This window comes from Trachypithecus francoisi, unplaced genomic scaffold, assembly GCF_009764315.1.
Source record: "Trachypithecus francoisi isolate TF-2019V2 unplaced genomic scaffold, Tfra_2.0 Lachesis_group7, whole genome shotgun sequence".
Taxonomy (NCBI): Eukaryota; Metazoa; Chordata; class Mammalia; order Primates; family Cercopithecidae; genus Trachypithecus; species Trachypithecus francoisi.
This window is the reverse complement of record NW_022681472.1, coordinates 78,544,651-78,666,546: the sequence shown is the minus strand read 5'-3', so window position 1 is coordinate 78,666,546 and position 121,896 is coordinate 78,544,651. Positions and strand designations below refer to the sequence as shown.

The 121,896-nt window shown below is 44.7% G+C and overlaps 2 protein-coding genes across 4 annotated transcripts; both read left to right on the top strand.

The window, feature by feature from the left end:
- Window positions 1–608: 608 nt before the first annotated feature.
- ANXA13 (annexin A13) lies at window positions 609–65,199 on the top strand. 2 transcript variants are annotated; one of them, XM_033202952.1, is made up of 12 exons: window positions 619–712; window positions 2,135–2,257; window positions 32,100–32,175; window positions 42,805–42,899; window positions 47,275–47,445; window positions 50,089–50,122; window positions 50,229–50,308; window positions 52,029–52,097; window positions 52,524–52,625; window positions 56,914–56,989; window positions 61,251–61,363; window positions 64,645–65,199. In XM_033202952.1, the coding sequence occupies exons 1-12, from the start codon at window positions 698–700 to the stop codon at window positions 64,762–64,764; spliced, it is 1,074 nt and encodes a 357-aa protein (XP_033058843.1). In that variant the 5' UTR covers window positions 619–697; the 3' UTR covers window positions 64,765–65,199. The 2 variants fall into 2 exon arrangements, with proteins under 2 accessions (XP_033058844.1, XP_033058843.1); XM_033202953.1 differs by lacking the exon at window positions 2,135–2,257 and having other exon boundaries at window positions 609–712.
- Window positions 65,200–92,761: 27,562 nt separating this feature from the next.
- On the top strand, window positions 92,762–101,016 carry KLHL38 (kelch like family member 38). 2 transcript variants are annotated; one of them, XM_033203012.1, is made up of 4 exons: window positions 92,762–92,985; window positions 93,643–94,993; window positions 99,490–99,595; window positions 100,528–101,016. In XM_033203012.1, the coding sequence occupies exons 1-4, from the start codon at window positions 92,900–92,902 to the stop codon at window positions 100,755–100,757; spliced, it is 1,773 nt and encodes a 590-aa protein (XP_033058903.1). In that variant the 5' UTR covers window positions 92,762–92,899; the 3' UTR covers window positions 100,758–101,016. The 2 variants fall into 2 exon arrangements, with proteins under 2 accessions (XP_033058903.1, XP_033058902.1); XM_033203011.1 differs by having other exon boundaries at window positions 100,468–101,016.
- Window positions 101,017–121,896: the final 20,880 nt, after the last annotated feature.

Sequence of the window (121,896 nt, the reverse complement as noted above, 5' to 3'; positions counted from 1 at the left end):
AGAAAAGACAAGTTGGATAAAGATAAACAGAGAAGTAGGTAACTAGACAGACCGACAGATGGACATAGCTGAATATACATGGACCACTTCTGGAAGGACTCACAGAAAACCTCTGGGGGAAGGAATAAGGTCAGTAGGCTGACTTTTCACGGGATGTTTTTGTACTATTAAAAACAAATTTACCATCTGTACATATTGCTTTTTAAATTCAAAGCTAAGTAAAATTTTAAAAATGATCTAGTGTAATGCAGTATAGCCTTCAAAAAATTCTCTGTAATAATAATAACAATGTTAGTAAAAATAGTAAGATTTTTCTATTTGGTTAATGCCTTCATCATTAAAAGGCATGCTATTTAAAATGAACACCCAGAATATGAAAGAATAACTCAACAATTCAGAAGTGAGGTAGGTTTAGTCTTTTAGGTGGGAAGAAGCTATTCAACTTTAAAAGCCTAAACTTTATTTATTAAGAAGTACATTATTTTAAAAACATGGGTACCAAGGAAACTTGGGCAGTCTAAGTTCATCTGTAGCTAGAGCCACTCCCTGCCCATCCCCAACAATGTATTCAAATTCAGTGCCAAAAGTTACTTATTAAACACAAGAGATATGCCTGGAGGAAACCCGTTGTAAACTTTGTCTGTAGGAGGACTGATCTCTTAATGAAATACAGAAAAACCATCCCGGAAAAAGGAAAATGGGCAATCACCATGTAAGTACTCATTGCCTTTGGGAATTGATTTTAATTTTGGTTAGCATGTGGAAGAATTTAAAGTACAAAATCATGACTGATACTTGTATACTTTATCACTATGATTACCCTTTAATATTAGTGGTTTTAGCAACAGCATACCATGCTTTTAAAATGTATTGAGGCGGTGGCTCACGCCTGTACTCCCAGCACTTTGGGAGGCCAAGGCTGGCGGATCACTTGAGGTCAGGAGTTTGAGACCAGCCTGGCCAACATGATGAAACACTATCTCTACTGAAAAAAATTTTTAAAAATAAAAAAATTAGCTAGGCGTGGTGGCATGTGCCTGTAGTCCCAGTTACTCAGGAGGCTGAAGCAGAAGAATCATTTGAACCTGGGAGGTGGAGGTTGCAATAAGCCGAGATTGTGCGCTGGCACTCCAGCCTGGACTACAAGAGCAAAACTCCGTCTCAAAAAAAAAGCTTTGGGAATATATTTTTCCCTCATTGGCCAAAAATCTCTTAAGAGGATCTAAAGAGAAGGAAGTATGTAAAATAAGGTGGTAAATAGTGCCTTGCAGAGAGCAAATGGTTAATATGTATCTGTAGAATGTATAACTAAAGCTGCTAGTTTGTAGCAAATTTGTATAAAACTTCATAAACTAAGCCCATTCAGAGTTATGTGGGAAACATAGGTTCATGTTGCAAATACTAATAGACCAAGGTAAACACTCCTGTAAGTCCATACAACTTGGATTGAAAGGTGAAAATATTCCAGTATTATTTCTAAACATGCAGATATATGGAAAGGACTTAATACTTTAAATTTCTTTTGAAATGTTTAGGCTCCTGAATAGTGTGTCTATAAATTGTTAATGACTAAAAACTGACTAAAACACTACCTTTTGGAACCAACTACACACAAGACAGATCAGAGTTGAATCTTGAATATTTTTTACACTGAAGTATATCTAAAGCTATTCCGATACAAATCTTATTAAGGTTTTATGTACCTGCTATAACTTCCCACAGCAAGAATGATCTATTTCATGCACACTGCGAGCAGAGAATAAAACTCCAAACCTTTCTGAAACCTGTTACTTTGTCTATAAGGTTTTTCCTTCACTATATATTAAACCTGCACTCAGATGTTTACAAACTTACAAATATATTCTTAGGAAAGGCATTGTTTTTTATATCATCTACAAATAGCATTTTCATACCAGCAGAGATTATGAACCATCCATTCATTCAGTGTATCTTTCAGAGAAACTGAAGCCTACTTTTCAAATACTTCTGATAGATGCAGAGGACCCCAGGAATAATCACTGGACTCTGCATTCACAGCTTAGGAGGAGAATTTTGTCTTTTGAAAGTCAACCCAGGGGGCAGCTGGCCTTTAGGAGTGGACCAGCATTTTTATGTATTTTTTTTAAATCCTCAGAGCCAGTCATACACCCTCTCAGAAGGCAGTCAACAGTTGTCCAAAGGGGACACCCAGCCCTCGATTGTCGTGCAGCCTCTCAGCCACCCATCAGGGAATGGAAAGCCAGAGGTCCCACAGCCTGTAAGCACTTTTATTTTCCCTCCAAATCATAGGCATGACCCCTGCTGTCTCTTGGGGCCAATATGAGCCCCCAGTGACCTGTCATGTTGGACCCTCCACCAGCCACCAGCAATCATCAGGCATGACTTCCAAGCAGGGACATTTTTCCCTGCAAAAAGTTTGTTACTGTATTTACAAGTAATGTAAAAACGAACTTTTGTGGGGGCTTAGTTTCTGTTCCCAACAGTGTCTCATTAACAACCCCTTAAAATCAAGCGCATGAGACTACACCAGGACCACTATGACATTTCAGAAAATAGTAAAGGAACTTAACATGTGCACAAGGAAAGAATATATGTAAAAAGGTAAATACAAAATCCTTTTAAAGAGCAAAACATTATCGCAGTAATGGCTTAACTTATTTGCATTAGAAAGTTACTTGAATATGTACAAACGTAAAACTAGAATGCTGGTGGCTTTGAAACAACTACATAACCAAAACAAATACATAAATTAAATGATAATAAGTCAATGCTGTTTACATGTATGTTATCAACATAGTGTAATAGACAATGTTATTTTGTTGAGATTAAATGGCTATGCTCAACATGAAATGGTCCCAATGGCTATAATGCTGGCATTTTTTGAGTTATACTTGGTTTTTGTTTTGGTTTGGTTTGGTTTCTGAGCATCAGCAAATCTAAAATATGGTGTGGTATGTGACTTCTGAGTTCTTTTATCATATTTCTCTATTGAACCTACTGAGACACTTTCATTTGTAAGGCTCCTTGTAATGCCATGGGACCTTCTCTCAGCTCACATACATGGTGTTTCTATTAAATCTCCCTCTGTTCACTCTTCTTTATTCATTAGCCTGCAATAATTGAAGTATGACTATTTGGCATATAAACAATCATAAATACAAATACAAATGCAGACATTGAAATCATGAGCCAGAACTTGGTCACCTTGATGATCTAGTGTGCTTTATGTTAATTTTTAAGTTATTATCAGCATGAAATATGAAAGACTCCTAGAAAAGTTTTTAGTCCCCCAAGAATATGTCCACAGACCAGGGCCCATAGATAATTGACATCTATTATTGCAGAGCCAGGAAATTGCATTTTTCAAGGTGCTATCATCTGAAATCCTAACCAATCCTGAAATGAAAATTACTTGTGTGCTATCCTCAATTCTTTTGCCACTATTACTGATTTTTTTGAACTGAAGACCTAGTGTTGCTAACTAACCTATTTGGAGCAGCAGCAACCAAGACACCGGGTCATTATCATTCGCCAAATCACACAATGTTCAAAGAATTTCCTTATCCTGGAGGACATGTCCTTGAGTCCAGTGAGCTTTGCAGATAGAGTGTACACAGAGAGAAAGATCAGATCAGTGGGAAAATCTGCTTAGGTTTAGCTAGATGACTTTTATATTGTCTGGGTTGTTTTCACAAGAATCACTATCTAGAGAAAAATACAGAAGTGAGATCGATATTAAGATTACTTTACCATGGGAGTGTGGCTAGAGGATATGGGCAGAACGACAGAGGGAGGGAGACCTAGTAGAGCCATTGATAAATGTGGAAATAATCACAAACTCAAATGGACTCATGATTTCTGGGAAATTACTTGCAAGGCTAATGAACAGGCACTAGAAAGGACTACAGCCCTGCTACTCAAAGTATGGTCCCTGGATTTGTGGCAGCATCCACATTGCCTGGGCACTTGTTAGAAATGCAGACGCTCAGCCCACTCAGATCTACTCATTTTAACAGACTCGTCAAGTGATTTTCAGGCACATTAAAATCTTAGAGGCAATGGACTATGGAACGCGTTCTCAAACTTGCCTGCATTGAGATCACCTGAGGAGTTCTAAATGCCACCGATGCGTGGGTCCCAGCCCTAGAGTCTGAATTAATTGGTCTGGTGGTTGTCCTGGGCATCAGGGTTTGTAAGTGCTTCCCAGGTGGCTCTAATGTGCAGCAGAGTTTGAGAAACACTGAAGTGTAGAATATGACTAATCTTACAAGAAGAGCTCTGCACACTGGGGACAAAGGCAGATGGTCATTGCACATGCTCATAACTGAAAACCGATTTGTAAATGTTAGAACATCTGTTCAGCGGTCTGCCACGTTGTTTGTGAACATGCCAAGTTTATGACTTGCTTGTGCCAATGTTTAGCCAACATAAATATTGTCTCCAGTGGGGAACAGTTTGGGACTTGTGGCAGGTGAACACCAGGCGAGCTCAGATGAAGGTGGACCAAGAACACCCAAAAGCTGCATGACAAGTGGGGAAATAGGTCCAGATTCCCGAGAAAAGAAGAGAGGCTCTGGAGACAGGTAAAATATGGCTGGGAATTTGAAATTAAAATAAGTGTGGTCTTAACCAAGGGTTTGCATGAAACTATGATCCCAAATCCAGAAGACCCATAGTCAAACTCTAGCAGAAAGCAGTCTAAATCATTTCAAAAGATCTTTCTTCAAAATAAATAAAATCCTTATTTATTTATTTAAGATCCTCTTAAATAAATAAGATCAGGAAATATTACTTTTTTTTTTTTAAACAGGGTCTTGCTCTGTTGCCCAGGCTGGAGTGCAGTGGCACAATCATGGCTCACTGCAGCCTCGACCTCCCTGGCTCGAGCAATCCTTTCACCTCAGACCTCCAAGTAGGTGGGACTACAGGTGTGTGCCACCATGCCCAGCTAATTTTTTTGTAAAGATAGGTCATCCTATGTTGCCCAGGCTGGTCCCAAACTCCTGGGCTCAAGTGATCCTCCCACCTCAGCCTCCCAAAGTTCTGGGATTACAGGTGTGAGCCACTGCACCTGACCTCAGGAAATCTTTTATCCCAGAAAGTTAGTCCTTCAGAACATCACTGCAAAAGTGTAGGAGGAAGTGAAAGGGCCTCTGATGTCAAAACATGCCATGCACCAAAGCATACCTTCTTCATTTAAAGGTATGCTACATTTAAAGGTATGTACTCCGAAGGGTAGCTACATTTTAGGTATGATTATGCAATCTTAGCCTTTTGGATATTTTGTCTATGGTAGATTAAAAAAAAAAAAAAAGCAGCCATTGTAAGGAGGTGGTAAGAAGTCGGCAGAGGACAGATACACTGATAGAAGGAAGAACATGCAAAATGAAACCTCAACACAAGAATTCTAGAGCCGCGGGAGTCTGGGGCCACTTGGTGCAGGGGAGAGAATCCTGCAGGTCCCAACAGCGCAAGCCCACCTCCCAGTGCTACAGCCACAGCAACAAGAACCAAAACTAAAACTCTCAGTGGTGATGGTTGTAACTGGAGGTTTAAATGAGACCTTCTGAAATGTTAATGATAATAACTGACATAAGGTGCTTAGTAGACTGTGAGCTATTTTGAGGGTGTGAACAGTGACCCTGGAAGTTGGAGTTCTTCACGCCACCAAGCACTTCACATGTGTTACGTCATTTGGTCTTCCTAACAATCCTATTAGGGAGATACTATCATTAGTCCCCCTTTTAAATATGAGGAAAGTAAGGCAAAGAGAGTTTAGGTAAATTGTCCCTAGTTGGACTACGAGTAAGAAGTCAAGCATGGATTTGGATTTAGGCACAAATTTTTAACACTATGCCTTGGGTTCAATAAAGCTTCTTTTTATGCCAAATAGAAGTTTAACCTACTGGGATTTCTGAAACTGTTGAACTGAATCATCACCTTGTCATCTCTTTACCCCTTTCCCTGAGCTTTCTCCATCCCCTACCCCTCAAGCTGGATTGAATGCTCTTCCTTAAGGCTTTCATGGTTCTCTTTGCATAACTATTACTCCACTCCCATGTGGTTTTTTGTCTTGTTTTGTGTTTTGAGACAAGGTCTCACTCTGTTGCACAGTCTGGAATGCAGTGGCACAATCACTGCTCACTGCAGCCTCAGCCTCTCGGGGTTCTCCTACCTCAGCACCTCCATATCCCCAAGTAGCTGGGACCACAGGCGAGCATGACAACGCCTAGTTACTTTTTAATTTTTTGTAGAGATGTGGGGAGAGTCTTCTTATGTTGCTCAGGCTGGTCTAGAACTCCTAGGCTCAAGCAGTCCTCCAACCTCAACCTCCCAAAGTGCTGGGATTACAGGTGCGAGCCACTGTGCCCAACAGAGCCACCTGTTTTGTATACCTGCCTCACACTGGACTGATGGTTTCCTGAAGGTAGAACTGTATTTTGTTCACTTTTATATCCCCATCACCAACACAATGCCTGCAGCATGGTAGATGTTTAACAAAATTTAGATAAATTCATCGATGCATTCATTACATTTTCTAAATAAATCTTTTTTTTTTTTTTTTTTTTTTTTTGAGACGGAGTCTCGCGCTGTCACCCAGGCTGGAGTGCTGTGGCCGGATCTCAGCTCACTGCAAGCTCCGCCTCCCGGGTTCACGCCATTCTCCTGCCTCAGCCTCCCGAGTAGCTGGGACTACAGGCGCCGCCACCTCGCCCAGCTAGTTTTTTGTAGTTTTTAGTAGAGACGGGGTTTCACCGTGTTAGTCAGGATGGTCTCGATCTCCTGACCTCGTGATCCGCCCGTCTCGGCCTCCCAAAGTGCTAGGATTACAGGCTTGAGCCACCGCGCCCGGTCTTCTAAATAAATCTTAAACAAATGAGTGTTTCACCCAGTTGGAGTTCAAATTCCTATATCTATTTGCATTCCCAGACCAATTCATGTGCAAGGCCCTGGCATCTGTATATTTTTAAACTCCCCAAATGATTCTAATGTATCCGAAGTTGAGAGCCTTGAGTCTAACGTAAGGTATTCTAGTGCAGTAGTTTTCAAATGAGGTCTCCCAGGCCTGCATCATTGGAATAATCTAGGATCTTGTTAGGAATGCAAATTCTGGAGCCTCATCCAAGATCTACAGAATCAGAAACTCTGGAGGTGGGATCCAGCAATCTGCATCTGAACAAGCCTTCCACATGAAACTGATGCATGCTCAAGTTTGAGAATGACAGTTGAAGCATAAGTCTTTCCCATGCCCAGGATGGGGCTATGCCTTGGCATTGACTATGGGGAACTCCCACCATTCAACCTGTAGAGATGCCCAGATGATGGCATTGAAACCCGGGTTAGCACCATGCCTTCTTCCCCAGGCTTCTCACCCTGAATGTAGCCTGGAGAACTCTCCCATTCTGCTCCTTTCCCCACCCCACCCAGGCTTCCCTCTTACCCTGCTGCCATGTAAGATGTGACTTTGCTCCCCCTTCACCTTCTGCCATGACTGTGAAGCCTCCCCAACCATGTGGAACTGTGAGTCCATTAAACCTCTTTCCTTTATAAATTACCCACTCTGGGGTATGTCTTTATTAGCAGCTTGAAAACGAGCTAATACAGCAATCATTGGATTCAGGAAATACTCTACATCCAGGATGATTTCATTTTGAGATCCTTAACTAATTACATCTACAAAGACTCTCTTTCCAAATAAGGTGAATTCTGCAGCTGTGAGTAGACATGAGTTGGGTTGAGGAGGTATAGGCATAGGGAAGCCCAAGTCAGAACCAGGCAAGGGAGTAACAACTTGAGTGCTGCTTTTAGCTAGACCATGCTGGAAGCTAGTGGAGAAGGGCTTGGAGAGAAACATGGCCAGAGGCAAGTCAAGCACTTGGGAAGCAGTGGCCCTGGAGAGAAATGAAGACCCTCTGCCACGCTCCGCCCTCATCAGCTAAAACAGCAACAATGGAATTGAGGAGAAGAAGGCAGATCAGAGTCAAATGAACATAACTTGCTAAGCGGATGCAGGAGGTGAGGGAAAGGAAGATGACAGTGACTCCAGGTGTCTTGTCTAGTTTGTATGTGTGCACAGGTGGATGGTGGCACATCCCAGGGATGTAAGGCAGTGACAGATTGAATTTGGTTTGGGGATCTACAGAGTTTGAGATATCTTTGGGAAATATGAGTTCACAGTTGTTTTTGTTTGTTTGTTGGACAACTAGTATGTGTTTGATCAAAAGTAGCACAGCACAGGACTCACTCTGACTTAAATAACAAAGGCATTTAATTGTCAATTCTAACAGGAGCTCTGAATTAAGCTGATTCCAGTGTTGGTTCAGCAGTTCAGTACATCATTAGGGACCCAAGCTATGTCTGCCTTTCTGTCCTGCCACTCTGGATGTATTAGCAATGTCTCCCCGCCTAGGTGCAAGATAACGGTCATGTGTTCAAGTCAATGATCTCTCAAGATAGTCACAAGCAAGAAGGAAGCAGATAGAGGGAAAAAATACCTTCTTCCTTATGTACCACTCCACTATCAGGGAGGAGAATCTTTCTGCAAAGCTCCAAGCAGCAGACATCCCCTTCTATCTCATGGGCCAGAACTGGTCAAAAGCCCAACCCGAGACTGGCAGAGAAGAGGAGACCCTTGAATCATAATTCATCCCTGAGGCTGAGCAAATCATCTTCTCAGTTCTCTCTCTCTTCTCTCTATGCATTGGCTTCTTTCTCTCCTATTGAAAATAAGCTTTTTCTTTTCCTGGTGTGGGAAGCAAAAGGGGTTGGTAAGAGGGAGGCATGGCCATAGATAGTTCAGGCACCAAGAGAGCTCCATGGCCTCACATAGCTCCAGATTAGCAGCCTCAAGGAAAATCTCTTCTTCCTCGAAGTATCTATAAGATGTCAGGGAAGAATTCTTGTTGACTTGGGTCATGTACCTACCCCATGAATAACCATAGTTAGTAAGGTTGGCTCTATCCTTGGGGATGGGGTATATTGCTTTATCATCACCTCTTTCTTATAACTATTATATTTATTAATATTACTACTGCTATTACTACTACCACTACTAATACTAATACTACTAGATGGACTGAAATAGAAAGAGGATGCAAACTTGAAGATCAGAAAGAAAGGGAGAAAAATAATTCTCTTTCCAAACAATGGGGACTTGGATGGTAGTGGTAGGAATGAAAAGGAAGATAAAAATGTTTAAGAGAATTTTAAAGAAAGAATTAATAGATTAAAAAATTAATTAATTAACTAAAAGAATTAATTTTTTTGGATCCAATGTATGAACTCTTCTACCAGGGGAAAGAATAACACTCATTGTTTTGATACTGACTGAGAGAGAAATTTGCTCAAAGCAAATTTAGCTATTTCCCCTTGTTTCCTTTTCAGCAAATCAGAACTTGTCCACATACTGTTGATTGAATCCTGCCAGACAGCACATTTGATGCCATGAAGGCCCCGCTCAGCCCCCAATATTCTCACTTTTCAATTCCAATCTGCCCACTTATCATTAACTCTTGAGGATTCCAGAGTATACCTGCTACCTTTTTTCCTGCAAGTAATGAATCCCAAGTTCATACTCTTACTGAATTGGCAAAAGACAAACTTTGGCAATATAAGAAGGAAATGGATCATTCTTTTCTAATGAGAAACGTGCTTCATTTTTCATAACTCCTGAAGGCATGGTTCCTTTCACGGTTGAGAAATAGCCATCATCTCCCCACAACCACTTTATCCTCCAAGTTCTCTTTTGTTGATGCAATACAGCAGTAATTGGATATCTGGAAGTTTAGCACTCTTCAGAGGTCTCCAACTCCCCAAACAATCTGTGGACAACCTCAAAGCAGACAGTCATTTTCCCCAGGACATAAAATCTTGTTTCCAGATAATGAATGTTATTCCGCTTCTACTAGAAACTCCAAGTTCTCCAGCCCAACACAGCACTCAAGGGCCCCTAAGAATGAGTCAACAGAGAGATGTCACTTGGCCACATCACCCTGCCAGTGTAGGCTGGGATGTTCACAACAATCTTGATACAGACAAAGAAGCAGGAGGTGACAACAGGTTTCTCACTTTGAACTGATCTCAGCTCACACTCTTCCTCCTAGTTCCCTTATCCCAGCACTCATCTTTCAGATTTGTCACCTGGGTTACTTTGCAAAAAAATTAAAGAAAGTAAGACATCATGGTCCATTTCTATTCTTCCCTTTTAAGTTACCACAGCAATTTGCCCTTGGTGACTGGAGTCCTTGCTTTAGTCAGTACCTGAGTGCCATTTACCACCAGAGGCTTGGCCTTCTCCACACTTTTTAAAGAGATCCGTTGACGGAATTGTTACAACTATTTGGCCAGGATTGTAGACCCTTGGCACATTAGTCCTTGGCACTGCTGACATTTGGGGCCAGGTAATTATTTGTGTGTGTGTGGCGGGGTGGTGGGGGAGATGGTGCTGTCTGTTCTATGCATTATTGTAGGATGTTTAGCAGAATCCTGGCCTCTATCACTAGATATTCCAGTAATACTCCCCTACTCGTGCCAACTGAAAATGTCTCCAGACATTGCCAATTGTCTCCTGGGAGACAAAAATCGCTCCTGAATGATTGAGAACCACCACTTAAATAGGAAAACAAGGCTCCAGGGCAAATGTCCTCAGAGTGTCTTTATGTCTCTGGTTCGCCACCAGAAATCACCATTCCTGCCCTTCTGGCCCAGGCACGTCCCTACACTGATTTCTTCTCTTATAACAGGGAAAAGTCAGCTTCTCTTGAAGACTGACCCTTGTCCTCCTGTTTATGACAGCAGCAGCCAAGAGGCAGCAGTTTTTCTCAAAACTGTTAGCCCATGAGTAACTTCTTCTTCTTTTTTTTTTTAAATTCTTTATTTCCGTGGGTTTTGGGGGAACAGGTGGTATTTGGTTACATGAGTAAGTTTTGGGGGAGCAGGTGGTATTTGGTTACATGAGTAAGTTCTTCAGTGGTCATTTGTGAGATTTCAGTGCACCCATCACCCGAGCAGTATACACTGAACCCTATTTGTAGTTTTTTATTCCTCACCCTCTCCCACCCTTTCCTCCAAGTCTCAAAAATCCACTGTACCATTCTCATGCCTTTGCATCTTCATAGCTTAGCTCCCACTTAAGAGTGAGAACATATGATATTTGGTTTTCCATTCCTGAGTTACTTCACTTAGAATAGTATTCTCCAATCCCATCCAGGTTGCTGCAAATGCCATTAATTCATTCCTTTTTATGGCTAAGTAGTATTCTATTGTGTATATATATACCACAGCTTCTTTATCCACTCATTGATTGATGGGCATTTGGGTTGGTTCTGCATTTTTGCAATTGCAAATTGTGCTGCTATTAATATGCATGTGCAAGTATCTTTTTCGTATAATGACTCCTTTTCCTCTAGGTAGATACCCAGTAGTGAGATTGCTGGATCAAATAGTAGTTCTTATACCAGAGTGAGAAGGGTTTCACTGCAGAAACCGTCAGTAACAAGGCTGCTGGGCTGCCGGATTTCCTGCCTAGATGAGCAGTGCTCCCGTGGAAAGACGTGGGCTGGAACCATCAGGAGCTGATTGGCTCACCTCTCCTCTGGTTGGGTGTAGTACCCCACTTGGACTCCCTATACCAGAGCTCAGTGCATGGCAGGATGACCACATTGTTTACACTCCTGAGTATACCATCAGTACCTTGGGGTACAATGGTGCCTACCACTTTAAGGCACAACATATTGAAGGGCCTTCAAGTCAGGTCTCCTAGCTCCTACCCAGCCCTGCACTCACCTTTGATGGGTAAATAAATATCACATCAACACGTGTAACCCAGATGGCATAGCCTAAGGAAGCTTGTCTTTCTGTAAAATGACCTAACTATACCAATTTTCGTTAAAAGGCATTGAAATGCCAACATGGAAGCAATCCCAAATGTAAGAGAAAGGTCATGTTTTTTTTTTTTTTTTTTTTTTTTTTTTTTTTTTTTTTTTTTTTTTTTTTTTTTACTAAAAGTAATTTTATTATTTAATTTTATTGTTTATGTCACTACTAGAAAATTTAAAGTTACATACTTGGCTCACATACATGGCTTACATTACATTTCTGTTGGATACTGCTTGTCTAGAATGAGACGTTGGCCTGGCACAGAAGAGGTAATAAATACTTGTTGAGTGAATGAAATATTGGTAGTTTTAATAATGGATAATATGTATACAGGGTTACTATGCGTCAGACACTGTTCTAAACACTTTCCATTTATTCATTTAATCCTCATAACAACAACGATAATAACAACTAACATTTATATAGCACTTACCCTGTGCCAGGGAATGTTCTGATGCTTTTCATGTATTCATTCATTTATTTTTTTTTTTTTTTTTTTTTTTTTTTTTTTTTTTTTTTTTTTTTTATTATACTTTAAGTTCTAGGGTACATGTGCATGACGTTTATATCATGTATAACTCCCCAATGCAATCCCTCCCTCCTCCCCCCTCCCCATGATAGGCCCCAGTGTGTGATGTTCCCCTTCCCGAGTCCAAGTGATCTCATTGTTCAGTTCCCACCTATGAGTGAGAACATGCGGTGTTTGGTTTTCTCTTCTTGTGATAGTTTGCTAAGAATGATGGTTTCCAGCTGCATCCATGTCCCTACAAAGGACGCAAACTCATCCTTTTTGATGGCTGCATAGTATTCCATGGTGTATATGTGCCACATTTTCTTAATCCAGTCTGTCACAGATGGACATTTGGGTTGATTCCAAGTCTTTGCTATTGTGAATAGTGCCGCAATAAACAAACGTGTGCATGTGTCTTTGTAGTAGAGTATTTATAATCCTTTGGGTATATACCCAGTAGTGGGATGGCTGGGTCATATGGTACATCTAGTTCTAGATCCTTGAGGAATCGCCATACTGTTTTCCATAATGGTTGAACTAGTTTACAATCCCACCACAGTGTAAAAGTGTTCCTATTTCTCCACATCCTCTCCAACACCTGTTGTTTCCTGACTTCTTAATGATTGCCATTCTAACTGGTGTGAGATGGTATCTCATTGTGGTTTTGATTTGCATTTCTCTGATGGCCAGTGATGATGAGCATTTTTTCATGTGTCTGTTGGCTGTATGGATGTCTTCTTTTGAGAAATGTCTGTTCATATCCTTTCCCCACTTTTTGATGGGGTTGTTTGCTTTTTTCTTGTATATTTGTTTGAGTTCTTGGTAGATTCTGGATATTAGCCCTTTGTCAGATGAGTAGGTTGCAAAAATTTTTTCCCATTCTGTAGGTTGCCTGTTCACTCTGATGGTAGTTTCTTTGGCTGTGCAAAAGCTCTTTAGTTTAATTAGATCCCATGTGTCAATTTTTGCTTTTGCTGCCGTTGCTTTTGGTGTTTTAGACATGAAGTCCTTGCCCATGCCTATGTCCTGAATGGTACTACCTAGATTTTCTTCTAGGGTTTTTATGGTATTAGGTCTAACATTTAAGTCTCTAATCCATCTTGAATTAATTTTCGTATAAGGGGTAAGGAAAGGATCCAGTTTCAGCTTTCTACTTATGGCTAGCCAATTTTCCCAGCACCATTTATTAAATAGGGAATCCTTTCCCCATTTCTTGTTTCTCTCAGGTTTGTCAAAGATCAGATGGCTGTAGATGTGTGGTATTATTTCTGAGGACTCTGTTCTGTTCCATTGGTCTATATCTCTGTTTTGGTACCAGTACCATGCTGTTTTGGTTACTGTAGCCTTGTAGTATAGTTTGAAGTCAGGTAGCGTGACGCCTCCAGCTTTGTCCTTTTGACTTAGGATTGTCTTGGCAATGCGGGCTCTTTTTTGGTTCCATATGAACTTTAAAGCCGTTTTTTCCAATTCTGTGAAGAAAGTCATTGGTAGCTTGATGGGGATGGCATTGAATCTATAAATCACCTTGGGCAGTATGGCCATTTTCACGATATTGATTCTTCCTATCCATGAGCATGGTATGTTCTTCCATTTGTTTGTGTCCTCTTTGATTTCACTGAGCAGTGGTTTGTAGTTCTCCTTGAAGAGGTCCTTTACATCCCTTGTAAGCTGGATTCCTAGGTATTTGATTCTCTTTGAAGCAATTGTGAATGGAAGTTCATTCCTGATTTGGCTCTCTGCTTGTCTGTTACTGGTGTATAAGAATGCTTGTGATTTTTGCACATTAATTTTGTATCCTGAGACTTTGCTGAAGTTGCTTATCAGCTTAAGGAGATTTTGGGCTGAGACAATGGGGTTTTCTAAATATACAATCATGTCATCTGCAAACAGGGACAATTTGACTTCTTCTTTTCCTAACTGGATACCCTTGATTTCTTTCTCTTGCCTGATTGCCCTAGCCAGAACTTCCAACACTATGTTGAATAGGAGTGGTGAGAGAGGGCATCCCTGTCTTGTGCCAGTTTTCAAAGGGAATTTTTCCAGTTTTTGCCCATTCAGTATGATATTAGCTGTGGGTTTGTCATAAATAGCTCTTATTATTTTGAGGTACGTTCCATCAATACCAAATTTATTGAGCGTTTTTAGCATAAAGGGCTGTTGAATTTTGTCAAAAGCCTTTTCTGCATCTATTGAGATAATCATGTGGTTCTTGTCTTTGGTTCTGTTTATATGCTGGATTACGTTTATTGATTTGCGAATGTTGAACCAGCCTTGCATCCCAGGGATGAAGCCCACTTGATCATGGTGGATAAGCTTTTTGATGTGCTGCTGAATCCGGTTTGCCAGTATTTTATTGAGGATTTTTGCATCGATGTTCATCAGGGATATTGGTCTAAAATTCTCTTTTTTGTTGTGTCTCTGCCAGGCTTTGGTATCAGGATGATGTTGGCCTCATAAAAAGAGTTAGGGAGGATTCCCTCTTTTTCTATTGATTGGAATAGTTTCAGAAGGAATGGTACCAGCTCCTCCTTGTACCTCTGGTAGAATTCAGCTGTGAATCCATCTGGTCCTGGACTTTTTTGGTGGGTAGGCTATTAATTGTTGCCTCAATTTCAGAGCCTGCTATTGGTCTATTCAGGGATTCAACTTCTTCCTGGTTTAGTCTTGGGAGAGTGTAAGTGTCCAGGAAATTATCCATTTCTTCTAGATTTTCTAGTTGATTTGCGTAGAGGTGTTTATAGTATTCTCTGATGGTAGTTTGTATTTCTGTGGGGTCGGTGGTGATATCCCCTTTATCATTTTTTATTGCGTCTATTTGATTCCTCTCTCTTTTCTTCTTTATTAGTCTAGCTAGCGGTCTGTCAATTTTGTTGATCTTTTCAAAAAACCAACTCCTGGATTCATTGATTTTTTGGAGGGTTTTTTGTGTCTCTATCTCCTTCAGTTCTGCTCTGATCTTAGTTATTTCTTGCCTTCTGCTAGCTTTTGAATGTGTTTGCTCTTGCCTCTCTAGTTCTTTTAATTGTGATGTTAGAGTGTCAATTTTAGATCTCTCCTGCTTTCTCTTGTGGGCATTTAGTGCTATAAATTTCCCTCTACACACTGCTTTAAATGTGTCCCAGAGATTCTGGTATGTTGTATCTTTGTTCTCATTGGTTTCAAAGAACATCTTTATTTCTGCTTTCATTTCGTTATGTACCCAGTAGTCATTCAGGAGCAGGTTGTTCAGTTTCCATGTAGTTGAGCGGTTTGATTGAGTTTCTTAGTCCTGAGTTCTAGTTTGATTGCACTGTGGTCTGAGAGACAGTTTGTTATAATTTCTGTTCTTGTACATTTGCTGAGGAGTGCTTTACTTCCAATTATGTGGTCAATTTTGGAATAAGTGCGATGTGGTGCTGAGAAGAATGTATATTCTGTTGATTTGGGGTGGAGAGTTCTATAGATGTCTATTAGGTCCGCTTGGTGCAGAGATGAGTTCAATTCCTGGATATCCTTGTTAACTTTCTGTCTCGTTGATCTGTCTAATGTTGACAGTGGAGTGTTGAAGTCTCCCATTATTATTGTATGGGAGTCTAAGTCTCTTTGTAGGTCTCTAAGGACTTGCTTTATGAATCTGGGTGCTCCTGTATTGGGTGCATAGATATTTAGGAGAGTTAGCTCTTCCTGTTGAATTGATCCCTTTACCATGATGTAATGGCCTTCTTTGTCTCTTTTGATCTTTGATGGTTTAAAGTCTGTTTTATCAGAGACTAGGATTGCAACCCCTGCTTTTTTTTGTTCTCCATTTGCTTGGTAGATCTTCCTCCATCCCTTTATTTTGAGCCTATGTATGTCTCTGCATGTGAGATGGGTCTCCTGAATACAGCAGACTGATGGGTCTTGACTCTTGATCCAGTTTGCCAGTCTGTGTCTTTTAATTGGAGCATTTAGTCCATTGACATTTAAGGTTAATATTGTTATGTGTGAACTTGATCCTGTCATTATGATATTAACTGGTTATTTTGCTCGTTAGTTGATGCAGTTTCTTCCTAGCCTCGATGGTCTTTACATTTTGGCATGTTTTTGCAATGGCTGGTACCGCTTGTTCCTTTCCATGTTTAGGGCTTCCTTCAGGGTCTCTTGTAAGGCAGGCCTGGTGGTGACAAAATCTCTAAGCATTTGCTTATCTGTAAAGGATTTTATTTCTCCTTCACTGATGAAGCTTAGTTTGGCTGGATATGAAATTCTGGGTTTAAAATTCTTTTCTTTAAGAACGTTGAATATTGGCCCCCACTCTCTTCTGGCTTGTAGAGTTTCTGCCGAGAGGTCTGCTGTTATTCTGATGGGCTTCCCTTTGTGGGTAACCCGACCTTTCTCTCTGGCTGCCCTTAAGATTTTTTCCTTCATTTCAACTTTGGTGAATCTGGCAATTATGTGTCTTGGAGTTGCTCTTCTGGAGGAGTATCTTTGTGGCGTTCTCTGTATTTCCTGAATTTGAATGTTGGCCTGCCCTACTAGGTTGGGGAAGTTCTCCTGGATGATATCCTGAAGAGTGTTTTCCAACTTGGTTCCATTTTCCCCCTCACTTTCAGGCACCCCAATCAGACGTAGATTTGGTCTTTTTACATAATCCCATACTTCTTGCAGGCTTTGTTCATTTCTTTTTCTTTTTTTCTTTTGGTTTCTCTTCTCGCTTCATTTCATTCATTTGATCCTCAATCGCTGATACTCTTTCTTCCAGTTGATCGAGTCGGTTACTGAAGCTTGTGCATTTGTCACGTATTTCTCGTGTCATGGTTTTCATCTCTGTCATTTCGTTTATGATCTTCTCTGCATTAATTAATCTAGCTGTCAATTCTTCCACTTTTTTTCAAGATTTTTAGTTTCTTTGCGCTGGGTACGTAATTCCTCCTTTAGCTCTGAGAGGTTTGATGGAGTGAAGCCTTCTTCTCTCATCTCGTCAAAGTCATTCTCTGACCAGCTTTGATCCGTTGCTGGCGATGGGCTGCGCTCCTTTGCAGGGGGAGATGCGCTCTTATTTTTTGAATTTCCAGCTTTTCTGCCCTGCTTCTTCCCCATCTTTGTGGTTTTATCTGTCTCTGGACTTTGATGATGGTGACGTACGGATGGGGTTTTGGTATAGGTGTCCTTCCTGTTTGATAGTTTTCCGTCTGACAGTCAGAAGGACTGTCTGTTGGTCTGTTGGAGATTGCTTGAGGTCCACTCCAGACCCTGTTTGCCTGGGTATCAGCAGCAGAGGTTGCCGAAGATAGAATATTGCTGAACAGCGAGTGTACCTGTCTGATTCTTTCTTTGGAAGTTTCCTCTCAGGGGTGACGCCACCCTGTGAGGTGTGGGGTGTCAGACTGCCCCTAGTGGGGGATGTCTCCCAGCTAGGCTACTCAGGGGTCAGGGACCCACCTGAGCAGGCAGTCTGTCCGTTCTCGGATCTCAACCTCCGCGTTAGGAGATCCACGGCTCTCCCCAAAGCTGTCAGACAGAGTCGTTCGCGTCTGCACCGCCCCCGCTCTTTCCCCTAATGGGCTGCAGCTGTGCGCTGTCCGCAGAGGTAGTCTACAGAGACAGGCAGGCTTCCTTGAGCTGCTGTGAGCTCCACCCAGTTCGAGCTTCCCAGCGGCTTTGTTTACCTACTTAAGCCTCAGCAATGGCGGGCGCCCCTCCCCCAGCCTCGCTGCTGCCTTGCGGATAGATCGCCGCAGACGGCTGTGTTAGCAGTGAGGGAGGCTCCGTGGGCGTGGGACCCTCCCGGCCAGGTGTGGGATATATTCTCCTGGTGTGCCTGTTTCCTTAAAGCGCAGTATTGGGGTGGGAGTTACCCGATTTTCCAGGTGTTGTGTGTCTCAGTTCCCCTGGCTAGGAAAACGGATTTCCTTCCCCCTTGCGCTTCCAGGTGAGGCGATGCCTCGCCCTGCTTCAGCTCACGCTGGTCAGGCTGCAGCAGCTGACCAGCACCGATTGTCCGGCACTCCCTAGCGAGATGACCCCAGTACCTCAGTTGAAAACGCAGAAATCACCGGTCTTCTGTGTCGCTCGCGCTGGGAGTTGGAGACTGGAGCTGCTCCTATTCGGCCATCTTGCTCCGCCCCGGTCATGTTTTAATCTAAAGAATTACACTCATTTTTCAGAACATACAGTCAGCATATGTAAGCAAATCATGTTGAGCTATGATCCAAATGGATGTTTTTCTAGTTTGAGTTTTATTTGTCAAATGATACAAATATTTCTGCCCCTTTAGAGTGATAGCCAAACACTTAGTCATCATGCATGTCACTGTAACACTGCATCTTGGAAAGGAGGTATCAACAGCAATGAACAATTCTGTAACATTCTAGCACTCTACTAAGGTGGGCAGAGCTCAAGTTCCCTAACACACTTTCCCAACAGCTCTCTGATCAACCCCCACAGATGAATAAACCTCTAAGGTGGGAAGAGGTTCCAGGCATGAAGGAATTAGCTTGCTTTTAGTTGGTGTGAGATCATGGAGAATCCTAATGAAAACAGCAATAACTACGTGATGAAATACCAAATATTCTTATTCAAACTGTGCTTCAATATACCCAACAGGTTACACTGCCAAATATATATTTTTCTGTTGGGTAGTTTTACTTTTTGCTCTGGCAAGCAACTAAGTGGATTTTAATTAAAAAAAAAAAAAAAAGTAAGGCTTTTTAAAAATCAAATTTATTGTTCCAAGGAAATCATGCCCAAGAAGCCATCACCTTAATGAAACCCATATGTCACTGATCACCCAAGATTCATGCTTCAGATGTGAATGGCCCCTCTATTTTGTTTCAAATTGCCCATCAATCTCTACTTACCATGTCTGTGGAAATGTTACCAGGATATTTTCTGGCTCTGAATTTATGAACGTTAAAAACACAATAATTTGCATTAGTACTAATTGGCTTCAAAGTGCAAATGAATAACCAGTTAGAGGTAAAAGAACATTGTTCTGAGAGAGAGAGGAGATGGGTGTTTCCATAAGGTGACCCTGGGAAGGTGACTTAACAACCAGGCTTCAGTTTCTTTATTTGTAAATGAGGGGATTGGATACATTAAATGTCTCCCAAACTTCAGATTTAAGTACAAACTTCATGATTGTTGCCAAATACGTGGGTCACCTCTTCTACTAATTACTCTGTTAATTATTTTAAATACTCATTTTTTAATATAAATTAATTGATCTTAAAAGGAAATTTTATACTGATACCATAAATGGAAAATTAATATCAATTGACATAAATGTAGATAACTAAATGAAAGCAAAAAGAATGTATTAAATGCTAACTAAATTTGATATTGCCAGTTGAAGGGTAAGGTCCTATTCTCTGACTAAAAAAAGACCTGTCTACATGGTCTACATGGGATACAGTGGGAGTCCACAAAGTAAATAATGAGGCTTTGTGGGCCACAGAACCTCTGGTGCAGGTAGGTAACTCTGCCATTGTAATGCAAAGAAGCCATAGACCAAATGTAAATGAATGGGCTGGTTGTGTTCCAATAAAACTTTATTTACAAAAATAAGTAATGGGCCAGATATGGCCCTCAGTCTGCAGTTTGCCAACCCCTGGATTAGATGAGTGTGAAAGACCCACTATCACCAAGCAAAGACTTAATCAGAAGAGTTGGGAGAGAATTTTAAAAGGAGTTCCTTTCCTAGTTGGAGGTCCAATGGCTTTAACGTTCCATGTCACCCATTTGGAAAAACCTGGGTTGAATTTTCACTTTAAGATTTCATCCTAAACCTCTTCCCTTTATCTTTAGCATCTTGGATAAGGTCAAGGATTTCTTACTTGTGTAAACCCTCAGCACATTTCTAAGTTGTCTTCCTCCTTTACTGGGATGTCAATGGGGAAAGTTTCTAATTTTTCTCAGACTAATAGTTCTCAACCCTGGCTGTTTGTTAGAATTGTCTGGGGAGTTTTAGAAATACTTATACCTGATATACCACTATACCTCAGATTCTGATTTCGTAGGATTAGACTGGGAGCCCAAATGATTTTGAGTGCAACCAGGGTTGAAAGGCTACTAATCCATATCTCGGCCAGGTCACCTTCCTCAGAGTCCATTATTTCCTCCATTTGGTATTAAATTCTAAGAGTCCCAAACTCTATTCAGCTCAAACTGTTTTCACACCCGAAGGTCTTAGGACTTCACTTTCATTTGTGATTCCTGTTATTTCTCCAGCTGAGGTATGATTGAGCCCTCCCAGACACCTTGGTTAAATCTACTATTCCTCTTTTTATTCTCTCTGCTTCATCACCCTAGAAGGCTTGACACTATTCTCAGCTCAAGATTTCCAGCCAAATAAGTTTCCTGTTCCATTCTTCTGTCCCTACTACTGCCACTGACTCTGACATTAATACAAACTGGGTACAAGACCAGGATGCAAAGGGAAAGGCATTCAGTGTATTCTGTAACATACAAAGGAAGAAGATTCCTCCTCCCATGTAAAGGAAGAGACCATTTACCAAGTACAATGTGTCAGGCATTGTGCTAGGTGCTGGGGATATGAGAATGAACATGACATAGACCTAGCCTCCAAAAGGCTTACAGTCTAGGGAAGGAAATAGACTAATAAAAAAGCATGATAATGTACCTGTAAAAGGATCTGATTGAAGACTCTAGAATGGAGTGTAGCACAAAAGAGAAAGTCAGTGGTATGCTAGAAAATGTCTCACCTCCAGCTCTCTAGGAGAAAACAAAAACCTAATTTGTGGTGCTTGCCAATTTCTATGATGTAAATACTTTCACCGTGACTGATTTCAAGTTACTGGCATGATCTCGCTGAGCAGAATTGGGAAGAGATCACACAATTGGCTCTTGCCAGCTTGTAAAGTCAGCTCCAGCTAGCACAGCCAACCATCCTGGTTTACCTGGAACTGTCCCAGTTTTAGCACTTAAAGACCCACATTCCAGGGAACCCCTCTGTCCTGGGCAATCAAACAGTTTAGCTTCAGCACACCACTGGAAGAATTCGATTCTTCCCGAGAGGATCAGGAATAGTTTCAGAAAGGGGAGGCTCCAGCTTATTTGCTTAAGTAGAAACATTCTCCACTGTTGCCAATGGAATCAATGGAAACCAAGTGTTTAAAAAAAAAGGAGGGTCACGAGGCTCTGTGCTGTCAATCTCAAGTTTCTTTGGTCCTCCGAAGACTCAGGAAGTTACAGGGAGGAATCCACTTGCAGCATCCCCCCTTTTTCCTCCCCTGCCTCACACTGATGGACCTGTTGGGAATCAAACAACTCAGCAATCCATTTGCATAGATTCTGTCAAGCAAGGAGAAGTGATATTTTACCTATAAATATATTTGGCAATTTATCCAGCCAGAAAGCAGGCACCCATAAGAAGTAAGCATATTGGAAACCTTGGCTGTCCCACTGGCTTCATGTCTTTTCAGTCTCCAAAATGTGTCTGCTAAAATTCAGCCCCCTGGCACACTATAGTCCTTTAGCTATGATCCCTCCTCTACTTGAAGGGAAAGATACTTTAGGAAAGGGGGAACTGGAAGACTGGGTGTGGAATGAGGGGGAGAGGAGAAGGAAGAAGCTTTCTAAGGGCAGAAGGGCCACTTCCTCCCCTGCAAGTCCTGACTCATCATAATGAAACCTCCCTGTCCAGCACTCTGACATTGTCTTATTTAATCCTCCTGAGATTCTTCAGGGTGGGCAGGTATTAGTCCCAGTTTACAAATGAGAGGCAGAAAACATGATTCCATTAGCATAGGAAGGAATATTGGGAGCAGAATTTGACAATAGTGCCTCTCCTGCATACACACTTTGCTCACTGGGAGATGGCTGTTTTGCCTTGCAAATAGTTGTGACTTCGTTTTCATTTTACTTTCTATTTTCTCATCATCAAGAATATTTATTGATCCGACAGTCATGCAAGAGGTTCTTGGCTTCCCTGGTCTCAGGTCTCAACTAGTGTTTCTGTAAAAGACTATCATTCTAAGAGTTGAACTGAGCTCTTCTTTCTTTCTCTTTCTTCCTTTCTTCCTTCCTTCCTCCCTCCCTTCCTCCCTTCCTCCATTCCCCCTTCCCTTCCCTTCTTCCCTTTCTTTCTTTCTCTCTCTCTTTCTTCCTCTCTCTCTTCCTTCCTTCCCTCCCTCCCTCCCTCCTTCCTTCCCTCCCTCCCTTCCTTCCTTCCTTCCTTCCCTCCCTCCCTCCCTTCCTTCCTTCCTCTCTCTCTCTCTCTCTCTTTCTGAGACAGGGTCTCACTCTGTCACCCAGGCTGGAGTACAGTAGCGCAACCATGGCTCACTGCAACCTCCACTTCCTGGCCTCAATTATTCTCCTGCTTCAGCCTCAGCCTCCCAAGTAGCTGGGACTACAGGCACATACCACCATACCAAGTTAAATTTTTAAAATTTTTGTAGAGACAGGGTCTCATTATGTTGCCCAGGCTGGTCTTAAACTCCTGGTCTTAAGCAATCCTCCTACCTCGGCTTCCCAAAGTGCTGGAATTACGGGCATGAGCCACCCTACCTGGCCGAGCTTTTCTATTATTTAATTTTTTAAAAAATAATTATTTAGACAATAACCCCCAAAATCGATTAATGAGAAGTCAATAGTAGAGTTTCTGAATTCAGACTGCATGGGTTTGAATCCTTATCTCATCATACTTGTGTGCCTTGGTTTTTCTCATCTGCAAAATAGGAGGTAATAATACCTACCCCATAGGGTTGCTGGGAGAATTAAATGCGTTGTTATTCGTAAACTGTCTGGACCCACGCCTGGCACATATTAAGTGCTCTATATTTTGCTGTCATTCTCAATTTGGAGTTTTCCTCCCATACATCTCTCCTCGACCTTTAGCCCCTGCTACTTTTTATCTATGAGTACAAAGTGATTTCTAATTTAGGACAAGCTTATGTAAACAGACATTTTGAGCTTCCTATAGTAAACTTCCAATTTTAAAGGCACTACACAAAGCACCATGCAAAGGACTCACTCAACACTCAACAGGAATCAGGTCAAGATGGAAGAAAGGAATAAAAATAACACTCAGCACTCGCCACGTGTTGAATATCCTGCCAAACGCTCTTGATCCATATTCTCCTAACAACCCATACGAGGTGGGTACTATTATTACCATCTTTCAGATGGGAAAACAGCCTTGGAAAAGATATGGAGGGAAAAATAGCCCCATGCCTGGTTCAAAGGTAGATGTCTGTGAGAAAGGAGGTAGAACTTGTGTGACCTCAAAGAAGACCCTTCCCCAAACTGGACTCAGTTTCCCTAACTCTGTAGTGTTCTTAAGATCTATACAAGGCAAGTTTACAACGAAATATTATTCAGCCTCAAAAAGGAAGGAAATTCTGCCATTTGTGACAACTTGAACAAACCTGGAGAACATTATGCTACGTGAAATAAGCCAGAAAAATAAATACTGCATGATTCTACTTACATGAGGTACCTAAAACAGTCAAACTCATAGAAGTAAAGAATAGAACTGTACTTACTGGGGGCCAGAGGGAGGGGAAATGAATACTCTTCAACTGGTACAAAGTTTTGGTTATGCAAGATGAATTCGCTCTAGAGATCTGGGGTACAGCAAATTGTACCCTATACTTTATTATGCACTTAAAAAATTGTTAAGGTCAAGTGCAGTGGCTCATGCCTGTAATCCTAACACTTACGGAGGCCAAGACTGAAGGATTGCATGAGGCAGGAGGATTGCTTGAGGTCAGGAGTTCAAGACCAGACTGGGCAACATAGTGAGTCCCTCTTGCTACAAAACTTTTTAGATACAAATTATTATTTGTTTAATGGGTTGATGTCAAGTTAAATGTTCTTAACACACACACACACAAGGGGACACAAGGAGATTTTCATAGCTGATGAAATATTTATTACCTTGATGGTGGTGATGGTGTTGTGAGAGTATGCCTATGTCCAAATTCACCAAATTGTATAATTAAATATACAATATATTTTACAGCAATTATACCTCAGTAAAGATGTTTAAAATATTTTTCAGGGATTTTGAAAAACAAAACTATACAAGGCAAGCTTAATCAGAATCACCAATATTGGTGCAAGGTGGCATTAACCAACAGTGGCAATGGTAACAGCTTAAACTGAGGAGTCAGGTGTGCTCTCTCCAGCGCCCCCTTCACTTGCCTCCATTTTGCTCCTGCTTAACAAGCCCAGGCCACTACCTGGTTCTAATCTTGGCCCTGGTATTTAATCTCATTTCATGCCAGCTCAAACAGCAGCTCTCTGTAGATCAGTGTACAGCGAGCCCTCTGCCCTCTGCTCCCTGGCTCTTCCCAGGGGCCCTCCTGGCTCACAGCCCAGATAATCAAGTAACCATTGTCAAATATTTACTGAGCAGAGTGCAGCCAGCCAAAGCTTCTGAGGAACTGCACAGGAAATATTAAACAGTACAAATGCCACTCCCATTGCATTTTGATAGTACTTTCAGAGTTTACAGATGACCCTTACATCCTATGTCACCCAGCATCCCACCTCCTACGTGCCACCACCTGAGTGCTTACTGTAATCCAGTACTGTGCTACTACATCCCAAACACGAATACATCTACACCTCATACCACCCCATGGGCAGGCGCATCTCCACTTTAAAGATGAGACAACTAAGGCTCAGAGATGTGAATCAGCTTACCCAAGGTGGTACAACCAGCAAAGGGCAAAACAGCAATTGAACAGAGTAGGTCTGACTCCCAAGTCCACACTATGTGGACTATTATGTCATGATTAGATGCAATCATGTTAGCACACTGATAGGTCATAGTAAGCACACAAGTACACAGACTCCCAAAGCATCAGGCTGTCGTCTCTCCCTGGCATGTCTTCCTTCCACCTCCACCTCTGTCTTTATTTCATTGCTTGCCTAATTCCTACTGCCCTTTGAGAACCAGCACTAATGTCAACTCCTCCATAAAAACTCCTTTCTCCTCTCAGCTATTTGCACCCGGAAGTGCTTACTGTATCATAATGCAATTGTCATGTGTCATTTACACGTTTATTTCCCTCGAACAGGGACTATGCTTCATAGATCATGGAGTCCACCTCAACTGGGGTAGTGCTTAGCATACAATAGATTTTAATACTTGCTTGTTCAAGGAAGATAAGGGAGGAAAGAAGAGGAGAAGAAAGAAGAAGAAAGAGAGAGAAAAATAATTCAGAGTCTAATTTGCCTGCAACATATTTCTTCTTAATTAATTCACATGCCTTTCATGAGACAATCTATTCTTATTGTCCAGCCTTGAAGCTATTGAAGTAGAAAATCAGGACACAAGGACTGACAAGTATGAATGTACTTAAATGAGTGTATTTCTGGCTGTGTTCTGGAAGTTGCTGGTTACTATATAATACACAGAGCAACCAATTTGCAAATCATATCCCTCAGCAAACTCCTTCACACATTCCATCCCCAGAGTTTGCTGCGACCTGGAAGATGTTCCTAGAGTGTTCCATTTCTATTATAAGAGTTAAGACTTCCTTGAATTGGACTGGGACAGAAGGCATTTGATGAGGCGTCTGTTTTTCCATTCTGGTTCTTCTGGCTGGGGGTATCAGAATCTGGATTCAGAAGAGCTGACCTCCCTCCTGGGCAATCTGGTCTGTTGCAGCAGGAACATCCCTGAGTCATTTCTCAGCGTGGGTGTTTCCTGCATTCTTTCTGCCAAGGTGACACCGCTTCCTAGGATCAGAGCATCTCAGTTTATTTTCTATGCTTCCTCCTTTGAGAAAAATGGATCATTCATGTCCTTGTTTTAGAGGAGGGAACACAGGAACGTAGATACACAGAGAAGGACATGTAGACCTACTAGAAGGAAGAAAAAACCAAAGAGGAAGTCCGCCCAGCACCAGGGCTGCCTTACTCACGCACCAGGCAGTGCCTTTCATAGAGCTGACAGCACTTGCTTCCATTTCGGACCCGAGGTCCAGGCACGATGGCCAGCACCTCACCAGAGTGGTATCCCACGGAGAGTCTCACACCCAATGAGGTGTGAATTATCACACTCGTCAAAGGAGACGGCTAACAAGGTGTGACGCTGGGACATCATGCCAGGCCACCTGGACTCCACAGCGTGACTGCCTGGTGTAAAATATATGTCTGGAGCTTCAGATCCAAGCTGCAGGTGACCAATGAGAAATTGATCTTTAGAGTGCCATTTACAAGGTGAAAACTCCTCAAGCAGGAAAGGGGTTTGAAATATTCTGGAAAGTTTATTGCTGATTTGCCTTCAACAAATATCAGTTGTTTGCATTTACTAAGACCGTGCTGTCAGCTGGGCTTGTTTTAGATGCTTGGCATGAATAACTTGAATTCCTCCAGGAACCTTACATGGCAGGCACTATTATTATCCCCATTTACCATTGTTAGGTTCTAACTGAGATCCGAAAAAAGTCAGTGGGGTGGCAGTTAGCTGGAAAAACACTCGAGGAATCGCAGGGAGTTTCAACACGGTTTCACTCTTTCTCTGGGTGCAAGCGAGCCTGGGTGTGAGCCTGGGCGTGAGCCCCAAGCCATAGGTACAGCGTTAGCAGCGTAATTGTACCTTTTACAGACAGTAATGGCTCCGAGCCAAGCACGAGCGCATGTGAGTGGTTACTTAATGCGCCTCACGTGGCGTGGTTACATAACGTGTGGAGTTGTGCGTCTGCACTCCAAACCCAGGGAGACACGCTGCCTCGGAAAGTCGCCTTGGTCTACTGCCGACTAGAGCGCAGCCATCTCCCTTACAACCATGAAGAAAGTACAGCACAGAGAGGTTCTGTAACTTGCCCAAAGTCACACAGCTAATAAGCAGTTGGGCTGGGACTCAAATTTACTTGACAATAAAGCCACATTCTTCAACTTTACTATTATTATATTTTCAGTGGCCACCTATTATAAATATGATGTTGCTGGGGCATTATAAGATAAATATTTGACAAGTTTGGGAGATAGCTATCCATCTGAGATCAAACATATATGAATTAGAAAACTATATATCTACATATGGTACGTGTGTGTGCATCTATCTTCACATACATACCTTCCAAACCTGTTAAATCTAAATATGTAGAATTCAAATCTGCGTGAATATCACTTTTATGAAATCTTATAAATACCACAAGGGAAAAAGCCAAGAAATGACCCAAAGAGGCAGGAAAAGGGTTAACATTTCTCTAGCTCCCTGTTTTCCGGCATTTCAAAAGTTATTTCACGTAAGCCTCAAGGCTTGCAACGCAGAGACTGCTCCCATTTTACAGATGAGGAGATGGTGGCTTAGAGGTTAATGGCCCAAGTTCACACAGCTGCTAAGAGGCAGATCTGCATTCAAACCAGGCTCCCCGTGGGCTCAAAGCCCAGACCTCTAAAATCATTTTTATTGACGTTTAGTATCTTTTGCTGTTTTTATCTGTCTCCTGAGTGTCACTGCAAGCACTGTCAAAATATGAACATATTGAAAGAAAACAAAATAAGGAATGTTGCCCTGGCTCTACAATGTCTCATAGTTGAAAACAAGTGGAATATCCGTGTGGTCTCCTAAAGCCTCACAAGCATGTCTGACCCCATCCTGGAGTCCCCTGCAGCCCATTGTGGATCTGACTTGCATTCTCACTGTATGCAGAAGTTCTGCTTAGTTGCTTCAGGTTTCAAAAACTAAATCTCCGGATAGGCAAACAGGCCTGAGGCCCCATCATCAGCTGTCTATCCCATTAACAATGAACAATGGACGTGGAATGTCCATTCCATATACATTCCCGAGAAGAAGTTCGGTACCCGGCTCCTGGGAACAAGCCATAGGACACCCGTTCCATCAGCACTGAGCATCACTGATGAATACAGCCATTGTGGAGGCAGCCCCCACCACAATGGGGGGACAACGCCAAACAGACTGTTTGCTTTTTCTCTTTCTTTTAAAACCACATCACATGATTCTTTCACTTTGACATCAAATATCCTGCTGTTACAAGGAACAAGCCTGAATTATCTTCTCAAGCAGATTAGGAAAGATAACCAACACGGCTAACAGTGGTTCCTGCAGGGATTCAGGGCACTGGGACCTCAACCTGCCCTGCTGATGGTAGTGCCTCTGACAGAGAGTCCTACCCCACATTATTTGTTAAGGAAAAAAAAGAAGGCCTGTTGCAGGGGCTCACGCCTGTAATCCTAGCACGTTGGGAGGCCGAGGTGGGTGGATGGCTTGAGCTCAGGAGTTTGAGACCAGCCTGGGCAACATGGTGAAACCCCATCTCTACCAAAAATACAAAAATTAGCCAGGTGTGATGGCACATGCCTGTAATCCCAGCTGCTTGGGTGGCTGAGGCAGGAGAATCGCTTGAACCTGGGAGGCAGAAGCTGCAGGGAACAGAAATTGCGACACTACACTCCAGCTTGGGCAACAGAGTGAGACCCTGTCTCAAAAAATTTTTAAAAAAAGGAAAAATTAAGTCCCAATGTTATCGTCAGTCATAGCACATGACTCAACACTCTCCTGCTGCACCTCCCAGATATCAGAGTTATTTGGGTTTTTTGGTCTTGGGCATATTGAGAACATTCTTTTGTCTTACCCCTCAGCTCCTACAACTCTATGATATTTGTATCATGGAATGGCCTCCCTAAAACAGGAAGGGGATCAGGGGCAGGCACGTCATTTAGATCTGCCAGAATCAGAAAATCTGGTTCTAGCCTTGGCTCCCACTCAACCACTGCCTGGCCAGGTGATCTTAGACAAGTCTCCACACGGTCTCTGCAAGCCCTCACAGCTTCTTTGTGCAAATGAGAAAAAGGTGACCGTTGAGGGGAAGCAGTCCTGCCAGCACCAGGCTTGGCAAGCGTGCCCCCAACTCAGTCCTGCCCCAGCCCCTCAGCCAGGGCCTCAGGCAGGGCATAACACGCATAGCCATTTGCAGAGCCCTGCATCTCTGTTTCAGCGCATTAGTTGTGTAGTGGGACAGATCATGTGTCCCACAAAATTCTCTGCACTGATGAGGCTAACAGGACATAGAGAACAGCTTATGAATTAGCCAAGTGATAAGAGATTTCTGTTGCCCTGATTCAATTCTACCTCACTTCCTGGGCACTCCATAATACTTTGGATGAAAAGCAAAGAAGCCATTACTATATTGAAGTTGCTACTTCCACACTCAGAGGACCAGCTCCTTCAGAACTTGATCAAAAGTAGGGTGGTCCTTATAAGTGTACAGCCTCTGCAACTGCACAGGGCCTCATGCTCAGAAGGGCCCTGTGCTTGGCTTAATACTCTGATGTTACCGTATTGAAATTCTCGGTAATTTTTGAGCAAGGAACCCTGCACGTTCATTTTGTACTAAGCTCAGCAAATTATGGAACTGGTCCTGCCAACAAGCCTTCAAAAGCACCAAATAGCTTTCTTATATCTCACAAAATATTTGAATAAGGAAAACAGGAGGTATCATTCTGCAACTCCAGCGTCATCCGACCCCTCTGTTGGATCATGGAAGCTCTAGTCATAGAATGTGAGGCAGTATTGTGCGCTGCACAGAGCACAGGCTTTAGGAGGCAAATTGAGCTGGGTTCAGTCCTGCATCCTGCCAGACCTCAAACAAATTATCTAACCTGGCTGAACCCAGGTTTCCTTACCTGGAAGGCAGACTAGTAATGCCCACTCTTCCCTATGCATAATAAAGAAAGGTCTATAAACTGCCTGGCACACAGCAGGTATACAACAATATCAGTCCCCTTCCTGGCTTGCTTCAGGAACAGATGCTGCAAGATGGGGCATGCCTTCACGTTCCAAAATGCAGGGAAGTGATAGGTGGCTCCGATGATCCTTTCAGCTCTAGGAGTCTATTATTCTCCATTAACCAAAGCCTCAAGGCAGCTCGCCTTCAGTCCACAGATATTAGCCAGGACGCTTTGGTCACAAGGATGGAAACCCAACTCATATTAACTTAGACCAAGGAAGTTTGCTAGTTAATGAAACTGGGAAACCCAAGGACACAGGCGCTGCTGTGTCTAAGGATTTGTACAATGTGTTTCTTTCTCTCTCTCCCTTTATGTAGTGGACAAAATGGCCACTAACAGCCCTAGACTCACACACTTTCACTCTAGCAGACCCAGTAGGAGGCAGACGTGTATCTCTCTCAGTATCTATGTATCAACCAAGGGAAAGACTCCAATTGACTCTAATCCTGCTTGGATTACATCTTCACTCCTGAACCAATCCTGATTGCCAGAGTCACAGGGCATGTGCCCACATTGGTGACCAAGAGCAGGACAAAGGGGCTCAAGCATCATGACAAACAGCCCCAATGAGGCCACACAATGGGGAAAGGGGAAATAAGGAAAACAAGGATACCATGCAGAGAAAGGCAACATACCCAGTGAGTTGCATGTGGTTTACTGTTCACTTCCACTGGGTGCCAAAGGAAATGAAAGCGGGGAAAACTGAACCATGGTGGTACTGCCAGTAGCACTTAAACCAGCCTTCACTGAAGAATGGAAATTGTATGGACATGCCAGGCGTGGTGGCTCACGCCTGTAATCCCAGCACTTTGGGAGGCCGAGGCAGGCAGATTGCCTGAGCTCAGGAGTTCGAGACCAGCCTAGGAAACATGGCAAAACCCCGTCTCTACTAAAAATACAAAAAAAATTAGCCAGGTGTGGTAGCGTGCACCTATAATCCCAGCTACTGGGGAAGCTAAGGCTTGAGAATCACTTGAACCCAGGAGGTGGAGGTTGCAGTGAGCTGAGATTGCACCACTTCACTCCAGGCTGGGTGACACAGTGAGACTCTGTCTAGAAAAAAAAGAAAGAAAAAAAAGAAAATATATGGACACATATCACTTAGGAGAAGCTCCGTTAGAAAAGGCAAAGACAGGAAACTCAGCGCGTTCCTAGCTACCAGCTGCATAACTACAATGAACCTCACAGGTTAATTGCAGTTTTTAATAGTTATGTGTTTATATTTGTGGTTACCTTCCATTTATGCAAGCAATACTGGGTTTCCATTTTTGTGCTAACAAAGATTTCCTTTTTAAGATAACTTTAAGTAAAAACAAATGTCAATTGAAAGGAAAATAAGCAAATAATAATTATAAGCAAATAGTAATTTGCTTATTATTTAGACATAGGTAACTGTGGACGCAATACTGCATGTATTGTGCCAATGACTGAAGTATGGGAAACAGCTCAGTACAATATATAAATAGGACTTTACCTTTCCAAGGAGCACTACAACCAGAACTGTGCTTTTACTGGTTCCTATAGTATCTCCAACAAACCAAAGACATGTCTCTCATTGTATGGATGGCAAAGATCCAAGTCACCAAATGAACCTGTAATAAGGTCCTAGAACCCTCAGCTTCTGACCTATTCCTTAGACATAACTGTGTCTCATGGCAAAGGGGGAGAACCAGCGCTCCAGTACACTGGCCCAGAGTATTATTCTTTGTTTCAGAGACAGACACACAAAGGTGGGGTTGATATGAAAATCACTCATTGCAGAGCTGGCCAGGATGACTGTCCTTGAGGACAGAGGGGCCCATTCTCCTGGTCATCCAAGGCCAGCTGGCCCCAAGGAGTACCAGCCACCTCTCTGGGGCCAGAGTCTCCCCAGCTGATGTCCGCATGTACCAGTGTGGGAAGTGACAGCTGGTCCCTGGTGAGGATGACTGTTTGGTCCTCCAGTTTGCTACTGATTTTAGCCAGAGATCATTTAGGAATGTCTATATTGTCATCTCACCTTCTCAATTATTTTCTCCAGGCTAAAGCGAGCAGTCCTCAGGGTTTTGATGTGGATCGAGATGCCAAAAAGCTGAACAAAGCCTGCAAAGGAATGGGTATGAGAGACATTTTGTTGCTAATTTACTTCTGAAGTTGATTAAACTTGGTCTCATGTCCAACTTTCCCATGATGTTAGGAAGCTGACATCTCACTATCTTGTGTATTCCAAGCTAAGGCAAGTCAATCACTTCCACTGACCTCTTTATTAAGGTTCGCAAAATTATAGTAGGATCCTATGACTTTTCAGGATTCTATATAACAGCTAGGAGTTGGATATTGTGACATTTAATTTGACCTTGAGGTGAGAGAAACTTCATGAGAAGCGCAGTTCATGCAATCCTGGTGTATTAGTCTGTTCTCATGCTGCTAATAAAGACTTACCTGAGACAGGGTAATTTATAAAGAAAAAGAGTTTAACGGACTCCCAGTTCCACATGGCTGAGAAGGCCTCACAAGCATGGCAGAAAACGAAGGAAGAGCGAGGGACTTCTTCTTTTTTTTTTTTTTTTTTTTTTGAGACGGAGTCTCGCTCTGTCACCCGGGCTGGAGTGCAGTGAACGGACCTCAGCTCACTGCAAGCTCCACCTCCCGGGTTTATGCCATTCTCCTGCCTCAGCCTCCGGAGTAGCTGGGATTACAGGCGCCCGCCACCGGCTAGTTTTTTGTATTTTTAGTAGATACGGGGTTTCACAGTGTTAGCCAGGATGGTCTATGATCTCCTGACCTCGGGATCCGCCCGTCTCGGCCTCCCAAAGTGCTGGGATTACAGGCTTGAGCCACCGCGCCCAGCCGAGCGAGGGACTTCTCACAGGGCAGCAGGAAAGAGCGGATTAGACCCAAGTGAAAGGAGTTTCCCCTTATAAAACCATCTGATCTCGTGAGACTTACTACTGTGAGAACAGCATGAGGGAAACCGCCCCCATGATTCAATTATCTCCCACCAGGTCCCTCTCACAACATGTGGGAATTATAGGAGCTACGATTCAAGATGAGATTTGGGTGAGGACACAGCCAAACCATATCACCTGGTATGATCTAAACCCCTCTGATCCCTTCCCTAGGAGATGGTGGGGAATTGAGTCTGATGAGAGCTGGATTAGGGACCTGGAAGCAACAAGTAAAAGTAGATCAGTCCGGTGCGGTGGCTCACACCTGTAATCCCAGTACTTTGGGAGGCCGAGGCAGGCGGATCATGAGGTGAGGAGATCGAGACTGTCCTGGCCAACATGGTGACACCCCATCTCTACTAAAAATACAAAAATTAGCTGGGGTTGGTGGCAGGTGCCGGTAATCCCCAGCTACTCATGGAGGCTGAGGCAGGAGAATCACTTGAACCAGGGAGTCGGAGGTTGCAGTGAGCCGAGATTGCGCCACTGCACTCCAGCCTGGGAGACAGAGAGCCTCCACCTCAAAAAAAAAGAAAGAAAGAAAAGAAAAAGAAAAAAGAACTAGATCAAGTGAGTAACTGGCCAAGATCAACCATCAAGGGTTGAAAATGGAGAAGCTGTTTACATCCTAAGGGTCAGAGTTGAGGACTCCACAAGAAGTCGAAACTAAGGTAGACCAGGGACCAGGGTGGGATGAGGGAGAGAGCATCTAGGTCTAGGGCCATGAAGAGAGGCCCTGAGATCCAAGAAAGCCACTCACGACACAAGGTCTAGTCCCAGAAGCCTGGAAGAGGGTGAGATCCAAAGCACAGATGGAAGGATTTCCCTTAAACAGGACACGGAGGGAAGGTGCTGAGACTGACAACTGGAGTAGATGCCTTCATAGGTGTTGTCGGGGCAGAAATTGAAGGCACCCATGCCTGGTAACCTGACATTGCTCAGTGAGTGGGAGGTGAGTCTGCTGAAGAGAAGGGTTTGACAATGGAATATGGGGCTTGAGTGGTGGCTTGGAATAGCCCTTGAGTAGTAGAGAAGTGGGAGACAACCAAGAGAAGACTGCTGATACGCACTGAGGGCACTGAGTAGGGAGATCATGGTTTCTCATGGCTCCAGCCCAAATGGTTGTGTGATTTTTCCCTGTATCCTTGAAGGTAGGACTGGAGAAATTGATTGACCCCAGGTTTGCTGATCAGGAGTTCCAGAACAACAAGCAAGTGAAATCATTGAAGGGGACCGAGGGGTCAAGGGGCAAAGTGGATTAATTTTCCAGATTTTCTTTTTTACATTTATTGAGAAACTGTTAAGCTTCCAGGCATTGGGCTAATCACTTTATATACAAAATCTCATCAAATTCTTACAAAAATCCATTCTCCAGCTGAGGAAACTGAAGACCTGACATTTTAAGTAAGACAGACAAAGTCACCAAGCCATTAAATGGGGAACACGGGGATTGAACCTATCCTTGTTACTCACTCCAAATGCCAGCAATTTAGAGACATCCTAGCTAGGGCACCTCAGCTACATGGCTGCAGTCCTGGAGGGGGTGGGGACAGACTGAGAAGACATTGCTCAGTGTCATTAACAACAGGTAGGAACCATCTCAGTCCACAGAATGTTTTATTGAATTAATTTTTTGCTTATTGAGATATAATTTGAATACCATAAAATGCACTCTTTTGCAGCATGCAATTCAGAGTTTTAGTATATTCACAGGATTTTGTGACCATCCCCACTAATTCCAGAACATTTCATCCCTGAGAAAGAAACCTCACACCTATTAGCAGCCCCTCCCTCTCTTCAGCTCCGGGCAATCACTAATCGGTTTCCTGTCTCCACTGATTTGCCTATTCTAGACATTTCACATAAATAGAATCATACACTATGTGGCTTCTTTTACTTGGCATAATGTTTTACAAAAACAAGTGATAGATTTTTTACATAAAAGTAGATTAGTAGAGATTTACTTTCCTAGAATGGGTGTCATGGTAGAATAAATATGGGCACAAATTTGTTGTATGGCTCCAGAGGAATAAAACTTGGATCTATGGTAGAAGTTCCAAGGAGACATATTTTGCTTTAATATAAGAAACTTGGTTGGGCGCAGTGGCTCACACCTGTAATTACACACCTGTAATCTCAGTACTTTGGGAGGCCAAGGCAGGCGGATCACCTGAGATCAGGAGTTTGAGACCAGTCTGGCCAACATGGTGAAACCCTGTCTCTACTAAAAATATAAAAATTGGCCAGGTATGGTGGTGCACACCTGTAGTCCCAGCTACTTGGGAGGCTGAAGCAGGAGACTCGCTTGAACCTGGGAGGCAGAGATTGCAGTGAGCTGAGATGGCACCACTGTACTCTAGCCTGGGTGACAAGGTGAGACACAATCTCAAATATATATATATACACACACACATATATATGTATATACACACACACATACATATATGAAACTTATCTAGCCATAGAATAGTTGCCTTGCCCAAGAAATGTTGAGAAGTCCGCAGGAGTTGGGATTGGGAAGATCTGGTAGGAAAGGAGTACAAGGGATGGCTACATATTAAAACCCTACATATTATGTCTAGTGTTCCATTATTGGAACACTAAGCATATGGGAATTATTTATATCCTACTGCTCAAGGTCATTGCCGAGGTCTGATTGCAAAAATTCAAAAAACTGCAACCTCAGGCATAAATAGGTTAAGAATTCTTGAATAAATCAGAGCTAGAGAATGGGGGGAGGAAGAGAAAGGAGGAGGGAGAAAAAGAAAGAAGATAGGGAGAGAGAAGAGAGAGAGAGAAGACAGAGGGAGGGAGAGAGTGAAGGAGAGAAAGAAGAGAAGGAGGAAGAGAGAGAAAGAAGAAAGAAGAGAGAGGAAGAGAGGGAAGGAGGGAGAGTGAATGTGCAACCTGTGTTCTCATCTACAAAATGAGGCTAACAATGTCTCCTCACATGGAGACGGATAAAAGAGGCATCTCAGAGCCCAGCACCTCATTGGCCCTCGTATGTGGATAGCCTCCTTTGGAACAATATGCTGGGATTCAAAATCTGCACAAAGCCAGCAAGATCAGTATGAGCGTTGAGTAGTCACGTCCTTGTTCTCCATCACCGAGGGTGAACTGGGTTGAATGCAGGCTCCCCAAAAATATATGCCCCCAGAACCTGTAAACATGACTGTTTGGAAAAAGGGTCTTTGCAGATATAATTAAGTTAAGGATCCTGAGATGAGATTATCCTGAATTACCTGGGTGAGCCCTAAATCTAATGACAAGTGTCCTTAGGAGAGACAGAGGAGGAGACACACAGAGAAGGCCATGGGCAGATGGAGACAGAGACTGGAGATATACGGCCACAAACCTGAGAATGCTAAGGGTTCCCGGCAGAAGCCAGGAGGGGTAAAAACAGACTCCGCCCCAGGGCTGCTGGAGGGACTGTGGGCCTGCCGACGCCAGAATTTCAGACTTCCACCCTCCAGAGCTGTGCGGGAATAGGCTGCTGTTGTTTTAAGCCACCAAGTTTGTGGCCGTTGAATCAGCAGCCTCCCCTCTGGACACTGAGACAGTGGACAAGTGGGAAGCAGTGACTTGCTCAGGCAGGCAGGACTGTGCTCATTCGTTACTTCATCTGTCTTCCCTGCACTCCCATTTCCAAAGGAGAAATGAGAGACAGCGCGGCCCAGCAGAGCTAGCAGAAGAGGGTGACCCTCCAGCATCAGAGTGGGGGGCTGCAGCCTCCTGGGCCCAGCGAGGCAGGCTGGGCTGGCACTGGAGCCCAAGGGAAAGCTGAGCCTCCACCACAGCCCTGATCACTGTTCTGCCACACAGCCCGGGGCCTTCCCACCCTGTCTGGAGCCCCCTTCTTGCTGAAATGTGACTCGGTATCTTCCCAGAAAATTTCTGGGAAAAGCAAAACCAAGGAGGCCCAGAGGCACTTCCTGAGGCTGATTATTGCCCCGGCTTTGACCTCTACTGTGAAATTACAGTGTCCAGTGTGTGGGTCCTTCTTTTCTCGTTTTTAAAAAAGCCTTTCCCAGAACCACTGGGGACTGGCCCTGGTGCCTCAAACCATTGTAAGTATTTACAGGAAATCATTCAGCAGCACTGCTTATATGATACACATATTGTGAAATGTAAAGTGAGGTCATTGTTCAGTGACTGGGTAGTAGAAACACTGCCCGGATCAACCTGAGACTGGACTCAAAGGACTTGGGGGAAATCCAGTGTTGTTTTCATGGCCTTCCCCAACCTCCAGGTTGTTGTTGGGCCGTCTCAGGACTGTTTTGCAATCTGGTTTCTTGCCTTTTTTTTTTTTTAACTTTAAAATTTCATAGACTTTTATTAGTTTTTTATTATTATTATTATACTTTAAGTTCTGGGATCCATGTGCAGAACGTTTAGGTTTGTTATGTAGGTAAACATGTGCCATAGTGGTTTGCTGCGCCCGTCAACCCGTCATCTATATTAGGTATTTCTCCTAATGTTCTCCCTCCCCTAGACCCCGACCCCCTGACAGGCCCTGGTGTGTGATGTTCCCCTCCCAGTGTCCATGTGTTCATTGTTCAACTCCCACTTATGAGTGAGAACATGTGGTGTTTGGTTTTCTGTTCCTGTGTTAGTTTTCTGAGAATGATGGTTTCTGGCTTCATCTATGTCCCTGCAAAGGACATGAACTCATTCTTTTTTAAGGCTGCATAGCTGCACAGTATTCCATGGTGTATATGTGCCACATTTTCTTTATCCAGTCTATCATTGATGGGCATTTGGGTTGGTCTCTCTCTTTTTTTAAACCTTTCCCAGAAAGAATGTCTAAAAAACACTATTATTATTATTATTATTATTTTTTTCCAAGACAGAGTCTCACTCTGTCGCCCAGGCTGCAGTGCAGTGGCGCGGTCTTGGCTCACTGCAAGCTCCACCTCCCGGGTTTATGCCATTCTCCTGTCTCAGCCTCCCAAGTAGCTGGGACTACAGGCGCCTGCCACCAAGCCTGGCTAATTTTTTGTATATTTAGTAGAGACGGGGTTTCACTGTGTTAGCCAGGATGGTCTCAATCTCCTGACCCTGTGATCCACCCACCTCAGCCTCCCAAAGTGCTGGGATTACAGGCATGAGCCACCGCACCCTGCACTATTATTTTTAATATTAATTTCATTTTCCTGATTATCCAGATGTGGGCTGCATGTGGCATCAGAGTATGGAGGATTTCTATTGGTCCCCACTACGCAGACCCATCTGAGTATCACATACAACTTACACCACTTCAGAGACAAGGTTCTGTCGTGATGACATGCAAACCTCCTCATTCATCCATTCATTCATTCGCATGTGCACATGTTTAAGCATCCGTTCATTCAGCAAGTCATCTGATAAATACTGACAGCCTTCTGTGGGAATACCGTGGTGAACAGAACACTCTGCTCCCGTGGAACTTGCAGTGTGTCCTGGCAGAGACAGGAAGAGCAGGCAGCATGAGAGACACAGAGGGCGAGATGCCTCCTCTGTCCAGGAGTGTGCAGGGAGCTGAGACCTGAAGGCGAAGTGGGAGCGGAGGTGAGGATCAGCGTGCTCCGGTTGAGGGGAAGAGCCCATGCAAAGACCCAGAGTCGAGAAAGAAAGTGTTGTTTGTTCCAGGAGCTGCAAATCATCTACGAGGTGGGTGGAAAGTAGCCTGGGGGAGGACAGGTAGGAGGACAAGACTTTGAGCAGCCAAAAGGGCCCATAGGCCCCACTGCAGAGTTGAAGCCTCATTCTGCATTTGAGAGGCCCTATACTGAAGGGTTTGAAGCAGAGGGGTGAGCAGGCCAATGTACACTTCAGAACGGTTGTTCTGGGGGCAGTGAATGCCAACTGGAAAAAGTGAGAGCAACAGAGGAACCTGCATGTGGGCGGTATCCACAGTTGTGCTGAGCGATGGGGTGGAGATGAGGATGAAGAGAAACGGGTGCATCTGAGAGGCACTAAGGAGGTGGAATGGAGAGACCTTAGTCTGATTGAATGTGGGGTGAGGGAAAAGGGAGAGCCAGGCATGAGCCCCAGCTTCCTCGTGGGCCCAGTACAGTAACTGGGGCTCCTGTGGGCAGAAAGGCTCCTTCCGGGCTTGGCACCTGCCAGGATCCAGGCCTGAGAGGCAGAGGCCCTCATCTGGGACAGGAGTGGCCTGAATGGAAAGAAAGAGGTAGGTTCAAGAGATATTTCCAAGAAAAGAAAATCCCTTTTGAAGTGAGATTTCTGACACTCAAAAGTTTTTTTTTAAAAAAGTCATAATAGTGTCATAGAATGAGCAATTGGATACCCATGATGGAGGCAAAGCTCTGGGAGGAAATGAAGGAGGACAACGTGAATCCCAGTGTTGAAACCAAGCCAGCACCAGGCAGGCAACTCACTCCTGCTATTTTTGCAAGTGAGCTCCTCCTAGAATTCTGTTTCTCCAATAGGAACCAAACAGCTAAATGTTCCCGGAGCTGTGGAGGTGAAAATACTCTTTGAGGTTAAGTGAATGGTCCGAGGACCCAAAGGTTTGGAACACAGTTGTCACATCAGACCCCTGCTCAGGCCTGTCTTTCTGAGTCCCCTCTCTGTCTTTCCAAAGCTGACTCTGAGGGCTGGTGCTCACGCAGAGGGAGGGTTAAACAGCTCACATTTTTTGTTGTTGTTGTTGCCAGGGCTCCCTTTTTTTCTCTTCCCCATCTCCAGCTACGTTCCCTCCATTCATTTCCCATCCCCATGGCCTAGATTTTTTCTGCTCTCAAACCTTCTATCAAAATGCATCAAAATGCATTTGCACGATCTGGTTCCTTCAGGATCCTGATAGCTCAGCTGGGTGGCAGCCATCATCTAGGTCCACCCACCAATCAGAGCAAGACAGCAGTGAGTGGCACCATAACAGCACACACTGCCATTTAGTGGTCACTCCCTAGAGCCCAGGTGTTGGGCTCAGAATGTCAGTACTGCAGTCTTAGATAATCACTGCAATGATCCTAGAAATATACATGTAAATAGTGTGCTGTGCCAAAACAGAGGAAGCAGAAACTTAACAAGTGTAGCTGAGATTAGGTGAGTAAGCCTTGGGCTGCTGTGTGCAGAGACGGATCTAGAAGAGAAGCATGACACCAAACTGCAGGAAGTCTCAATGCCACCATAAGGGATGCTGATGTAATTCTAGGAGTCAAGATGAATCATTAAAGGTATTTAAAGTATGGCGTGAAATGAACACGTGAGAGCTTCCCAGGGTGGACTGCAAAGATCAGAGCCTGTATCGGGGTGGGGGCTAAAAACACTTAGGGCCTGTTAGGCAGTGACAGTAGGAATGAAGAAAAGGAACAGGTGAAAGAGTTGTCTTATAGGTGAGACAGGCAGGACTTCGTAATATTTGAGAGTAAAAAAGACAGGTGGGCCCTCAAAGGTGACTTTGGATTTTTTCTAATCCAGGTGATGCCATGCGCTGAGACAAAGGAACAGGATGGGGAATGGATTTAAGGATAGACAAAATGAGTTCGGTTTAAGCTACAGTGGAAGTTGAAATGCCTTGGGAGATCTGTAGGAAGCTGGCTACAAGCAGCTGGAAATAAGATCTGAACTCAGACGAGAGATTAGGGCCAGAGGCGCTGATCTTGGAGTCATCAGTAAAAGGGCAAGAGTCGCCTGGGAAAGGAGTGACTCCATTAGAGAGGAGAACTGAAAACCGAGTTTAAAAAGCCAGCAGAAGAATAAAGGCCAATCAAGAATGCTGAGAGGGAGGTGATGGAGAGGAGAAAGGAAGGACTGGGAAAGGAGGTACAAAGCCATCTAGGAAAGTGTTTCACGCAAAGAATTGTCAACCGCAGGCTGGGTGCGGCAGCTCATGCCTGTGCTCCTAGCACTTTGAGAGGCTGAGGCAGGTGGATCACCAGAGGCCAGGAGTTTGAGACCAGCCTGACCAACTTGGTGAAACCTCATCTCTACTAAAAATACAAAAATTAGCCAGGCGTAGTGGTGGGTGCCTGTAATCCCAGTTACTCGGGAGACTGAGGCAGGAGAATTATTTGAACCCAGGAGGTGCAGGTTGCAGTGATCATGCCACTGCACTCTAGCCTAGGTGACATAGACAGACCCTGTCTCAAAAAAAAAAAAAAAAAAAAAAAGAACTTCCAACTGCAGAATTCAAATGCTGCAGAACAATCAGGTACACGCAGGAACCGAGAAGAGGCACTGTGTTGTGCCTCAGCTTCCTCATCTGTAAGTAAGAGCTTGGACTAGGTAGTCTCTGACGTTTCCTCCAGCTCCCATGATTGCTGACTGCTGTGCCTTGATCCCAGTGAGCTTGATCACTGGGGTGAGCAGTTCACGGAGGCTGGTCCCTGGTGCACACCCTGCATGGATGTGAGGCAGTGCCAGGCGCGTGGTCATTTAATCCCCTGGTGTCCTGGGTTTCCCACATGCACTCTCTGGACCACCACGGACTAGACCCACACTTGGATTCTCGCATTTCATTCTGATGTATATTCTATTTCTATTCTATTGTATACTATTACCCCCATCTTACAGGTGGGAAAACTGACACTTAGCAAGACAAATCACTTGCCCAATGTCATGCAGTCAGTACAGGGTGGAGCCATGATTTGAATCCAGCCTGAATAAATCTAATGTGGGGCTTGATGGTAAAACAGTCTTTCTCATTCCCACACTGGAAATACCTGGGTCATCTTTCTGATCCTGGTTTCTGGTTCAAACGAGGATATTCTCCCCTTCTTTCTCATTCACTATAGTTTTCAGTACTGATCAAATTGCTGCCATGAGCTTGTATTACTTTGAGCATCAGGGGAAAAAAAGCTTTTAAAAAATAGCATAAAGGTAATAGGAGTTAAAAGGGGCAACCTCCCTTCATGGTTTCAATCAAGACTCCTCTCCTGAGATTAACAAATGTATGGGTGGGGTTAATATTGTAACAGTTTGAGCCTATATCTTAATCTTGTTCGTGCAATTGTAAGCACCCAGAGGCCAAGGAACAGGCCATCTTTTTCCTTGTTGTTTTTAAAAACATTTTTATTGAGATATAATTCATGCACCATATGATTCATCCACTTAAAGTGTTTAATTCAATAGTTTTTATTATACTCACAGATACGTGCAACAGCCACCATAGTCGATTTTAGAACATTTTCATCACTTCAAAAAGTAGCCCTAGACTCCAGCTACCATCCCCCTAGGCAGCCCACCCACCCCAGCCACTAGTATACTTCCAGCCTCTGTATATTCTACTATTCTGGACTTTCATATGAATGGAATTATATAACATGTGATCTGCTATGATTGACTTCTTTCACTTAGCATAACGTTCTTAAGGTTCATCCATGTTATAACATCTATCCGTAATTTATTCCTTTTTCTGACCAAATAGCATTCCATTGTATGGATATTCCACATTTTCTTTATTCATATTCAGGTGATGAACATTGGGGCTGTTCCATGTTTGAGCTATTATGAGTAATGCTGCTATGAACATTCACATACAAGTGTTGGGGTGGATAAATGTTTTCATTTCCCTAGGAATACAATTAAGGAACTGGCCATACTCGTTCCTCTTTCCACCACAGTGCCTAGCACTGTGTGCCATGCACTGTGAGGCCTCAATGGCTATTTGACTAAGTGAGTGAAAAGAATACAGTTTTCAGCACAAGGCATCAAAGCTAAGGGTCCATTGGGTTCATAGTTGCCTCCGACCACCTTTAAACTGTGAGTCCTGGCTTCCTCACCCTGGACTAAAATAAACTTCCATCTTGTTTCTTGCTCACTGTGGCTTTGTTTGTTTCTCCTGCATTTTAGGAACCAATGAAGCAGCCATCATTGAAATCTTATCGGGCAGGACATCAGATGAGAGGCAACAAATCAAGCAAAAGTACAAGGCAACGTACGGCAAGGTGATTCCAGGGGTAGTCAGCAAGCACGCACCCAGCCGTGGCCTCAGCCGTCTTGGCTTCCTCATGTCCCCACGGCCATTCAGAATATCTTTATAGCTTTATTGAGTCAGCCCAGGAGGAAAACTGAAATCACCACTTAAAAGCATTAATGGAGTTCAGAAAAACTGAAATTGCTTTGTTAACTCAATAGCCTGTAAAATCAGTACTCTTAAACTCATTATTTCTTAAATTGACTTCATTTTTCTGTTAAGACCCTAGTGTTTTTTTCACTTAATTTGGACTAACTGTACATATGTAGATAGATCAGTAATTTGAATATCAGTTTCCACAAGTGAGTCTTTATACAGGAATTTTTCATAAGTGATTGTTACAGAAAACTACAAAAAAAACCCCTCCATTTCATTAAGCTATCAACATCTTTTTTTCTTTACATTTTCTTTCTTTTCTTTCATTCTTTTTATTGTTGAAAATAATGTTATATACAGAAGTCTTCAAGTATGCATTAGGCTTTCTTATTTCTTTATTAATATATAATGAACACAACCTTAATGTCATTAGAATTATCATGCAAAATGAATATCAATTATTATGCTGTATTCTCATTTGTATTTATCAAACTTTTACCGTTTCAATCACTGTAGGTATAAATAGATATATAGAAAGATGAAGCTGGGTTTTCCTATTTATTTGATATTGAGCAGGTAACAATTGCTTCAGGCCTTGGTCTTTTCATGGATAGAAAGAAGATGACAACTTAGCTCCCTTCTCATGTTGCTGGGAGAACCAGTCAGGATAATGCCAGTATGTACCAATACAGGAAAGCTATGATGACTATGATTGTTTCCATTTTACAACACACATCTAAAAAAAAAGACAGAGAACCAGGACTCACATCCAAGTCTCACATCCAAGTCTTCTGACTTCAAGAACAGTATCCATTCCTGGAGGACCCAGTGTCATAAGTAGAGCTATTTGCTCATACACTAAATGGCCCAAATGGCTGTGCTTTTGTGCTTTTTCTGCTTCTCTCCTTACTCTTAGGCTCATCAATGTAATTTTTGATGAAAATAAGTGCATCTTCAGTTCAATTGCATTTAATTGAATGCATGAAGCTGAATTTGTTTTGTTTTGTTTTGTTTTGTTTTTTTGAGATGGAGTCTCACTCTGTTGCCCAGGCTGGAATGTAGTGGCGTAATCTTGGCTCACTGCAACCTCTGCCTCCCAGGTTCAAGCGATTCTCCTGCCTCAGCCTCCTGAGTAGCTGGGATTACAGGCACATGCCACCACACCTGGCTAAGTTTTGTGTTTTTAGTAAAATTTTTCTATTTTAATTTTGGTTAGGCTAGTCTCAAATTCCTGAGACCTCGTGATCTGCCCACATCAGTCTCCCAAAGTGCTAGGATTACAGGCATGAGCCACCGTGCCTGGTCTGAAGCTGCATTTTTATCCCTGTCAACACCCCTAATTCTAGTACCCTCCCAAGACACATTCACCCTACCAGTATGAAAAGTCAGGCCAGGCAGGGTGGCTCACACCTGTAAACCCAACACTTTGGGAGGCCAAGGCAGGAGGATCGCTTGAGCCCAGGAGTTTGAGACCAGTTGAGACCTTCATCTCTACCAAAAATAAAAAATTAGCTGGGTATGGTGGTACGTGCCTGTAGTCCCTGCTACTCAGGAGGCTGAGGCTGGAGGGTTGCATAAGCCCAAGAAGTTGAGGCCTCAGTGAGCTGTGATTGCACCACTGCACTCCAGCCTGGGTGATAGAGTGAGACCCTGTGGAAAGGAAAGAAAGAAAAGAAAAGAAAAAAAGAGAAAGGGAGGAGGGGAGGAAGGGAAAGAAGGGAAGAAAAGAAAAGAAAAAGAAAGAGAGAGAGAAAGAAAGAAAGGAAGAAGGAAAGAAAGAGAGGAAGAGAGGAAGAAGGAAAGAAAGAAAACTCGGATACAATGCTTCTTAATCTTTAGTCTAAAGAAGAGTAAATGGGTTCAAAGTGAAAGCCTAGGGATCCTGTTAAAACTTAAATGGGCATGTTCTAGCACAAAACTTTGTGATACTTCATTTGCCAATCATTTGCTTACTTTCTGGTTCTCAGCTGTGTTTCAGAGAGCTGAGACTGCCAAAGAGATGATCTAGAATCCCAACATCGCAAAGCTAGAAGATGTTAGATATGATGCAATCTCAGCCCCATGTCAGTTGACCTCCAAAGAGAATAAACATCCCATGGTAACACAGAGTTAGCAGGAAAACCAGTAGTAGAGCTGAGCTATCCCGAGCCTGCTACTCTGTCCAGACAGAATGTAAACACACAAGGATTTGTTGTAACGCCTGCGGCTTGTAAGAGTGGGAAGCTGGGATTTTTCTTCTCTGCAGCTGTATATCATGCCTACCTGGCCTGAAAATATATTTCCAATTTTTAGGTGACTCCACACCATAGAGTACTGACCACAGACCTGCCTTCACAAGATGCAGTGTTGGCTGGAGCAGCCACTGTGGGGCAGAAGCATAATATTACAGGCCCCTTGTAGGACTGCAGATCCCAGGGCTTTGGACAAAAATATTCCGGGCTTTTCTCCCAGGCCAAAAGCTCAGAGCTTCATTTGAGAAATAGTCTATTTCCCTCCTCTTAGAAAATTTTTTCAGCATGGGAGATTAATGATAATAAGCATTTGTTGACCATTTAAAATATGTCAAGCACTATGCTCAGTATCGACAAGGATTGTCACATTTAATTCTCCAAATAACCCTGCGAGGTCAGTCCTGTACTGTCTCCATTTTCTGGAGCTGAAAACTGACAGCTGGTGGAATTAAGTACATTTCCAAGGTCACAGAGCTGCCGTGGCTGTGTTCCTTGCCATCATACCCCATTGCTGGGGAGCTGCCAACCCTATGCTATAGTTCGTGTCCTTGAAATGCCAGCTGGCCTATGGGCCTCCAATCTGAGCTATCCTAGGCTGTCGCTCCATGTGAAGGTCTTTGGTTTGAGTTGGGGCATTGACTACTCTAGGTAGGCTGATGCCCATCCTTGACCATTTGTCCTGTTAAACCACACTGTCAGAGGGAGGCAGGGAGAAGATAGTTAGTTCTCTCGTGAAAAGTGGGTGCTCAAAGAAAAAAGGAAGACAAGTGCTTGTCAGAATAGATGCCAGGCTGGGGGTCATGGTGGCTCACGCCTATAATTCCAGCACTTTGGAAGGCTGAGATGGGAGGATCATCTGAGCCCGGGAGGTCGAGGCTGCAGTGAGCCATGATTGCACCACTGCACTCCAGCCTGGGTGACAGAGTGAGACCCTGTCTCAAAAAAAGAAAAAACAGATGCCAGTAAGAATTCCATGTACTTCGCCTTCTACACACCTGCGTTCTTCCTCACGTGTGTCCTTTCCAGGATTTAGTGAGATAACTGAAGTGACGATATAGGCCGTCAGTCTTCCCATGACAATCCTCTTTATTGCTGTTGTCCTCTGCAATTGCTAATAGTGCCCCCTTCCACACTGAAAAGCATCCCGATTCAGATGACAAATTCTCCGGTCCTAGAGATAACAGCCCTGTATTTCAGTCCTTCCTAGCTGAATATTTGGGGAAAATGCTTCATCTTCTCAGGTTCAACAGATCTTGAGGGTTTTTCAGCGATCTTGAGGACTGGCTGAAAAAGCTCTCTGAGCCCTCAAATGTTCTGCAGATACTGTTGTTATTGTGATTCATCAGCGAGGTCTCCAGCCCTGAGCAGGGAGCTCCTCTCTGCCCGCCCTGGGGGAAGGTGGTTGGACAGCTGAGAGCAGGTTGCATGTTCTCAGCAGGGTGCATGTTCTCAGCAGGTTACATGTTCTCAGCAGGTTGCATGTTCTCAGCAGGTTGCATGTTCTCAGCAGGTTGCGGGTTCTCAGCAAGTTACATGTTCTCAGCAGGTTGCATGTTCTCAGCAGGTTGCGGGTTCTCAGCAGGTTGCATGTTCTCAGCAGGTTGCGGGTTCTCAGCAGGTTGCATGTTCTCAGCAGGTTGCGGGTTCTCAGCAGGTTGCATGTTCTCAGCAGGTTGCGGGTTCTCAGCAGGGTGCATGTTCTCAGCAGGTTGCGGGTTCTCAGCAGGGTGCATGTTCTCAGCAGGTTGCGGGTTCTCAGCAGGGTGCATGTTCTCAGCAGGTTGCGGGTTCTCAGCAGGGTGCATGTTCTCAGCAGGTTGCGGGTTCTCAGCAGGTTGCATGTTCTCAGCAGGTTGCGGGTTCTCAGCAGGGTGCATGTTCTCAGCAGGTTGTAGGTTGGCAGAATTCATGTCCACAGCACCTTTCTTGTCAACCATGAGCACTTGCAATAGTGCAAGTAGACACCTGCCCCTCTCCTCCTGGGCCATTCCCAGCAGGTCTCTCACTGTCTTCTGCCAGGAGCTGGAGGAAGTACTCAAGAGTGAGCTGAGTGGAAACTTCAAGAAGACAGCGTTGGCCCTTCTGGACCGCCCAAGCGAGTACGCCGCCCGGCAGCTGCAGAAGGCTATGAAGGGTCTGGGTACAGATGAGTCCGTGCTCATTGAGGTCCTGTGCACGAGGACCAATAAGGTCAGTCCCAGCTGAGCCCACAGGGGAGCATCACACACCCGGTAGAGACGGTTGCAGACCCCAGAAGGGACCCTACGTCCCAGCAAGCTATCCATGGAGTGAGCAGGTGTTTGGGGAGACATAATGTGTGCTTGGTCCATGTGGGAGGACATCTCTTCCAGTCTTCCAGAGGTCAGTCTTGGTGTTGCTGCCCCTTGACAGAATAGATCTTTCCAGAAGAGCTGTGTCCAGCAAGTTTCTTCTTTTCTAAACGGGTGCTTTTATATGCAGGAGGCACAATTCTACTTTCCCCCACCCAGCCTGACTTTGTGGCTCTTCCGACATGAAAAATCAACAAGCAGCACAAGCATGTCTGTGCCGCTGCCTGGGCCATGGCGGTCAGCTAGCATAGGGTACAAAAGAGACTATAATGAGGAAGAGAGGTGAGTGGTGCTGGGGGATGCCAGTGAACACCTCAGTGGCTGCCAGCACTACCCTGAAGGATTGTGTGTCCTTCTGTCATCAGACAGAGGGATATCCCTCAGGCACATGCCACCTTTGCAGGGGTGAAGAGAGCATTTGTTGAGGCACAGGGGAGAACTATTTGTCTCTGGCTCCAGAAGCCAGGAGAACCAAGGGACACATTAAGAGTCAAGAGGGTTCACAAATAATTCATAGGAGAGACCCCTCCCTCTTCAGTAACCATACATGACAGCAGAATGCGGCAGCCTAGCAAGGAAAGTGCCAGAGAAGCCCAACATTCTTGAGGCCTCTCAGCAGGAAATAGAAGCAGAGGTTGGAGCAGACAGCAGGCAAAATGCGAACAGTGCCCTGACACAAAATGGCTGGAGAAGGCCTGGGTGCTGGGCCCCGTTCACGCTGCTCAGCTGCTTTTCCCAAAGTGCCGCCAGGGTCCCGGCTACCGCTGCAAACCTTTTCCGGAGCATCCCTGGATTTCTTTTCTCCCCACAAGATAATAAAAATCCTCCATTTCAAAGAGTCTCAGGTTGGGATGGTGCTTTTGAGGAGGATTAGCACAGGCCCCCCCAGGAGTGGGAGCTGAGGCCAAGAGGCACACAACTTCCCCCACTCAGCATCTACCCTTCCCAGCAGCACCAAGGTCCCAGCAGGGAGGCAGCCAACACTAGGGCGGTCAGCACCTGCCTTTGTGAAAAGGTTAATTTTCATAGTATTTTTCAGGCTAGGTACAGTGGCTCATGCCTGTAATCTCAGCACTTTGGGAGGCCGAGGCAGGCGGATCACTTGAGGTCAGGCGGAGTTTGAGACCAGCCTGGCCAGCATGATGAAATCTCATCTCTACTGAAAATACAAAAATTAGCCAGATGTGGTGCCGTGCATCTGTAGTCCCAGCTACTTGAGAGGCTGAGGCAGGAGGATCACTTGAACCCGGGAGGCAGAGGTTGCAGTGAGCCGAGATTGTGCCACTGCACTCCAGCCTGAGCGACAGAGGGAGACTTCGTCTCAAAAATACATTCATATATATTTTTCTAATCTTATGTGACCATAGCTTTTCCTAAGGTCCTGGCTTCAACCAATAAGTAAGACCTATCGATCAGTCAAATAGATCTGATGGGATGAGAAGAAAAACCTGCAGAGAGCAGGTGCCAGGTTCAGGCAGCTCCTGGTCGTGGATTGGAAGGAGAAAAGGGAGGGAGCTACACAAGCACAAGTGATCAGCCTCCCCCAGCACCTGGCCTGCCCCTCCCTCCCGCCCAGGAGTGCAGCAGCGAGGCTCCCCACCACTTTCTCCCCATCACCACCTTCTCCCAATCACCACCCACTGCTTTCATTTTAACCAGCTTGGTCGGGGCTGGGGGTGGGGGCGGGGACGGGGCAGGAAGCCTGCTCTTACATGCTGCTGGTTCAAGTGTAAACTGAGGCAGCTCCTGAGGTGCACCCCTTGGCACTAGACATTGAAATATAAAGCAGTTCCTCCAAGAACACACCCTTGAGAGAAACTAGCACTCCTGCACGCAGCCAGTTTGTTACTGAATGAAGCCTTGTTTGAAGAAGAGAAAACTTGGAAATGACCTAAGCGTCGGTCAATATGAGGTTGGCTGAGTAAACCATAGGTTATTGTAGCATGGACTATTGTGTGTCCCTTTAAAAAATTCTAGGTGACTATCCATGTACAAGCATAGCTGGATCTCCAGGATATTGTTATTGAGAGAAAAACTAAGTCAAAGAATCATAGGTACAGTATTCCACCTGCTAAATACACGACACCTATACAATTCTGTTTTCAGTAGCGCATATATATACAAATGCAAAAAAAAAAAACTCTGTGTATCTTTCTGATACACACTGAGCTTCTAACATGGGTTACCTGAGCGGGGAAGAGAGAGAGAGACCAGGTGAGGAGGTGGTGAAAGACAGTGTTAGCCTGGCTGTAAACTTCTCACTTTGAAAGAAGGAGAATGTGTGTTTGAGATGTTTGCAGAGGGTGTTGAGGGGGGCGGCTCACATCCCCAGGGACTCGCTCCAGGCGTACACCCTGGGCCTATAGGGATGACCATCTTAAGAGGAAGTCTTGAAGGCACCCTGTGTCCAGACATGGTCTCACGCCTCTTCTCTCTGTATCTCTGTGTCTTTTATTGATTAATCCCTCCTTGGAGTATTTTTTTTTTTAATTACCTTTCCTAGGAAATCATCGCCATCAAAGAGGCCTACCAAAGGCGTAAGTGACATTTCATCCTGGCTTTGAATAAAGTATGTTTCTTTCAAAATACCTCTGGGAAACTAAATCATCTGCTTTCTTCCCACCTTTTTTACTTCCGTCGAAGTATTTGACAGGAGCCTTGAATCCGATGTCAAAGGTGATACAAGTGGAAACCTAAAAAAAATCCTGGTGTCCCTGCTACAGGTGAGAGTAAAGAGGTAACACCTGTTTTACCATCTTAGGAAAGAATCCTTGGCAACATGGCACCATGACGAAAAAGGGTAACGTAGATAAACATTTCTTTCTTATATTAAAAATGTTATCGAGGGATCATCAACACATGCTCCATCAGCCCAGCTCTGGTGAAATTATATTCAATTGGGATTACTTCCATATAAACAATCTGCCTAGTCATTGGCAGTTTACAATCCCTCTTTGTAAATGAATCAGCTCATTAAGCATCACTTTGTCATTTTGCCAATGAGGAAATGTAGGCCATGAGAGGGTGGGTAACCTGCCCAGGTTCGTGCAGCCAGTAAGAGACAGCCCAGAAGCAAGAACCAGACCATCTGACCCCAAGCAGGGCCACTTCCACAACACAACTCTGCAACGACTTCCAGCATTCACTGGATCCTGGGCCTGTAAGAACTACCACAAGAAACTCAGCCAGGACATCAGGGCTTTCAGAATTGGCCCTGCTGGGACACAGTCCCCCCAGGACCTCTACACAGACACATCTGTATTCTCATGGACACACCCATCTTTACGAGCTCTGTGCATTTTCTCTGTTTTGTTTCTCCCAATGAGATACACTGACAGCAGAGAACAGGAGAGGCTTCCACTGCAGCAGGAGGGTGCTTACGTTTTCTCTGGCTGCAGAACAAATCGCCACAAACTTAGCACCTCAAAACAACATAGATCTATCATCTCACAGTTTCCATGCGTTAGGAGTCCAAGTAGTACCTTGGAGATCCAGCTGAGGAATATTTGGGTTCGCTTTGGTCACGTTCTCAACAGGCTGAAATCAAGGTGTCGCCCACGGCTGCCGTCTCGTCTGAGGCTCAGAGTCTTCTTCCAACCTCATTAATTGTTGGCAGAATTCATTTCCTTATGGCTGTGTTCGATGTCCCCATTTTCTTGCTGTTGAGCAGAAGCTACTATCAGCTCCTAGAGACCGCCAGCAGCTCCCTTCCACACCGTCCCCCAGGGCAGTGTACCACATGGCTGTTTGGTTTCTTTCAGTCCAGCAGCAGCTCATCTCTCTGACTTCTTCCATCTCTGACCTTTTAAAAAGAGCTCACTTGATTGGGTCAGACTGACCAAGGATAATCTCCCTTTTGGTAAACTCAGCTGATTGGAGACCTGAATTATATCTGCAAAATTCCCCTTTGCCATTGAATATAACACAATCACAGGAGTGACATCTCCTCACATTCACAGCTCTCACCCACACTCAAGGGAAGGGGATTATACAAGGATGTGGAGCACTGGGTCATCTTAGAATTCTGCCCACCACAAAGGGCTTGGGTTAGACTTCCATGACCAACTCTCAGGGTTCTTTAGCACTGGTACCTTGAGTGGTGAAATCTGATATTTTGAAATGAAGAGGACTTGCTTCCAATGGACTCACTCTAGGGAAAATCAGAGATCGCTCTCAGTCTGCTCAGAGGTCAATGGGGTTTGTGGGTGAGTCTGGTTTCTATTTAAAAAAAAAAAAAAAAAGATAAAACCAAGTGTTACCACAGAAGCTACTCTGTTTATCCATTGTGCCCAAAAGATGGCAGCAAAGAGCGGTGTTGCCTCCTTGCCAGGCTGACCTGAGCTGAGCTGAGAAAGAACTCACCTCTTCCTCCAGGACTTTGTCCTTTTGTTTTCTGTGGTCAAGCAGGAATGCAAGTTAATAACAATGTGTCAATTTTTCTAGGCTAATCGCAATGAAGGAGATGACGTGGACAAAGATCTAGCTGGTCAGGATGCCAAAGATCTGTATGATGTATGTGTGCAGACATGCCAGTCTCTGCAAATTCTTTTTCTTTAATTTATTAGCATTATTTTCAACAAATGTTTATTTCATGCAAAGAGGAGTTACTTGGGAAATAAGTATGACCTTTAAGAAACAAAGATATGCTTATCTCTTTATAGATCACATATATAGTCTCCATGAATCTAAATGAATGCTTCCTATTCTTATACTCTGGGGTTGACCACATCAGATCCATTTTGGAACAAAGAATGGTATAAACAATATAAATAAGTATGTGAAATACATTTGTGGGTTGGAAGCTGAAAGTGCTTAGTCCATTTGACTTCTATTGAATGCATAGTTTATAATTTCCTGTAAGTGAGGCCTGGTCAGGGCACTGTATAATCAGTCTTTTCACAAAAGCCTTTTTCAAAGTGTTTGTATTTGACCCTTGAGGCAGGGGAAGGCCGCTGGGGCACTGATGAGCTTGCCTTCAATGAAGTCTTGGCCAAGAGGAGCTACAAGCAGTTACAAGCCACCTTTCAAGCCTATCAAATTGTAAGTCATAAAGTATTAGGGCAAAAGAGTTCACTCTGAAAGTGTCTTAAATTATTTCCAAAAGAAGCCAAGATCTGCAATAAGGAATTGTAAAGAACCTTTACAACAGTGGTTCTCAATTGGAGGTGATTTTCCTACTCAGAGAATATTTGGTAATGTCTAGAATTATTTGGAGTTGTCATAGTTGGGGGTGGTGGTCCTGGCATCGAGTGAACAGAGGCTTGGGATGCTGCTCAACAGCTTGCAGTGCACAAGACAGCCCACCACAAAGAATCGTCCAGACCCAGATGTAGTACCCAGGCTGGAAACTGGCTGCACAGCAGAGCCCAGGGAAGCAAGTGTCCCATTCAGCGGCAAAGCTTTAGAGTCCAAGAGCCCAGGTGCAAATCCTGGGTCTACCACTGGCAAGTGACCAAATCTCTCCATCCTCTTTTGTAGAACAGGGACCATGAACATCATCTTCACACCCCCAGAGTGATTTTAAGGTTAAATAAGATAAAGATTCAGAATAGTAGCTGGCATGTGGCAAGCATACTAACGTTTGCTATTATTACTCCAGTTTACAGTTGGCTAACAGTGCCTACCATTCTCAAGACAGATATGATGTACCTCAAAGATAGGCTCCTGAAAAGATGCACATACATTGTATTTTCATCCCAGGATAAACTTAAGCTCACAAGGTGAGTTAGTTATTTCAAGGCCCTTAGCAGTAAGTCCTTCCTTGAAAAGCAGTCTTTACTTGCAAAACGCCTGGAGTGGAATATCAGAATTTTTTTTTTTTTTGGCATCCTATTTTATATGTGTAGAGGGCTTTTACCTGTTCAAAGCACTTCTATGTTCAGTGTCTCATTCAATTTCACAACAACACCATAACTGTAATGTAGGCTGAACAGCTATTGTGACCCACAACTGCTGGACAAGGAAAGTCTGTTGAGTGAGGAAGCATCTGTAACTTATCAGGACCACACAGCAAGTCGGTAGCAGAGAGTGGATGAGAACTCCAAGAATCCCCGACCTGAGCTCCTACCTCAGCTGAAGCTGGCTGCTCCTCATTCCAAATAGCATTTCCTATGTGTTGCCAGCAGATAAAAAGACAATAAAGCTTTGGAATTTTATCATGACTGTATATAAACCTTTAGGGCCCACTCCTTTCCAAACATGCCCAGAGTCATGATCAAAGACAGCCGACCCTGCACTCCCCTGGTCTCTGTTCCTGGAGCTGTGTAGCCTCTGAGCTGGAGGACTTCTCTGTGACCGAGATCCTCTTCCCACACTACAGGGCCCACAGATGGAGTTTCTGGGTACGTGTGTGTGTGTGTGTGTGTGTGTGTGTGTATGACTGTCTACCTGAAAGTACAGTCTCCAGGCTAATATCTCAAAGTAGATCCTGAAACAGCAGCATCAGCATCACTTGAGAATTTGTTTTAATTGAGAATTCTCAGTCCCCACCAGACCTACTGAATCAGCTTCCCCGGGGCTGGGGTCTGACCATCTGTGTTACAGCACTGACCACCTGTGTTCCAGGTGATTTGTTTGACTGTATACAGTTTAAGAAGTCAGCTTTAGGCTACAGCCGTATGTCCTTGTGCAAGTTATTAAGGGTTCTGTGCCTCGGTTTCCCAAACTGTAAAATAGGGATAATAGTACCTACTTCTTCGAGTTCATAAGGATTAAATGAGTTAACGGAAATAGGCACTTAGTACCTGGCACGCAGTAGGCGTTCAATGAACATTAGCAATTGTCAGAAGTCTCCCTGGGTGAACAAACGGTGCCAAAAATCAGAGCTAAAGCTTACATGTACAATAAGGTAATCTATGGATTTGATGATTATTTACATGAAACCAGCTCTAAAATGCTATCTATTCATCCATTTCAAAAGCCCTGCTCAAGCGTCATTCTTGATGTTTATTGCTGATGCTTTTAGAGTTCAGCCTGCTCTTAGACCCTGGTTCTATGAGTTTTCTGATGGCTTCTGACCAAAAGCACAGAGATGCTAGTCTGAGATCACTGTAGTTTCTTATGTAGCATGAGTCATCCTGGCTTAGGGTTGAATTTTAATTTTTAGCACAAAAACTCAAGGTTTTGCCATTTATTTATGCTGTAAGCCTGAGTCTTAACTTCTGACACTCCCAGCAATCCCAGGCCAAGCAATAGAGTTTCCCAAACTGCTGCATCATGCAGGATTACATTACAGTCTCCAATGTTACCAAATATGAAAGACTTATATAGCTATAAAGCCAAAGTAAAGTCCCCAAACAGGGCTCAGCATAAATGGTAGGTACGCATACCCATATCCCACTTTGCTGCCTCCCCACTGCGTGCCTCACGCTTTGCCCCTCCCCTGTACATGTTCCCCATTCCACGCCAGAGGCTTCAGCCCTCTAACTCTATCGTCAGTGCCAGAGCGCAGAGGGCTCTGCTGTCAGCTGCTGTCCATTTGGGGAAACCGATTTTCAAAGAAAGAAATGTCTCCACTGCTCCTCTAATAACCTCCCTGCAGGCATTGCTGCCTGTTTAACTAGAGTCTTAGAGACTTGTTTGGAATCTACCCTCATAATGTATTTTTCTATTGAGATCAGAAAACCTGCTTCTGTACAAAGAGCCCCTAAGAATCATGTTGCAGTAGCTGAAATGAGAAGTATCCAAAGTACAGTCCCAACAGCTTGGGCCAGACCATTGTTTCAGATTGTGTCCCACAGAGATGCCTCAGCAGCTACCAGGAGTGGGGTGGGGCAGGAAGGAGACAGGGCAGTACCTTCTTGTTGTAGTGTGTGAATAGCACCTCCTGGAGTTGTGCAAGGAAAAAACCTGAGAGGGCAAAAACGTGGTATTGATGCCAATGGCTAGGGAAAGAAGCCCCCCTCCTGCCTCCCAGCACAGCTCTGCTTTCTGCTTTCATCTGTTTTGTAGGTTGAGATTCTACAGAAAATTTAAAATCCCTGTTCTAGCCTGGTATTAACAATAGAAATGGAAAATGGTTTAATATGAGGATTTTTTAAAGTAAACAAGACCTGTGTGAACAAAATGTTCTCTTGAAGTATGATCTCAGTCTACAGAACAAGAACCTTGTTTCTGGGAAAGGGATACCAGTCCCTTCCAAAATAATGACTCCCACATCAAACCCAAGAAAGACTGGGGGCAGCTAAGGAAGGGACAGTTCCCCCACTCTTCTAATCTGGTTTCTATTGCCACACACCAAGGCCTCCAGATACGCAAACAATGACTAGGAGATCAAGCAACAGGGCTTCATTCGATCTGGACACAGTTCCTCCCCCGATATATACTGTGCTTACATCACAAAGAACATTTTGTTTACCTGTGTTTTCAAAATAAACCACATAAACTCCACTGGTGCATACTCAAAGTCCCCAATTATTTATAGAATCAATTGTGTCATATCCTCAAAAGATAATTTCTAAGAAAGAAGTTTCAGTATTTGTAATGCGCAATTGCATTTCCCCAAACCCAGCAAAGCATTCTCCTTTCTCTTTATGTGCCTGCCCTGACCTTGGCCCGGGCAGTATTTGTGTTAAGGATAGTCACAATTTACTCTGAACTTCAGCTTCTGTAAATATTTAGAAAGAAACCTAATGTGTAATGCTGTGCAGAGCGATATGTGAGCCAGTGGTGAATATAGGATTATTTGGAATCACCCCAGAGTGAAGACAAGTGGCATTTTGATGTGGTCAGCCGCCCCTCCTCCCTGTCCCCCCACCGTCGGCTTCCAGCTCTTGCAGACCCACCCTCTTGGAACTTTAGATCAAGTTGTTATCATGAACTTCACCATCCCTACTTATTTCACTCAAACTGTGACTAAGTCCCTGGTCCCAAGACAAGGGAGAGGATGGAGGTGCGTGTCAGATGATCATAACCACAGCCTCCTGGGAAATTGAAACTGGAAAGGGTAAAAAACACATGGGAACTAAACTACACATCAATGTTAAAAAAAAAAAAAACTATGATTATAGTATACATTAATTGTGTCTCCACTCCCAAATTTTACAGATGAGGACACTGAGGTTGAGGGAGTGGCACTAACTAAGGTCAAATCCATTAGGGGTCAAATCCATTAGGAGTCAAATCTAGACTGACTCCTCAGCAATGAGAGCCCCCTCTCCATAGGATGGCAAACACCCCGATCCTACAAGGCAAGAGTCAGGATAGGCGTTCCCTGAAACCACAGGAATAAATCTGGAAAAATTTAGTGCTTTTTGTGGAGGAACAACCCCAAGAGTACCAAGGTCAAAGGCAAACCTGGAATAACAGCTGATTTTGGTTTTCTCTGCAGCTCATTGGCAAAGACATAGAAGAAGCCATTGAAGAAGAAACATCAGGCGATTTGCAGAAGGCCTATTTAACTCTCGGTAAAGTAAAGTTCGGAGAGTTCTTGTCTTAGGTTGGGCTGCCTGGAACCAGACTCAGACAGACGTTTGTGTGTAGGAAGATTTGAGGGAATAGCTTTTGGGGGTCAACACATCTAAGCAGCACTGAGCAAGAGAGAGAGTGACTGTGATGTAGTTGCAACAAGGGCATTGCTGATCCCACAGGAAGCTCGGAAGCTGGGATGTCCAAAGTGGAGCAAAGGGGCCAGGCTTTTGCACCCCACATCAACCAGTCATGTAACACTGGCTGTACCAGGGGAGCATGCGCAACTTGGGGCAAGCCAGCTCTCTCCCTTGGAGGGAGATTCCTGGGGAGGGACTCAGCTGTGAATGACTGTCTTGATCCTGAATAGGCATCTGAGTGGCACACCACAGCATCCATTGCAGTCCTGCTGTATTAGTCCGTTTTCATGCTGCTGATAAAGACATACCCAAGACGGGGTAATTTATAAAGAAAAAGAAGTTTAATGGACTCACAGTTCCACGTGCCTGGGGAGGCCTCACAATCATGGTGGAAGATGGAAGGCACATCTTACAAGGTGGCAGACTAGGCAGAATAAGACCCAAGCGAAAGGGGAAACTCCTTATAAAATCATCAAATCTCGTGAAACTTATTCACTAACGTGAGAACAGTATGAGGGGAAACCACCCGCATGATTGAATTATCTCCCACTGGGTCCCTCCCACAACAGGCAGGAATTGTGGGAGCTATAATTCAAGATGAGATTTGGGTGGGGACACAGCCACACCATATCACCCACTAACACCGGGGGTCCCTGAGCACACCTGTCAACAACCTAGGACCGTTATCCAGTTTCAGGCAGCCTGATGGCTCACAGGTTTCCTTTTCCATTTGGTTCCTTTCAGTGTTTTCAAAGAATGAAGTTTGTTTGGAAAAAGAGGGGAGGGAGATCAGATCTTGATCGTGCCAACCAAACCCCAGGACCTCCTCTCCAGGTGTTGCCCAAAGGCAGGAAATAGCAGAGAGATGGGCATGAAGCTGTGTCTGGCAGGCTCCTTCTTTCTTTCTGCAAGCCCTGGAATGAAGGCATTGTCCATTGTCCACACTCCTGTGGTGAGGAATCCAGGGCACCAACCCAAATGGCAGGGGCAATGGAGAGACCTGTCCTCCGAAGAGGAAGAACCAAATAAGCAGCCCTGGAAGTTAAAAAATGTGCTCCAGTTGCCAAACTCTTTTGTTTGGTTTCTTTGGGGTTTTTTTGAACAATGTCAGCAATTGATTTTTTTTAATCCATCCTTATTTTGCATTCAATGAGCAAGACCTCTGCTGTGATATCCGGAGGCCTAAAAATCTTTGGTGTTACTCATGACCCATTCAGGGTATATACACGAGCCCTGGTACAAGTGACTGTGCTTAGGGCCTTAAGCCATTTATGCCGGAGGTTGCAATTTTTTGAATTGCAGACATGTGTGAAAAATTCAGACCTTGGCGATGACCTTGAGCAGTAGGATATAAATAACTCCCACATGCTTAGTATTCCAATGATGGAACACTAGGCATAATTAAGAAGAGTCTTGAGTAGATAATGGGATCTACTCATGGCCCAGTTCTGAGGCTCTGCGTCCTTGCTTGTTGTACTTGCAGTGTGAAAATCGAGAAAACAACGGAGTGTAGTCAGAAGATGGTATTACAACTATTCAATGATTTAACATTTACTCAACACCGGCCTGGGCCCAGGGTTTGCACTGGGTGTGGGGATAAGAGGTAAATAAGGCCAGTTCTTGCTCTTAAGAAGAACTCATGGTGGATTTTAAGCTGGTGGGTACAAATCCACAGATTAAGCTAAAGATAAAGATAAAAACAAAGAGCAAAGAGGGTATGGATGAAGGAAAAGCCAAGTCCCTGGGGTTGGGGGACACGCTCTAAGAATGGGCTGTACTCCAGTGGTAGCAAAGGCCAATGTGATTAGAAGAGACCTTGAGAATAAGCACACAAATAACAGAATACGGCTTCATGACTATTTTCTAGACACTTCCCACCCCACTCCCACCTAACTGATAGCGATGCCAATTTATGACTAACATCTAGGAGCAGGGAGCTGAGGTCAAATGGCTCCCACCACATGCAGCCTCTGGAGCAGCATTTCTCAAAGTGAGGTCCATGGACCCCCTGCCACATTCACCTGTTACAATGCAGGTTCCTGGGCCCCACTCCAGATTCCCTTTGAGAACCTCCAGGAAGGGAGCCTGGGAAGCCACACTTTTACAAACTGTCCAAGTGACTGTGTTATACTCACTGAAGTTCAGGAACTTGCTGTGAAGGCAAAGGAGAGCAAGATACAGAGCACCGGACTGGCTGCCCTTGCTGCCACTTGCTGTGAAGAGTCTTTCTTTCTTTCTTTCTTTCTTTCTTTCTTTCTTTCTTTTCTTTCCTTTCTTTCTTCCTTCCTTCCTTCCTTCCCTCCCTCCTTTCTTCCTTCCTCCCTCCCTCCCTCCCTTCCTCTCTCTTTCTTTCTTTCTTTCTTTCTTTCTTTTTTCTTTCTTTCTTTCTTCTCTCAAGACATAGTTTCACTCTGTCACCCAGGCTAGAGTGCAGTGGCACAATCTTAGCTTACTGCAACCTCTGTCTCCTGGGTTCAAGCGATTCTCATGCCTCAGCCTCCCAAGTAGCTGGGATTACCACGCCTGGCTAATTTTTATGTTATTAGTAGAGACGGAGTTCTACCATGTTGGCCAGGCTGGTCTCGAACTCCTGACCTCAAGTGATCCACCGGCCTTGGCCTCCCAAAGTGCTGGGATTACAGGTGTGAGCCACCATGCCTGGCTGCAGTGAAGAATTTTATCCACATCTTCTCTGGCTATCCCTGCCCAGCCTTTTGAGGGATTCCTGCTGCTGCTAACAACAGAGGTTGTTCCCCAAGCATAGATTATAGACAGGAGAAATGTTGAGAGTTTTCTTCCCAAAAAGCAGGTAGAAGGAATGTCAAGGGAGAAGACCCCTGTGCACGAGCGGAACACAGTGACTTCAGGCAGACAATGATCCCCGCATCAAATCGCACTGTACAGAAGAGGATTTTCAGGAAAGCTTTGTGGTGCTCGCTAGCTCAAATTGTCTGGGGACCACAGTGAGTCTCGAATATGCTACTCCCCAAAGTAGTGTGCAAGTTTCCCCTGAACCACCAATCCAGCAGCTTTTGGGTTGTTCTCAGGGGAAAGAGGCCAGACATTGTTTCTTTTTCAGTGTGATTTTCTTTTCCATTGAAACTGTGGCAGCTGCCACATGGCCTGTAAAAGGAGACTGGTTCCCAACCCAGACTCTGCTTCCCGAACTCTGCTCCTCTCCCCTGCTTATAAGCATCAATCACACTGACGGTCCCCTAGACAACAACAGCCCCATTACAGGACACAGTAAGGTTGCACATTCCACATTTATGCCAATCACTTACTGTTAATCACTAACATCATCATGTGTTCTAGAGAAATGTTAACAGCCTAAAGGGCAATTTTTTTTTCCTCTAACGTGTTAGTCATGATGGATCCATGTGAGCCTGGGAGGAGGGGAAGGAATGATTTATTCCCAGGAGAAGAGATGCACCCTATCACCTGCTTGATGAATAGAGACCATGCTTCATTAAGCTGTGGACAGATCAAAGCTGGAAGGCAAGGGGAGGCCAGGAAAGAGCAAATAGCAGCATCGTAGGAAAGTGATCTTTAAAAAGGATCAAACATTTCATCAAGTCCACATCCCAGATTGCAAACCAAAAGTTCGTGGGGAACCTGGAAAAGGTTCAGAGATGAGGCTTACAAAACAAACCCAGTGAGGAAAAACAAAGGGTAGGGAGGTTGTTGAGCATAGGAGAGCGGGCGGCTGTCCAACTGGATACTTTGTCAAGATGATGAAGTTTTATTCCAGAAGGTTGCTGGCCAATCTGTTTCCCTTCAGAACCCTATGACAGCATCAGAGATTTCACTTCGATAGGAAGTTATTTCTGCTGGGAAATAATGAGAATAATGGACGTGGCCAGGAGGGCCTGAGGATGCCACAGCTTTCCTCTAGAGGGTCTTCAGGGGACAGGGAAGGAGCTCTGCCTGAAGTTTCCAGGTGCTCTGACCAGGGAATCTTCTGAATCTCATTTCACAACAGTGTCAAGTCAGCTCCTTTCAAACCTCTGCCTCACCATCCAGTCAGTTCAAAGGGCAGCCAGGTGACACTTAGGGGGGTCCCCAGGTCATTCCACAAAATGTGAAAGCCTCACATTCTCTTTTCCTTCGTCCTTCCCAGTGAGATGTGCCCGGGACTGCGAGGGCTATTTTGCTGAACGTCTGTACAAGTCAATGAAGGGTGCGGGGACGGATGAGGAGACGTTGATTCGCATAATCGTGACCAGAGCCGAGGTAAGACACACTCCGACTCCAAAGAGGCGGCTGCAACTTCTCTTTTTTCCACCACTGATGTCATCAACAAATAGTTTCTATTAAGGGCCTATTTACAGAAAAAGTAAAACAGAGACAGCCCCAGAATTTGCAGAAGACATTGTGCTCTGCTTCAATCTGTTTCTTTTTATAAAAATACAATAATGGTCTTTGCTTCTTTTTTGGTCCTCTGTGGCTCCGGAGAGCTCACGGAGGAGTGCAGAGGCAACCCTGTCGAGCGGTTCTCAGGGGCTGCAGCTATGCACGGCTCCATGTTAAGGAAGACAAAACAAAGACACTTGAAAGAGGTCAGCCAGCAGCAGGGACAAAAAGAGAATGATTTCCGAATTCCTGAGCGAGGCCTTTCCTTAACTGAACACACTGCAGAAGCAAGCACATCAGCGTAAGGCAATGGTTCTCCATCTTTTTAAAAACTATTGCTCCTGTAAGGAGCCTTTTTAGACACATGTGTTTCTTCATTGCCATCCCTTCTCCCCAAGGAATGTTAACACCAGAGATAACACTACAAATCTGTTTATATACCACGTGGATATCAGTGCTTCATACATAAAAAGATTAAGGGTTTTTTCACCCCTAAAAGTCAATTTGTGCTTGCTCTCGGGAAATGTGTGTGTATAAGGAAGAGAAGGGAGAGGAGGAGCCAACCGCTTGGGAGCAGCCGTCAAGACCACAGCTGGTCAGGTGCAGTGGCTCACGCCTGTAATCCCAGCACTTTGGGAGGCCGAGGTGGGTGGATCACCTGAGGTCAGGAGTTCGAGACCAGCCTGGCCAACATGGTGAAACCCCGTCACTACTAAAAATACAAAAATTAGCTGGGCATGGTGGCACACACTTGTAGTCCCAGCTACTCAAGAGGCTGAGGCACGAGAATTGCTTGAACCCAGAAGGTGGAGGTTGCAGTGAGCCGAGACGGCGCCACACTGCACTCTAGTCTGAGTCACAGAGCGAGACTTGGTCTCAAAAAAAAAAAAAAGAAAAGAAAAAAAAGTCACCGCTAACACTTTGGGATATGGGGCCACAGACAGAAGGAGGTACAAAATAAAGGGGAAGTGGCATTTCATCGGCAGCAGGAGAAGCCTTGGGGAATGAGGTGGAACTAAGCACTTGAAAACCACAGACATCTGCCCTCAAAAAAAAAAAAAAGTTTTTAAATGAAGGGGGAGGTGAAGGGGGAGGGACACCAAACCAAATTCTGATCCATGGCTTCTTAACACATAATACTTAACATCTGACTCTGTTTTTAAATATAACTTCGCAATAAGACAGTTCTTGCGTTTTTATTTCTATTCCTGGAATTTCTTCTCCCCTCCTTTCCCCTCCTCCACAACTCGTCTTTTTCTATTGAAGGCCACGTCTCTCTCTCTCTCCCCTCTTCCCCTTTGCCAGTCTCTCTGCTCTGCTCCTGCCATGCCTCTGCCTCTCTCCTCCATGGCTCCAAACCCCTCTCCCTCCTTTCTCTCCAGGTCTTCTGCCTTGTCTGTACCTCTGTCTCTTAGCAACTCAACCTCCCGCCAAAGTCACTGAGAGATGAGAGATCTTGAGGGACTCAAAGGGGGCAGGTTGAACACAACGAAGACCCAGGATTCCAAAAGGCCCCCAGAGAGACTGGATCCATCCAAAGGGCTTGTGAGGGTTCCATGATCACTCCGGCGTGGCCCACAGAGTGTTTTATTCCAAGAAGCTCTATCTCATCTCAGAATCAGCCACACGTCCTGGGCCACCTCAACATGTGGGCAGTTCCCTCAGAAGGCTTCAGGCCTAGCTAGATATAGTAGTTTGACCAGATTTCCTAATCTCCCAAAGCCACATGGCACTAGAACAGAGCCCTGTACACCCCATCCCCACCCACCCTCCACCTTCCTGCCCCTGCCCCTGCCCCTGCCCCAGCACGGGGCAAGAAACCAAGCAGTGGAGCAGGGGGACACACAGACTGGGGGAGAGACAGACGCCACCTGTCTCCTGTAGCATCGGCCGCCTGCTCAACATCCACTGCAAACGCTCCCTCACTCCCCTACGTACTCCCATCCTGATCATTTCTTTCATTCTCTCAGCTCAGCCCACTCACTGGGGCAGGAGAAGAAAGAATCAGATCCCTGAGCCACACTTTTTGGGCCTGGAGTACAAGGAAGGGTCTAAGCCAAAAAAGAAAAGAAAAAAGACTCCTGGTTAAAAAGAGTTCTCTGCTTCTTTTATGAGGTCCATTATGTTCTACCTGGAATTACATCTTTTCTGATACACGTATCACCTCCTTTGCTAGGGCTGTAAACATCTATTGGCAGAGCAATGTTTGAATTTATTTTTATCCTGAGTCCTACCATCACTTCCAGCACCTAGGTTGTTCAAGCTTCCAGTGAATTACACTCACAATAAATCCTACAAGTTGATAGTGTTTTGGATTGTGTTGACTGGTACTAATATCCTTGCTAATCAGGGTATAAGGGAAAAACTGCTTAATTGCTTAATTCCACATCTCTGTGTTGACAATTTTCTTAGCTTTATACCAGGTGTCAAGCAACTACAGCCTGCAGGCCAAGTCAGGCTCACTGCCAGGTTGTGTACAGTCCTGCTAGCTTAGGGCGATTCATTTTCAAATAACTCTTAAAACTCAAAAGAAAAACAATACTTTGTAATGTGTAAAAACTGTATGAATTTCAAGAGTTTTAGGGCCAGGCACGGTGGCTCATGCCTGTAATCCCAGTACTCTGGGAGCTGAGGCAGGTGGATCACCTGAGGTCATGAGTTCGAGACCAGTCTGGCCAACATAATGAAACCACATCTCTACTAAAAATAAAAATAAAAAAAAAAAAATTAGCCAGGCAGTGGTTGACTGTAATCCCAGCTACTCAGGAGGCTGAGGCAGGAGAATCGCTTGAACCCAGGAGGCGGAGGTTGCAGTGAGCTGAGACCACACCATTGCACTCCAGCCTGGGCAACAAGAATGAAACTCCATCTCAAAAAAACAAAAAGAAAGAAAGAAAAGAAATTCGAGAGTTTTAGTGAAACACACACACACACGTGGACACCTCTGCAACCTTTGGGGAATTGACCTCTGCCTTCCCTTTCCTGATCACAAAATTGAAATCATGTGATAAAGGAAATAATGATAGGAAATAAAGCCCTATCTCAAAGGGCTGTTTTAAGGCATGAATGAGCAAATGAATATAACGTATGTAGAAGAGTGCCCACTGTTTGTGAACACACAACAAACGTTCTTGTCTCCACCGCTATTATTTTTTCTACAGGTGGACCTTCAGGGGATCAAAGCAAAGTTCCAGGAGAAGTATCAGAAGTCTCTCTCTGACATGGTTCACTCAGACACTTCCGGGGACTTCCGGAAACTGCTAGTAGCCCTCTTGCACTGAGCCAAGCCAGGGCAATAGGAACACAGGATGTAACCGCCTTTGTCAAGAGCACATTCCAAATCAAACTTGCAAATGATACTTCTGCACAAAAACCCTCAAGAGTCCCGGATTACTTTCTTGGCAGCTTAAGTGGTGCAGCCAGGCCAAGCTGTTTAAGTTAAGGGCAGCAACGTTAAGATGCGTGGGCAGGGCACCTTGAACTCTGGCTTACCAAGCATCTGGGCTGCCTCTTCACTTTCTTTTAGCATGGTAACTGGATGCTTTCTAAACACTAATGAAATCAGCAGTTGATGAAAAAGCCATGCATTTGTAATGGCACGTTTAGAAGAATACAAGTAAGGTACAGGAAAGACAAAATTAAACAATTCATTAATTTTCCTTCTATGTGTTCAATTTGAAAGCCTCATTGTTAATTAAAGTTGTGGATTATGCCTCCATTAACTGCTTTTCCAAAGATTGTCTTGATAAGTTTGGGCTCTTGTCTTGAAAATATATGACTTGTGAAATTCAAACATACATTTTTTAGTGGTCACTAATCAAGGCTAGTCATAAGGAAACAATTCACTTGCTTTTGTAAAATGTAACTAAGGGTAAAATCCCCTAATCTGCTACCTTGTTTAACTGGATTTTATTCTCTAGACATTTGACCCACTTGAGTCTTTCGTCTGATCTTCAAATACAATTAAGCTGAGCAAAGTGCCAACAAGATCAAGATCGATGGTCTACCTCTGAAGTGAACTGGTTCCACACCAATAGATTCTGTGTTCCAAAACTTTAGTCTTGTAGCCACTGTTGCTAGACATAGAGGGACCTGTCAAGAGAAACTGGACACCTTGGCCCAATAATCATAGTTGTCATTCATTGGCTGATCATTTGTGCCTGACACTGAGTAGCCCAATTTCATTCTTCATCCTCCCCACAGCTCTATGAGGTTAATATTACTCCCAATTATCAGTTGAGGAAACTGACACATTAAGTAACCTATCTAAATTCATTTACAAGTGCCGTTTTCACACTGCTATAAAGACATACCCAAGACTGGGTAATTTATAAAGAAAAGAGGTTTAAGTGACTCACAGTTCCACAGGACTGGTGAGGCCTCAGCAAACTCATAATCATGGTGGAAAGGGAAGAGGCACACCTTACGTGGCAGCAGGAAAGAAAGAGTGGTGAGCCAAGCAGGAAGAGCCCCTTATAAAACCAGCAGATCTCATGAGAACTCCCTCACTATGACGACAACAGCATGGGGGACACCAACCCCATGATCCAATCACCTCCCACCAGGTCTTTCCTGGGGATTACAGTTGACACATAAGGATTACAATTCGTGATGAGATTTGGGTGGTGACACAGAGCCAAACCATATCAACTAGCATTTCAATCCAGGGCTGGCTGACACCAGGAATCATGCTACTAACTGCCTTTATTGGAAAAATCACTTGAAGTACATGAGAACAGGTCTGTAATCATTCATCTGCTTAATTCCTTACTATCTGCCAATCACTGCGCTGTGCTCTGAGGATACAAAGATAAGTCGAACACTGATTGCCCTTGGGGCAGTTCATTCCCAGGTCAATAATGTCTGTTTTATTCAATAGAATGCTGTAAGTGCATTAAAAAGAGCAGTATATTTGTTCATTTTCACGCTGCTATAAAGAACTACCTGAGACTGGGTAATTTATAAAGGAAATGGGTTTAATTGACTCACAGTTCCACCTGGCTGGGGAGGTCTCAGGAAACTTATAATCATGGCAGAAGGTAAAGGGGAAGCAGAGCACGTGTTACATGATGGCAGGAGAGATGGGGGAGGGGAAGTGCCACACTTTTAAACCATCAGATCTTGTGAGAACTCACTCAGTATCATAAGAACAGCATGGGAGAAACTCTTCCCACGATCTAATCACCTCCCAGCAGGTCCTTCCCTCGACACATGGAGATTACAATTCAAGATGAGATTTGGATGGGGACACAGAGCCAAACCATATCAAACAGGTAAAGGGCTCTACCCATGAGTAAGAAGAGAGAACACACGGCTCTGCATGGGGAACTGGGGAACATTTCCCAGAGGTGCATTTGTGCTGGTTTTAAAGAACGCGCAGAAGCTCTCCGGAAAAATTAAGGAAGAAGGGCACAAGTAGAGACTGGAGAAGCATGAGTGGGCAGGGTGTGTTCAGGAAGAGGTGAAATCCATTCTCCTGGGGCACAGATGTGTGGAAAGGAAGGAATGGCCCTGTCAGGCAGGCAGGCAAAGCAGCTGTGAAAATAGGTTTGAACCACATCAGCCATGGTTCTGCCTGCCAAGCATGAGTTTGGTCCTTTGGGCCACAGCAGTCACTGGAGATGTTTAAGCGAAGCACATGGTCACATTTGGGCTTTGGGAAATCACTTTAGTGGCTGCTAGACATAGAGGGATCTGTCAAGAGAACCTGGACACCTTGGTTCAATAATCATAGTTATCATTCATTGGCTGATTATTTGTGCCTGACACTACTAAGTAGCACAGTCTCATTCACACCATTTGGGGTGTGATCAACATATAACAAACAGCCCAATAAGTTAGGGATAGATGTCATAACTGTCTTTTTAGTGGCTGCAAAACAGTGATGGACATATTAAGAAGTTATGTTAACATCAGTGCCTTCAACATCCTGGTTTATCTACTTAATAGTCATTGCCGCCATTATAAGCTTTAATACATAAAAAAATTATTTCCTAGAACCACGCTCAGTGACAAAACATATTTGTATTTACCTATTTGTTGCCAAAGCTGGTCTTTGCTTTTATAACCAGAAACAAAACAACCAGTTCTTGGGATCTGAGCTCATGGTAAGGACAGAAAAACAAATCAATGGACTGAAAAGAGATCTGTTAAAAACAGACACAGTTTGAGATTGTTGATGGCCATAATTCACACAGAGACAAACAAGAAGATATTTTACAGGTGGAGAAACTGAGGCTGATAAGATGGAGAAGCCAGGTAATTTACTCAAGATCACCCACATAAAGCACCAGGGCCAGAATTCAACCCAAGTCCTTCTGCCTCTAAGGCCTGTGCTCTTCGCCGGAACTAGCTCATGGTCCATGAGTGCTTTTGTCTAAAATTTCACTGAGCGAGACATCAAGGCTCCTTTCTGTGGCTGCTCAATATTGCTCATCACTTGCAAGCTGGAGCCAGTTTCTAGGTACTCGCCTGGGGTCTGGTCCATCCCAGGTATGCCCCACCCTTCCTCTCCCATGGAGGCAGCTCAGGAATGTCTTCTTTTTTCCCTTCCACACACCCATGCCCTGCCCAGGTCCCTCTGACTTCTCCGAGGTGCCCCCAGCCCGCCTGCCTGTGGAGAGAGGGAATGGGGAGGATTAAAATAGAGAGAAGGGAGAGAGGAGAGCAACACTATCTCGGCATCTCCCCACTGCACATCCCTGTTCCTCATACTAGCCCCTTCCTCTAGGGCCACTAAAGGAATGCCAGCTTCTGCCACCCAGATGCTTAGATAGGTAGGGGGCTCCAAACCCCACCTCCAGGGCTGCACAGAGGAGAGCATATCCTGCCAAGGCATGCCGTTCCCCGTGGAATTCTGTGCCAGGCCCTGACTGGGCTCCACACTATTGCTCACTCACAGTGAGTCACCTGGGTTTTGTAGGTGAATAGATTCTGGGGAGCTGGTCTGGGTGAACCACAGAAGAAGCTGAAAGTCCTCCCACCCGACCCCAGGAGCCAATGGCGTCCCATGACTTTCTGTGGGCACTTCATCCCTCCAAAGATCCCGCTTAGCAGTGCCGGGACTTCCACGTGGCTCCCCCATGCAGGCCCACCCCTCAAATGTGTGGGTCCAGCCCATCTCTTCAGCTTCTGCCTCTGTCCTGAACTGGGAGGGACTATGAGGACAACTTGGCCCACCTGGCCAACTTCTTTCCACAACCTGCTATGGACCCTGGGAAGAGACCAGCAGCCACCCTGGAAGCCAGCTCAGGGCTCGGCTCAGGGCTCAGGGCTCAGGGCTCAGCTCAGGGCTCAGGGCAGGGCATTTTGAAGTCTCAGGTGCTAGGTCAAGAAAAGGGTGTCCAAGCCACAAGTGGGTGTGTCTCCTGGACCCCAAGGGCTTCCCAGCCCATGGGGAGGGGCACAGCAGAGGAAGGCAGGAAGGCATCCTCCAGAGTGGGCCAGGGCGGGATGCCAGGGTCCAGGGTGGGACATTGCTCCCATGAGCCCTTGGAGTGGCACTGGCCACTCATGTTCTTAGTCTTCTCTGGCCTCTAACTCTCCTATGTCTTCTACTCAGGTGCTAGGACCCTACATGGGCCTCAATCACATCGAAGAGGCAAAATGCACTCCTACGTGCATGCACACACACACACACACCCCACTGCCTTCTGCTGCACAGGTGGCACTGCCTAACCTGGACTTCTGGGGCCTGATGGAGACTGGAGGCAATAGTCCTTTGTCATTTCTTTTCAGCCCCGCCCCTCGCCGGGACTCAGGCTCTCAAGTCCAAAGCGCTGGAGGGCAACTGGCCGGTCCCTATTCCAATCATGTAATGAGGCTGAACCACAAGCCATGCCCTGGGCACTGTGCTGGGTGCTGAGGGTTCCTGGGGGAGCCCCTCACACCTCATTCTGCCCTTATCGTGCTTCTTCTGGTTTGCAGGGAGACACACTATTGTCAAGTAAACAAACCCAATCAGAAATTGAGCATGGCTTATAAAGCCAGCCATGAAAGAAAGAAACTGGAGCCTGTGGTGGGTGGTGATGGGGCCTGGGCTGGAAGAGAGGGAGCAGGGAACTTCTTTACATGGGCAGCCAAGAAGCCCCTCTGAGGAGAGACTGAGGGGTGGGAAGAGCCACCCAGACATTAGGCAGGGGGAGTTTGGGGCACAGAGCACATGGGGATGACATACGAAAGAACAAGGGTGGCCGAGGGATCCCTGGACAGCCAGTGGTTGATGCTGTGTGAGGGAGGACAGAGCGAGGGGTGGTCAAGGCCCAGATGGAGCAGCACCCCGCAGGCCACAGTAAGGTGTCTGGGTTTTACTCTAAACGTACTTTTGAGGTCCCACCCCTATCCTTGGGGGTGTCCCACACTCAGGCCCCAAGGTTCCACCCCTTTTGGTTCAAGTTCCACATTCCCTGTGGTTCCCAGTGTGACTGGGCCCAGGGACCATGTGGTATCGCCCAGCCTTCCCTGAAGCCCTAAACCTTGCGCTGAGCCTGGGTTCCCATTCCAGTGTTTTCCTCCCTCTCCTCATGGTGAATTCTTCTTTGAGGATTTTGGTGTCATTTCCCACAAGATGACCTCAGTCAGGACCATGTGTCAGAGAGTTTCTGGAAACACTGGGTCCCACTGGGTCACAGTCAGGGGCTGTGGGGTGTTGGTTGATGTTTAACAATCAGCGGTGGGTGGTGGGAAAGATGGATGCATAGCGTCTGTCCATTTCCATGGTGTAAATACTCTCACCATGCCAATTTCAAGAAAGTGCCACGATGACACAGAGCACTGGCTTAGAAAAGCAGAGCAGTAGCACACGGACATACAGTGTTCCCACCAAACACACGCAAGAGACTTCAATGACTTGAAAAGCATAGTCAATAGTAAAATGAAGTCAATAATGAGGAATGAATTTTGAGTATTTATTACATCTGTTATCAATATATATTTCATTGTATGTTTATATAACTTAATTTTTTAAAATGTTTAGCAACCAGCTTCTACAAGTGTTGAAAAAGTAGCAGTTGGCTCTTATGAACCAATAGGAACTCATGCCAGCATTACCCTTGATCTAGGTCTTAATCTCATTTCTCCCAGGGGACTCCAAAGACAATCTTCACCCTGTCCTCAGGTACCAGCATGAGAAGAAATAATTATCCTGAACGCTCTTTTCCTGGAGAAATCAGCTGCTACCCAGTGTACATTTTAGGGTCACAGTGAATCATTGTCTAGGCTGTCTACTGTGCAAAGCTGCCTGGCTGAGGGGATATCTGAGGTCTGAAATTGAGCCCTCGTTCTCCCCACACCAAGACTTTGCTGCAGGTCTGCAGCTGCCTAGAGAGTGTGCTTTCTGGTAATTTGCACAGAGGGAGCATCTGGGCTGGTTCTGGCATTGCACACAATCTATTTTACCTAAGAGGGGCTGAGCCATTCAAGAGACTCCTCCCTGGACAAAACTCCTTGTTGCCAGTTTCTTATTTTAAAAATTTTAAGTTCTGATGTTCGAGGCATCCCGTATAACCACATCATTAATCCTTGTAAATCTCTCCTTAGGAGAGTGTTGAAAAGGGAAGATTAAGAAGAAAAGGGAGATGAAAATAATGGTCTAAATGAGACAGGTTTTACCACATAAAGGAGCGAGGTAGAGAAGAAGCAAAGCAAGCAGACCGTGACAAGGGACACATAGCTGCTTTTCAGTGGATGTCGGCCCACTGGGAGTCAGATGTGACAGCCCCCGGAAGACCCCACCATCCTCAGCCACAGGCAGTGTGTTCCTGGCCAAAGGTGTGCAGCCTGACCCCTTCAGCAGCAAGAGACAAATGCACAGAACTCCTCCAGATTCCAAACAATGTCTCAAGCCATGTTAGAACCAATCAAAATGCCTCACATAAGCCCCCAGAAACTAGATAAGCAGAGAAATAAGAGTGCCAGAAAACCAGAAATGGTATTCAGCTCCTTGTGCCAATGAGTAAGAGTCCCTAGAAGAGAGATCAAGTCAGCCTGTCTGTATTGAGGCGATTTCTCTCATGATCAGGGTATAGGGTGCAGACCAGTACATTGGGAGACACAGGATCAGGAGAAAGAAAAGAAAGGGCCAGGGGTGTGGGAAGATTATTCAAAATAAACTCTTCATTTTATTTTATTTCTGTAAATTTTAGATTTACAGAGAAGGTGTAATAACATTAGCAAGAGTTCCTATATACCCACTGCCAATTTCCCATATCACTGACACTAATACGGTGCATTTGTCATAACTTATAAATGAGGATTGATACATCATAGCTGAGTAAAGCCCGGACTTCCTTTGCTTCTCCTTAGTTTCTACCTAATGTTGCTTTTCTGTTCCGGGTTCCATCCAGGACGCCACGTTACATTTGTTCATCGTGTCTCTTTAGGCGCCATCTGACTGTGACAGTTCCGTAGATATTCCTTGTTTTTCATGACCTTGACGGCTTTGAGGAGTATCAGTCAGGAATTTTGTAGAATATCCTTCAGTTTGGGTTTATCTGACGTTTTTCCCACGGCTAGACTGGGGTTATGGGCTTGAGGAATATCATAGAGGTAAAGTACATTCTTATCACATCAGATCAAGGGTATGTGCTATTAACATGCTACCGATACAACATACCACTGTTGAGGTTGACTTTGAACACCTGGCTCAGGTAGTGTTGGTCAGGTCTCTCCACTAAAAAGTTACTCTTCTTGTTCCCCCTTTCTGTACTGTACTCATTAAAAGGAGGTCCCCAGGTGCAGCCCATGCTCAAAGGATGTGGAGTTAGGCCCCACCTCCTTGAGGGGGAGTATCTACATAAATTACTTAATATTCTTCTAAACAGGATATTTGTCTGTTCTTCCCCATTTATTGACTTTTTAAAATCAGTATAGACTTATGATAATTTATTGTATACTTTGGGTTATAACCCAACAGTACATTATTTATTTTGTTGCTCAAATAGTTCCAGCTTTTTCTGTTGGGAACTCTTGCAGTTGGCTTCTGTGTCCCTTTGATGTACCCTCTCATTTTGCTTTTTCAGTATTTCTTTAGTTTCTGGAATGGAAAACCAAATACCGTATGTTCTCACTTATAAGCAGAAGTTAAGCTATGGATAGGCAAAGGCACACAGGGTGGTATACTTTGGTTTTCCATTCCTGAGTTACTTCATATAGAGCCCTATGAGATGCTCCAGGCTCATCTTGCATATTCCCTTTCCCAGCCCTAGAATCAGTCATTTCTTCAAGGAGTCCTGACTCTTTTTATTGGAAATGGGGTTGGATACTAAGATGTGGACCCTGGTTCTGCTCCTGCGGTGTCATTGCTACTGGGGTGTCATCACTTCTGAGCCAACTCAGCGGTCAGAAGTGGGAAATGTAAGTATGCATACTAACCCATGTGATATGGTTTGGCTGTGTCCCCACCCAAATCTCATCTTGAATTCCCAAGGGTTGTGGGAGGGGCCCGGTGGGAGGTAATTGAATCATGGGGGCAGGTCTTTCTTATGCTGTTCTCGTAATCGTGAATACGTCTTACAAGATCTGATGATTCTGTAAGGGGGAGTTTCCCTACACAAGCTCTCTTTTTCCACCTGCTGCCATCCATGTGAGATGTGACTTGCTCCTCCTTGCCTTCCACCAAGATTGTGAGGGCTCTCCAGCCATGTGGAACTGTAAGTGCATTAAATTCTTTTTCCTGTATAAATTACCCAGCCTCAGGTATGTCTTTATCAACAACATGAAAACGGACGAATACACCATGTATACACACATATCTTTTTTTAGTTTCAATAGCTTTTGGGGTACAAGTAGTTTTTGGTTACATGGATGAATTGTATAGTGGTGGAGTTTGAGATTTTAGTGCAACTATTACCCAAATAGTGTACACTATAAGAAATATGTAGTTTTTGTCCCTCACCCCCTTGCCTCTCCCCACCTTTTAGTCTCCAAAGTTCATTATACCACCCTGTATGTCTTTGCCTACCCATAGCTTAGCTCCTGCTTATAAGTGAGAACATAGGGTATTTGGTTTTCCATTCCTGAGTTACTTCATTCAGAATAATGGCCTCCAATTTATCTATAATTATTTATACATATATGTAGGTAGATGATATAGACATAGACATAAATAGAGATATAGATATAGATATAGATCCATCTGGATCTATATTAAACTAAATATGAGTTCATACAATGTCTTCAACATTCACCCAATACCATATGGTTCATGCTACAAGTGTATCTTGAAAACAGCACAGCTAAGCAAGATAGAAGGAAGGAAGCTCCTATAAAAAGGGGCCATGAGCCAGGCAGAGGGGCTCATGTCTGTAATTCCAACACTTTGGGAGTCCAAGGCAGGAGGATCACTTGAGTCTAGGAGTTTGAGACCAGCCTGGGCAACATAGCAAGACACTGTCTCTACAAAAAACAAACAAACCAAAAAATGACAATTAGCTGGGCATGGTGATATGAACCTGTAGTCCCAGCTACTTGGGAGGCTGAGGCAGGAGAATTGCTTGAGCCCAGGAGTTTAAGGCTGCAGTGAACCATGATTGTGCTAGTGCACTCCAGCCTGGGCAACAGAGCAAGACTCTGTCTCTAAAAAAAGTGGGAAGGCAGGGAGGCCATGAGAAGAATCAAAGCAAATCACATAGTGTCCTACATGTGGACTGATTGTACTTCCATTTTGGATGGCAGAATTTGTGCCCAAGGCAGGCTGTCACTGAGTGCTCCTTGGATCTCTGCTGCCTGGTACCCAAGGAATTGTCCCAAGGTTCTGAAGAGAATGTCCCATGACTTCTTTGTAACTAAACCAGAAATACTGATGTCTTTTGATCATAATGTAAACAACATTAAACAAGCTCAAAATGTGTACAGCCAATGTTAATAGCACGCAAGGGAAGGGAAAAGAAAGAACATCCGAGAAATATGAGTAAAAATTGGGGAAACTAAGGAAGCTAGCTTTTGACCAGTCCCTGGGGAGTCTGCAGGGCTTTCACGATGGGATTGGGCCTCTTCCTGGAAAACAGGCCTGCAGCTGGGAGGGCCAGTGTGCTCAGGGAGCATTTGAGTGAGGGGAGTTAGTGGTTTCCACGGAGGCTGCCTACTCCATAGTGTGATGACCGTCTTCAGCATCAGAACAAGTGGGGTTTCATATCAGTCTCCTTCTGTTCATGATTTTTGGTCTCCAGTAAGTGTCATTTTAGGATTGCTTAGAACAGGAACAGCTCAGAACAAAAGAGACCTAAGGCATTTTTAGACTCTGAGCCAGAAGGAAAAGGCACTGGTTTTGAATCATTCCTTGCTATGAGTAATGTGGACCAGGAGAATATGACTCATAAACCAAAATGGACTGCACTAATTGTCTGAACTCTGAACCCAACCCAAGCAATTTTTTTTTTACTGCACCGAAAACAAAATCAGCTGTTTTTAAAATCCTACTGAACCAGTTCAAATTAGAACCAGTCTTTAGAAAAGATTGAGCCAGAAGAGAAAAAGAACCAGAAAAGCAAAATCATTTCCACACAAGTATTTCATTTATTCATTCATTTTGAGTGTCTGGCATACACAAATACATATTGTGTGTGTATTTCTATCCGTAGGGGCTCTTTTTTTTTTTTTGAGATAGAGTCTTGCTCTGTCACCTAGACTGGAGTACAGTGGCATGATCTTGGCTCACTGCAACCTCCGCCTCCTGAGTCCAAGCGATTCTCCTGCCTTAGCCTCCCATGTAGCTGGGACTACAGGCACGTGCCACCATGCCCGGCTAATTTTTTTATTTTTAGTAGAGACAGGGTTTTGCCATGTTGGCCAGGCTGGTCTCGAACTCCTGACCTTAGATGATCCATTCACCTCAGCCTCCCAAAGTGCTTGGATTACAGGCATGAGCCACCACACCCCACCAATAGGGGCTTTTAAATATAAATCTCACTTAACTTATATGCCAGATTAACCAGCACTCTCCATTGACTCTGCAAAGTCTATTGGGGCATGCCCTGGGGCTCTGCAGGCTGTTAGCTGCTGGGGACTGGGTAGGAGCCCTTCTTTCTTCTGGTGGATCCTTCACTTTGCAATAGTAAGTTGGATTTATTCCCAAACCTGTTCTATCTGTTGTACTTACTATTGCAATTACCCAATTTAATTAAATATTAAATACCCCGATCAACTGTAAGTAAAAGAAAGACTTCCTGTTTCTGTGAAAGCTAAATTGGACGCTTTGGAAAGACTAGCTAAAGCTGTGTTGCAAAGGAGGAGGAGGAGGAGAAGGGGGAGAAGGAGGAGGAGGGGGAAGAGGAGGAGGAGGAGAAGGGGGAGAAGGAGGAGGAGGGGGAAGAGGAGGAGGAGGAGGAGGAGAAGGGGGAGAAGGAGGAGGAGGGGGAAGAGGAGGAGGAGGGGGAGGAGGAGAAGGGGGAGAAGGAGGAGGGGGAAGAGGAGGAGGAGGAGGGGGAGGAGGAGGAGGAGGAAGAAGAGGAGGAGGAGGAGGAAATGACACTGAACGCTCATCAGTGGCTTACTCTTAAAGAAAAGTTCACAGTAAACCAGTATACATTGAATGTTTCCTAGAAAAAGTTAAATAATATATGTTGTCTTTTAATGATTCCCAGCTTTAGGCTTAAGTATAAATGGCCAATTGTTTTTCTCAAGTGTGTTATATCCGAGGGTTTTTACTGTATACACAACTTTTCTTCCTTCTGAAATGTTAGTCTCTCTATTACTATTAATTACACTGGCTTTTCTTCTGGTCAAAGACCTGCATGGTCCTGCCGCCGCCCTTGTCTGCCTACACCGAACCCTCCATGCAGGGAGCAACACCAGGGATTCCACTCACAGGCTGTCACTTTGGGAAGCCACCTTGCCCATCTGAAACTCAGTTTCCTCATCTGTAAAATGGGGGTGATGATAATTCCGAGGCTCCCCTACTTAAGGATCAAAAACAAAAGAACATTTATAGAGAGATGAGAACAAAACTACTTCCAGGACCAACATGGCAACACTGCCTGCTAAGGAGAAATATCTTTAGAGGCCACTTATTTAGTGTTATTTTCAGCTTACCAAAAACAACAGCAAGAACAATTGCATCTATGCCTTAGCGGAGGAGTGATGCCTGCCTTGTAGGATCGTTGTGTGGATGAAATGAGATAAAGTATCAGAAGCCCTTAGCACAGGGATGGACCCTTGCCAAGAGCTCCCTCTATGTGGGCTGTATTGTTGTCTAAGCAAGTCACTCCATGCTCTGTGCTGGGTGGCTGACCCTGAAATGAAATCATGAAGCAGTCTATTGAGCATGGAGGCCATTCTGAGGTGCAGGTGCCTGATGGATTCAGGTCATCATCCTTTCCCATCTAGACTAACACAGCAGACCAGGGTGGTCCCCCCAGCTCCAGGCACCTCCCTCCTCCAGCCTATTCCCACCCCATGTCCAGTCCTGCCTTTCCCAACTGCAGCTCTCTCCTGAGCTGTCCTCAGGCATCCTGCCTCCACAGAAGGATTTGGCAGTCATATCTCAAGCCCCTGTGAGAGCTGCTTCCTCTCCACCGGGATGCTCAATTAGCATCTCATACTAAACACATTCAAAGCAAAAATCTTGATTCCCTCACAAAACCAGTTCCATTCCCAATCTTCCCCCTCTCAGTAACCACCCCCATCTATCCAGCCAAATGCTTAGGACTCATCTTGGATTCCTCCCATCCCTCAATCCTCAGGGATCAGGCATCAGAAGTCCTATCAGTTCTATTTCTCCAAATATCTTCGAGTTTCTGTGTTTTACCACCTCCATAGCTACCACCCTAAGCCAAGCCTCTGACCTTTCTAGCCTGGATCCCTGCAATGCCTTCATCCCTGAGCTCCCTGTGTCCCCAGCTGCTTTGTCTCTGACTCCTTCTGGAACACCCACTTTCCCCCTCACTCTTCAGGCACCAGCCACCTTGGGCTTTTTTGCTGTTGTTCCTCACGTTTGTCATGCTTATTCCTGCCTCGGGACTTCTGAGCTTGTAGTTACTTTTACTTAAAACTCCCCTTCTCCCAAACAGCCTCATGAGCTAATATCAGCACACATGTCACCTCTCCAGAGGCTCACCCTGGCCACCCTGTCAGTTCTCATCCCCATCACTGCCCTCAGAACACACCCAAATTCTCTCCATAACATTATCCTGCATTGATTTCACAGAGGTTGTCAACAGCCAATACTATCTTATTTACTTCCTGACTCATTGTCTACCCTGCTCCACTGTTAGAAAGTTCACCACTGACACTACAGCACCTAGAACAATGCCTGGCACATAATAGATGCTCAGTAAAAGATGACTGAAAAGATGAATGCCTAACGCAAGGTCCTTCCTCCCTTTCTCCAGCCAAATTTATCCCTTGACTTCCACATTTCCTTTCAGTGGTAGCTCAAGCCTCACCATCTCTTAGAAGGCAAGACTTGCCTGCCCCCTCTCCCATGCAGTTAGTCACCCCTCTGTGTGCTCCTTTCACACAATCCCATCACAGCACTTACCGCATCTTTCTTTGTCATTCTCTATAGCCATATCCCTAAAGAGGCCAGGAGCTCTGTGAGGCTAAGAACCACATCTTATGCATGGTTCCAGTTACAACACACTCAGCAATTTGAAACCAGCCCAGTTGTCCCCTAGAACTGATGTTTATGGTTTCTTTTGAATACACATAAAAATTGACTCCCAACATCTTAAAATTTGAGAAAGTTACAGTTGTCTTATCTGAGTTCTTTTCTCAGGAACCCAGTCATCACCTCCTCTCCCAAGATAGTATAGAGGAGCTGAAACTTACAAGACCACCACATCTGGGCAGTGAGACACCAGACCTCTCACCTATCATGATTCCCTATCTGACCACCTGCTTCCTGTTGACCAACTCCTCTTCCTCATTCCTTCCTAATTTCTGTTTTCCCATACATGGTTACATTTCTGCCCTGCTATACAAACCCCTAATTTTAGTTGCCTGAGTAGATGGATTTGAGACTTTATCTCCCACCTCCTCAACTGCAGCATCTGATCAAAGCCTTCTTCCCTGGCAACAGCCGTCTTCTCAGTGATTGGCTTTCTGCGTGTCAGGCAACAGGACTCAGGCAAAATTCTTGGTGTTTTGGTAACAAATTCTCTATGTCTCTGACCTCCTTGCCCACTAGCTATAAACTGGTCATTTCCTCCCACCCCTTCTCCATCATAGGCTGTTTTTTCATCTCTTATCATCATCTCAAATCACATCATCTCCATTGATTTGTTCTGCTTATCTATTGTCTGCCTCTCCCACTGTCAGTGCCTAGAACAGTGGCTGAGGCACAGCATGTACTTAGTCAAGATGTGTTTACAAATGGCTCATTCAACATGTTTGTTAAATGAAGGAATCATAAATTAATTAGCAACCACAGCACTATAAATCTCAGGGTCCCCAAAGAGCAGGGAGATCCAATGCTATGTTTACAATAGTCACTCGTGTGTGCCAAAGACAAACAAGACACAGGGACATGCTTCGTGAAAATCACATCTGAAACAAATGTTAGGGGAGGGTGAGGGCAGGAAGAGGTTTGGCTAATGAACAAAATGCATCTTGAATGGCTCCAAGGCATCCACCACCTGAATTACTGACACGTTGCTTCTTTTGTTTGGCACTAAGAGCCCAGCTAGGAGCAGCAGGTCTCTCTGCAGTTCTACTAATCCTATTCCAATTATTTCATTAGAAACAGGTCCACAGATAACTACCCAGATGTTCAATTTCATCCGAGGTCACATTGCATATGCAGCCCAAGATTAACATCAATATTGGCTGCAAGGGGTGACATGCAACAAAACATGTTTCAAATGGAAATTTTAAGAAGAGTAAAGGAGGTTTGACAGCCCCTTTCCAAGAGGGGGCCTTAGGGTCACCTGCCTTCTTTAGGGCCCTCAAACCAGGCCAGCTGGAGAGTGGAGACATGAGATCTGCTGGCGATGCTGGCATCTTCTGTGTGACATGTAATAGCAACATTAAATCACTCTAGGCCCACAGCGCTGCTGAAGACACAATAAATCAAAGCTGGGCAATATGGCAGCCACAAGGGTAGCAAAAGGTGAGCCTGGGACTGAGCCAGCCTATGGGGCCAGCAGAACAGAAGCCAGTTCAGGGCTGTCAGCCCCTAAAATAATGTTTCATTAGGATGGCATGTGAGGCCTGGCTAAAGCAGGTCAACCCCATTTCCCAGTGGATGGAAATGTATGGCTGATTCCAAACAGGTTCTCAAACCCAGAAATGCACCCAAGAACTTAGCTGACTGCACTTCACCTTTGGGCAGAGTCTCTGTGAAGAAGATAAGAAGAAAAATTACTCTGTTTTACTTTCTCTCTTACAGTCAGTAAGAGAAGCCAGTGAATTGTGCCTCCAGTCCCTAGGAGATGGGCACAGTGCCTGGCACAGCAGTTCCCAGCCTTGGCTGCACAGTGAAATCTCCTGGGAAGCTCATAGAATGCTGATGTCTGGGCACCGCCCCCAGAGATTTGCCTTTTACTGGACTTGGATTGTGGTGTAGCCTGGAAATCGGGAATTTTCAAATCTCTCCAGGGACCTTCATGTGAAGACAGAATGAGAACCACGGCCCTAACACAGCCTCACGTTGAGGAGGCCCCAAAACCCAGGTTCCATCTTCATCCATAGATACCCCTAGTCATTTCAACCCTCCAGACTAATTTTAAAGCAAAGAGAAAAGAACCACTCACCAATTCCTATCTCCAGAAAGTCCTTCTGAAACATACAATATTCTTCTACATGGGTTTTATTGAAACCCTTAGAATTTTCTATAAAACCTTAACTCCTTTGAGTAGCCTTCTGAGGCCTCCATCTACCTGTTCATGTACTCATCCAACAAATATTAATTGGGCACTGACTGTGGCCCAATGCTCTTGTTCTCATGGAGCTTTTATTCTAAAACAAACAATGAAATGTTATAAAGAGAATCATTTCAATATCTGAAAAATACAATGAAACAAAACAAGGTGATACAACAGAGACAGACAAATGGCAGGGGTGGAAAGGGGCTATGTGCTACTTTAGGTGCTCAGGGAAGGGTCTATTTGATGAAACAATAGCGGAGCTGAGTCCTGAACATTCGGGAGCCAGCCACGTGAATCCCTGAGGGAAAAGCACTCCAGCAGAGGGAAGAGGCCATGGGAAGGTCTCAATGCCAGTCTCCTTGTAGCCCCACTTCAGCCCCTCCACTACCATGCTGGGTGTTACCAGCTCCCCACCTTGGCACTTTGGATTTGCACCATCAGAGGTGCCACCTTCCAACCCAAATCTATTATCTCTTCAAGAAACCCCTCCTCCAAGAAACTTCCAATGAGCAGCTCCTCCTCATTCTGACCACTCCTTGCTTCACCTCTAATGTCTGTGCATGACCTTGGTAAGCTGCATGGGTATAAAAGCATGAGACATGATTGCCATTATTCATGCCTCTTTAGCATCATGCCTGAGTTTACACTGAATCATCACGCTCTTGATTTTATTGTCTTGTTGTTCACCTGGGTACAATTAGTCTCCTCCTATGGGATCATTGGTCCATCAGGGCATAGATCAGATTTTCTGCTCCCTTGGTATACCCAGTTTCTCCTAGAACAGAGCTAGGCATTCATTCACAGCCCCTGAACATTTGTAGGAGGGGTTGATCAGGTTTTCAATAAGCGCTTATTCAAGTGAAAGAATTAATTAGTAAGCCTTGCCTCAACACCACGCAGCCTTCATTCTATTTCGCACTATCATTATCTCTATTTTATAGGTGAGGAAACCAAGGCACAGAGAGATTAGGCATCTTGCCCGAGGTCACACAGCTGGTAAGTGGTAGAGCTGGGATTGAAACCCAGGTCTGTCTGGTATCAAATGTTGCACCAAGGTGCATAACATGGCCCCAGTGAAGAATGGAGGTCAGTATTCCCATCCTTGATTTTCCATAAAGAAGAAAAAACTCATAAAAGAATTAATAGAGGTGACCCGGTTCATGGATTGAGTTGATACCAGAGCCAGAGCCAGCATTCACGGCTCTGAGAGCCAAGGCCTTTGGCTCTCCACTTTGCCATGTCCCTTTCAGAAAGGTCAAAATTCTGGTTGGGATTCAACCAAAGGATCTGATCACCACTGTGCCCTCTACTGATTTTAAGTGTCGCCAGGACACTCCTGACAATAGGTGAAAATGTCTAATGAAATGGCAAACGGGCTGAAGGGCAAAACTTGTGCGTTCACTTTAAAGAATGCTGTCTTTCTCTCCCTCTTTCTCTCTTTTGACCGTCTGAATGGTGGAGACAGGGAAGAACGGGAGCAAGAAGCTAACATTTATCAAAGCACCCTAAGCAAGTCACTTAACCTCATTTGTAGTATGGTCTTCATGGAAGGCTGCCAGGTTTTGCAAACAAAGACACAGGATATGCACTTAAACTGGAATTTGAGATGATGAGACAATTTTAACATAAGTGTGTCCAGTGCAATATTTGAGACATACTTACACTAAAAACCTGAATATAACCTACCCCATACTAATCATAAGGGAGAAAAAAATATTATTACCCATAAAAACCATAAGAATAATCATGAAGACTGTGAGTTCACAGAAGACTGTGAAGAACAGAGAGAATGTAAAGTGCTCACAGGTACCTATGAGTAAGTGGCAACACTTTGTTCAACCTAGGTTTGTTCAAAGATCACTTTTCTTCCTTTACACAGACGAGAACATTGGCTATCATGGATTATTGACTTACAGTTTAATAAGGAAATTCACTTGAAAAACACCTGGCTCCCTCAGCATGTGGGGCTCTCTGCTGTCGCCTTGCCCCTAGAGAACTGGTTCTGTCCGTAGAGTGTCCATTGGTTCTCCGGTGAGATGTCTCACCTTGGCCAGAGGTAGCTTCTATGCAGGAACTGTACCTAGAGAAATGGCCCTTTTCATAAAGCCATCCCCACTTGCGAGCAGTTGGATGTGCCCACAGAAAGAAGGGGAAAGGAGTGGAATCGGGAGGCCAGGCCATTAAGTCCAGAAAAGTCGATTCCTCATGAGGAGGGATAATAGAAGGGATAACAGGACAGTGGTTTTGCAAACAATAATACCTTGGCTGAGCAAGAGGAGAAAATGAGATGGGGAGGTAGTGGGAGGTGGAGGTTAGGAAGGGGAAAGGGCCTAAGAAGAGAATATAAGAAGACTATCTGGGGGAAATGTGAAGTGGGAAAGACCTAATCAGAATATCTAGCACCTTACGCGATGCACTGGGGAGGAGAAAAATGTTTTTCAAAGGTCCTTGGACAAGCTTGGGATAGCTGTGAAGCAACAGAGTTTGTCTCTGATGCCCTCTCCTCCTCCCCATCCAGAGGTAACACCAAGTCAGACCACCCTCCCTGCCCAGCACTTCCTCAATACCTCAGAGGCATTGTGCTAAGAGAAACACCACCTTAACACCCCAGGCCTGGCCCAGATTCAGTACAGCTCCATTTACCTCTCCAACGTGCCCCTTTGCAGACCCCAACCAGCTCATCTGACACGCTAATCACAGCACCAGAACCTTCTTTCTAGAGAAAATTCATGTTCTAATAACACCACTTGGAACAATCTCTTCCCCTCCTTAACCTGCACTTTCCTTTCCATTGTTGTCTAACTCATTATCTGCTCTAATTGGGAGAGAGGGATTTTCAGTTAGAAGAGAGGGCTAGTGTATAGCATGGTAAAAATGGGATCTTTGTGTGTCTGTCCGAACACACTCTGTGGGCAGGGAATATAACAGGTGTGTAGGAGGGGTTCAACCATTTTGTGTTGGAATGAAATAATCCATTGATATGACCTGGTGGATCTCCCAGTTTCAGAAAAGGTTATCCTATGATTGCATAGTGTTCTTATACAATCATTTCTGAAGGAACATCCACTGACATCTGGGACACTCAGTCACGTCATCAGCTTACTCCAACCCTACACCCCATTGTATAACGCTCTACTTTAGGAGCCACAAATAAAGAAAGTCCCCCTGCAGGCACTTGTGTTGAAGAAAATTCTGAAGATGACAAGTGGAATAATGTGCATGTCTCCCAGGCGGAATGGTAGATTCCTGGTTCTATTATTACTATCAATATTGTGCAATGCCTTTGGGCAACTGGCAAAGCACTGGGTGGAATGAAAAGTTTAAATAGCAGACTCCCCGACCTCCAGCTCATGTCTGAAACTCCATGGCCTGCACTGGCCTGCCCACTGGAATGGAAAACACAAGGAGATACTCCCTACTTCCTTACCCAAAGCCCTGGGGACTCTGGCAAGCTTTCCTAGGAATGGAGGTTACCAAATCAACCATGTTTACCTTTGCCCACTCTTTCTTCTACCTTTTGATTATTCAGGTGTCAGCAAAAGTAAAAAGATGACAAGGGAAGCCTTTATCCATCCAAGGGCCTCCTGAATCCTGGTAGGTTCTGAGGATCTAACCTCAAGAACAAGGTATAAAGCTGGTGTTCTAATACAAAATGGTGTCTCTCTAGTAGCACCTATTTGCCACCAAACATTATTTACAAGAAATGTGAACACCCACCACCCCCTGGAAAAGTAAGACTGATTAAAAAAAAAAAACAAAAACCTTATCAGAATCTGGGAGTCATTGGAATAGTGGGAAAGCAGATGTAGTTGGTCCAGGAGCCATAGTGAATGACTTATTCATGCTTTGCCTCATGAAGGAGAAGAGCTCCATCCTTGGAAAGTCAGGAAGGAGAGAGTTCATTTCTTCCACACTCCTGCTCCTTGATTCAGAGACCCAGAGTATAGACCAACCTTAAAAACAATCTTAAAACTGACCAGCTATTCTCTACTACACAGGTGACATCTTTTGAGGCAGCCAGAGTACACAGTTTTACACACACACACACACACACACACCCCATGCCATATTTTTCAGAGACTGCAATTCTCAAGCACAGAACAGGGCAAGATGTGGAAGACAGTGAAGAGTGCTCATGTCAAGGGATCGTCTCTCTCCTCAAAGTCAGAGTGGAGTCAGCATAAAAATGAACAATCAAAAAAGGCTATAAATCATTCAATTCGCAGACTTCTATTCTGCAGCACTTCGCTTTTCCAGAATAAGAGCAGTTCTAGAAATATTGGAAGAAAAAATTTGACCCCTAAGTATTACACCAAGCCAAGCTATTGTTCATAGGTGATAGGAGATGGAGACTCTTAAGGATTCAGAAAATCCACCTCTCCTATATTATTCCTTTAAAAAATTGCAATTTCAGCAGAGGTGGGCAGATCACTTGAGGCCAGGAGTTTGAGAATAGCCTGGGCAACATGGTGAAACCCTGTCTCTACTAAAAATACAAAAATTAGCCAGGCGTGGTGGTACGCACTTATAGTCCCAGTTACTCAGGAGGCTGAGGCAGGAGGATTGCTTGAGCCTGGGAGGCGGAGGTTGTAGTGAGCCAAGAGTATGCTACTGCACTCCAGCCTGGGCAATGGGAGTGAAACCCTGTCTCAAAAAAAATTTGCAAAATTTTCATTGAAAGATGAATCAGAATTAAGCATTTAAGAAGGAGAAACTTGTGGCATAAAAAAACTGGCAGCTTGGGTGTAAATCAGCCTAACACAGAGCTAAGTGTGAATAATTGTCATAAATAAAAGCAAATAGCAAAGTAATTCTTAAAAGATACACTACATAAAATTTGATGACAGTAATCCAAGCCTTAAACCTCAGATTATTTTTATAAAAGCCTGGAAATGGGAAGAAATAAAAGTGTTCTATATTTGTTTTCTTACTAGCAGGGAGTCAAAAAATATGTCTTTACTCTTGTTTTTGATCATTAGAAAAACATAGGTTAAAAAATGTTTTTGGAAAAACTTAAAAGACTGACACTTACAAAAATACAAAGAAGTAAGCAAACAGTCTCCAGGAACAGACTCTGTCACCAAATTCTATTTCATCTCTGCCTTTACTAATAAGGGTCAGAGGGCTAAGGTTTATTTCTTCCCTCAAAGAGCTAAAACCTAAAGTAGGAGAGAGAGATGGAAACACATGACAAAAATTCAGGTGGTATGAGAGCTTTTCAAAGATATGTGTATAAAGTTTTCCCTCTATGTTTACCAAGAATTCATGGTGGGAGGGCGATGAGATTGCAAGGAGGGAGGTTGGGGAAGGCTCTCCTTCAGAACAATTTGGACACTTAAATTATTTATTTGCATGTCTTTCCTACAAGAGTGTAAGTTCCGTGTGGACCGAGACCTTATCTGATTCTCTAGAGTCTGTAGGTATGGATGAATGGATGATGGATGGATGGAGGATGAATGTATGGATGATGATGGATCACTGGAAAAATGGATGGATGAATAGATGATGGATGGATGAAGGATGAATGTATGGATAGATGATGAATGGCTGGATGAATGGATGGATGGATGGATGGATGATGAATAGATAATGGATGAATGGAGGATGGATGGATAAATGAATGCTGGATGGGTGAAGGATAGATGGATGGATGGATGGATGGATGGATGATGAATAGATAATGGATGGATGGAGGATGGATGAATAAATGAATGCTGGATGGGTGAAGGATGGATGGATGGATGAATGGATAGATGATGGATGGATGAATGGGTGAAGGATGGATGGATGGATGAATGGATAGATGATGGATGGATGAATGGATGATGGATGGATAGATAGATGAATGAACAGATGGATGAATGATGGATGGATGGATGGATGGATAAATGATGGATGGATAGATGAATAGGTGCTGGATGAATGGAGGATGGATGGAGGGAGTATAGATGAATGGATAAATGATGGATGGATGGGTAGGTGGATCAATGGATAGATATATAGATGGATAGATGATGGATGGATGGATGAATGGATGGATATATAGATGGATAGATGATGGATGGATGGATAGGTGGATAGATGGATGGATGGATGGATACATAGATGGATAGATGATGGATGAGTGGATGGACAGATGATGGATGGATGGAGGATGGATAATGAATTGATGGAGGATGGATGGATAGATGGATGGAGGGAGAATGGATGGATGGATGGAAGATGGGTGAATGGATGGATGGATGAATGGATGATGGATGGACAATGGATGGATGTATAGATGGATGGATAGATGATGGATGGATGGATGAATAGATGGTTGGATTGGTGGAGGATGGATGATGAATTGATGGAGGATGGATGGATGATGGATAGATGGATGGATGGATGGATGATGAATTGATGGAGGATGGATGGATGGATGATGGATGGATGGATGGATGGATGGATGATGGATGGATAGATGAATGAACAGATGAATAAATGATGGATGGATGAATGAATGGATAAATGATGGAGGGATAGATGAATAGATGCTGGATGAATGGAGGATGAATGGATGGAGGATAGATGAATGGACAGATGATGGATGGATGGATGGATGGATGGGTGGACAGATGGATGAATGGGTAGATAGATGGATGGATGGATATATGGATGGATAGATGATGAATGAGTGGATGGATAGATGATGGATGGGTGGGTGGGTGGAGGATGGATAATAAATTGATGGAGGATGGATGGATAGATGGAGGGAGGATGGATGGATGGATGGAAGATAGGTGGATGGATGGATGAATGGGTGATGGATGGACAATGGATGGATGTATAGATGGATGGACAGATGATGGATGGATGGATGAATAGATGGTTGGATTGGTGGAGGATGGATGATGAATTGATGGAGGATGGATGGATGGATGATGATAGATGGATGGATGGATGAATGGATGATGGATGGAGGATGGATGAATGGATGATGGATGGACGATGGATGGGTGGATGGATGGATGGATGGATGAATGGAGGATGGATGGATGGAGGATGGATGATGAATTGATGGAGGATGGAGTTAGATGATGGATGAATGGATAGATGGATAAATGACCCTTCCTTGCTCGATTCCCATTTCCCATAGAGATCCTAACTAATCCCACTTTAAGGTAATAAACTTTACCCTCCCAGGCAGTCCTTCCCCTGTAAGCCTCTGACCTTCTATCCCACAGCTTGGTAGCAAACTGCCAAACCATTCCTGAGTGGTCAGGGGAAGGTGATGCTTTTGCCTAAATGCCTATCTCACCAAGAGGGAACGCCTGGTCCTGGGGGGCAGAGAGGCCAAGACAGTGTATTATTCTTTGTGACTCACAGTGCTAAAACAGGAGAGTAAGAAAGCATCCTTGGTCCTGTTCTTTCTTTCTTCCCAGTTTGAGAGCCCAGAAAGCTGATCTGTGGCATAAATGATGGATGAGGTCAGACTTGAGTTTGCAGGAAGAAAGAGTGGGGCAGACAGCCGGGTTATACCAACATTCTGCTAGCCGTCCTGACGTCATCTCTGTTGTCCTTTTTTTTCCCTTATTCTCCCCAGGGGAAAAAATTATGAAGATATTTTCTGGTGATGGAGCAGGGTGGAGGAAGAGTCGGGAATGCAGTCGTTTGCACTACTGGCCTAGTCAGAGTAGCCTTAAAATTTTCACTTCTGGAGGATGGTCGTCATGGCAACCCCTGGACTCATGGAGCAGGCCCCCTTTCTGCCTTTGTCTGGAGTACAAAGTCCTTGTTCAGCTTTCCACAGGCTGCTGAAAAAACACACCCAGCCAGATAGATACAGATACAGATAGGCAGGCTCTCACATATACTTAAAAACATTTAAAATCTTATATCAAGACACAGGTTTCTTCCTACGGCTTATAATGATTCAGTTAATTGCAACCTTACTTGTCTGCTCCTCATGTTTCTCCTCCACCTGCGGGAACAGGAGATTCTCTGATGCTGGCAGGGGACAGCCTTCCAGAGAGTCCGCAGCACTACAAGGGCCTTTATGTGCATGTTTGTCCATCCTTGAAACACAGCACTCACCACAGCTATGTTTCCTAATTAGAGTGAGGGGACTTCTCCCGGAAGGGGCAGGTGGGGAGCACGGCCCCGAGTGGGTTGAGAGGACTGAGGGTGGGGTTGTGGCAGAGAGTGTTTTGTGGCTTCCCAGTTGTTGTCAAACCTGCTGCTGACAGGAGCCAGCCTGCCCTTTCCTTGGGGACCCAGAACCCGCACACCCAGACAGGAAAGAAACCAAGGCCTCCTGAATCAAAGTGCCCACCACGGCAATCCAAAACTCCAGGAGGAAAATATGAAGATTGACTTACAAACTCATCAAGGGCACCCATTGGGAGCTCGACTTGGGTTTCTTCTCTGCACCTGGTTTCAGGCCAGAGCCATGAGGAAGCTCTGAAGAGCCCTCATCCCTCAGTCTCAGCTTCTCCCAGTCCCTGTTCTAGGCCACAGATTGCAGAGAACACCTCAGGGTACAAACCACAGGAAGGTGAAATGGAAGGGCCAGGTGAGAAAATAAGTGCAGAGAGGTTAAGTGATTCATCCAAAGATGCACAGCTGGTCCATAGCAGAGCCCAGACTGAATCCCAGGACTCCTGGAGGCTAAGGAGATCATGAGGAACATAGCAATTGCTCAAGGAAAAGGAAAATGCTAGCATGCACAGGGGACCAACTGAGACACTGAAAACCAGGCACCAAGACCTACTGGAATCTAATGAGATTAATTTTAGAGTAATAATATAATACTAACCATACTTTACTGTGAATATACACTGTGCCCGGCACTTTACTGCATACTGCACATACATTATTTCGCTGTGACAAGGATGGTTATCCCCATTTAACAGATGGAGAAACGAGGCTGGAAGAATATAAATAACTTACCCAAGACCACATGAATACTGAGTGGAAATGCCAAGATTATGCCCAGCCCTTCTGCTCCCAAAGTTCAGGCCTTGACTTGTTATGATACTGACTTTCATCAAAAGGAGGGCTGTGATTCATGCCTATAATCCCAGCACTTTGGGAGGCCAAGGTGGGTGAATCTCTTGAGCCTAGCAGCTCAAGACCAGCCTGGGCAACACAGCAAAACCCTGTCTCTACAAAAAATAGATGGATGTGGTGGCTCATGCCTGTAGTCCCAGCTTCTCAGGAGGCTGAGGTGGGAGGATCACTTGAGCCTTGGAGTTGGAGGCTACAGTGAGCCGTGATCATGCCACTGCACTCCAGCCTGGGCCACAGAGTGAGACCCTGTCTTAGAAGAAAAACAAAAGAAAAGGAGGAACAATGAGCTGAATGTCCTCATTGATCTCATTTCTTTTAGGTTGCCATATGTTCAGGCCCTAGACTAAGACATCTTCTAGATGAAAGTTAAGACCAAAAGTATAAACCTCCCTGAGAGAAATCAACTCATGAATGGGCTGGTTGGGTTACATGTGGGTGGTAGAGATGCTTTCTGGGTCAGACTTGGGCTTATATGTGTGTGTTTGCCGTGTTGAACACCAAGACTCTATGTCTTGACATTTGACATTTGACGCAGAACCAGGATCCTCCTGACAGGCCAGGCCAACAAAACAGGGCCTATTTTTTCTAAACATTAGAAACCAAAAGATTTAGCAAAGTTGGTCAGACATTGATGCTGCACACCAAGATCTATCTGAACAATTGACAGGGCTGGATTCCAGAAGGTTTGATTAGTAAGGGAATGTAGGGGAAGATCCAAGATCCTTCCCAGGGAACGGTGCTGTGTTAATTCACTCCTAGGAGCCCCTACCTATTACCCTCAGAACAAACCCTTGGCTTGCTCGCTGCCTGGAAGAGAAATCATGCAGGCATTTCAGAGTATTAAGGAAGTTATTTCTTCCTCATGTTCAGTCCAAGGTCAAGGACAAGAATGCTAGCTTTGGCATTGGGAGGACCTCAGTTCAGTTCCCAGCCTGAACTTAAGTCTTGCACTGCAGTATAAAACAAGTGTTTTACTTTTCACTTCATCACATTATTGGATTTGATTATGTGGATAATCAGGGCTGCTCCAGAGCACATTTGCAGGGCAGTCTACACAGTAAGCCGTACATGGCAGCTCTGCTAAACCGGCACAGCAGACGGTGGTGTGAAGTCCACCCAGCAAAGCTCCCTCTCTTTCCTCATTCTCCATTCTGTTCCAGCTCAGTGCAGGAACTGTATGAAATTCACTCCCTATAAGCCAGGCCCTGTGCTGGGTGCTAGGAATAGAGCTACAATGAAGTCCAGATTCCTGCTGCCCAGAGACGTCCACTCTAATAAGAGAGACACAGGCAAGTAAACATAATCGCAGTGAGGTATGAGGCACGCCATTAGAGGTATGTAGAAGAAAGGAAACTGCACAGAGGAGTGTGAAATTAATTGTCTCAGAGAGGGTTAAAAAGACGTGCAGAAAGGGCCGGGCACGGTGGCTCACACCTGTAATCCCAGCACTTTGGGAGGCCGAGACGGGTGGATCACGAGGTCAGGACATCGATACCATCCTGGCTAACACGGTGAAACCCCCGTCTCTACTAAAAATACAAAAAATTAGCTGGGTGCAGTGGCGGGCTCCTGTAGTTCCAGCTACACGTGAGGCTGAGACAGGAGAATGGCGTGAACCTGGGAGGCGGAGCTTGCAGTGAGCCGAGATCGCGCCACTACACTCCAGCCTGGGGGACAGAGCGAGACTCCGTCTCAAAAAAAAAAAAAACGTGCAGAGAAGTGTTACACAAACCACGTTTTGGAGGATGAACAGAAACAGTGAAAATGATAGAGCGAGCAGAGGGGAAGAGCTCATGGAAAGGGATAGAGTACGAACCAGAGGATCCCTGGGCTCTTTCAGGAAAGTGGCTACTCACTTATTATGTCACCAGCACAGCTCACCAACTCAGACATCTGCAGGAACAGCTCCTCTGGCCTGCTCCCTGCTTGTGCCTCCATGGGTCTCTGACCCCCTTAGCTTAGGCCTCCTGCTTCTAATTCTGGCCTCCAGGCCCGTGACCCCAGTAACATGTTTTGGATCCATTTCCTTGGCCTTGACCTTCTGGACTCTTTTGGGCATAATCCACTCTACGATCTGCAACTTTGAATGAGAGACCCTCTTCCTTCCACCATGCCCTGTGGTGTCCCAAAGGCCAGGCCAGCCCAGCTTCCCCAACAGCGACCAGATGCATACAAGGATCTGTAAGTGTCTCATGGAGCTAGACTACCACACATGAGTGGCAGTAGACGTGGTTCCAGAGGCAGACAGGACACCAATCCGACTCCAGCTAAGGAGTCCTGCAGACATGGGGAGCCACTGAAGGGCCTGATGCTGGGGACTGGCAAATTCTGAGTTGCCTTCCCAGGGGCTGCTCCAGAGGGGACAGGGTGGATGTATTGGAGAGAGAAGCACTAGGAGCAAAGAAAAAAAAATGCATGGGAAGCCATTGCACTAGTCTGAGCAAGATTTTGAGTAGGAGACAAAGTCAGGCTTGCCTGCCTTTCATGGCTAGGACAATCACGAATCTCCCTGAAGGCAGGGGCAGGACAGACCTGAAGTTCCCCTCACTCTTTCTCGTGATTCTGATTGTTATTGAAAGCTGCCTCCTACCACATCACTATCATCATTCCTCCCCCAGTTCTCTTCCTCCTCCTCCTCTTCCTCCTCTATTCTCTCTCCCTCGCTCTGTCCCTGCTTCTTCTTCCTCCTCATCCCGCTTTGTCTTCTTTCTCTCTCTCCCTAAAGCAATATGGCTTGCCTCCTGCCTCTAGCTCAAGCTGCCAGACAAGACAAAATGGAAAAGTAAGACAGAAAAGGAAGTCTGAACTATAAAAAGCCAGCTGAAGAGCAACCAGCACGTGTCTGGGAGAGGCAGACGTGACAGGAGGAGCTCGGCCTTGCAACTGTCAATCAGAGGCTCCTGAGTAAGGAGACCCGACAAAGGTCTGGGCCTTCATCAGTCTGGAAACCCTGGGGTGCTCAACAAAAAAAAACAACTTTTGTCATGGATTTCATCACCTAGGATCCTGGAGGAGGAAATCACATCTCTCCCCAGCGATCCTGCAGGGCAGATGGGGGGAAACAGAGATCCATTGAATAGCACCCACAGGCTCATGTTCCAGCTTCCCTTGTGACCACCTGCCACCTTCACTGTGGCCCAGAACCATCTTCAGTGACTCTCCACAGGTCACAGCAACCTGTTTACAGACAGCTAGAATTCCCAGGCACTTTTAGGACAGGGGACTCGGGATGGTTCCAAGCAGACAGCAAAGTCTTCTCGAAGAGAAGCCACTCCTCCCAATCTATTTTTGCCGATGTAAACACTTGCCAAGGAAACAAGGCATGTGGGCATGCGCGGGCCCTGCAGGCCCTCGGGTTGCTGCAAAAGGCAACTGGAAAGTCACATGTCATAACAGTGGAAAGTACATATGCAACTATTCTTAGCCCTGGAATGTATACGCTGTCTCCTTGGCCAGCAGTCCTTGCACAAAGCTCTAGAAAACTATGAAAGTGCCTTCAGCATAAACAAATCCAGAAATCTCCCAGGACAAATCATTTGCCAGCTCAAAGAAAGGCCTGGAGTTTATGGTTTCCCTCAGAGCTAGAGGTAGAAACTCTCCGGGGGGACAAGCCAGACCAGGCACCAGTGGATGTCACCGCAGCAAAACAAAGTAAGTATCCCTCATGCTTATTTCTTCTACAGGTAGACAGCCAGGTGTCATCCAATAAACCAGGGGATTGTTTGGTCTTTCCTTCTATTTATTCCATCTTTAAAACAAGACTCAATGAAGTTATATTTAAATATATGTATCAAAGGTCCATTTTCTTCCCTCATTTCTGTCCAGTGACCAGAGGGCCACACCTCCAGAGTATCATCTTTGGGGAATGATTGACACCCAGAAAGAGAGGTTTAGACAAGTTTACTCAATAACAGATATGCCATCGATCTGGAAAAAGGCTCAGGAGCTTCTGCTGGCCAAATGCATGGACTGTTATCTTGCTTCAGACTAACATTTCAGCTTCTGATAATAGAGTAACTTCCAACAACTTTAGTTTGTTTGGTTGGTTGTTTCTCTCAGATTAGCTAAAGATACTATATGCCTATTACTTTTGTAAATAACCATAACCCAAAAGAGCTCAGATCTGAGATGTATGTGGCCTTCCTTTCCAATCTTCCCTACACAATATCCGTGGTGACATCCACAAACATCATGGGGAATGGAATAGGAGCACTGGTCTTAGAATCCCTGCAGCTGAACCCTCCAGCATCTGCAGCTGAGAAAGACTTGACTCTTGCTGACTCTGGGGGCTTCCTTCCCTCTTTGTAGGATGGACGAGGAGTCTCCAGATGGGCTGCTCTTCAAAGATCATGACTTCTCTTCTGACTTGTTGAGGCAGCTCAACGGCTTAAGGCAAAGCAGCATCCTGACTGACGTGAGCATCTGTGCCGGTGCCTGGGAGATCCCCTGCCACCGCAACGTGCTGGCCTCCAGCAGCCCCTACTTCAGGGCTATGTTCTGCAGCAGCTTCCGGGAGAAGAGTGAAGCCAAAGTGCAGCTGAAAGGCATTGACCCCCCAACCCTGGACCAGATCGTCTCCTACGTGTACACGGGGGAGGCACGCATCGATGCTGACAATGTCCTCCCCGTAATGGAGGCCGCCTCCATGCTACAGTTCCCCAAGCTGTTTGAGGCCTGCTCCTCATACTTGCAGAGCCAGCTGGCCCCCAGCAACTGCCTGGGCATGATCAGACTCTCAGAAATCTTAAGCTGCGAGACCCTCAAGAAGAAAGCCAGGGAGGTGGCACTGACGTCCTTCCCAGAGGTGGCCGCATCAGCCGACCTGAAGGAGCTCTGTGCCTTGGAGTTGAGAGACTATCTGGGAGATGATGGGCTCTGTGGGGAGGAAGAAAAGGTGTTTGAGGCCCTCATGGTTTGGATCAAGCATGACCTCCAGGCCCGGAAGCGATACATGCAGGAACTGTTCAAGCAGGTCAGGCTGCAGTACATCCACCCAGCCTTCTTCCAACACTTCATCGCCAACGATGCCCTCCTGCAGTCCTCACCTGCATGCCAGATCATCTTGGAGACCGCCAAAAGACAGATGTTCTCTCTGTGTGGCACCAGCGCCCCAGACTGCAAACTCCTATTGCATGTCCCTCCAAGAAACTCTTACCAAGATTTCCTCATCCTCTTGGGTGGAAGGAAGGACAGCCAGCAGACCACCAGGGACGTCCTACTGTATAGCAAACAGACTGGCCAATGGCAGAGCCTTGCCAAACTCCCGACACGGCTGTATAAGGCCTCTGCCGTCACCTTGCACCGCAGCGTCTACGTGCTGGGGGGCATGGCTGTCAGCTCAGGGAGGAGTCTGGTCAGTCATAACGTCTACATCTTCTCCCTGAAACTCAACCAGTGGAGGCTGGGGGAGCCCATGCTGGTGGCCCGCTACTCCCACAGAAGCACTGCCCATAAGAACTTCATCTTCTCCATTGGGGGTATTGGAGAAGGGCAGGAGCTCATGGGCTCCATGGAAAGGTATGACAGCATCTGCAATGTCTGGGAGAGTATGGCCAGCATGCCCGTGGGGGTGCTCCACCCCGCAGTCGCTGTGAAAGACCAAAGACTCTATCTCTTTGGAGGAGAGGACATCATGCAGAACCCTGTGCGCCTTATCCAGGTAAATGACTGGTTCTTCCCATCACATAACTGCACGAGTATGTGTGCATGGACACACCCACACCTGCACACACATGCACATGCATACATATACACCAACATACACACATATGCACATACATACGTATACGCACACATATACACAAATACACATATGCATACATGCACGCACATATATATGCACAAATGTATACTCATGCATACATGCATACACATATGCACACATGTAGGCACATACCAACATGCATACATGTGCACATGCATACACATATACAATTCATGCACACACACACACATATATCTGCACATACACACACACATTTATACTATGCATGAACACAAATACATACATGCACACACGTGCACCCATGTACACACAAACAGTTGTCATTTGCAAGGAAAGAGAGGAAGGGAGGGAGGCAAGAAGGATTTTCAGCAAGAGTTTAAGGATCTCAAATACCATCTCTATGCACAGAGTTTATCTTCATTTGAGGAGAAAAATATATATCTAAAAATTCAAGCTATTATAGAGAATATTGAATGCCAGATAGTGAAGTCCTACAGGAATTTGGCAGACGCTTCTAACTCAAGTCAGTAAGTCCTTAAAAGAAGATTCCCAAGCCTTGGTCCACACCTCTGTGATCAAATCCCCTGGAACCTGACCTCACATCACTGAATCAAAATATCTTTGTGTGAGATCCTAAAATATATGGTTTACAAAAGTACCCAGGAGATTCTAAGGGGCAGCCAGGTTGGGAAACCCCTACTTTTAATGATTGGCAGACATTGATTTCACTAATAAGCTCTCTGAGAAGTTGATCAACAAAGGCCACATTTCAGAATATTAAGTGTTTTCCAACTTTATGCAAGTTCCTGGTAATCTCCGCAGTTCATGTCATGATATGGGGAACGTGAATATTGAGCCTGCCTTCACAGATAATCAAGAAGCACCCACGAGATGTACTTTGCTCATTTATAAGAGTCATCTTGAACACCAACATGTGAAGGGCCTGGAGACCCAGCAATTTACACATAGCCCTCAGTTGCAATTCAGATGCTGAAGAGAGGGGTGTTCTAAGAGCACAGGCAGGATGCCCTAAACTAGTATAGAGCAAGCTTACCCAACATGCATGCAGCCCAAGACAGCTTTGAAGGTGGCCCAACACAAATTCATAAACTTTAAAACATGAAGAGATTGTTTTAGCCCATCAGCTCTCATTAGTGTTGGTGTGTGCTTTATGTGTGACCCAAGACAGCTCTTCTTCCAAAGTGGCCCAGGGAAGCCAAAAGATTGGACACCGCTGGTCTAGAGAGAATCTGAGAGAGTGCCAGGGTTAAGGGAATGTTGGAGCAATCCCTGTGAAGTTGGCTGAAGCTGACTGAGCAGAGGGGCAGGAGAGGAGAGAGGAAGGTGAGGATGGAGAATAAAAGAGGAGGGAGAGGGGTGGGATGGGTGCTAAGAAAGCACATAAGGAAAGATCCGACTTAGAGAGAGATGCAGGAAGCTCCTGCACCACCTGAAGCCGGAGTCAGAGTTCTCTCTTGAGGGAGGGGGAGTGGTCCTGGGTAAGGGAGCAGCTCATATGAAGGCCCTGAAGCACAAACAGGTGCAGCCCATGGCCTTGGGCAGCGGAAAGCAGGACAATGAAGTTGCAAGACATAGCAAAGAGGAGACCGGCAGTGTGCTGAGGGGTCGCTAGGGGCGGGTGTTAGTCCTCGTGTGATTTCCATCAGCCCCCTTCTCAGGTTACCAGGAGCAACCTCCTCCACCCACATCACAGCCCCTCAGCCCCTCCTAGAAACATCCTGAAACCTTCTTGAGGGATGGATATTTGTGGAGATGAGGCTGGCCTGGCTGGGCTTTCTAGGCCTTGTCAAGGAATTGGGATTAGCCTGAGAGGAACAGAACTTCATTGAAGGCTTTCAAGAAAGGTGGACAAGGTAACACAATTCATATTTTTAGAAGTTCCGTCTGGATGCCTTGTAGAGAAGGGATTGGAGGGGGCCTGCGTGGACAAAGGGGGAGAACTGGGAGACTCTTCTAGACTTCCAGGCAAGGGTGGTAATGGCTTGGACTCGGTCAGTTCCAGTGAAGATTTTTTTCTTGCCTTCACTTCTCCAGCCTATATTTTCAGCTCCTCCCTGACCATCTAGGCAGATTCTGAGTCTTTCTAGAATCACTGTTCCAAATCCCACTCCTCTACTTGAATTGGGAGAGACATTTTGCTCCCCTCCAGGCTCTGACCACACCATACAGATAACAAACTGCTTCCATGTCAAGCGGAAGCCCCTCCTTCTTTTCTATTTTTCAAAATAGAGTCAACAAATACGCTCATTATTTCACATTGCAAAACTGCCATCGGCCTTCTGAAAATAAAATGCAAAGTTTAAGCTTTAAGCTAGCATATCAAGAAATGTATAGTGTCATCAAACAAGATATTGCAAAGCCAAGAAAATATTAAACCTCTGAGGGATCCTTTTGTATTTCAGGATTAAGAAGAGAGAGAAGGGGAAAAGTATTCATTTGGATGCTTTTCTTATCTACTTCGCAGTAGCTTTGAAATAGACATTCTATTCGTTCGAATATAGTTTAAAATGAATGCCTGGAGTCGCTTGATGGAGCAGGTTGGATTTTCAGGCACAGGTTGAGAGTTTTCTTCATAGGCTCGTTCATCTGTGTGTATGCGTTCTTTTCAGAACTACACTGCCCGAGGTTACGATGGAAATAGCGTTGTACGTGTACCTTTCTACCTGGCCTTCTCTCTACCTGTTTCTGGATGGCATTAAGCAAATCCTTTACCATAACAAAGTATCGCTTCCTTCACTGGTCAAAGTTCATCCTTTGTTATCCTTGCCCCAGTCTCTTTAAGGTATTATGAGCATGGTGAGCAAATGTTTAATCTATTTTTAAAGCCATACCCAAAGCTGAAGGAGAACAGAAGGGCCAGGAGGCAATTATTCATTCAAGTAAAATGCAACCAGTGTTTGCTTTTCTTCCAAGGATCCCACTTTCCAGAGAGTTTGTCACTTATGTATTTTCCAATGAAACAGCCATTGTGACCGTCCCTTCCTCTAGCACTTGGCCTCCTCCAGGCTTCACTGACTTGTTGAAGGACAGACAGAGACCTTAAGAGGTTTCCAGTCTCAAAAGCCTCCATCAGGGAAGGCCACAGTTTCATGGCTCCAGGCAGAGCCATGAATGTGGTGGTGAAGAGCATGGACTCTGGGCTTGGTCAGACCAGCTCTCCCACTCACTGTAGTTGTATGACCCTGGGCATGTCATTTGATCTCTCAGAGCCTCAGTGGTCTAATCTGAAAGATGGAAGAAATAATAATACCTACCTCATAGGATGGTTATGAAGCTCAAATTTAGTAACTGATTATTTAGACATCTTTAATAATGCTGGTAATCTTACTTTATTTTATTTTATTTTTTGAGAAGGAGTTTCACTTTGTCACCCAGGCTGGAGTGCAGTGGTGCAATCTCAACTCACTGCAACCTCCACCTCCAGGGCTCTAGTGATCCTCCCACCTCAGTTTCCTGAGTAGCTGTAACTACGGGCGTGCACCACCACACGCAGCTAATTTTTTTTGTATTTTTAGTAGAGATGGGGTTTCACCATGTTGGCCAGACTGGTCTCAAACTCCTGACCTCCATGATCCACCCACCTTGGCCTCCCAAACTGTTGAGATTACAGGCATGAGCCACCCCACCTGGCCTGGTAATTTTATTTTATAGGAAAAGATTTTCTAGCAAAGAATACTATGCCATTTTCCTCTGTAGATAAATGTTCTTGTTCCTTCTTTGCTTATGTGAAACTCATCCTATATCTCTTGGCTAAATTTTTTCCATAATGAACTAATTTACATTTGATATTTAGATTTAAAACTGAGGACACTCACAGGAGAACATGTTTCCGGAGTGTTGATTTGATACGCTGTTTCAAAGCATGGCAAAAGAGCCTGCTCCCTTCTCTTCGGTCTTTCTCCCCTTTCTCATGCTGCATTTTTCTAGGACTGTAATGACTTTCAGGCATGAACTGTTCAAAAGACTTCCTCACTTAGCCTCAGGTTTATTCTTGGCTCTGTGACCTTCTTGGATAAACCAGAATGTTTAGAAATTTAAACATGAGCTAGAAATAAAAAATGATTGGAAAACCATTGGTTTTCTGAATACCCAAGTTTCTTCATTTCTCATTAAAAGAAAAACATGTTCCATGCAAGGTAAGTAAAACACATATTACAATGCAAAACTATTGGTCTATTCTATAGAAATACAGCCACTGAGTTCCTGGAATCACAATAATATCAATTTTTAATAATACGCTTCTTCCTGTTTTTCAATACTGTTTTATTAGCAGTAGCTACATTTTTAAAACTGGAGAAAAGTAGAAAGAAAAATCTCACTCCTAGTTCACCCTCTTAATTACTACTCCTGTCTTTTTTTAAGAATATTTCACTTTAAAATGCAGTGTCATGATTCTGTTTCTCCCTCAGGTGTATCACATTTCCAGAAATTCGTGGTTCAAAATGGAGACAAGAATGATCAAGAATGTGTGTGCCCCTGCAGTGGTGCTCGGGGAGCGGATTGTCATTGTGGGAGGTGAGTCTGAACAGAGGATCACTGGGCGTGACACAAACTTGGCATGTTCTATGGAAAAAAGGTCACTCATAGACAGATGTTATTCTACAAGATCGTCTTTTTAAAAGCACATCCAACCAACCAGAGGAGTGTGGAGAATCTGACAAAACTCTTTCCTCACCCAGAAGTTTCTCCCTGTCTTTTTCTGTAAACAAGGGATGAAATAATAACCAGCTCCCAGAGCTGTTGTGATAATTAATGTGCTCGTGTATCTAAAGCACTTCACACTCTCCCACATACACAGTCAATAAAAAATGTTTGCTTCTGCTAATAATATTAGCTACTAATAGTTTGTTTCTCTGTAATCAAAGTATAGTGTCATGGTTAAGAGGACTGGTATTGGGGTCAGATAGACCTTGATTCAAATCCTGGCTCTGTCACTAACTGGCTATATACTTTTTACCAAGTTAAACATCTTTCTGTGCCTCAGTTTGCCCATCCATAAAATGAGGATCCTAAAAGTAACTACCAAGAAAGGGCTGTTGTGAGGAACCCACTTCTGAGTTTCCAAAGGATTGTCATAGCTCTTGAGTGGGCATTTGAGAGAGGAAGAGGCCAATGAGGCTGAGAAAGTTACAGGAATCAGGAGGCTGCTCTCAATCTAAGAATGGCTTATATGCTGCCTTAACTTGGGGTGAAGGTCAGAGTCAGACAGATCTGCGATCAGCCCCCACTCTGCCACAAAGCAGGCCTTGGCAGGTGAGCTCAACAACCCACGCTCTAGTTCAGGGTCCCAGCCTCAGTCTTAAGAGTGGCAGGAGTCAGACAGGACTGCTGACCTCCAGTACCAGATGAGCAACGCTGAGCTTGCCCACGTGTCATTTGGTTTTCAGGTTACACAAGGAGGATTCTTGCTTATGACCCTCAATCCAACAAATTTGTCAAATGTGCAGACATGAAAGACCGGAGGATGCACCACGGGGCCACAGTGATGGGAAACAGGCTCTACGTGACGGGCGGGCGGCGGCTGACCACGGACTGCAACATTGAGGACTCTGCCTCCTTCGATTGCTACGACCCCGAGACGGACACCTGGACATCCCAGGGACAGTTGCCACACAAGCTCTTTGACCACGCCTGCCTCACTCTCCAGTGCATACCCCACACATTCGCCCTCCCATGAGGTCGACAAGAAACCTTCTGTCCTAGTCAAAATGCCTTCTGTTGCAAGGGACACAAACCCAGTTCCAAAGGGCTGAACCCTTAAAGGCTGCAGGGAGAGCTCACAAGACTGAGGTACCAGAGTCAGGAGGCCTGGAACTAGGCATTGCATTGCCAGAACTCTCTCTCTCCTTCTCTCCCTCTCTTTCTATCTCTCTCCCCCACCTCCATCTGTCTCTGTCTCTCCCCCTTTTTTCTTTCTGTCTCTCCCCTATCTCTGTCTGTTTCTGTCTCAATCTCTCTCTCTTTTTTTTTTTTTTTGAGATGGAGTTCCGCTCTGTAGCCCAGGCTGGAGTGCAGTGGCGCGATCTCGGCTCACTGAAATCCCCACCTCTCAGGTTCAAGCAATTATCATGCCTCAGCCTCCTGAGTAGCTGGGATTATAGGCATGTGCCACCAAGTCCAGCTAATTTTTGCATTTTAGTAAATACGGGGTTTCACTATGTTGGCCAGGTTGGTCACGAACTCCTGGTCTCAAGGATCCGCCAGCCTTAGCCTCCCAAATGCTGGGATTACAGTCATGAGCTACCACACCTGGCCTGTCTCCTTTCTGTCTCAGTTTCTCTGTCTCTCTTCTCTGAGTCTGTCTGTCTCCCGTCTCTGCTTCTCTCTCTCCTTTGTCTCTCTGCCTCTCTCTACTCTGCCCCCCCCACTCTCTCTCTCTCTCTCTCTGTCTCTCTCTCTCTCTCTCTGTCTCCCCTCTCTCTTCCTCTCTCCTCCCTCTCCTCCCTAGGTTTTCCTCTCTCTCTACCTCATCTCTATTAGGCTTCCTTCTCTAGCAAGCTTCTTCATTTACCCATACAGTGTGTGGACAATAACAAATGATAAACCCAGACTCATTTTCCAACTTTGTATCTTCAGGAGAGAACTTTGCTGTTATCCATATATTAAACCTAAAAAACAATGCTTTTGGACCTTTTTTGAATTGCATGACTACCTCTTGAGCCAATCACTGTTGCCAGGACTGGCTAATCCTGGACCACATCCCCACAGACAGAGGTGGGGTTACCTGTTGTGACTGACAGCCCACCCAACTGCATGTAATGGGTTAGAAGCATTTCCCCAAAGGGAGAAATCCAGACAAAAACCACATCTGCCCAGGACACCACTGAAATCTGGAACAAGAGTGCTGAGAGACTCCAGAAGATTCCTGGAACTGCTTGGTCCAGGTGGCAGCGTGAGAAATTGGCCCTGACCTTGTTTTTCTGCATTCTATGGATGTAGTACATTGAAATTCCAGAGGCGTATGCAACATTCAGTATCTAACATTTGTAAAATTATCCTGCACTTGCCAGAATAAAGTTTGTTTCTGGTGCCAAATGATGTTTTTCTGCAGCCTCTGGGGAGCTATAAACCTGCATAATTAATCAGGATGTTCATTTTGGTCAGTGTTACGAGGATTGCTCTTCTGGGGAATGTCAAAAAATTCCTTCAGTGCTTACAGCAGTCATTGCCCTCAGATGCCAGGCCTGACTATCTCTATAGCCCCCGTTATCTTGAGGTGCCTCCCGCACTGGCTCAGTCCCAAACACAGGAATAAGCTGAAGTGGAGAACAGCAGTTCTCGGCGCTGCCTGCACAACACAGACATCTGGGAAGATGTTTGAAAATGGGGCCAGCCCCATTTGAGAAAAATGAATAGGGATGCTTTTGGGAGGGGGGCAGAACGCTGTAGTTTTTGAAAAGCTTCCCAGATGATTGAAATCTACAGTCAGGGTCGAGAATCACTGCCCTGCTCAGCTGTGGGCACAAAAGACCTGCATGGCTGGTTTCATTCCCCTCCTGTCCTGGTCAGCCCCTCCGAGCCCACCGATATAGGCTAAGTCCTCTCCCCACCAACAGAAGCATCTGCCATCAGTCTTGCTACCCTGAGCCTGGCACCAGAGTTCACTCCAAGCTGTAGCCTTCCTCCCCATCTGGCTCTCCAGGTTCATGTTCTAGAGTTTTCCTTCTTTCTAAGTTGTCTTTTTTGTACTTTGGATTCTCCTGCTGGGGTCTGAAGCTCTGCTCTGCTCCCCAGATCTCTTGGCTGTGGTTCAGAGACCCTGCTTGGATCGTCAGCCCTGCTCCTCAGCCTGGACACTGTCCCCTTAGCTGCTGGCTGGCATCTTGTTCTTGAGCAACAGTCAGAGTGATCTTTTTAAAACACAGACTTGATCATATTATGCCCCTGCTTAAAATGATTCCATGGCTTCCCAGAGACCTTTGCATAAAGCCCCCAATCATTTATGTAGCTTCTAGTGCATTCCCTAATCCAGCACCCACCTATCTCTCTGGCCTCATCTTTTGCCACCCTCACTCCTTGGAGTTGTCTGAGCTCCAGCCATCCTTCTTTCCTTTACACCCTTCTCTCTTGCCTCAGGGCATTTGCACATGCAGTCATCACTACCTGACACACACCTCTCTTGCCTCTTCAGCCTACATAATTTTGAATTACACCTGACACACCAGATTAAAAGTCACAGCATCAAGGTGTGTTCCATGCTCACCCCACTCCAGTTTGGATCAGCTCTCCTATTATATACCCCTATCATTCCCCCTTTTGTTTTTTGTTTTCGTTTTTGTTTTGGAGACGGAGTTTCACTCTTGTTGCTCAGGCTGGAGTACAATGGTGCGACCTCGACTCACTGCAACCTCCGCCTCCTGGGTTCAAGCAATTCTCCTGCCTCAGCCTCCCGAGTAGCTGAGATTACAGACATGCACCACCACACTCGGCTAATTTTGTATTTTTAGTAGAGACGGGGTTTTACCATGTTGGTCAGGCTGGTCTCAAACTCTTGATCTCAGGTGATCCACCCACCTTGGCCTCCCAAAGTGCTTGGATTACAGGCATGAGCCACCGCGCCCGGCCCCCTATTCTTCTACTTTGAGACTCTCATCCTATTCGTAATTATTTGATCACTGTCTTCCCCTCTAGACTTCTTATTCTGTCCTGTTCACCTCTGCATTCCCAGGGCTGACCTCAGTGTCTGCCACATACATGATAGATCTTCCATAAACACATGATAAATGAATTAGTGAGTGAATGAAGAGGCTGGATCTACACCGTCTCTGAGATCTCCATCACAAATTCAGAGGTCAATGTGTTGAGGCCCCAGATCCTCTGCTCAGAGTCATTCTGTCCTTCCCTCTTTCTTTCCACCTGACCCACCCTGAACTGAGACTGGCAAGTCTGAGTGGGGTATGAAGTCACATGGCTCACCTGGATCAAGCCTGGTGGGCGAAAGGCTTTATCCAGGTCACCCCATCTGCCTGGAATTAGAAGTGGGAGTCTTGTCTATAAATGCCTTCTGTGGCCTCCAAAAATCCTTCTGTTGGAGGCTTGCTAATCCCTCGACTGTCTTTTCCTTTCCTCTCGGTCCAATATTTCATAAGCTGTCAGAGTCTGTGGCTACTCACAGCTTGTCCAAGTCACCCTGGGGTACAAAAGAACTACATAAATTGCCTCCTGGGATTTATAAAGAAAGATGGCACTAGGGCCAGACACATCGCAGGCCAGCTTTGTGTGCCAAAGAAGACGCCTTCATGGCCGGCGAATCCACCCACCTGGGCATCCCAGCAGCCAAACCCATTATCTGAATTAGGTTGCAAAATAATCTGCAGAATATGAGGGCTCGTCTCCAACCTGCTGAAGACAATCTCAGCCCAGAAAGAAAGAGAGACGGTTTTGGCACAAGGCTTCATTGGCCTCACCGGCTGGGTAGAGAGTCACAGTCCATGGCTGAGGTCAAAATATATTTAGCCAGCCGCCGTTAAACTGAAACGCTCTAAGTGAAGAATGTCAAACAGCCTGGCTAATCATCTCAACAGGCAATGAGGGAAGAGAGAAATTGAAGGAGATTTCTTTCTTTCAGCAAGAAAACACAAAGATCAAACACCCCATGCCAATGCAAAGCAGTGCAAAGCAGTGAGCAAAGGCGGAGCCAGCAGAGAAAATAGGAACTGAAGCAGGGAGAGGGCAGTGGGGAGCAGGACCTGGGAAGACTGTGGCATTCAGTACCGCACAATTCACCCGACTCCTAGCCAGCATCTTAAAAGAAGGCCTGGCTGTCCTGAGGTCTCCATCAGACCACTCACCGGCCAGGGCATGAACAGCTAGTTACTGCATCAGGCCATCCCCCGGCAGAGGGACATGGCCCCAGCAGCACAGAGTCACTGGAATCCTGGCTCCTCCCTTTAAGACACTTTCTGATACTCTGCCCTTTGAGACCCTCCTGATACTCTGTCCGTAAGCAGTGGTGGCTCTGAGGGCAAACCCTTCCACCCTGGAACCTTCACTCCCCCTCCAGGTGGCCCCTTCCTATGATCCTGCCTCAACCTCTTCAGCATCCACTCTTTCTGGTAACAACACAAAGGATCAAGTATCTACTTCTTAAAACCAAAGTCCCAGCATAGGCTGAATTTACCATTGCCACCTATACCAAAAGCCTGTCATGTCCCAGAGGACAAGGACTGTGACTGGTTTTACTCAAACACATCATCCTGCCCGGGATGTCTGGGTCCTCCCCTAACCCCAACAAGCCATGCACATCATGCCTCTGTGCCTTTGCACATGTTAGTCCCTCTGCTATGACGCCTTTCCCTACCCTTCCTAGTCAACTCTTACTTGACCCACACTTCCTCTGTGGAACCTTCTCCAACCTTTCTACCCAGGATCCCTTCCTTGATTCTAGCCTCTGTCACATTAACGCACAATAGGGACTTACTGAATCAGTCTGGAGTGGGAGCTCTTAAAGGGGGCAAGGACAGAGTCTTGGTGCCCTTTGAACTCCCAGGCCAAGCTCAGTCAGTGTTTGGCAGATGATGTTCACATGCTTGTGGGATGAATGAATGGATGCATGAGTGAATGGGCCCCAAACGTCATCAGGGTGTCCAGGCTGCTAAGGGGTAAAAACAAGGGCTAAATTATCAGACAAAGTGGGGGTTCAAATCAGAGAGAAACCTAGATGGTGTCTAACCTTTAAAAATGATTGCAAGGCCAGACGCAGTGGCTCACGCCTGTAATCCTAGCACTTTGGGAGGTCGAGGTGGGTGGATCACTTGAGCCCAGGAGTTCAAGACCAGCCTGGGGAACGTGATGAAACCCCGACTCTATAAAAAGGATACAAAAATTAGCCAGGTGTGGTGGTGGGACCTGTAGTCCCAGTTACTCTGGAGGCTGAGATGGGAGGATCAGCTGAGCCCAGGAGGTCAAGGGCACTGTGATTGCACCTCTGCACTCCAGCCTGGGCAACAGAGAGAGACCCTGTCAAAAAAAAAAAAAAAAAAAATATTGCAGTTCTATCTGAGAACAGTGAAAAACACAGCCTAGAGTAGTAAAATATGACAGGAAGAAAATAATAAGGATTTTTACCCAGAGAACCTTATTCAAGACCAGCTGAAAGTGTAGAGCAGATGACCTTTGGATGATCGGCATCCCCAGAACTCCATCAAGGTGCTGTCTTCTTAGATCATTTTCCAGAGAATTCCTCCTCCAGTACCCTGGACTTGGGAGACATTAAAACCTTTTTCCGCTGAGGTTCCCCAGCTTCCTTTCCCAACAATCACTCATTGGCAGAAGCAGCATGTTGTACTGCAGAGAACACGCACTTGGGAGCAAAAGAGAGCTGGGCTCGATTTGAGATTGGCAGTTCTACCACTCACTGGCAGTATTACTTTTGACAGCTTTCACCTCTCTGCACCTCAGCTTCCACATCTGTAAAGTGAAGGAATTTTTACCTCCCTGATGAACTGTTTCAAGGACAGAGAGAAAGATCATAGACAATAACGGACCCAGTACAGTGTCTACCATACAGTAGGCAATGGACACCGCTCAGTTCTCTTCTCCTCCTTTCTATTCTGGCCCTTCTCTTTGTCCTGAATGCTGCCTAGTCTGCACATCCCCATTGCAAAATATTCCTAAATACCCACTTTTACCAAGGATCAGCCATTGGAGCAGACAACCCCAGAACAGCCCCTCCACGGCAGCGGCCACGGCTTTTCACACCGGAGGATCCACTTCGTGTGGCTTGATCCACCTTACAGCCCCTTTCAGAAGGTTTTGATTTTGCAGTTATCCTGACTCTAAAGGTGGCCCTTTTATCTCCACCAGCTAACTGGTCCACCCTTGTTAGTACTACTCTTCTGCTTATTCATTCATTCACACACTCGGTTATTTGTGCATTCAACAAATATTGGCCATAGACTCCTACGTGGCAGACATCACATTAAATGTGGGAGTGGTGGAGTAGGTGAGGCTCCTACTACCCCGGAGCTCACAGAGCAGTGGAGGTCTCCCAGCCTGATGTGCTAGAACAAGGAAAGGGGCAGGAAAGCAATGGCAAGACTCCAGTGGCTCATCTCAGATGCTTCCATACCGTATTTGTTTCCTGGGGCTGCTGTTGCAAAGTTCCACAAACTGGGTGGCTTGAAAGAACAGCAACCGATTCTTTTACAGTTCTGGAGGCTAGAAGTTCAAAATCAAAGTGTCAGCAGGGTTGAGCTCCCTCTGAAGGCTCTAGGAAGAAATCTTTCCTTGCCTCTTCCTGGCTTCTCCTGGTTCTAGCAATCTTTCACTTTCCTTGGCTTACCGCTGCTTCACTCCCATCTGCCTGAGTCCTCCCACGGCCTTCTCTTTCTGTGCCATTTTTTTTACGAGGACATTTTCACTGGATTTAGGGCCCCCCTTCCCAGCATGGTCTCATCTTGATTCTTACCTTAATTATATCTGCAAAGACTTGATTTCCAAGTAAGGTCACATTCTAAGGTTCTGAGTGGACATGAATTTGGCGGCAGATACCAGTTGATCCACTGCAGATGCTATCTGCCCCCAAGAAGCCATTCTTGGGGAGCCCTCAGCCCACTCTGCCCCAGGCTGGGCCACCATGACACTGACTCACCCCCCACGTCCCACATTTCATCAAGGGCATCTCATGAGTGGGGACTGTGTCTTTCATCCCTCTATCCCTCACTTCTTGCATGGGACCTGCCACTGAGAAGATGCTAAGCAAATATGCATTGAACCAAACCAAACCATTTCATAGGGACTAGCAATTTTTTAATGGATTCCAAGGACTACAGTCCAATATATACAAAACATAGCTTCCAAGTACCTTCCCAAAAGTCCAAGGTGAGCAACATTCACCAGATATCACTGGAGAAGGAATTAGGGTCCACGAAGAGAAGCCCAGGGCCAGGCATAAGAAATTATATAAGAAGATTAATCTGTTGGCACAATGTCACCCACAAGGTCCTGTTCTCAATCTTGCCAACATAAGCCTTTGGGGTGACGTCATGGGAGGCTGTATGTTAAAGCAGAAGCCGATGTGGAGGGTGCTGGGATGTGGGTGGGGTCTGGTTCTGAAATGTCAGCTCTCACGCAGTCTTATAGGAATTCTAGGCTCCCGTTCAAATACCACGTCATTCTCTTCATGTGGGGAATTTGGGTTTTGTTTTTCCTAAAGATATCCATGAGTCTCTTTTCCTCTTCATTTCACTTGTTTGATTTAATTAGAATGCCAGGGCCTGCGATCCAGAATTCCCCAGTAACCCTCCCATAACAAGTCAGTGGTCCAGAAAATGGTGCTTTGAGGACACAGACTGGGATTCAAGAATCTGAGGTGTTTGTAAGTGAGGAAGACGCGGGCACAGAGATCTGTCCTATTCAAAATCAGCAGCTGTCTGTGCCATTTCCCCAAAAGACCTGTCAGCCCTGTCCACAGTCACAGGCAAGAGGGCCACCTCAGGGCAACAGCAAAATCAAAACCTTCTGAAAGAGCCTTTAAGAGAAGCAATGTGGCGACATCTATGCTGAAGATAAGACCAAGGAGAAAAGCAGTGGAATTCGTTAGCAGGGCCTCTGAGACACTCATCTTTCATGGAGTGTTGGAGAAGAAAACAATTAATTCCCACTTTGCCTATGGATTTATTCAGCTTACTTATCTGAAAAGCAAAACTAAGAGTGCTAACGGGGTTGAGGGAGCCGAGATCATTCTCCACCTGGGACTGAGATCACTGGCATTTAGGCACATGAGTGTAACAACTAGCCCTCAAAAGATTTTTGTTGAACGAATGAATCTGTGAGTGACAATGGCTGACGTTTACTGCCTACTTACTCTGCATCAGACAGAATGCTAAGGGCTTCCCTACATGACCTCATTCAATCATTGCAAGACCCTTCCAGCACCTCCTCAGCACCCTTTCTGACCACCCTATCAAAAGTAGCCCCCACTCCACCTACCGCATTATTCTCTCTCATCCCTTGTTTCTTCCCTTCATCCATTTTATCATAACTATTTATTGTTTATTTACTTTCTGAGTTTACTTAGTTGATGTCCCAAACCAAATAGAAGATCCATGCAGAGAGAGAACATGTCTACTTTGTTCATCACTCACGTCTGTTTCCCTGGTACCTGACACAAAGCAGGCAATCAATAATACATGCTGAATGCATGAATGAATGATGGCAGTCCAGACATTTAGGATGTAGCACAAATGAGAGAGAAGATGTGTTTGTAGGATGGCATGGGGGATGCATATGGGGAAGGGGTGGAATGGTCATGGGGACAGTCTTTGCCCTGGTAAGTGCTGTAGGCAGCTGGAGGAAGGACGGAGAAGACGAGAGAGTGTAGATCCCAGCCATTTCCATCCCTGGGAGAGATGAGCTTTTCCCTGGGTATGACAAGCTTTGGCCACTTACGGTAACAATGGGAAGCAAAGGCAGGAGAGGGGACCTGAAACAAGGAGGCAGGATTCACAGAGAATGGACCACAAAGTGGATCCAATTGACCGATTGGACATCACTGAAGCGGATTGGACATCACTGAAGGGGTGAAGCAAGGAAGTGAGAGGACAGCTCCTAGCTTGGCTGACCCCGGGATGCCCGCACCATCTGCATGAGGAAGGGGAAGTTTGCCCCAGGGCCACCAGCCAGGAGGTGAAAGAACCTAGAGAGCCACTGAAGAGTGAGTCATAGAAAAGTGTCTCCTGAGTTACAGAAAAGTGTCCCTTCCTACAAGTGTTTCCCAAATCTCTCCCATCTTGCCTCCAATCTGCCTTCCCCCATTGGATCATAGGGACCCGTCTTCCAGAACCCTTTTTAAAACTCAGCAGCCACCACTGAAAACAATTCTGACAATGGTTTGTGTGGTGACCTTTGATGTCAGATTCGGAGCCAATGCGCCTGGGGTTCAACCCTGGCTCTGCTCTTCACTGCTGTGTGACCATGGGAAAATTAATCAACCTCTCGTTTCCTCATCTCTGAAGTGAGGACTATGATAATACTTCCCTTCTCATGGCATTTTCGAGGGGATTAACTGAATTAATATATGTGAGTGCGGTCAGGGTTAGCCATTATTACCATTACTGTTATCAAATACAGTGTACTGCAAAGAGCAATGGCCATGGAGCCCATCTCTGCCATCTGCTGACTGTGGCCTTGGGAGGGACCCTTCACCTCTCTGAGCTTCAATGTCCTTTTTAATAAAATGGAGATGATGACGACATCACTCTGCACTGAGCTGAATGATGCTCCCTCCAAAACGATCTCACCTTATTTGAAAAAAAAAAAAGGTCTTTGCAAGTGTAACTAAGTAAAAGATCTCAAGGTGAGATCATCCTGGATTACTAGGTGGGCCCTAAATCCAATGACAAGTGTCTTTAGGAAAGTAGAGGGAGATCTGAGACATAGATGTATGTGAGCAGACCAAGGCAGAGGTTGAAGTTACGCAGCCCACAGGCCAAGGAATGCCTGAAGCCACTCAAAGCTGAAAGCGGCTCCCCTAGAGCCTCTGGAGGGAATGTGGCCCACCAGTACCTCGATTTTGGACTTCTGGCTTCCAGAGCTTTGAGAGAATCAATTGTTGTTTGTTTTTAGCAATCAATTGCTTTAAGCCACCAAGTTTGAGATAATTTGTTACAGTAGCCACAGAAAATTAATACGCTCCCTCACAGGGCAAGGATTGAAAGAGGCAGTTGGCACAAAGTAGCCAGCACTCAGCAACTTGTAATGATGGCGATTATAATTCACTTCCTTTCTCTGGCCCTTCACTTCTCCACCTGTAAAAGAAGATATGAGATGGGATGAAGATATCTAAGCTTTTGCTACCTTGTGCCAGCTCCTTCACCACTCAACTCCTTCACAAGGTAGGCTAGGATGACGTAATTCTCCATCCCCCTTCCTCTCCGTCCTCTTCCTCACTCCAGGGATCCTTGGAAAAGAATGTACCAAGGTCTCATATCTCTGTGTCCACCACAGAGGGTGTGGGCACTTGTCCATGTACCCAGCTCCTCACTAGAGGTGATGATGAGACCACACAATACTCAACTCTTTTGTAAGGTAGGCTGCGACCTCACCCAACCTAAAGCAGTTGCCCTTCAAATCTTCTAATCTGAATAAAGACTCGAGGCAAGTCATCCAATGCCAGAGACATGGTTGCCCAAATGACACTTCTGAAATTATTGTATTCTCCTCCTTCTCAAGGCTGGAGGAGGAGGAAACACCTAAGATGATCATATGAATGTTAAGAGAAATAATAAAGAGATGAATGGCAAAAGGAATAACATATAGAAGTAAAATGTATAACAAGGATAGCAGAAAGGATGGGAAGGAGGAAATGGCACTGCCTCGTGGATGCATTGGTTGGGGATGCAATGATCTCTCACCTAGACTATCAAAAGAAGCCCTCTCACTGCTCTCCCTGGCTCCATCTGCTCCTCTTCCAGCTCACTCTCCCCACTGCCACCACTAGGAGTATAGATTGAAGGGGCAATCCTAGTAAGGGTGGGGAGGAATAAACCCACTTATTTTTCTAAAAGGTAGACCTAGCCAGATGACTTCTTTCTTTAATTCCCTTCAGTGGTTTCCCACCTCAAAGAATTCTGACTTCACTTCCAGATCCCTGAGTTCCCTTATGTGTGGGGTTATAAACAGCCTCCACTTGATCAGACAACAAATAAAATGGAGGCAGAGGGTGCACCCAGTAGGCACTTAGTGGGACTGTGATTTTCCTTGTTGCCCCCACACCCCCCGTTCTCTTCAAAGAACAAAAAGACCTCTCTTATGGCCTGTTAACAATGCCTAGCTACTAACCATGGCTGTAGATATATAGAACCAGAGACTAAATAAACCTTGGACAGTTGGTCACAAGCTTCTTATCCCATGGGAACAGAGTGACTTGCTCTTCCATGCCTAAGGCTCTGGGCACTCATCCCCTGAGGGCTCAGTCCCCGTGAATGTGGCCAAGTGCTTTGTTTCTCAATATGTTTTCAAGGAAATACTTTTGCCGTCAAAACTGTCCCCTTCTTTTTGTCTGCAGTGATGATTTATTTCATTATTCAGTGACTGAAAATTCATGAAATTTTGTGGTTAAAGCAAAAATGTGTCACACAGAATGCCATATGCCCATGCAGTAGAACTGAGAAAATCTAACGACGAACACCATTGTTTCTCCTCCAGAGTTTAATGGGACTCCAACCTGTGGGGGTTTTCTTTCAACTTATAATATTTTTATCTCCTCAATTAGAAGCATTGCTTTTTTAAAAAAGTAGTTCAAGATAAGGCTATATCAACAAAGATAATGGTCAAAATGCTGGAGTTTCTTGGATTTGTTTCAAGACTCATAGGCAAATGTAGCATTTCCTAGTCTTGAAGCTAGATGGAGGTCAGGAGACCAGTTGGTCCAGTCTGGAGAGTCTGTGTGGAGAAATCAAAACACCAGCAGGCCTCGTGAAGAGCATCCAAGGACCTGGGCTTGCAGTCTGACTCTCACTGTATGAGACAACGGCCCCTTGGGCAGGTCACTAAGCTATGATGTCTGTGCCTATAAAATGGGTAAATTTCATTTGCCCAACACTCTTGAGAAAACGGTGACAGTCAATGTTAAAGCAGATCGCGGTCTACAGTGGCCAAGGAGAAATATTCTCCCACATTCTTCACTTCATCTTTCTAGGCTCAAGGCCCATTTGGCTTGGGGAAGCAGGGGTAGAGGCAGGATTAGAGAAAGCACCAAACACGTGTAACCAGCATCCAGGTCAAGACATAGGACATTAAAGGATCCCAGATGGCCCCTTCATACCCGCTTCGTGTCACTAGACTCTCCAAAGGTAACCACTATCCTGACTTCCAACACCTTAGATGAGTTATGCCTATTTTTGAACTCCATATAAATGGAATTAGATTGTTTGAACTTTTCAGACTGGCTTCCCTTACGCAAAGTTAAGTTTGTGAAATTCACCCATGATGTTGTGTGTACTTTTAGCTTGTTCATTGTTGTTGCATATAGTATTCCACTATATGACCATCCCACAATTCATGTACCTGTTTGACTCTTAATGAGAGTTTATGTAGTTTCCCATTTAGGGCTATTATGAACATTCTTAGATATATCTTTTAGTCAACATACATACATGTATCTGTTGAAAATATAACTAGGAATGAAACTGCTGAGTGGTAGGATGTACCTATGTTCAGCTTTACCGATACAGCTAATCAGTTTCCCAAACTTGTCATACCCATCTCTACCTTCACCAGCGGTGTCAGAGAGTTTTGGTTGCTCCACATCCTCAGTCACACTTGGTATTGTCTATCTTTTTAAATTTGGCCCTTCTAGTGGGTAGGAAGTGGTATCACATTGCATAATGATATTTTTAAGGGTAAATCAGATTATATTACTCTGCCATTGGTTTCCCTTCAGCCTCAAAATAAAACCCAAACTCCTTAACGTGATCTATAAAGCCTCAGTTCAGGTATGCCTGATTGTCTCTCCGAGCACTCTGTCTCCACACTGTTCTTCAGCTCCACTGCCCTCTTTCTAGTGTTCAAATATGCCAAAGCCGTTCCCACCTCAGAATCTTTACATTTCTGTTGCCCCTGCCTAGAACATTCTTCCTCCACATATTTCCATGGCTGACTCCTTCTTGTTCATCAATTCATTCAAGAAATATTTCTGAGCCATTATCAGGTTTCTTCTCAAATGTCACCTCCCTCCAAGGATTCTTTCCTGACCACCATCTAATGTTGTCATGGTAGCACACTGCAGCACCTACCACTATCTCCCGTTTCCTCTCTTAAGAATGTTTTCTGCCTTATCACACTGCAATACAAGCTAAGAGCAGAGACTGTGTGATGGATGAGTGAAAGGGAAGTAGTTGGCAGATAGCATTCTCTAAAATAATTGTAGAATATTGAAGCTAATGGAGCCTCCTCTTCTCCCCAACTCAGTTGATAAAAATGAAGCTCAAAAGATAAAGTGGCATGGCCAAGTTCATGGTCAGCAGCAGAAATGAAGCTTGAACCCAAGCTCATGACTTTTAGTCCTGGTACACTGCATTGCCTACAAGAACAAAGGACAAAGTCTTATTCCATGTAAATTCATTTCTTATTACTGGATGTTGGACATTAGGAACTGATTCATCCTGGAGAAGTCCCCCCTCATGCCATGAAGTCTGACAACACATCAAGAGGACATGAGATGGGAATCATTTCTGGGTCCCCCAATCATCCCTGACCTTGGTCCAGAAGAAGAGAAGGATGCTGAAAGGGTAAATATGAACAGAAGTGATGCTTAGTCCATATTCCATTCTCCAAAGAGAAGAAAGAGAACCATCGTGGCAGGAACCATTTCCCTGGGCTCAAGGGCCTGAGGTCTACCAAGAGATCATGCTGTACCAGGCTCAGGTCCCGTCTCACATATTTAGTCTGAGTGAGAATCAGGTTGTACCACAATGTGGGCCTCGGGGCCAGTTGCATAATTGGATGTGTAATCAGTACCTTACAGAACTTCAGCCAAAAGCACTCCTGACACCACTTCGAACTTGCTGAATCATCTCCAAACCTCATGACTGGATGATTCACTGGTCTCCTCTGGGGTCATGACTATCAGGTGCCAACCCAGAAATGAGAACTAAATTCTAAGAGGAGAGATCCTCTAATTGGAACTCTGACTTTTCCAGCACTTCAACCTACCATTCTCTGGGTTTCCAAAGAGTGAAGGAAGCCATATTGGTCTCTTCCTCCTCAATCTGAATAAATGAAAAAAGATAATCAGCGACCAACTAGAAAAGATAGAGAGCTAATCTTTGGGATGAAGCCAACCTGGAATTATAAAAATCATATATGTCTACAATCTCTTGTTCCAAAAAGTCCAAAAAGCTCCAAAAGCCAAGTTTTTGGCTTATTTGTTTCTTTTTGTATACTTGCAGCAAATCCACTTGGCAGCAAAGCCTGACAGCAAAAACTGGCATAGAACAATTTGTAGTTTTAATTTATCCCACTCCAGATACATACTAATGAATCTGATGCAGAAATACTATTGTTTGACTATGAGGTGATGAATCAGATCCCAATGGGGTGTTGCATAATATACATTGTATTGTGTATCTCATCACCTTTTTAAAAGCTGAAAAATTCTTAATACACAAACACTTCTTGTTTCTAAGATTTCAGGTAAGGACAGTGAACCCGTAATTTTTCACTTATTATTACTTAATCTTTGCAAAAACCCAGGACAGGCAGTTTAACATATGAGTTTAACATATGAGTTTATGAGTTTTACATACTCCATTTAACATATGAGTAAACTGAGGCTTACAGAAGTTAAATTACCTAAGTCCACACAGGGAATTAGTATCAAAAATGGAATTAGAACCCAGGCATAGTACACATCCATCATTTTCCCTGCTGGCCTTCCATGCCCCTGTCTTCTTGTAACAACACCTCCATTTTGCTTTAGAAAACTACCTGCATCTCCCCTACTGCTTGCAGACTTGGTGGACCCCACTTTCCCCTGGGCAAGGGAAGGACACATGCTCTAAGCCAAGTCAACCAGACTCTCACTCTCCCTTGAGACTGGATCCAGAGACGAGTTACTCAAGGACCAACAAGAGTTAGAGCTGAATGGTCCCACCAGTGGTCCCTGAAGAAGTTCTAAGTGTTGATTACTGCCTGGACTTTCTGAGGCCTGACTCTATAGCTTGCACTTAGAGTCTAGGACTTAGCCCAAATCCTTCCAATAGACTCCTTTCTTGTATACATTGGACAGAGGTGGTTTCTTTTGCTTTCAGACAAAGAATCCTAATGAGATACCATATTATACACACAGCATGTATGCATTAGACTAAGTAGACAAATAGATATTAAATATATACATATACATACATAGAAAGTGCTTAAAATGGAACATGGAACCTAAAAAAATTTATATTTCAGAGTTTCTGTGAACATTAAAGATAAATAATGCAAAGTACCTAGCACCCAGTAGTTCATATTCCCAAGTGATACTCCTCTACCTTCCTGTCTTCCTCTTTCTATACCATCTTCCCACCATACTTCCATACATCATATTTTTTTCTTTTTTTCCCAATTGCACTTTTACATACATGTAGACCTTCCACTTAGCTTACTCTCACGTCTGTATGTAGGTATGCATGAGCGCTTCTTAACCCTACGAATAATATTAAGGCTTAAAGATGAATCCATGGCTGGCCATGGATTTGAACACCCGAGCTGACATGTACGCTGGCTTTTGGGACCTATGTTCTTGGGACCTCCAAAGTTTTTGCTCACACCTAAGGTTATTTTGCAGACTCTCAGCCCACAAAAACCAGTCAAAATATAAACAGTGCTTGGAGTAGTTGTAATGTTTTTGAAAACATTTTCAGAGTATATAGAATCATAAATATATAAAGTAGAAAAGTAATTGTAGAGAATGTGGAAAATATAAAATAGTTCAGTAAAGAAAATTTACATAATCTCACTCCAGAGATAACTACTCTTAACATTTTAGTATATTTCTTTTCTTTTTTTTTTTTTTTTTTTGAGACCGAGTCTTGCTCTGTCACCCAGGCTGCAGTGCAGTGCAGTGGCACAATCTCGGCTCACTGCAACTTCCGCCTCTTGGGTTCAAGCCATTCTCCTGCCTCAGCCCCCCAGGCAGCTGGAACTACAGGCATGCTTCACCACGCCCAGCTAATTTTCTTGTATTTTTAGTAAAGATGGGGTTTCACCATGCTGGCCAGGCTGGTCTTGAACTTCTGACTTGAAATGATCTGCCTGCCTCGGCCTCCCAAAGTGCTGGGATTACAGTCATGAGCCACCAGTTTATTTCTTTATACTTTATTGTCTCTAGCATATTTCGTCATATGGATATATGAAATAATATTCATAATAACTAATATATAAAGTGCCTATTATATATTAGTTATATAATATATTAAGTACCAACATATAAAGTATCTATTAATTAAGAGATTATATGCAAAGTATTTTGGAAGCATTGTATTATTTAATCTTTATAACAACCCTATCAGGTGATGTATTGGTTATCTATTGGTGCATAGAAGATTACTTCAAAATTTAGTGGCTTAAAACAATGAACATTTATTATTTTGCATAGTTTCTTCAGATCAGGGATTTAAGAGTGGCTTAGTTGAACTGTTCTCATTCAGGGTTTCTCATGAGGTTGCAGTTAAGATGCTGGCCCATTATCCAGCATGTTTTATCTGAAGGCTTGAATGAGGCTGGAGGATCCACTTCCAAGACAGCTCACTCTTAACAGCAGGAGGCCTCAGTTCCTTACTACATGAACTTTTCCATAGGGCTACTTGAGTGCCCTTCCAACACTGCAGCTGGATTTCCCCAGAATGAATAATTTAAAAGAGCATAATGGAAGCCCCAATGTCTAACTCAGAAGTCAGATTCCATCATTTTCGTAATATCCTACTGGTTACACGGGTCAACCTCTCCAATATGAGAGAGAACTACACAAGGACATGAACACCAGGACGTGTATATCAGTGGGGGACATCTATGAAGGCTAGCTACCACAACTGGCTAATACAGTTTGTTCACATTTCACAGATAAAACTTGGAGCAGTTGGTCCAAAGTTGTACAGTTGGTGAATTGCAGAAGAGGATTTGAAGCCAGGCTGATCAACTCCAGAGCTCATACTTTTAACTATGACATAATACCACCTCCTCAATTTACCTGACCATCCTGCTAATGTTGGATATTTAAGTAAATTCCAATTTTGTATTACTATACATAACACCACAGTGAATACTTTCTACATAAATCTATCTTCATCTCCTGTTACTGCCTTAGGAAAAATGTCTAGAGACAGAATTCCTAGATCAAAAGATAAAACTTTCTTTTTAAATTTTTTGTAGAGATGGGGTCTATGTTGCTCAGGCTGATCTTGAACTCCTGGCCTCAAGTGATCCTCCCACCTCAACCTTCTAATCATTGGGATTACAGGTGTGAGCCACCACACCTACGATCAAAAAATAGAAACTTTTTTTAATGCTCTTGACACATCCTGCAAAAAATAATAATGATTTCCAGAAAGTAAACACCAGCTCACAACCTCAGTGAAAGTTCATGTGGATACCTGTTTCGCTGCATCTTTAAAACGACTGAATACTATTATCGTTTACATCTCTGTTGATTTTACAGGCTAAAATTTGATGTGTATTTCTTGGAACATTTCTTTATTTGCTTATTATTATTATGTATTTGCATCATTTAGGGCTGTTGATTGTAAGGAATAGAATCTAGTTGATTAATTTTAAATGAAAAGGGAAATATTTAAAGAATGCCAGGGAGCTCTTGGAATTAAAGGGAAGGTTGGAAAACCTGAGGCCAGGGCTCTAGGCAACAGGAAGGGATGAATGATGGTCTTGCAAGTCACTATCACTGGGATAAATCGATTTAACTTTCTATCCATCTTTGTGTCAGAGCCCTATCTTGGGTCATATGACTAACCTCGGTTGGGCAGGACAGGGCAAGGTGCCTCGATTCAACCAAGACAGCACTTAGTAGAGGAGAAGTAAATAAATTGCTATTAGCAAAAGAAAGGAGTACTGGATCCTAGAAAGCTAAAGAACAATAAATGTCTACTACAAGGTTTAATTCTGATGGCTCCCAAACCCATGTTCTTTTCATTCAGTTAAAAGTTCTCTATTCCCGTTAGTTGGTCAAGTAAAAGACTTACTTTGGGCCGGGTGCAGTGGCTCACACCAGTAATTCCAGCACTTCAGGAGGCCAAGGCACGTGGATCACCTGAGGTCAGGAGTTCAAGACCAGCCTGGCCAACATGGTGAAACCCCCGTCTGTCCGAAAATATAAAAATTAGTTGGGCGTGGTGGCACACGCCTGTAGTCCCAGCTACTCGGGAGGCTGAAGCAGGAGAATTGCTTGAACCCAGGAGACAGAGGTTGCCGAGATCATGCCACCACACTCCAGCCTGGGTGACAGAGTGAGACTCTGTCTCAGAAAAAGAAAAAAAAAAAAAGAATTTTACCTTGTTTTTACCTAAGAATTTCAGCATCATTAGAGTCTGCCATGGACAAGCTGAGGAAAAGTCTTCTTCATTTGGGTGAAAAGTCTGGAAATGCAGAAACATGGAGATAAGGCCCGTTCAACTTTGCCAAGTAAAATAACCAAGAACAAAGGGATCAAGGAGAGCCCTTTACTAGCAGTTGGCTAACTTTTTCTATAAAGAGCCAGATAGTAAATATTTTAGGCTATTCAGGGAGACACAGTCTCTGCCTCAACTACCCAACTTTGCTGCTATAACACAAAAGTAGCCACAGACAATAAGGAAACAGATGGGCATGGCCATGTTCCAGCAAAACTTTACTTACAAAATCAGGTGACCAGCAGGATTTGACTTGGAGGTTAGAGTTTGCTGACCCCTGCTTTAAACCAAACAATAGCAAAACATAATACTACTGTTTATGGCTATTTCAATCCTGGCTCCAAAATGATAAAATTTCTCCTGTGATTTTGAAGAATTTGCCCTCAGTTACCAACATTTAGGACAGTGTTCACTTGATTTAGCACCTGCATTTTAACCATAAATGATGTCAGGTGATTTTGGCTTAGAGAAAATATAATGACAACGCTGAACTATTTATTTTGATAGGAACTCAATATCCACATCAATGTCAAATTTACCATCCAATTAGATGGAGAAAAGTAAGTGTGCTTATTCCTTCAAGAACAGTCAGCATGCGTTTGCTTAGCACCTGTTATGTGCCAGGGACTGAGGCTTGATACACAAAATACACAGGCCCAGGCCTCAAAGAGTCTAAACCTGGTGGAGAAGCTTAGAATCTAGAAAAACATTCGTAGTTGAGTGCTATTCTAGTTGGTGATAGGTGGGTGTTACAGAGAACCAGAATAGGTTTGAATGGCAGTAACTGTCTCAAAATGGAACAGGCTGCCTCATGGAAAGGTCAGAAGAGTTCCAGCAAAGGATGGAAAACCAATGCCCAAAGGTAGTTCCTAATTAGAGTAAGAGCTCAGACTAGATGATCTGTAAGATTGTGTAATCATGAGCCATCTCTTGGAGTGCCTTCAGGATTTATAAAAACTCCCCCTTCAATATGAGTGCCCTCCTCAATATGCCAGCAGGAGCCCTCAGTGGCTAAATCTGTACCATGTTTCTATTCAGATGGATCGATTGGACGTGGACTGAGGGATCCAGGGGTCAACAGCTGACCCAACCAGGGCACAGCAGAAAGTCTTCAAAGATGGCCACCATCAATTCCTTTGCTCCTTCTATGCACATGTTACTTCTCGTATCAAAAGGTGAAGACGATTTTGCCTATGCTTGAGTATTAGTTGATCTTTTTCTGGACCAATGGAATATGGCAGAAGTGATGCTGTCTGACTTCTGACTTCAGGAGAAGTCTGGCAGCTTCTGTCTTAGTCTCTCAGAACATTCACTCTTGGAACCCAGCTACTGTGCCATGAGGAAGCCCAAGCATCCCCAAAGAGAGGCAATGAAATCTCTCTACTGATGAGTCAGTTGAGACCCCAGCTGACCACCGGCACCAGCCTGTTGGTCATGTGACTATGCTATCCAGGAAGTGAATCCTTCAGCTCTAGTTCAGCAGCCCCAGTTCAGAAGCCCCAGCTGATGCTGCATGGAGCAGAGATGAGCTACCCAGTCAAGTCCCACCCAAACTTCTGACCCACCAATCATGAAATCAAATACAATTTTTTTAAGCCACCAAGTTCTGGGGTAATTTGTTATTCAGCAAGAGATAATAGGAACACAAAGTCAATCAGTCTTTCTCTCTTAAGAATTTGAAATCTGGGGTTAAATGCAGAGGCTCAGGCTTGTAATCCCAGGACTTTGGGAAACTGAGACGGGAGGATTGCTTGAGGCTAGGAGTTCAAGACCAGCCTGGGCAACATGGCAAAACCCTATCTCCACAAAAAAATATTTTAAAATTAGCCAAGCATGGTGGCCCGCACCTGTAGTCCTAGCTACATGGGAATCTGAGATCAGAGAATCCCTTGGGCCTGGCAGGTCAAGACTGCAGTAAACCATGATCACACCACCTACACTGTAGCCTAGGTGACACAGAGAGACTCTGTCTCAGAAAAAAAAAAAAAAAAGAATTTGAAATTTTGGTTAGAGACAAATATTGGACATTTTGGGATCTCAGTCTCATTAAAAGCAAGCTTTGTTGTGTATTAAAATCACATAAACTTAAAAAAATGTAAATAAATGTCTAGATCACCTCCCTACCCACCCAAACCTCTGATCCAGTAGGATTGAGGTGGAGCCCAGGAATATTTTATGCAAGGATTTTAAACATGCATTCCATACGATTCTGATATCATGTACTAAAACTATAATGCAGATGCCCAACTTAGAGAACCGGCACACATACACGTTTAGACTTTCCCTCACCCTGTGTCACTTGAGGCCCTGACAGTCCAGTCTTGGCTATTTGTAGCCTCAAATCTGGTTGAGCCTCAGGGTTAAGAAAAGCCCCTGTCAATAAAAAAGCTCAGCGGAAGAGATGGTGGTGCCTGGATCTTCATTAACCATATAGTTAAGTCTAAACTGAACTTGAAGACTTAATCATCTTCTTAATTTTAGAATCCTAAAATATCTAGCAGTGCACGATTAAAGATCTGTGTTTCAAATACAATGTGAAATGTGTTATAATCCTTGTTATATTTTTCCTCCAAAAGGCAAATCTCAGCTGACACCTTGGGGATTTTTCTGGATTATATCACAGACAACAGCATTCTTTCAGTAAGACAGGCCCCATGACTCCGCCATTATCTGCAGACAGAATTTCAAAGGGCAGGTCAGCCTGCGTGA

What these genes read in the sequence shown, in the direction of transcription:
- ANXA13 (XM_033202952.1), top strand. An exon ending in ACAAGGCAACGTACGGCAAG is followed by an intron (nt 42,900 to 47,274) that starts GTGATTCCAGGG and finishes GTCTTCTGCCAG; the next exon opens with GAGCTGGAGGAAGTACTCAA. An exon ending in GAAGGCCTATTTAACTCTCG is followed by an intron (nt 56,990 to 61,250) that starts GTAAAGTAAAGT and finishes CGTCCTTCCCAG; the next exon opens with TGAGATGTGCCCGGGACTGC.
- KLHL38 (XM_033203011.1), top strand. Translation starts at nt 92,900, where the DNA reads ATGGTTTCCCTCAGAGCTAGAGGTAGAAACTCTCCGGGGGGACAAGCC. An exon ending in TGTCACCGCAGCAAAACAAA is followed by an intron (nt 92,986 to 93,642) that starts GTAAGTATCCCT and finishes CCCTCTTTGTAG; the next exon opens with GATGGACGAGGAGTCTCCAG. An exon ending in GCGGATTGTCATTGTGGGAG is followed by an intron (nt 99,596 to 100,467) that starts GTGAGTCTGAAC and finishes TTTGGTTTTCAG; the next exon opens with GTTACACAAGGAGGATTCTT.